General features: G+C 39.6%; 7 protein-coding genes and 1 long non-coding RNA gene across 11 annotated transcripts; 6 read left to right on the top strand and 2 right to left on the bottom strand.

The window, feature by feature from the left end:
- The first annotated feature begins 1068 nt into the window (after positions 1-1068).
- Positions 1069-7543, top strand: LOC146551052 (uncharacterized). The gene is made up of 7 exons (XM_085258941.1): positions 1069-1140; positions 2597-2956; positions 3252-3356; positions 3908-4006; positions 4666-4703; positions 4784-4931; positions 6368-7543. The coding sequence occupies exons 1-6, from the start codon at positions 1101-1103 to the stop codon at positions 4901-4903; spliced, it is 762 nt and encodes a 253-aa protein (XP_085115067.1). The 5' UTR covers positions 1069-1100; the 3' UTR covers positions 4904-4931; positions 6368-7543.
- Positions 7544-23165: 15622 nt separating this feature from the next.
- LOC146551051 (scavenger receptor cysteine-rich domain-containing protein DMBT1-like) lies at positions 23166-50924 on the top strand. Its single transcript, XM_085258936.1, has 20 exons — positions 23166-23207; positions 24466-24885; positions 25247-25666; positions 27488-27907; positions 28719-29138; positions 29966-30385; positions 32207-32626; positions 34448-34867; positions 35697-36116; positions 37835-38254; positions 38572-38892; positions 39839-40258; positions 41198-41617; positions 41934-42254; positions 43183-43602; positions 43912-44232; positions 45116-45535; positions 46360-46473; positions 46869-46912; positions 47057-50924. Exons 1-20 carry the CDS (start codon positions 23168-23170, stop codon positions 47096-47098), a joined length of 6663 nt encoding a protein of 2220 aa, XP_085115062.1. The 5' UTR covers positions 23166-23167; the 3' UTR covers positions 47099-50924.
- On the bottom strand, positions 49964-95535 carry LOC146551050 (uncharacterized). The gene is made up of 52 exons (XM_085261013.1): positions 95508-95535; positions 95211-95243; positions 94293-94370; positions 93214-93258; positions 92985-93123; positions 92772-92875; positions 91811-91855; positions 91585-91723; positions 91385-91488; positions 91134-91178; positions 90907-91045; positions 90695-90798; positions 88789-88833; positions 88562-88700; positions 88349-88452; positions 84134-84178; positions 83907-84045; positions 81382-81485; positions 79775-79819; positions 79548-79686; positions 79335-79438; positions 77727-77771; positions 77500-77638; positions 77287-77390; positions 75393-75437; positions 75166-75304; positions 74953-75056; positions 73353-73397; positions 73126-73264; positions 72913-73016; positions 71019-71063; positions 70792-70930; positions 70579-70682; positions 68979-69023; positions 68752-68890; positions 68539-68642; positions 66653-66697; positions 66426-66564; positions 63879-63982; positions 61986-62030; positions 61759-61897; positions 61546-61649; positions 59660-59704; positions 57107-57245; positions 56894-56997; positions 54704-54748; positions 54477-54615; positions 54265-54368; positions 52450-52494; positions 52223-52361; positions 52010-52113; positions 49964-50291 (listed from the first exon to the last, which is right to left on the bottom strand). Coding segments are annotated over exons 1-52 (4749 nt in total). The 3' UTR covers positions 49964-50289.
- A 10991-nt stretch (positions 95536-106526) lies between these two features.
- Positions 106527-111984, top strand: LOC146551049 (uncharacterized). 3 transcript variants are annotated; one of them, XM_085258938.1, is made up of 7 exons: positions 106527-106584; positions 107561-107914; positions 108109-108315; positions 108791-108883; positions 110128-110165; positions 110246-110401; positions 110814-111984. In XM_085258938.1, the coding sequence occupies exons 1-7, from the start codon at positions 106527-106529 to the stop codon at positions 110967-110969; spliced, it is 1062 nt and encodes a 353-aa protein (XP_085115064.1). In that variant the 3' UTR covers positions 110970-111984. The 3 variants fall into 3 exon arrangements, with proteins under 3 accessions (XP_085115064.1, XP_085115063.1, XP_085115065.1); XM_085258937.1 differs by having other exon boundaries at positions 108782-108883; XM_085258939.1 differs by having other exon boundaries at positions 106539-106584; positions 107558-107914; positions 108782-108883.
- A 5751-nt stretch (positions 111985-117735) lies between these two features.
- Positions 117736-132528, top strand: LOC146551047 (uncharacterized). The gene is made up of 7 exons (XM_085258940.1): positions 117736-117775; positions 129081-129407; positions 129620-129808; positions 130572-130673; positions 131680-131717; positions 131801-131944; positions 132340-132528. The coding sequence occupies exons 1-7, from the start codon at positions 117736-117738 to the stop codon at positions 132526-132528; spliced, it is 1029 nt and encodes a 342-aa protein (XP_085115066.1).
- Positions 120491-125167, bottom strand: LOC146551048 (uncharacterized). The gene is made up of 3 exons (XR_014890132.1): positions 125027-125167; positions 124713-124920; positions 120491-122905 (listed from the first exon to the last, which is right to left on the bottom strand). It is a non-coding gene; the product is annotated as an uncharacterized LOC146551048 (long non-coding RNA).
- Positions 132529-134112: 1584 nt separating the features above from the next.
- Positions 134113-139807, top strand: LOC146551046 (uncharacterized). Of its 2 annotated transcripts, XM_085258945.1 has the most exons (4): positions 134113-134246; positions 136048-136392; positions 136595-136768; positions 138146-138278. In XM_085258945.1, exons 1-4 carry the CDS (start codon positions 134204-134206, stop codon positions 138148-138150), a joined length of 567 nt encoding a protein of 188 aa, XP_085115071.1. In that variant the 5' UTR covers positions 134113-134203; the 3' UTR covers positions 138151-138278. The 2 variants fall into 2 exon arrangements, with proteins under 2 accessions (XP_085115071.1, XP_085115072.1); XM_085258946.1 differs by lacking the exon at positions 134113-134246 and having other exon boundaries at positions 136221-136392; positions 138146-139807.
- Positions 139808-142171: 2364 nt separating this feature from the next.
- Positions 142172-143608, top strand: LOC146551045 (uncharacterized). Its single transcript, XM_085260605.1, has 2 exons — positions 142172-142412; positions 142530-143608. The coding sequence occupies exons 1-2, from the start codon at positions 142172-142174 to the stop codon at positions 143606-143608; spliced, it is 1320 nt and encodes a 439-aa protein (XP_085116731.1).
- The last annotated feature ends 571 nt before the right edge of the window (positions 143609-144179 follow it).

The following is a 144179-nucleotide window of genomic DNA, read 5'->3' as shown; positions in this document are numbered from 1 at the left end:
GCACAGTTGAGACCAAAAGAGCTGAATAAATCACTTATTACATTTTCAGAGGCAAATATGGAAGCTGGTGAAACCATCACAGGTAAGATCCACCTGCACAACCTTGGGACAACCTAAGGCATGTTGCAACTACAAGTGCTTGACTTCAATGCCACTGTGGGTATTCACAATGTGTGACACTAATATATGTTTTTGTGCAGTGTGCAGGAACACGGGACATGGTCCAACACAAAGTGAAAGTACAAAAAGAAAAGCATGCTAAAAAAAAAACAAACAGGCAAGTATGGAAGACTGGTTTGCTCATGACAGGTAAGATCTCCTTGCAGAACAAAGGCACATGCAGTCATGAGTACTTACCTGCGAGTGTTAAGCACAGCGTACAATCTCATGTTCTTGCAAAAGAACACACAAGACAAGATTTTGACTGTAATTCAGCTGAATAGTGTTTGGGGAAGTTGTTAAGATGGTTCCTAGTTTAGAGACATTAGAAACTGCACATGCTCATCTTAAACTTCACCTGGACAACTTGGCAGACTCTGAAATCCTTCTAGTCTCTGTGTCTCAGTATTGTAGGTCATCTCTCATGTGACAGTTTAAACTGCCACCTCTCCTTCCTTGTTCATCTGTGTGTAACCTCGTTGACTTTCTCTGCCACCAAACCTACACATACTTTTTCTAATGTGCCAACATAGTTAACCTTTAGATTCAACTTAAGGTTTCTTCCGGTGTCAAATTTCTGAGCGGTAAAAACCCTGTGTGAGTAGTAAATTATCATGGTTTTGTTACAAAAGACAATATCACTGTTTGTGGTTAACCTCACAATTTTGCACAAATATCAGCTAAAATCAGGACTGAAACAAAACCAATGAGGGGCAATGAACAAACATTGCAACAGCTGAAGCATGCACTGAAATGCACTTTTACTTACACTAGTTCTGGTTTGTTTTACATTCAAAACAAAGGATTAAATTTTTGTCTGTAGTTAATGAAACCTTTTCATAAAATTGGACTAAATCATTCTTGCAAAACAGGAAGTCGAATGTTCCTTTTTTCTAAGTAAAGAAGGAAGAGAGGAAGCAGTTACTCATCACAGCCTCGATATGAAACTGTGTCACAGTTTGGTCTGTTTCATCTTCATTCGTGAGTAAATTTTCTTATTTAACTTGTTTTATCACTTTTATTATTATTTTATTTCTATGTGGTATTAACGAATTCATTTTGCAACTTGCTGAACAGTTTAAATGGTTTATTCTGTTTTGCTCATTATTGTCACCTCTCGCTTACAAGTTATTGGTTTCTGTGGTTAAACACGTGGTTAAGAGTTGGGAAAAGGTCACTTCCACACATAGCTCACCAACAACACAATTTAACTGCTTAAAAATATAAATGTATGGAGAAAATAAGTTCTTAGCACAAAAATATTTTTTTATAGATATATTTTTAGTTTCACAATAGATCTCTCGTTAGACATTGGCCTTCTAATCATAGTTTCATCTTTGTTGAATTACCCAAATGTTTTTCTTTTTTTAAAAGATCAATTTTTCGTTGCCTTTTCTGGTATAAAGAGTTAGAAGTGCAGACTGGTGTTGCGTCAGACTTACTGCTTTAGCAAATACGCAGGATATTAAAAAAAATAATCTTAGAGAGTCGTTTCCATTGTTTTTGTCAGCGCTCTGTGTGCGGGGAGGTGGAGATGTGGATCCAAGTGCAGGACTCTGAGATGGAAAGATAACTGAAAACCACAGCTTTATTGCTGGCACCAACAAAACAGAAACCAATCATGAAACCACGAACTAGAAAACACAGGCAGGATCTGACGGTAGGACACGACACCGAGCATGGGAAAACACAGGGCTTAAATACACAGGGTAGTAATGAGGGAATGGGCAACAGAAGGGAGACACAGCTGGGGGAGATCAGGGCTAACGCGACGGGGGAGCTAAGCTGCACACACTAACATAAGACAAAGACTTTCACAATAAGACAGGAAACAAGAATTACTAAACCAGATGCAGACATGACACTGAGAGACAGACTAGACACTGAACAGAAACTGCAACACACATGAGAACCCAAAACCTAAGAACTGATCCCTCACCAAGAATAACAGAAACAGGTCTATAATGATAATAATAAACAAAGCACCAGAACAGCAGAAAACAATCCATAATGCAAAAATAAACCAAAACATAATAAACTCAAAACACTAGGTCCAACGGTCCCAGTACCGTGACAGTTTTAAAAAGCACAACATGAACGTGTTAACGGCAATCTTCAGATGTTAAACAACAAATCCACAACCTCCATTTCACATTCAAAGAAAGCAAAAGAAGATTTAATCAGAAACACAAAAAGTCCAACTTTCAAGCTTTTTTAAAATAAGGTTCTGAGTTTTCATCAGCCGATGGTTTGTGTTGATGTCAGGAAGAATCATGGAGCTGTGTTTGCAAATTCAAAATCAATAAAAATGTAGTGAATTTAACTGAAACTGAAAATGTTCGATCTGCTTAAATAATTTTTGGTCTTCGATTTAATTTATAAAGGTGTTTTAAATTATTTTGGGCATGTCGTAATTACTGATTGTTTGCATTTTCAGAAGCACTTCAGGATGGAAACGCTGATCTTGCTACTGCTGAAATTCACATCCATGCAGAAAGGGAGGGAGGAAACATCACAGTTGGCTGTTCATTTTCTTTGTCTGGAAGCTTGAGGCTCTTCTGTAAGGAAAAATGTGAACAAGGAAAAATTCTCATTGAAACAACAGAGGACACAGCTCAACGAGGCAGATACAGCATTAAATATAAAGAAGGAAGCTTTCTAGGAACTAAGACAATTATGTATGCGAGCATCACAAAGCTGGAAGTGTCTGACTCGGGAGTGTACAGGTGCTCTTTGGGGAGAATGGGTGTAGATTTTTTTGATTCAAACTATGAATTTCAGATCTCTGTCAAAGAAGGTGAGTTTCTGCTGAATGTCATGAAAATGTTTGTTCATACCTGTCCAAATACTTACTGACACCTTATTCAAATAACCTTTGTATATTATATCAACTGTAAAAATGCAGTTTTATCAGTTCTGCTGTGAAGCCCAAACTATTACTTTCTTGTACGTGTTTCACTAAAAGAATATTAATGAACCTCCAGTTAACCTGTCAGTTAACTAGCTGCATTATTCATTATTGATAGCTTCAAGTGTTTCAATGCTAAATTTAATTCTGAAACCTTTTTCAACATAAACATTTGTCACATCAGCCTCCACACCAACAATGAAGATGACACCAGAGAGTTCAATCTCCACTGCTACATCATCCTCCACTGAAGCTTTCCAACACTTTCCCACCCAACCTGCAAGTTCAGGTACATTTATATTTGCATGTATGTAGATGGGTCTATTTAAATTATGCATGAGTTTATTAGAATGTGTCACATACCCACAAAGGAATAATTGTGTTAGAAGTAAGAATACATTAAATTGAAATAACATACAAGTAGAAAAAGTGCAGTACTTCTAATCTTCTAATCTTTCTATTTTTACAATTGTGAGTACAGCAGTTATAGCACACAAAAAGCCTCATTTGAACTGTAGGTATTAATGAATACTTTAATTAAAATGAGGAAGCACAGCAGTAGATAATCATGCCTAAAACCAAAAAAAACTTCTCTTTATAGTTTTCATCTTAAGGTGGACATGTAGGAGCAACTATGCTTTAAGTAATATTAAGTGAACACTTCTCTCTACCTAATGAGCTGTTGTATGTGTTGGTGCTGAATGGATAAGGAAAATACCTGCTTACTGTGAACATGCAAGCACATGAATTCACATAACACTGTGGCTAAATGAACTGGCCCACGGCCACATGCTGTATTTAAACTAAATAAACTAAGTCTGTTCTGTTCAACTCCTGTAGATCTGCTGCTATACACGGGTCTGTTTGTGATTGTCCTGATCGCCTTCTTATCAGCAGCTTTGCTGATTTTCTGCAAGAGGAGAGCCACTAAACCCATAAGTGAGCGTACAAAAAATGAATTTTAAAGCATTTTGTAATATTTTTAAAGGACTTTATTGATGCATTATCCTGTTTTGGAGACTATCCCCAACCTAGTTTTTGCAGTAAGATCTAGAAATATACTTTATGGAGACTATTTGCAAAAATAACTTTCAGTGGGACAGATTTGTATGTACCAAGTGTTTAGTGTAAGACTTTAAAGAACACTTTTTAAAAAATACTATTCATCTATGAAGCTATAATTTTCTTTTAAATTGTGTACACAGAAGTCAAACTTGTCTTCCATAGCACGCACACACACGCACGCACGCATGCACACACACACACACACGCACTCACGCACGCACGCACGCACGCACGCACGCACGCACGCACGCACGCACGCACGCACGCACACACACTCTCTCTTCCCTGTATGTAACCAAAGCACCAGATGTTCATTTATAACTAAGAACAGTGACTGGTTACAGCAGTAATTACTTGTAGTTACTATTTAGTTAATAGTTACTAGTCATTTAGATATTTATGTCACTGACCTGAACTTATTTTAGTTCTTCAGATTTAGTTCCTCATATTTTACAGAGTTTGCTTCCTCAGGTTCTACGTATTGCAAGGTTTCCTCATGCAAGATGTTTATTTTCTGAACTTTATGTTTTCAGGACCTCCAGTAGAAAATGTGTACTCCAGCATCATAGATGTAAGTTTTAGGAAGTATGAGACATGACTTTCATTATTGCTAAGTTTGTATCAGTCAGGTGGTTTCTTCTCCTCCTTCAGGACAACCAGCTGTATGAAGAGATCAGAGAGGAGACATTTCCACCTCCTGTGGAAATGTCTACAGTTTACACCACTGCCACACGCCCCCAGCCAGATGGAGTTGAAAGCTCAGATGACTAAAGCATCGCCACTTAGAACTTAAAACGGTGTAAGTGGCGTGATCTTTCAGTTCAGTTCTTTATAGTGAATCAGGTAAAAATAGGAATAGTCATTTTTCAGTTCTCAGACACAAAGATGAAAGTTGTGAAATAATTTTTCCCAATAAACTGTTGACGGTTAAAGATATGAACGTTTCTTCTTTAACTGTAAACAGGGTGCACCAAGGTGGCACCGGCCACCACCTCAAAATTTGCAGGCCTTCCTGCCAAAACTGTCCTGTGATGGTAATAAGTTAAATAAACTTGAGCACAGGAGAGACAAAAACACCCTACAATGAGTTGAAACATTAAATCGTTATTTAAAGCAAATTATTATAGATTTCAAAGTCTTATTTGATTTTCATATTTACCCATTTTCAGTGATATCGACTTTAATAGCAGGAAATTAAGTTGACAGCGATCGTTGCTCAAGAGTTGGCAGTTCGTCTTGTAATTGGAAGGTTGCCGGTTTGAGCCCCGGCTCAGACAGTCTCGGTCATTGTGTCCTTGGGCATGACACTTCACCTACCGCCTGCTGGTGATGGCCAGAGGGGCCGATGGCGTGATATGGCAGCCTCGCCTCTGTCAGTCTGCCTCAGGGCAGCTGTGGCTACAACTGTAGCTGCCTCCACCAGTGTATGAATGTGAGAGTGAATGAATAGTGGTATTGTAAAGCGCTTTGAGGGGTCCCGAAAAGCGCTATATAAATGCAATCCATTATTATTATATAATTCTTTTCTTTCACTCATTTTTGCCATATTTTTCAAGTAACCTGTATTTGACAACAGCATAATACAACTGGAAATTCTTTATTTGGTGGCCCCCATATGGCTGCCCCTATGAAAGAATTGTGGAGCTGCCTGTTGAGGAGAAAAGTGTATTGGAGAGGGAAAAGTCTTTTAAATTTGTATTTTACAATAAATTTGGATTCAAATTTATATTAAAAAAAACTATTTTTAATTTATGGGATTAAGGATTTCAAAGATTGTTCAGATTTTATGTCAATAATATGTTGGACGGTTCAGGACTAAGCATATATGTTGATACTAATATATATATAAAAAGAATCAAGCTATTCAAACCTTTCTATATAAACACAGTAGAGTCATACAAACTTAACCTTCCCTTTTCTGTTAGTTGCTATGCTTTTCTGATGGATCTCTGTCACCCAGGTAATTATGATACTCAGATTTGCTGGTAATGTACACACACTCTGGATCCAGTTTATTAGGTACAGTTAATCATAACTATTTTTTTTCATAAATGCTATCTTTTGATCAGAGCAGTAATTGGACTGTTTTTGCAATTGTTGATGAGCCAGTGGAATGAAATGAATCCAGTTGTGTAATGACTGATCCATGTCATCATCTTTTGCTTCACCTTATCATTACTGATCTGCGTTTCATGTATTCTGCCATTTCTTCTTAAATGTGTATTCTTTTCTTAGGTGCTCTCTAAGCGAAGTGCTCTGCCGTGTTCACAAATGAAGATTTGACGTACCACAGCATCAATCCAGGGACCGGAACGAAACCTACGCTACACTCACAGAGATATCAAATCTAAATTACATATTGTCTGTGTGTGCCAGCTCATGCATGCTTTAAAACAACTCTAATGACATGATGAATGAGATGGATAGGAAAGATATACTAAGGAATAAAGCTAAAAGGAAACATATGAGTTAAAATGGTTAAGTTGTTGTGATAACTACTCACAAATGAACCAGCTAATGTAAAGTATAGTAATATAATTATTATTTGAGACTATGATGTTCAAAAAAATCAAAGGAAAGGAAATGAACTTATAAACTTGTATTATAAACTTATAATTTATCTATGGACATATAGGAAGGACCAAATAAAAAATATGTAACTAAAACAAGTCAACAACAAAGGAAATAAAATTTGTTTTATTCTAAAAGTAACTAAAAACACATTTGTCTGCATCTTAGTGCTCTATGTAACATTCACACTCCACTGACTGCATCAGGAGCAACTTAAGGCTCAGTACCTTGCCCAAAGATACTTCAGCATGTAGTCAGCATGACTGAAGAAGCTGGGAATTGAACCACCAAACTCCCAATTATTAGATATTTGATTATTGCTCTACATCCTGAGCTGCAGGCACCCAGATGCTTCCCGGCAGAAGAAACTTAGTAAGAAACAAATGTCATCATGATTTATTTGTGTGCATGGCACCACAAGAGGGTGCTCACTAACTTTTCTTTGATATGCCAGGTGATTTCAAATGCAATGTTTCCAGTAGGTTAACAAACACCACACACAATTTCTTTCTGTGTGGTTTGGACCATAGACCATCTTTGTGCTAGCTAAAGGTCCAAAAAAAGTAATAACTTTACTCTTAAAGGCAAAATATATCAGAAAAAAGACACACAGGTGGGAAGATGAGAGATCGTCAAAGGTAACAAAAGCTCAGCAAGTGACATTTGATGCTCTGGAAATTTAATGTATTGTTCTGAATTAATTTAGATTCTTTTCAACTTGACCACACATGCTTTATATTAAGGTTTCTTTCAAACTGAGAAATGTCTTTGAAAACAAATTAAAAGATAATAATGTCATGATGTTCAGAGTTTATTATGCAATATGTGCTAGTTGGGCTGGTTTGCAGAGGCGGGCTATGTTGTACTGGTGAATGACAGACTGCGATATCCACAATCACTGCCATGTTAGGTCCTGATAGCAGAAAGAGACATTATAAAAGGAAGACATGGCACTGAAAGAATTCTGAATTGGAATTTGTGGTAGATTTTTGTAACCAAATAAATGGTTGTAGATACAATACAATTTATACAGCACGTTTAAAACCAGGGGGTACCCCAAAGTGCTTCACAGTAAGGAATGACGGTAAATGATTACACTGGACAGTAAGTCATTAAAACAATTTCAGTGAAAGCCTCAGTTACATACTGTATAGGGCCTGAAAATGTACTCTATCAATTGGTTGAGCAAAACTCTAAAAGGTTAAGAATTGTATTCATGTCTATAAATCTGTGAAGAAATCTTTGCTTCTCACTGACAATCTTTTAAGTAGACTACCTGTTAGGTTTAGACAAAAAAAACAAAACAACTTTCATTCTTAGCAAAACACCACAAAACCTCAAATTGTTTGTCACATGCAGATTTGAACAGTATTGTTATGACTATTGGTAGTAGTGTTATGACTCTGACTGTCATTCTTCGCAGCTTCAGTGAGTTCAAAACTGAAATCCACCGTGCGACCTTTGCCAGCTTTTACATTTTTCTCATCGGCCTCCACAACAAAAATGACCATGACAACACCACCAGCAACAACAGCAACGCCAGCAACAATATAAACAACACCAACATCACTACCACCAACAACAACAACACAGAATGAATGGCATGAATGGCACATCTGTTGAAGAAGGATTTTTATTTTTTAGAGAAGAATAAGGGGAAAGAAAGGTCTAGAACTACATATATGAATATGTCTTTTTAAGTAAAATCCATAATAGGTCAAAGTATAGTAAGTAATAGAAGTACTGAATTATCAGGGACCTATCAGAAAAACATACATTATATTCTAGGACTTTAACATGATTTAATCTAGTAAATATGTGATTTAAATGATTGTAACTTATGATTATCATTTTGTATTTAATTGTATTTTTTATAATGTTTGTTTTTTTTAAATTGATTTTTATTGACAATTGCAGCAGCTTTTCAGCTGCCTGCCTCTGCTACATGCCGTACACAGTTAAGTCATCAGATCAGGGTCAGCCTCCCCTGACACCAAACCCGGAACCCACTGCTCCACCTCTGTCCTGCAGCTGAGCTGCAAACCACAACCTGCCAAAGTAGCATTTTCTTCTCCAGTCATAATTCTTTCATTTCCTGAAATGTAGTTCTTTACTGGAACATACACACACCCGATCTCAACGGGAAAAAAAAAATGCTGAATATCTATACTGTTGTGAATTGGGTAATGTGTTAGGAATAAAATGTTGCCACACCTTTTCATGGAAATGAAACCAAGAAATCGGCTCGTACGCATAACTGTATGTCAGGGCATGCTTTTAATGAGACAATGAATGATGTCCTATAGCAGCGGTCCCCAACCCCCGGGCCTCGGACCGGTACCGGTCCGTGAGTCGTTTGGTACAGGGCCGCGAGAGTTGAGGCTCAGGTGTGAAATGTATAGTTTTCAGGGTTTTTATCGTTATTTTGTTATCGTTTTTATCGTTTACTCGGTTTTCCTGGGTCGTTTCACTTGTGTTATGAATAAATTTTCTTTTTTTCGGTACCGGTACTAGTTTTATTTTGTTGTATTTATCCGCGACACCTTAAAGGCCGGTCCATGAAAATATTTTCGGCATAAACCGGTCCATGGCGCAAAAAAGGTTGGAGACCGCTGTCCTATAGAATGTCCTCCCAGATGTGGACCAAAGCATCCTGATATCTAATGGCAGAAAGGGTGGTGTTATGTGCTTTCCTCCATGGATAGGCCTCCTCAGACCATCACTGACCCACCACCAAACAGGTCATTTCGAATGATGTTACAGGTACATGTCCATTCCTTCTTCAGATCCTTTTACATTTGTCACATGTGACCAGGGTGAACCTGCTCTCATAGTTAGAAAGCACAGGAGGTTACTAATGGACGTTCCAAGTACTGTAAATGCTAATCAGGTTCCACAGAACACAGGGCCCACGAGAGGACCTTGAACCCTCAGGCCACCCTTGTGAAGTCCATTTCTGATTGTTTAATTAGAGACATTCACACCAGTGGCTGTTGGAGTTAATTTTTTAAGGCTCTGACATTGCTCATCCTGTTCCTCCATCAGCAGGATGGGTTAAGGAACTTCTATGGCCCTGTCGAGCTCAGAGAATTGTATTAGTCAAACAGCTAACAGATCATCTGCAGAGGAATGGCTTATTTGAAGAGTTTCAGTCAGATTTCAAAGCTCATCACAGTACACAAACAGCTTTAGTGAAGGTCTTTCTGTGGCCTCTGACAGTGGACTCATCTCTGTGCATGTCCTGCTAGATCTTAAGTGCAGCTTTTCGAAACTGTTCACCATAATATTCTATTAGAACAATTGTCTATATACAGAACAGTATATAGAAAGACGAGACAATGAGGTTCCAGTTCCATTCAGTGCAAAAGACAAACAATAAATGGAACTTTTTTTTAAAAAATCTAATCTAATCTAATAACTTTGATCTCAGCCAAACCGATTTACTCCGGAACAAATAAAACACAGAAAAAAGCCAAACAATTACATTTTTAAGATATCCGAGTGATTTATATATCATGTTTAACCTGAGTAGCAAAAGACAGCGGGGGTCTGAAAACGATGAAGCCGGGAGTCCGCTGCTCTCGCTGGCTCGAGTGACCATTGAACACCCCGGCTAGCTATCGAGCGGGTGGGTAAATGACATCTCCAAAAACGTCGGAGCACTTTTGCAAATATGTGATGTCTTGATAAATCAAGCAGATATTTGAAGTTTACACAGCTACTTTCTCGCTTGAAAATATATTAAAAGTTTATTTTGTGACCCAGAAAGATTAATAAGAGTGATATTAAAACTTGGCAGCAGCCGCCGTTCTTGGAAACTGGAATTGGCTGGGCTGCGCTATAAATTCTGGGATATGGTGTGCCACGAAGGACACACCTGGCCCAGCCTTCAAATTCGGGGAAAGGAAGAATGCATTTGTTGGCCGCATTTTAAGGAGTCGACGAATTGGGACAGCCTTCGTCGCGTGGCTGTGACGTAATTGACCTTCAAATGCCCCCTCCGAAGGATGCAGCCTACGTTTTGGGACACAGCTTACACCTCTGTCAGTGCGCCCCAGGGTGGCTGTGGCTACAATGTAGCTTGCCATCACCAGTGTGTGAATGTGTGTGTGAATGGGTGGATGACTGGATATGTAAAGCGCTATATAAATACAGGCCATTTACAGGCCATTTCTTGGCTGCTACTTCAATGCACTGTCGGTCCTGCGTGCTGCACAACAACCTTCAATATTTAGTATTTACTGTCATTTACTGTTAGCTACATTAATGTGATGGTGCTGTGTTTATTATGTTGCTCTCCTTTTTTGCTTGTTCTCACTTTGTTGTTCTTTTTTTTTTTTCTCAACAGGTGATCCGGGGGATTTCTTTTTATGTGTCCTTTCTCACTGTCTCCCTTCCCCTCTGTTTTTCTGTTACTTCATCTTTCTTTCTCCTTTTCCTATCCCCCAGCCATGTCTGTCCCGTCTGTAACAACTGAATATAAAATAAAATAAATAATAACAACAAAGGTCAATCAAATGGAACAAAATGGCAAGGCCGTTTGCCACTTGGCAAAGTAAATCCGTAGAGTATCTTTGTTGGCTTTCAGACATCAATTCTGACGGCTAAAAAACCAAATGGGACAGGCAGAAAAAGAGATGGTAATGTTCTATTTGAACTGAAAAAACTGCAGTACTGCCAGTCAATATATTAAGAATTTTGTTTTAATAAACCTTAAATGTCCAGCTTTGACAACCAAAATGTACGTTATTAGACAAAATTTAAACAAAAAGCCTGACAATAAAAATTACAGTACAGTATGTTAGTGGAAACAAAGCTTAAAGCAGAGGGGAGCCGTGTAAACGTGTAATGAAGGGAGGACCTCATCATTAAGAGAAGTGAGAAGTTTCTGGCTTGCAAGTGAAGAAGCGCAAAAGCATTATACCATCAGAGCCTCGCTTTGAAAATCTGTCACACCTTGTGCTTCATCATCTTCTTCAGTGAATAAATAATTGTTTAATTCTGTCAATTTCTCAGTTCTCAGTGTTATTGGATTTTTTTTTACTATACTAATCATTACCCTTTGGTACTTGTTTAATGGATTTGATGTTTTGTGCTTGCGTTCAGTTTGAAATATTCCCTCAAGCATGCAGTTTGATAACAATACAATACAAAAAATACATTAATACATTGTTAATAAACATTAAGAATGCAAATTAACGCTGAAATTATAAACCTGTGAGCAATTAATTTAAGTTTGTAAATGCAGATTTTAGCACATCTAATGGAACAGAATAAAACGATATTTCACTTCAGTATTAAACACTGAAATGTGACCCATGGCACGTACCAACCCCACACCGCCGCAAACACCCAATGCCTGTTCTCTCAAATCTGCACTAATCTGTTGTATATTAGTAAAGAATGCTTTTTATGTACTTTTGTTTAGTCCACTTAGCCTTTAATGTCTTTCAGCTCTCTGCATTAATGTTTGGATTTGTCACGAGCTGAAAGCAGGGACTCAAGCGCAGAGCAGGTTGATGTCTCAGAACACGATTTATTTACACACCCGTGCAATAATATATACAGTGACGGGAAATTCAGGGTTCCAGGGGATTAGGGGAAGGCTCTCTCTCTCTCACGCTCGCTCACGTCCTCACACACGTTCGTACCACGGGGAGGTCACAGGTCCGGGAAGATAAGGTCAGTAGCGCAATCATCCCGCGATGAGAGGATCTGTGACCCAGCCTCAAATAGAAGACGGATAATCAGCTGATCGCCAACAGCTGTGAGAGCCAAGGGCGGGAGCCAGCTGTGAGCTCCGCCCAGGCAGAGAGATAGGGGGAGAAAGAGAGAAAAAACACAAGTGTAGCCTTGTGAGGCCGGCTGGGCAGGCACGGGGACCATGACAGTACCCCCCCCTCAACGGGAGCCTCCCGGCGACCCACCAGGCTTACCTGGATGCCTGCGATGGAAGTCCCGAAGCATATTCCTGTCCAGAATAGCCGCCCGAGGCACCCAGGAACGTTCCTCTAGCCCGTAGCCCTCCCAATCCACCAGGTACTGAAAACCCCTGCCGCGGCGCCGGGAGTCCATGATGCGGGAGATGTCATAGACCAGCTGACCACCCACAAGCCGGGGGGGCGGCGGGGGCCTGGCAGGAGGACACAGCGGGCTGGAGAGCACCGGCTTGACCTGGGACACATGGAAAACATTGTGAATCCGCATGGTACGAGGCAGCTTGAGGCGAACGGACACAGGGTTGACAATGGAGTCTATGGGAAAGGGGCCAATGAACTGAGGTGACAGCTTCTTAGACTCCGTCCGCAACGGCACAAAACGGGTAGACAGCCATACCTGTTGACCGATGGAGTATTCAGGGGCCGGCGTCCGGTGACGGTCAGCGAGGGCTTTGTTGCGCTCCTTAGTGCGGAGTAGAGCGGCCCGAGTAGCACGCCAGGCCCGGCGGCACCTGCGGAGGTGAGCCTGAACAGAGGGGACAGAGTGCGCACCTTCGACAGCTGGGAGCAGGGGTGGCTGGTAGCCCAGGGATGCCTCAAAGGGTGACCTGCCCGTGGCGGCGGAGGTGTGGCTGTTGTGGGCGTACTCGATCCATGGCAGCTGTTCACTCCAGGTCGATTGATTGTGGGAGGCAACACACCGGAGGGCAGCTTCCAACTCCTGGTTAGCCCGTTCGGACTGTCCGTTGCTCTGTGGGTGGAAACCAGAAGAGAGGCTGACCTTGGCCCCCAATGCGGTGCAAAACTCCTTCCATACTCGGGAAGTGAACTGTGGTCCCCTGTCCGAGACAATGTCCTCGGGGATCCCATGGAGCCTGAACACATGTGAGGCGAGGAGCCGAGCCGTCTCCAGAGCCGTAGGGAGTTTAGGAAGGGCGACAAAGTGTGCGGCCTTAGAGAAACGGTCGATGATAGTTAGTATGGCGGTGTAACCTGCAGAAGGAGGCAGTCCAGTGATGAAGTCCAGCGCGATGTGTGACCATGGTCGAGCCGGCGTAGGGAGAGGTAGAAGATGGCCCGACGGAGGTTGGTTTGACCGCTTGTTCTGGGCGCAGGCGGGGCAGGCGGTCACAAACTCCCTGGCGTCCCTCGCCATGGTGGGCCACCAGAAGTAGCGTCGAAGGAAGGACAGGGTACGGAAGACCCCGGGGTGGCATGAGAAACGGGCAGTGTGAGCCCACTGGAGTACCTGGGAGCGGACCGCCGAAGGGACGAAGAGGCGGCCCGTTGGGCCGGTCCCAGGATCCGGTTCAGTCTCTTGTGCCTCCTGAATGAGGGATTCAATCTCCCAGGAAACGGCTCCAACCACCCAGGCCGCCGGCAGAACTGGTTCGGGTACCGACTCCTCCTCCGTGGTGGAAAACTGCCGGGACAGGGCATCCGGTTTCACGTTGCGAGATCCGGGCCTGTAGGTGATGGTGAAATCAAAGCGAGCGAAGAACAATGCCCACCTGGCTTGCCGAGAACTGAGGCGTCTGGCCGAACGGATGTACTCCAGGTTCTTGTGATCCGTCCAAACAATGAATGGGTGAGCAGCCCCCTCCAGCCAATGTCTCCATTCCTCCAAGGCGAGTTTTATGGCCAAGAGTTCCCGATCCCCGACGTTGTAATTGCTTTCTGCGGGTGAGAGACGGCGAGAGAAGAAAGCACATGGGTGAAGCTTACCGTCCTCCTGTTGTGAGAGAACCGCCCCCACCCCGGAGTCAGAAGCGTCGACCTCCACCACGAACTGCCTTGTGAGGTCCGGCTGCCGGAGGATGGGCGCTGAGGAAAACCTCTCCTTGAGCTGGACGAAGGCTCGCTGAGCGGCAGGGTCCCACAGAAAAGGAACCTTCGGAGAGGTGAGTCTAGTGAGAGGGAGAGAGATCTTACTGAAATCGCGAATGAATCTCCTGTAGAAATTAGCGAATCCCAGAAAACGTTGCAGTTGGCGGCGATTAGGAGGGACTGGCCATTCAACCACCGCACGCACCTTCCCAGGGTCGGTACGTAGACTTCCGTTCTCAACTATATAGCCCAGGAAAGCCACCGCAGGCGCGTGGAACACACACTTCTCCCCCTTCACAAACAGCCGGTTCTCCAAGAGGCGTTGCAGGACCCGTCTCACATGCACCTGATGCTCCGCGAGTGACTTAGAAAAAATGAGGATATCATCCAAGTACACAAAGACACAGCGATTAACAAAGTCACGAAGCACCTCGTTCACCATGGTCTGAAAAACAGCGGGAGCGTTGGTGAGGCCGAAGGGCATAACAAGGTACTCAAAGTGCCCCTGGTGAGTATTGAAGGCCGTCTTCCACTCATCCCCCTCCCGGATGCGAACCAGGTGGTAGGCGTTGCGCAGGTCCAGCTTAGAAAAAACAGTCATGCCCTGGAGCAGCTCAAAAGCAGAGGAAAGCAGCGGCAAAGGATACTTGTTCTTGACAGTGATCAGGTTAAGGCCGCGAAAGTCGATACACGGGCGCAACGAACCGTCCTTCTTGTCCACGAAGAAGAACCCAGCCGCAACCGGGGAGGAGGAGGGACGGATCAAGCCCGTAGCGAGCGACTCAGAGATGTAACGCTCCATAGCGACCCGCTCCGGCTGGGAGAGGCTGTACAGGCGGCTAGACGGCAACGGAGCCCCCGGAAGGAGATCGATAGCGCAGTCATACGGGCGGTGGGGGGGAAGGGACCGCGCCCGATCCTTGCAGAACACGCCACGCAAGTCATGATAGACCCGCGGAACCGCCGAAAGAGCTGGGGGGTCGGACGGCGAACCAGAGGGCAGAAGCGGAACGGGCGCCGTGGCCGCCCGAAGGCAGGACATGTGACAATTAACACTCCAACCCAGGACGTCACCCTTCTCCCAGTCAATGTGCGGGTTATGGAGCACAAGCCAGGGGTGACCGAGAACCAGCGGAGTGAGTGGAGCCGTGAATGCAAAAAAATAAATCCTCTCCGTGTGATTGCCCGAGAGAGACAACGAAAGGAATTCCGAGACATGAGTGATATCGGGCAGGCGGTGACCAGAGAGCGTGTGCACGCGGAGAGGGCGTGACAAGGGCTCCAAAGCGATGTTCAGCTTGGCGGCGAGCGAGGTGTCAATAAAGTTCTGCTCAGCCCCAGAGTCAATGAGTACTGAAAGCGAGTGAAAAACAGATTGTACTAGAAGTTTGGCCGGTAAGAGAAGTCTGGGGAGAGGGTTTTTACTAGACAGATCGCCCACCAGCACCCTCTCAATCACTGGCGAGCGCGCCCTTTTGCCAGCGTCGGGCACGAGGAGACAGAGTGACCCTTACGGCCACAATAGACGCACTCACCGGCGGCCAGACGGCGCTGGCGCTCTGCAGGCATTAGCCGCGAGTGTCCAAGCTGCATGGGCTCCTCCTCATCACCGGCGTCAGAGTCGCGCGGCCCGCGGCCGGCTGGAGAGGCCCCGTGATAATCCAGTGATTCCTGTCCCGTCCGTGTGTGCGCGCTCCGGTGTGCACGTACTCTGTCATCCAGCCGAACGCACAGGGTCATAAGCGCGTCTAGGGAAGAAGGCACTTCACGAAGCATCAGTTCTTTCTTTATGTCTTCGTTAACATTAGAAAGCAAAGTACTTTTTAAAGCCTCCTCCCCCCACTCTGTCTGTTCAGCTAAGGTGAAGAAGTCAATAGAGAAATCAGCCAAACTCCGCTTGCCTTGTTTGAGCGCGAGCAGGCGCTGGCCGGCTGTGAGCGTGGTGGATTTTCTATCGAAGACGCCTTTGAACTTATCCAAAAAGTCAGAATACGTTATGTCAGGGTTGGCGTGAAGCACAGCTTGAGCCCAAATCAGAGCCCGATCCTGGAGTAGTTGAACTATATATGCAATCTTAGCACCATCGTTAGAAAAAGCTTGCGGTTGCTGACGAAACTGAAGGGCACATTGAGTGAGGAAGCCAGCACATTTATCAATTTCTCCGGAGAAAGCTTTCGGTGTGGGTAGAAATCTGTTAGCTTGGGAAAGTGAAGAAGCAGGAGGTGTGGCACTTACTGCTGAGGCCGAGGCTTCCTGGAGAGGAGCGGCGGCAGGTGGAATTGCCGGCAGGGGTGTTCGTTGGGCCACAGCCTGCGTGAGAGCAGCGAGCTCGCCACGGAGATGAACAAACATCTGTTCGTGTCGCTCCAGCATTGCGGCCAGGGTGGCGAGAGTGGGAGTGGAGGCCGCCGAGTCTGCTGAGTCCATTTCCTGGCGGGATGATTCTGTCACGAGCTGAAAGCAGGGACTCAAGCGCAGAGCAGGTTGATGTCTCAGAACACGATTTATTTACACACCCGTGCAATAATATATACAGTGACGGGAAATTCAGGGTTCCAGGGGATTAGGGGAAGGCTCTCTCTCTCTCACGCTCGCTCACGTCCTCACACACGTTCGTACCGCGGGGAGGTCACAGGTCCGGGAAGATAAGGTCAGTAGCGCAATCATCCCGCGATGAGAGGATCTGTGACCCAGCCTCAAATAGAAGACGGATAATCAGCTGATCGCCAACAGCTGTGAGAGCCAAGGGCGGGAGCCAGCTGTGAGCTCCGCCCAGGCAGAGAGATAGGGGGAGAAAGAGAGAAAAAACACAAGTGTAGCCTTGTGAGGCCGGCTGGGCAGGCACGGGGACCATGACAGGATTAGTGTCTGAACATTCATCAACTTGCTTCAAAAAAGAAAGACAGCACAGACAGACGAAGAAATCTGTGGCCTAGACTCGGCCCTGTTGTTGGAGAACATGAGAGAGGATATTGAGTGCTTTGTGAATTTTGTGAACCATCTTTTTGTGAGGTTAAACATCTGTAATCGTACTTATCCCATTGGTGGTGAGTTCACTTCGAACAACCAAGGACATTTTTGATAATAGTGTTGTATCCTGTAACTAAACAATGAGCTAACTAGTTCATCGTTAATGCTAATGCTCTGCTTCCATTTTGTGCATGCTGTGTCTCAAGTATTCACTTCTAAGAGCACAATATTAAAGCCAACATGTCAAGAATATCTGGAGAACTAAGCTATTACTGGTTAAGTTTTTTGTGGGTGTTTTTGCATCTTGTCTTTATTACACAAAAGTAAAGATGATCTGCTTTCTAGCAAATAGGAAAAAGCTATGTTTTTGCACTGATCATTTTCAACACCTTTTTGGCAAGGCTGGATGTCAAGACTTTTACCACATCAGCTTCATGCTACAACTCATACAGCTTTGGACATCATCAGCAATGGTGACAACTGGTTCCATTTGTTAGGACACCATTCCTCCGGAACTCTGTTTAGAAAATCCACCACTCATCTGGCACTCTGTTTAAAAAATGCTGAAGAGTGACAGTCTGGTCAACAAGTCCATTGCCCTCTCTCCTAGGCATTTCCATACCTCCACAAGCACACTATATTACTACAAAACGTGTTGTAGTTGGCCACACTTTTTGCACACATCTCAGGGGGCATTTTGTCCCACTCCTCTTTGCAGATCCTCTCCAAGTCATTAATGTTTTGGGGCTGATGTTTGGCGACTCAAACCTGCAGCTCCCTCCACAGATTTTCTATGGGATTAAGGTCTAGAGACTGACTAGGCTAGTCCAAGATCTTGTTCTTGATCCAATCCTTGGGCCACTCTTTGTTGCCTTGGCCGTGTGTTTTGGATCATTGTCAAATGATCTAAAACTGGATCAGTTTTATGAGACTGAGGAATTGGATGGACAAATTTTTTACTTAGTCAACTTCAACTATAACTAGTGAGGTCTGTAGTTCTTCTAAATCAGAAAATTTTCTATGAACTTTAGTGTTGTTTTTCTGGTGAAAAATGAACTGGTTAATGGAATTCAGACACGCAGTCAAGCCACATTTGTCAACACTGCATTACCACACTGACTTTAAAGAGGAAGACTAAGTGATGATTGGTGGAAACTGAACTGTATGGGAGAGTCTGGTGTTGTTCAAGACACGTTCAGTATGTACAACCTACTGGACTCTAATGTTCCTTTATCAAATTCAAATTCAAATTCAAATCAAATTCAAATTCAAATTTTATTTGTCACGTACACAGTCATACACAGTACGATATGTAGTGAAATGCTTGGACAACTGCTCGTGACCTAAAGAGAACAAAAAAGGAAAAGGCTATGAATAAGATAGGAAATAAATATGAAAAATTAAAAAGGGTAAATTTAACTAGGAAGGAATAAAATATAAATTAAGGTTAAAAATGAAATAACTGTACAACACAAATTAGAATGAAGGGTAAATTTAACTGGGAAAGAATAAGATAAAATATATAAATTAAAGTTGAAAATAAAATAACTGTACAACAAAATACACAATATAGAACTATATAAGAATGTATGAAGGAATCTAAATATAAATAAATATATACACAATAACAGCAGCTGTACAAGTATTAACCGGAAATGAAGAATATAGTGACCAGTGTTGTGCAAAACCAAAGTCCAGAAAGTCCAGTGTGTGTGTAAGAACCATATGTGTGGGTCAGTACTGTGTGGTGGTGTGATTGAGAGACCGTATCGCCTGCGGGAAGAAGCTCCTCCTCAGTCTCTCTGTGTTGGTCTTCAGGGAGCGGAATCGCTTTCCTGACCTCAACAGAGAGAACAGTCTGTTGTTGGGATGGCTGAGGTCCTTCACGATCTTCCTGGCCTTGGTCCAGCACCGCCTGCTGTAGATTGAGTGCAGGTCAGGGAGCTCGGAGCGGATGGTGCGCTCAGCTGACCGCACAACCCTCTGTAGAGCTCGTCTGTCCTGCATGGTGCTGTTCCCGAACCAGGTTAAGATGTTTCCCGCCAGGATGCTCTCTATGGTGCACGAGTAAAAGTTCCTGAGCACCTTGGAGGGCAGTTGGAAGTCTCTCAAGCGTCTGAGGTGGTAGAGACGCTGTCGGGCCTTTTTCACCACGGTGTTGATGTGACAGGACCATGACAGGTCCTGCGTGATGTGAACTCCGAGGTATTTGAAGCTGTCCACTCTCTCCACTGGGCACTTGTTGATGACGGGGGTCTGGTAGTTCCTCTCCTGCTTAGTGCTGAAGTCCACTATCAGCTCCTTTGTCTTACTGACGTTTAGAAGGAGGTTGTTCCTCTGGCACCAGTTCTCCAGATTCCTAATCTCCTTCAGGTAGGCCGTCTCGTTGTTATCAGAGATCAGGCCCACCACGACGGTGTCGTCAGCAAACTTGATGATGGTGGTGGAGCTGGTAGTGGCCACACAGTCATATGTGTACAAAGAGTACAGCAGGGGGCTCAGAACACACCCCTGGGGGGCTCCAGTGCTGAGAGTGGTGGAGGCTGAGACATGTCCGCCCATCCTTACTGCCTGTGGTCTGCCAGTTAGGAAGTTGGAGATCCACTGACACATAGATGAGCTGAGTCCCAGATGCTCCAGCTTGGTGGTGAGTGTGGAGGGAATTATGGTGTTAAATGCAGAGCTGTAGTCTATGAAGAGCATTTTAACATAATTCCCCCTTCTAGTGTCCAAGTGAGTGAGTGATGTGTGGAGGAGATGAGAGATGGCATCGTCTGTGGAACGATTTGGACGGTAAGCGAACTGTAGTGGGTCCAGTGTGTCTGGTAGTGAAGAAATGATGAAGTCTCTGACCAGGCGTTCAAAGCACTTCATCACTACTGAGGTGAGGGCTACAGGGCGATAGTCATTGAGAGAAGCAGGGTGGGGTTTCTTCGGGACAGGAACAATGATGGACTCTTTGAAGCATGTGGGGATCACCGACTGAGATAAAGAGATGTTGAATATCTCAGTGAACACAGGAGCTAGCTGGTATGCGCAGTCTCTTAGGATACGACCTGGGATGCCGTCTGGTCCTGCTGCTTTCCTGGTGTTCACTCTCTTGAAGGCTCTCCTTACTTCATGCTCGGAGATGACGAGCACGTTTCCGGTGCTGGCAGTATCTTCCTGTCTGCAGCCGTTAGCGCCGCTAACACTAGCATTGTTGGAGACCTTAGCTGCAGCCTCGAAGCGAGCATAGAAAGTGTTCAGCTCGTCTGCCAAAGTCACGGCCGCGTTCGTCATACCGGTTGTTGGTGCTTTATAGTCCGTTATTGTCCTTAGTCCCCGCCACAGGCTCCTAGAGTCACTCTGTTGGAGTTGTGACTCTAGTTTCCTCCCGTAGCGCTGCTTCGCCTCTTTCACCGCCCTCCGCACGTTATATGACGCGGCTTTGTACGGGTCCATGTCCCCCGTCATGAGTCCCGTGTTGTAGGCAGCGGTGCGGGATCTCAGAGCGTCGCGGATGGTTTTATCCACCCACGGCTTCTGGTTGGGAAACGTTGTGATAGTCGTTTAACTGAAGGAACCTTTAACTGAAAATATCATTCAGGTTGTCTGACTAAAACCTGTGAAAGATCTTTTAGTGCCTTATGTTGCCTCCACAGATGGTTCAGATGGATCTGAGCCTTCACCTGACACATGTGAAGTACCTGATTCTAGAAACTGATCCCCGTTTCTGAAAGTACATATATTTTAGCATGTAGAAATTATACCTGACCCAATACCTCAATGAATAATAATTCTGCTTTTAAAAAGAGGAATCCAACGTAAGAACAAACTCAGGCCTTCTCAAAAGTCTAAACTGTTTTTCTTTTTCATGCACCTGCAGCAGCCAAGTTGCAATACTTGCTTCTAGAATGACTTTGACTACTGCTGGGTCCCATGGGAAAATATGACACGATGATAAAAAAGCAATACATGCAGGAAGTAACAAAGTACAGTGGGGCAAAAAAAAGTATTTAGTCAGCAACCGATTGTGATAGTTCCCCCACCTAAAATGATGACAGAGGTCAGTAATTTGCACCAGAGGTACACTTCAACTGTGAGAGACAGAATGTGCAAAAAAAAAAACCATGAATCCACATGGTAGGATTTGTAAAGAATTTATTCGTAAATCAGGGTGGAAAATAAGTATTTGGTCAATAACAAAAATACAACTCAATACTTTGTAACATAACCTTTGTTGGCAATAACAGAGGTCAAACGTTTACTATAGGTCTTTACCAGGTTTGCACACACAGTAGCTGGTATTTTGGCCCATTCCTCCATGCAGATCTTCTCGAGAGCAGTGATGTTTTGGGGCTGTCGCCGAGCAACACGGACTTTCAACTGCCGCCACAGATTTTCTATGGGGTTGAGGTCTGGAGACTGACTAGGCCACTCCAGGACTTTCAAATGCTTCTAACGGAGCCACTCCTTTGTTGCCCGGGCGGTGTGTTTTGGATCATTGTCATGTTGGAAGACCCAGCCTCGTTTCATCTTCAAAGTTCTCACTGATGGAAGGAGGTTTTGGCTCAAAATCTCACGATACATGGCCCCATTCATTCTGTCCTTAACACGGATCAGTCGTCCTGTCCCCTTGGCAGAAAAACAGCCCCATAGCATGATGTTTCCACCCCCATGCTTCACAGTAGGTATGGTGTTCTTGGGATGCAACTCAGTATTCTTCTTCCTCCAAACACGACGAGTTGAGTTTATACCAAAAAGTTCTACTTTGGTTTCATCTGACCACATGACATTCTCCCAATCCTCTGCTGTATCATCCATGTGCTCTCTGGCAAACTTCAGACGGGCCTGGACATGCACTGGCTTCAGCAGCGGAACACGTCTGGCACTGCGGGATTTGATTCCCTGCCGTTGTAGTGTGTTACTGATGGTGACCTTTGTTACTTTGGTCCCAACTCTCTGCAGGTCATTCACCAGGTCCCCCCGTGTGGTTCTGGGATCTTTGCTCACCGTTCTCATGATCATTTTGACCCCACAGGATGAGATCTTGCGTGGAGCCACAGATCGTGGGAGATTATCAGTGGTCTTGTATGTCTTCCGTTTTCTGATGATTGCTCCCACAGTTGATTTTTTCACACCAAGCTGCTTGCCTATTGTAGATTCACTCTTCCCAGTCTGGTGCAGGTCTACAATACTTTTCCTGGTGTCCTTCGAAAGCTCTTTGGTCTTGGCCATGGCGGAGTTTGGAGTCTGACTGTTTGAGGCTGTGGACAGGTGTCTTTTATACAGATGATGAGTTCAAACAGGTGCCATTCATACAGGTAATGAGTGGGGGACAGAAAAGCGTCTTACAGAAGACGTTACAGGTCTGTGAGAGCCAGAGATTTTCCTTGTTTGAGGTGACCAAATACTTATTTTCCACCCTAATTTACGAATGAATTCTTTACAAATCCTACCATGTGAATTCATGGATTTTTTTTTCACATTCTGTCTCTCACAGTTGAAGTGTACCTCTGGTGCAAATTACTGACCTCTGTCATCATTTTAAGTGGGGGAACTTGCACAATCGGTTGCTGACTAAATACTTTTTTGCCCCACTGTAGTTATTCTTTGACTGTGCAGTTGGTAAAACCCTAAGGAGAGGGAGGAGTCAGGAGGAGGGGACATAAGAACGAGAAGTGAGAAGTTCCTGGTTTACAAGTAAAAAAGAAAAGAAGCAACATTAACCCATCAGTGGCTCAAGATGAAAGGCTATCACATTTTGATCTGCTTCATCCTCCTGAGTGAGTAAATTCTCATCTCTAATATTCAGTGTTACTTGTCTTTCTTTTCTTAGGAATTAATCCTTAAGCTTTGTTCATTTTTAACCACTAACTGCTTAAGTCTTTTTTCATTTTATTTGTTCAAATTTGAAAATAGGTCAACAGTGAACCACAGCATACACCACTTCCAATGAGCATGCAGTACATTAAAAGTACAAGACAACATAATATAAATTAATATAAACCTGTCAGAAATGAGTTTCACAACTGCTATGTGCTAGTTATGGTGTGTTCATTTCATCCCTGTTTTAGAAATTATTTTTCAGATCGCTGTTGTTTTTCCTCCAGTTTAAAAAGATAAACTCAGAATAATCTACACTGCTCAAAAAACTTTTAATTAGAGTATAGCATCAAGTTAATTAAACCTCTGGCTTATTAATCTGGTTAGTTAAGCAGCAGCGGGGTATATTAATCAGTTTAAGCTGCTTTGACTTCTTCTATCTGCTGGTGTTCCATACCATGCAGGGGTCTGTCCTTTCATGATGGTTCTTCTCCTTGTGCCTCTTCGTTCTTGTGTTTCTGCTGCCTCAGGTAGGAAGCAGAAACACAAGGTCTTTTTGAGCAATGTACCTGTTTATCTTAGCCGCTATGATGCCTGAACAGAGCTTCCATGTGGTTCTGAGGCAGGTTCTGGCAGATCCTTGGGATCAAGAATGTCTAGTCTTCAGTTAGCCATTCCAGACACTCATGAAGTGCAGTCAGATTCTTCAGCCAGTAGGTGTGAATCATGTTGGGGCCTAGTGATGTCTAGTTCTTTATGCTGCAGAACCTTTCTTGGATGTCTACCAATGTGATGGTTAATGGACTATGCCAATTAATAAAAGGAGCAATAGTGATTAAAATACATAAAATAAGTTAAAATTGCAAAACAGAACTTGACAACAGATAAAATCAACACTAAAGTGAATATTTAATAAGATCAAGATAATCTTTCATTCGTTTCATCTAAAGACTTTTTTTTAGTTTGTGTTTGGAGGGTTTCTCTGTGGCAGTACGACAAATGTCTTTAATTCACAATAGAACATAAAACTGTTAAAACTCAACTGTTAAAATTCAAATGTGTAATCTCAAATTTGTCTCTGAATTGATACATTTAAAATATGAGTACACGCTAACGGGTTAATTTTTAAATCTTGTTCTCAAACTGTTTTTGACAAAATTCCTTCAGCATCAGCGCACTATTATAATTGATTTGTATTTCTTCTTCAATTATAAACAGAATCTGGATCTCCTTATTCCACACCTGCTTCACTACCACAGACCTCTCCATCCACCCCGGTAGATGTCACTGGTTCAACAGCAGTGGATAACAACACAGGAGTAAAGGGGGCGGTTCGCCTGGTAAATGGCATTTATGGCTCCTGCTCTGGCAGGGTGGAGATCTTCCACAGAGGCCAGTGGGGGACAGTGTGTGATGATTCTTGGGGCCTGGAGGATGCTCAGGTGATATGTAGGCAGCTGGGCTGTGGTAGGGTCCTCTCAGCATCAACTAATGCACGATTTGGACAAGGCACAGGGCCCATCTGGATGGATGAGGTGTCATGCACAGGCAGGGAATCCAACCTATTCGAGTGTCGCCAGTCAAGGTTTGGATCTCACAACTGCGGCCACAATGAAGACGCTGGTGTCATCTGTGAAGGTAAATTTGAGACGGTGGATGGACTCAAGTTTGTACCTGTTTGACTGTTTGTCCCTGATAAAATTTTAACTGAGAGGTTTTCAGTGACCAACTATTACACATTTATATTCACTTTATACTAAAATATTTTACCTACAGTCTCTTTGACATTGAATGCTTCAATTTTGTTAAACATTTAAAGTTGAAGGAATGTGGAGTTTAAATTGGGTAATTTGCAATGTTAATCTGCAGTTCATAGGGGCTCATTCTAAAATTATCATTGTATTCTTGCATTTCTTTATTTTTTGTATGTAGTCCCTTTTATCACAGAAACTAAAGGGAATGCATAATTGATTTGTATTTCTTCTTCAATTATAAACAGAATCTGGATCTCCTTATTCCACACCTGCTTCACTACCACAGACCTCTCCATCCACCCCGGTAGATGTCACTGATTCAACAGTAGTGGATAACAACACAGGAGTAAAGGGGGCGGTTCGCCTGGTAAATGGCATTTATGGCTCCTGCTCTGGCAGGGTGGAGATCTTCCACAGAGGCCAGTGGGGGACAGTGTGTGATGATTCTTGGGGCCTGGAGGATGCTCAGGTGATATGTAGGCAGCTGGGCTGTGGTAGGGTCCTCTCAGCATCAACTAATGCACGATTTGGTGCAGGCACAGGGCCCATCTGGATGGATGATGTGTCATGCACAGGCTGGGAATCCAACCTGTTTGAGTGTTACCACTCAGGATTTGGATCTCACAACTGCGGCCACAGTGAAGACGCCGGTGTCATATGTGAAGGTAAATTCCAGAAGGTGGCATCACTGAGGTTACATTTTTTTAATCTGTGTCCGTGGTTCAAGGTTTATTATACAATAATAGAAATCTTGTATGTTTGATTGACATTAAAGTCTGCTAGCCACAGGTTTTGTTATATCAAATATTTTGTCATTAAACATCAAAATTTATCAATCGTTAGAGCGCCACCTAGATGTAAGGCCATGTTATATACTTTGCCACACTCCTCCTCAGAAGCTGACTACATCCATCTCAAATGTGGTCAGAAAAATGACGTTGATTTCCCCCGAATGCAAAAACTATCCGTGTGGTTATATAATGATGTCCTCTGGTGGCAGACAGTTCACCACGAAATACAAAGTTATTGTTAAGGGAGAAGGAAAACTTGACTATTCATAAAACTTGGTTGAATCATCCATGAGTTTTGATCGCCCTCATGAAATATTTCAGTGAAACAACCCAATCACTGCATTTTAGTTACAGTCATGAAATTTGGAGCCATCAGTTATTAATGAAAAACAAAAAAATGCTTCTTTGGGCAATAACCTAGGCCCAGCAGGCTGTCCACTATTATTAATTTAACTACTACATTTTACATTTTATTTGAGGGCGCCTTTCAAAAACCCAAGGTCACCTTACAAAAGAACAAAATTAATAAAAGGAGCAATAGTGATAAAATACATAAAATAAGTTAAAATTGCAAAACAGAACTTGACAACAGATAAAATCAACACTAAAGTGAATAAGCCAGCTTGAACAGATTTGTTTTGAGCTGTGACTTGAATACGAGAAGACAGTCTACATTTCTTATGGCTGGAAGAAGAGAGTTCCCGAGCCGAGGAGCAGAGCGACTGAAGGCTCTGTTCCCCATAGCGATAAGATGTGCAGATGGAACAGTAAGATGAACAGCAGATGAGGATCTGAGAGTGCGGGAAACAGTGGTGATATGAAGCAGGTCACACAAATAGGATGGAGCAGATTTATGGATACACTTGTATGTGAGAAGTAAGATTTTATCGTTTATCCTGGTTTCTATGGGCAACTAGTGAAGCTGCTGAAGAACTGGGGTAATATGAGCTCTTGACAGAGTACGAGTTATGACCCGAGCTGCAGAGTTTTGAAGAAGTTGGAGTTTATGAAGGGACCTTTTAGGGAGACCAAATAAGAGGGAATTGCAGTAATCAATACGTGACGTAATAAGACTATGGACGAGGATGGAGGCAGCATGGGGAGTAAGGAAGGGACGGAGTCGGTTAATATTACCTAAGTGGAAGCATGCAGACCGGGTTATGTAATTAATGTGAGACTGGAATGAAAGAGTATTATCAATTATGACACCCAAACTCTGAACCCAAGGGGAGGGAAGGGTGGGAGAATTTTCAATGTTAATGGAAAAAGTGTGGGATTTGGTTAAGATAGAGGCTGTGCCAACAAGTAAAACTTCTGTTTTATTTAAGTTTATATTATACTGATGTTTCCATTATTGCCTCTTTCATTAACAAATTCATGGTGAATATTTAATAAGATCAAGATAATCTTTCATTCGTTTCATCTAAAGACTTTTTGAGTTTGTGTTTGGAGGGTTTCTCTGTGGCAGTACGACAAATGTCTTTAATTCACAATAGAACATAAAACTGTTAAAACTCAACTGTTAAAATTCAAATGTGTAATCTCAAATTTGTCTCTGAATTGATACATTTAAAATATGAGTACACGCTAACGGGTTAATTTTTAAATCTTGTTCTCAAACTGTTTTTGACAAAATTCCTTCAGCATCAGCGCACTATTATAATTGATTTGTATTTCTTCTTCAATTATAAACAGAATCTGGATCTCCTTATTCCACACCTGCTTCAATACCACAGACCTCTCCATCCACCCCGGTAGATGTCACTGGTTCAACAGCAGTGGATAACAACACAGGAGTTGAGGGGGCGGTCCGCCTGGTAAATAGCATTTATGGCTCCTGCTCTGGCAGGGTGGAGATCTTCCACAGAGGCCAGTGGGGGACAGTGTGTGATGATTCTTGGGGCCTGGAGGATGCTCAGGTGGTATGTAGGCAGCTGGGCTGTGGTAGGGTCCTCTCAGCATCAACTAATGCACGATTTGGTGCAGGCACAGGGCCCATCTGGATGGATGAAGTGTCATGCACAGGCTGGGAATCCAACCTGTTTGAGTGTCGCCACCCAGGGTTTGGATCTCACGACTGCAGCCACAGTGAAGATGTCGGTGTCATATGTGAAGGTAAATTCCAGAAGGTGGACACACTGAGGTCCCACTGTTTCCTTTGTGTCCATGCTGCAAAGATTATTATACAATAACATAACAACAATGATAACATATCATGTTATATACTTTGCCACACTCCTCCTCACTCAAATGTGGTCAGAAAAAGACCTTGATTTTCCCTGAATGCAAAAATTATGGGTATTCATATAATGATGTCTTCCTGTGGCAGACAATTCACCACGAAATATGAAGCTATTTTTAAGGGAGAAGGAAAACTTGAATATTCATAATATTCATAACTGTTGGCCCTCATGAAATATTTCATTGAAACAACCCAATCACTGCAATTTACTTACAGTCATGAAATTTGGAGCATCAGTTATTAATGAAAAACAAAAAAATGCGTCTTTGGGCAATAACCTAGGCCCAGGAGGACGTCCACCATTATTAATTTAAGTTTATATTATACTGATGTTTCCATTATTGCCTCTTTCATTAACAAATTCATGGTGAATATTTAATAAGATCAAGATAATCTTTCATTCGTTTCATCTAAAGACTTTTTTTTAGTTTGTGTTTGGAGGGTTTCTCTGTGGCAGTACGACAAATGTCTTTAATTCACAATAGAACATAAAACTGTTAAAACTCAACTGTTAAAATTCAAATGTGTAATCTCAAATTTGTCTCTGAATTGATACATTTTAAATATGAGTACACGCTAACGGGTTAATTTTTAAATCTTGTTCTCAAACTGTTTTTGACAAAATTCCTTCAGCATCAGCGCACTATTATAATTGATTTGTATTTCTTCTTCAATTATAAACAGAATCTGGATCTCCTTATTCCACACCTGCTTCAATACCACAGACCTCTCCATCCACCCCGGTAGATGTCACTGGTTCAACAGCAGTGGATAACAACACAGGAGTTGAGGGGGCGGTCCGCCTGGTAAATAGCATTTATGGCTCCTGCTCTGGCAGGGTGGAGATCTTCCACAGAGGCCAGTGGGGGACAGTGTGTGATGATTCTTGGGGCCTGGAGGATGCTCAGGTGGTATGTAGGCAGCTGGGCTGTGGTAGGGTCCTCTCAGCATCAACTTTTGCACGATTTGGTGCAGGCACAGGGCCCATCTGGATGGATGATGTGTCATGCACAGGGAGGGAATCCAACCTGTTTGAGTGTTACCACTCAGGATTTGGATCTCACAACTGCGGCCACAGTGAAGATGTCGGTGTCATATGTGAAGGTAAATTCCAGAAGGTGGACACACTGAGGTCCCACTGTTTCCTTTGTGTCCATGCTGCAAAGATTATTATACAATAACATAACAACAATAATAACATATCATGTTATATACTTTAGCATACTCCTCCTCAGAAGCTGACTACATCCATCTCAAATGTGGTCAGAAAAAGACCTTGATTTTCCCTGAATGCAAAAATTATGGGTATTCATATAATGAGGTCCTCCTGTGGCAGACAATTCACCACGAAATATGAAGCTATTTTTATGGGAGAAGGAAAACTTGAATATTCATAATATTCATAACTGTTGGCCCTCATGAAATATTTCATTGAAACAACCCAATCACTGCAATTTACTTACAGTCATGAAATTTGGAGCATTAGTTATTATTGAAAAACAAAAAAATGCTTCTTTGGGCAATAACCTAGACCCAGGAGGACGTCCACCATTATTAATTTAAGTTTATATTATACTGATGTTTCCATTATTGCCTCTTCCATTAACAAATTCATGGTGAATATTTAATAAGATCAAGATAATCTTTCATTCGTTTCATCTAAAGACTTTTTGAGTTTGTGTTTGGAGGGTTTCTCTGTGGCAGTACGACAAATGTCTTTAATTCACAATAGAACATAAAACTGTTAAAACTCAACTGTTAAAATTCAAATGTGTAATCTCAAATTTGTCTCTGAATTGATACATTTTAAATATGAGTACACGCTAACGGGTTAATTTTTAAATCTTGTTCTCAAACTGTTTTTGACAAAATTCCTTCAGCATCAGCACACTATTATAATTGATTTGTATTTCTTCTTCAATTATAAACAGAATCTGGATCTCCTTATTCCACACCTGCTTCACTACCACAGACCTCTCCATCCACCCCGGTAGATGTCACTGGTTCAACAGTAGTGGATAACAACACAGGAGTAAAGGGGGCGGTTCGCCTGGTAAATGGCACTTATGGCTCCTGCTCTGGCAGGGTGGAGATCTTCCACAGAGGCCAGTGGGGGACAGTGTGTGATGATTCTTGGGGCCTGGAGGATGCTCAGGTGATATGTAGGCAGCTGGGCTGTGGTAGGGTCCTCTCAGCATCAACTAATGCACGATTTGGTGCAGGCACAGGGCCCATCTGGATGGATGATGTGTCATGCACAGGCTGGGAATCCAACCTGTTTGAGTGTTACCACTCAGGATTTGGATCTCACAACTGCGGCCACAGTGAAGACGCCGGTGTCATATGTGAAGGTAAATTCCAGAAGGTGGCATCACTGAGGTTACATTTTTTTAATCTGTGTCCGTGGTTCAAGGTTTATTATACAATAATAGAAATCTTGTATGTTTGATTGACATTAAAGTCTGCTAGCCACAGGTTTTGTTATATCAAATATTTTGTCATTAAACATCAAAATTTATCAATCGTTAGAGCGCCACCTAGATGTAAGGCCATGTTATATACTTTGCCACACTCCTCCTCAGAAGCTGACTACATCCATCTCAAATGTGGTCAGAAAAATGACGTTGATTTCCCCCGAATGCAAAAACTATCCGTGTGGTTATATAATGATGTCCTCTGGTGGCAGACAGTTCACCACGAAATACAAAGTTATTGTTAAGGGAGAAGGAAAACTTGACTATTCATAAAACTTGGTTGAATTGTCCATGAGTTTTGATGGCCCTCATGAAATATTTCAGTGAAACAACCCAATCACTGCATTTTAGTTACAGTCATGAAATTTGGAGCCATCAGTTATTAATGAAAAACAAAAAAATGCTTCTTTGGGCAATAACCTAGGCCCAGCAGGCTGTCCACTATTATTAATTTAACTACTACATTTTACATTTTATTTGAGGGCGCCTTTCAAAAACCCAAGGTCACCTTACAAAAGAACAAAATTAATAAAAGGAGCAATAGTGATAAAATACATAAAATAAGTTAAAATTGCAAAACAGAACTTGACAACAGATAAAATCAACACTAAAGTGAATAAGCCAGCTTGAACAGATTTGTTTTGAGCTGTGACTTGAATACGAGAAGACAGTCTACATTTCTTATGGCTGGAAGAAGAGAGTTCCCGAGCCGAGGAGCAGAGCGACTGAAGGCTCTGTTCCCCATAGCGATAAGATGTGCAGATGGAACAGTAAGATGAACAGCAGATGAGGATCTGAGAGGGCGGGAAACAGTGGTGATATGAAGCAGGTCACACAAATAGGATGGAGCAGATTTATGGATACACTTGTATGTGAGAAGTAAGATTTTATCGTTTATCCTGGTTTCTATGGGCAACTAGTGAAGCTGCTGAAGAACTGGGGTAATATGAGCTCTTGACGGAGTACGAGTTATGACCCGAGCTGCAGAGTTTTGAAGAAGTTGGAGTTTATGAAGGGACCTTTTAGGGAGACCAAATAAGAGGGAATTGCAGTAATCAATACGTGACGTAATAAGACTATGGACGAGGATGGAGGCAGCATGGGGAGTAAGGAAGGGACGGAGTCGGTTAATATTACCTAAGTGGAAGCATGCAGACTGGGTTATGTAATTAATGTGAGACTGGAATGAAAGAGTATTATCAATTATGACACCCAAACTCTGAACCCAAGGGGAGGGAAGGGTGGGAGAATTTTCAATGTTAATGGAAAAAGTGTGGGATTTGGTTAAGATAGAGGCTGTGCCAACAAGTAAAACTTCTGTTTTATTTAAGTTTATATTATACTGATGTTTCCATTATTGCCTCTTTCATTAACAAATTCATGGTGAATATTTAATAAGATCAAGATAATCTTTCATTCGTTTCGTCTAAAGACTTTTTGAGTTTGTGTTTGGAGGGTTTCTCTGTGGCAGTACGACAAATGTCTTTAATTCACAATAGAACATAAAACTGTTAAAACTCAACTGTTAAAATTCAAATGTGTAATCTCAAATTTGTCTCTGAATTGATACATTTTAAATATGAGTACACGCTAACGGGTTAATTTTTAAATCTTGTTCTCAAACTGTTTTTGACAAAATTCCTTCAGCATCAGCACACTATTATAATTGATTTGTATTTCTTCTTCAATTATAAACAGAATCTGGATCTCCTTATTCCACACCTGCTTCACTACCACAGACCTCTCCATCCACCCCGGTAGATGTCACTGATTCAACAGTAGTGGATAACAACACAGGAGTAAAGGGGGCGGTTCGCCTGGTAAATGGCACTTATGGCTCCTGCTCTGGCAGGGTGGAGATCTTCCACAGAGGCCAGTGGGGGACAGTGTGTGATGATTCTTGGGGCCTGGAGGATGCTCAGGTGATATGTAGGCAGCTGGGCTGTGGTAGGGTCCTCTCAGCATCAACTAATGCACGATTTGGTGCAGGCACAGGGCCCATCTGGATGGATGATGTGTCATGCACAGGCTGGGAATCCAACCTGTTTGAGTGTTACCACTCAGGATTTGGATCTCACAACTGCGGCCACAGTGAAGACGCCGGTGTCATATGTGAAGGTAAATTCCAGAAGGTGGCATCACTGAGGTTACATTTTTTTAATCTGTGTCCGTGGTTCAAGGTTTATTATACAATAATAGAAATCTTGTATGTTTGATTGACATTAAAGTCTGCTAGCCACAGGTTTTGTTATATCAAATATTTTGTCATTAAACATCAAAATTTATCAATCGTTAGAGCGCCACCTAGATGTAAGGCCATGTTATATACTTTGCCACACTCCTCCTCAGAAGCTGACTACATCCATCTCAAATGTGGTCAGAAAAATGACGTTGATTTCCCCCGAATGCAAAAACTATCCGTGTGGTTATATAATGATGTCCTCTGGTGGCAGACAGTTCACCACGAAATACAAAGTTATTGTTAAGGGAGAAGGAAAACTTGACTATTCATAAAACTTGGTTGAATTGTCCATGAGTTTTGATGGCCCTCATGAAATATTTCAGTGAAACAACCCAATCACTGCATTTTAGTTACAGTCATGAAATTTGGAGCCATCAGTTATTAATGAAAAACAAAAAAATGCTTCTTTGGGCAATAACCTAGGCCCAGCAGGCTGTCCACTATTATTAATTTAACTACTACATTTTACATTTTATTTGAGGGCGCCTTTCAAAAACCCAAGGTCACCTTACAAAAGAACAAAATTAATAAAAGGAGCAATAGTGATAAAATACATAAAATAAGTTAAAATTGCAAAACAGAACTTGACAACAGATAAAATCAACACTAAAGTGAATAAGCCAGCTTGAACAGATTTGTTTTGAGCTGTGACTTGAATACGAGAAGACAGTCTACATTTCTTATGGCTGGAAGAAGAGAGTTCCCGAGCCGAGGAGCAGAGCGACTGAAGGCTCTGTTCCCCATAGCGATAAGATGTGCAGATGGAACAGTAAGATGAACAGCAGATGAGGATCTGAGAGGGCGGGAAACAGTGGTGATATGAAGCAGGTCACACAAATAGGATGGAGCAGATTTATGGATACACTTGTATGTGAGAAGTAAGATTTTATCGTTTATCCTGGTTTCTATGGGCAACTAGTGAAGCTGCTGAAGAACTGGGGTAATATGAGCTCTTGACGGAGTACGAGTTATGACCCGAGCTGCAGAGTTTTGAAGAAGTTGGAGTTTATGAAGGGACCTTTTAGGGAGACCAAATAAGAGGGAATTGCAGTAATCAATACGTGACGTAATAAGACTATGGACGAGGATGGAGGCAGCATGGGGAGTAAGGAAGGGACGGAGTCGGTTAATATTACCTAAGTGGAAGCATGCAGACCGGGTTATGTAATTAATGTGAGACTGGAATGAAAGAGTATTATCAATTATGACACCCAAACTCTGAACCCAAGGGGAGGGAAGGGTGGGAGAATTTTCAATGTTAATGGAAAAAGTGTGGGATTTGGTTAAGATAGAGGCTGTGCCAACAAGTAAAACTTCTGTTTTATTTAAGTTTATATTATACTGATGTTTCCATTATTGCCTCTTTCATTAACAAATTCATGGTGAATATTTAATAAGATCAAGATAATCTTTCATTCGTTTCATCTAAAGACTTTTTGAGTTTGTGTTTGGAGGGTTTCTCTGTGGCAGTACGACAAATGTCTTTAATTCACAATAGAACATAAAACTGTTAAAACTCAACTGTTAAAATTCAAATGTGTAATCTCAAATTTGTCTCTGAATTGATACATTTTAAATATGAGTACACGCTAACGGGTTAATTTTTAAATCTTGTTCTCAAACTGTTTTTGACAAAATTCCTTCAGCATCAGCGCACTATTATAATTGATTTGTATTTCTTCTTCAATTATAAACAGAATCTGGATCTCCTTATTCCACACCTGCTTCAATACCACAGACCTCTCCATCCACCCCGGTAGATGTCACTGATTCAACAGCAGTGGATAACAACACAGGAGTTGAGGGGGCGGTCCGCCTGGTAAATAGCATTTATGGCTCCTGCTCTGGCAGGGTGGAGATCTTCCACAGAGGCCAGTGGGGGACAGTGTGTGATGATTCTTGGGGCCTGGAGGATGCTCAGGTGGTATGTAGGCAGCTGGGCTGTGGTAGGGTCCTCTCAGCATCAACTTTTGCACGATTTGGTGCAGGCACAGGGCCCATCTGGATGGATGATGTGTCATGCACAGGCTGGGAATCCAACCTGTTTGAGTGTTACCACTCAGGATTTGGATCTCACAACTGCGGCCACAGTGAAGACGCCGGTGTCATATGTGAAGGTAAATTCCAGAAGGTGGACACACTGAGGTCCCACTGTTTCCTTTGTGTCCATGCTGCAAAGATTATTATACAATAACATAACAACAATAATAACATATCATGTTATATACTTTAGCATACTCCTCCTCAGAAGCTGACTACATCCATCTCAAATGTGGTCAGAAAAAGACCTTGATTTTCCCTGAATGCAAAAATTATGGGTATTCATATAATGATGTCCTCCTGTGGCAGACAATTCACCACAAAATATGAAGCTATTTTTATGGGAGAAGGAAAACTTGAATATTCATAATATTCATAACTGTTGGCCCTCATGAAATATTTCATTGAAACAACCCAATCACTGCAATTTACTTACAGTCATGAAATTTGGAGCATTAGTTATTATTGAAAAACAAAAAAATGCTTCTTTGGGCAATAACCTAGACCCAGGAGGACGTCCACCATTATTAATTTAAGTTTATATTATACTGATGTTTCCATTATTGCCTCTTCCATTAACAAATTCATGGTGAATATTTAATAAGATCAAGATAATCTTTCATTCGTTTCATCTAAAGACTTTTTTTTAGTTTGTGTTTGGAGGGTTTCTCTGTGGCAGTACGACAAATGTCTTTAATTCACAATAGAACATAAAACTGTTAAAACTCAACTGTTAAAATTCAAATGTGTAATCTCAAATTTGTCTCTGAATTGATACATTTTAAATATGAGTACACGCTAACGGGTTAATTTTTAAATCTTGTTCTCAAACTGTTTTTGACAAAATTCCTTCAGCATCAGCGCACTATTATAATTGATTTGTATTTCTTCTTCAATTATAAACAGAATCTGGATCTCCTTATTCCACACCTGCTTCACTACCACAGACCTCTCCATCCACCCCGGTAGATGTCACTGATTCAACAGTAGTGGATAACAACACAGGAGTAAAGGGGGCGGTTCGCCTGGTAAATGGCATTTATGGCTCCTGCTCTGGCAGGGTGGAGATCTTCCACAGAGGCCAGTGGGGGACAGTGTGTGATGATTCTTGGGGCCTGGAGGATGCTCAGGTGGTATGTAGGCAGCTGGGCTGTGGTAGGGTCCTCTCAGCATCAACTTTTGCACGATTTGGTGCAGGCACAGGGCCCATCTGGATGGATGAAGTGTCATGCACAGGCTGGGAATCCAACCTGTTTGAGTGTCGCCACCCAGGGTTTGGATCTCACGACTGCAGCCACAGTGAAGATGTCGGTGTCATCTGTGAAGGTAAATTCCAGAAGGTGGACACACTGAGGTCCCACTGTTTCCTTTGTGTCCATGCTGCAAAGATTATTATACAATAACATAACAACAATGATAACATATCATGTTATATACTTTGCCACACTCCTCAGAAGCTGACTACATCCATCTCAAATGTGGTCAGAAAAATGACGTTGATTTCCCCCGAATGCAAAAACTATCCGTGTGGTTATATAATGATGTCCTCTGGTGGCAGACAGTTCACCACGAAATACAAAGTTATTGTTAAGGGAAAAGGAAAACTTGACTATTCATAAAACTTGGTTGAATTGTCCATGAGTTTTGATGGCCCTCATGAAATATTTCAGTGAAACAACCCAATCACTGCATTTTAGTTACAGTCATGAAATTTGGAGACATCCGTTATTAATGAAAAACAAAAAAATGCTTCTTTGGGCAATAACCTAGGCCCAGCAGGCTGTCCACTATTATTAATTTAACTACTACATTTTACATTTTATTTGAGGGCGCCTTTCAAAAACCCAAGGTCACCTTACAAAAGAACAAAATTAATAAAAGGAGCAATAGTGATAAAATACATAAAATAATTTAAAATTGCAAAACAGAACTTGACAACAGATAAAATCAACACTAAAGTGAATAAGCCAGTTTGAACAGATTTGTTTTGAGCTGTGACTTGAATACGGGAAGACAGTCTACATTTCTTATGGCTGGAGGAAGAGAGTTCCCGAACCGAGGAGCAGAGCGACTGAAGGCTCTGTTCCCCATAGCGATAAGATGTGCAGATGGAACAGTAAGATGAATAGCAGATGAGGATCTGAGAGTGCGGGAAACAGTGGTGATATGAAGCAGGTCACACAAATAGGATGGAGCAGATTTATGGATACACTTGTATGTGAGAAGTAAGATTTTATCGTTTATCCTGGTTTCTATGGGCAACCAGTGAAGCTGCTGAAGAACTGGGGTAATATGAGCTCTTGACGGAGTACGAGTTATGACCCGAGCTGCAGAGTTTTGAAGAAGTTGGAGTTTATGAAGGGACCTTTTAGGGAGACCAAATAAGAGGGAATTTCAGTAATCAATACGTGACGTAATAAGACTATGGACGAGGATGGAGGCAGCATGGGGAGTAAGGAAGGGACGGAGTCGGTTAATATTACCTAAGTGGAAGTATGCAGACCGGGTTATGTAATTAATGTGAGACTGGAATGAAAGACTATTATCAATTATGACACCCAAACTCTGAACCCAAGGGGAGGGAAGGGTGGGAGAATTTTCAGTGTTAATGGAAAAAGTGTGGGATTTGGTTAAGATAGAGGCTGTGCCAACAAGTAAAACTTCTGTTTTATTTAAGTTTATATTATACTGATGTTTCCATTATTGCCTCTTTCATTAACAAATTCATGGTGAATATTTAATAAGATCAAGATAATCTTTCATTCGTTTCATCTAAAGACTTTTTGAGTTTGTGTTTGGAGGGTTTCTCTGTGGCAGTACGACAAATGTCTTCAATTCACAATAGAACATAAAACTGTTAAAACTCAACTGTTAAAATTCAAATGTGTAATCTCAAATTTGTCTCTGAATTGATACATTTTAAATATGAGTACACGCTAACGGGTTAATTTTTAAATCTTGTTCTCAAACTGTTTTTGACAAAATTCCTTCAGCATCAGCGCACTATTATAATTGATTTGTATTTCTTCTTCAATTATAAACAGAATCTGGATCTCCTTATTCCACACCTGCTTCACTACCACAGACCTCTCCATCCACCCCGGTAGATGTCACTGATTCAACAGTAGTGGACAACAGCACAGGAGTTGAGGGGGAGGTCCGCCTGGTAAATAGCATTCATGGCTCCTGCTCTGGCAGGGTGGAGATCCTCCACAGAGGCCAGTGGGGGACAGTGTGTGATGATTCTTGGGGCCAGGAAGATGCTCAGGTGGTATGTAGGCAGCTGGGCTGTGGTAGGGTCCTCTCTGCACCAACTAATGCACAATTTGGACAAGGCACAGGGCCCATCTGGATGGATGAGGTTGGATGCACAGGCTGGGAATCCAACCTATTCGGGTGTCGCCACTCAGGGTTTGGATCTCACAACTGTGGCCACAATGAAGACGCCGGTGTCATCTGTGAAGGTAAATCTGAGAAGTAGGATTCACTTAGGTGTCCACCTGTTGGACCTTTGGTCCCCGATAAAATTTTAACTGAGAGGTTTTAAGCCACAAACAATTACTGTAAAAAAAAAAAGTGTTTTGTTGACACTAAATTTTGTTACCTACAGGCTCTTTGACATTAAATACTTCCATTCTGTTAAACATTTAAAAATGAAGGAAAGTGTTAGTTAAACTGGGTGAATTGCAATGTTGATCTGCAGTTTACAGTGAATCATCCCAAAATAATTATTGAGTCCTTGCATTTCTTTATTTTTTGTATGTAATCCCTTTTATCACAGAAACTCAAGGGAATGTTCGCTTGGTTAATGGCAATTATGGCTCCTGCTCTGGCAGGGTGGAGATCCTCCACAGAGGCCAGTGGGGGACAGTGTGTGATGATTCTTGGGGCCTGGAGGATGCTCAGGTGGTATGTAGGCAGCTGGGCTGTGGTAGGGTCCTCTCAGCACCAACTAATGCGCAATTTGGGCAAGGCACAGGGCCCATCTGGATGGATGATGTGTCATGCACAGGGAGGGAATCCAACCTGTTTGAGTGTCGACACTCAGGGTTAGGATCTCACGACTGCAGCCACAGTGAAGACGCCGGTGTCATCTGTCAAGGTAAATTTGAGAAGGTGGCATCACTGAGGTTACATTTTTTTACTCTGTGTCTATGCTGCCAGGTTTATTATACAATAATAGAAATATTATGTTTTGTTTACATTAAAGTCTGCTACCCACAGGTTTTGTTATATTAATTTTTTTTCTCATTAAACATCAATATTTGTCAATCGTTAGAGCGCCACCTAGCTGTAAGAGAACATATCATGTTATATACTTTAGCATACTCCTCCTCAGAAGCTGACTACATCCATCTCAAATGTGATCAGAAAAATGATCTTAAGCTTTTTTCTGAATGCAAAAATTATGGGTGTTTATATAATGATGTCCTCTAGTGGCAGACAATTCACCACAAAACATGAAGTTATTGTTAAGAGAGAAGGAAAACTTGAATATTCATAAAACTTGGTTGAAGCGTCCATGATTCTGTTGGTTCTCCTGAAATATTTCATTGAAACAACCCAATCACTGCATTTTAGTTATAGTCATGAAATTCAGAGGCCTCATTGATTATTGAAAAAGAAAAAAAATCTTTTTTGTACAATAACGTAGACCCAAGAGGATGTACGCCATTATTAATTTAAGTTGATATTATACTGGTGGTTCCATTACTGCCTCTTTCATTAACAAATTCCCGCTGAATATTTAAAAAGATTAAGATAATCTTTAAATCGTTTCATCTACAGACTTTTTATTTGAGTTATTGTTGTGGGGGTTTCTCTGTGAAAGTACAACAAACACAAATCCTTGTGTTTTACCATAGCACACAAAACTGTTGAAACTCAAATGTGTAATCTTAATGTTTTCTTCAAATTGATTCATTTTAAATTTTAATACACACTAACAAATTAATTTTAAAAAATATTGTCCTTAAACTGTTTTTAACAACATTCCTTCAGCACAGCTGCACTATTATTACTTATTTGTATTTTTTAATTGCAAACAGACCCTGGATTTCCTTATTCCACACCTGCGTCAAGAACACAGACCTCTCCAGCTTTTCGGGTTAATGTCACCGGTTCAACAGCAGTGGACAACAGCACAGGAGTTGAGGGGGAGGTCCGCCTGGTAAATAGCATTCATGGCTCCTGCTCTGGCAGGGTGGAGATCTTCCACAGAGGCCAGTGGGGGACAGTGTGTGATGATTCTTGGGGCCTGAGGGATGCTCAGGTGGTATGTAGGCAGCTGGGCTGTGGTAGGGTCCTCTCTGCACCAACTAATGCACAATTTGGACAAGGCACAGGGCCCATCTGGATGGATGAGGTTGGATGCACAGGCTGGGAATCCAACCTATTCGGGTGTCGCCACTCAGGGTTAGGATCTCACAACTGTGGCCACAATGAAGACGCCGGTGTCATCTGTCAAGGTAAATTTGAGAAGGTGGCATCACTGAGGTTACATTTTTTTACTCTGTGTCTATGCTGTAAAGTTTATTATACAATAATTGAAATACTATGTTTTGTTTACTTCAAACTGTGCTACCCACAGGTTTTGTTATATTAAATATTTTGTCATTAAACATCAATATTTGTCAATCGTTAGAGCGCCACCTAGATGTAAGAGAACATATCATGTTATATACTTTAGCATACTCCTCAGAAGCTGACTACATCCATCTCAAATGTGGTCAGAAAAATGATCTTAAGCTTTTTTCTGAATGCAAAAATTATGGGTGTTCATATAATGATGTCCTCTAGTGGCAGACAATTCACCACAAAACATGAAGTTATTGTTAAGAGAGAAGGAAAACTTGAATATTCATAAAACTTGGTTGAAGCGTCCATGATTCTGTTGGTTCTCCTGAAATATTTCATTGAAACAACCCAATCACTGCATTTTAGTTATAGTCATGAAATTCAGAGGCCTCGTTGATTATTGAAAAAGAAAAAAAAAATTTGTACAATAACGTAGACCCAAGAGGATGTACGCCATTATTAATTTAAGTTGATATTATACTGGTGGTTCCATCACTGCCTCTTTCATTAACAAATTCCCGCTGAATATTTAAAAAGATTAAGATAATCTTTAAATCGTTTTATCTACAGACTTTTTATTTGAGTTATTGTTGTGGGGGTTTCTCTGTGAAAGTACAACAAACACAAATCCTTGTGTTTTACCATAGCACACAAAACTGTTGAAACTCAAATGTGTAATCTTAATGTTTTCTTCAAATTGATTCATTTTAAATTTTAATACACACTAACAAATAAATTTTAAAAAATATTGTTCTTAAACTGTTTTTAACAACATTCCTTCAGCACAGCTGCACTATTATTACTTATTTGTATTTTTTAATTGCAAACAGACCCTGGATTTCCTTATTCCACACCTGCATCAAGAACACAGACCTCTCCAGCTTTTCGGGTTAATGTCACTGGTTCAACAGCAGTGGACAACAGCACAGGAGTTGAGGGGGAGGTCCGCCTGGTAAATAGCATTCATGGCTCCTGCTCTGGCAGGGTGGAGATCCTCCACAGAGGCCAGTGGGGGACAGTGTGTGATGATTCTTGGGGCCAGGAAGATGCTCAGGTGGTATGTAGGCAGCTGGGCTGTGGTAGGGTCCTCTCTGCATCAACTAATGCACGATTTGGTGCAGGCACAGGGCCCATCTGGATGGATGATGTGCATTGCACAGGCTGGGAATCCAACCTGTTTGAGTGTCGACACTCAGGGTTAGGATCTCACAACTGTGGCCACAATGAAGACGCCGGTGTCATCTGTGAAGGTAAATTTGAGAAGTAGGATTCACTTAGGTGTCCACCTGTTGGACCTTTGGTCCCCGATAAAATTTTAACTGAGAGGTTTTAAGCCACAAACAATTACTGTAAAAAAAATAGTGTTTTGTTGACACTAAATTTTGTTACCTACAGGCTCTTTGACATTAAATACTTCCATTCTGTTAAACATTTAAAAATGAAGGAAAGTGTTGGTTAAACTGGGTGAATTGCAATGTTGATCTGCAGTTTACAGTGAATCATCCCAAAATAATTATTGAGTCCTTGCATTTCTTTATTTTTTGTATGTATTTCTTTTTAACACAGAAATTCAGGTAAATGTTCGCTTGGTTAATGGAGGACATGGCTCCTGCTCTGGCAGGGTGGAGATCCTCCACAGAGGCCAGTGGGGGACAGTGTGTGATGATTCTTGGGGCCAGGAGGATGCTCAGGTTGTATGTAGGCAGCTGGGCTGTGGTAGGGTCCTCTCTGCACCAACTAAAGCACGATTTGGGCAAGGCACAGGGCCCATCTGGATGGATGAGGTTGGATGCACAGGCAGGGAATCCAACCTGTTTGAGTGTCGACACTCAGGGTTAGGATCTCATGACTGCAGCCACAGTGAAGACGCTGGTGTCATCTGTCAAGGTAAATTTGAGAAGGTGGCATCACTGAGGTTACATTTTTTTACTCTGTGTCTATGCTGTAAAGTTTATTATACAATAATAGAAATACTATGTTTTGTTTACTTCAAACTGTGCTACCCACAGGTTTTGTTATATTAAATATTTTGTCATTAAACATCAATATTTGTCAATCGTTAGAGCGCCACCTAGATGTAAGAGAACATATCATGTTATATACTTTAGCATACTCCTCCTCAGAAGCTGACTACATCCATCTCAAATGTGGTCAGAAAAATTACCTTGATTTCCTCTGAATGCAAAAAATAAGGGTTTTCATATAATCATGTCCTCTGGTGACAGACAATTCACCATGAAACATGAAGCTATTTTTAAGGGAGAAGGAAAACTTGAATATTCATAAAACTTGTTTGTAAACTTGCATGATTCTGTTGGTTTTCCTGAAATATTTCATTGAAACAACCCAATCACTGCATTTTAGTTAAAGTCATGAAATTTAGATGCATCATTTATTATTGAAAAACAAAAAAAAATACTTCTTTGGCAGGACGTCCACCTATTAATTTAAGTTGATATTATACTGATGTTTCCATTATTGTCTCTTCAATTAACAAATTCCTGCAGAACGTTTAAAAAGATCAAGATAATCTTTCATTCGTTTCATCTACAGACTTTATATTTGCTTTTTTGCTGGGAGGGTTTCTCTGTGAAAGTACAGCTAATGTCTTTACTTTGCAATACCACATGAAACTGTTAAAACCCAAAAGTGTAATGTCAAATTTGTCTCTGAATTGATACATTTTAAATATGAGTACACGCTAACAAATTAATTAAAAACCAATCTAGTTTTCAAACTGTTTTTAACGAAATTGGTTCAGCACAGCTGCACTGTTATTATTATTTATGTGTATTTCTTTTTTAATTGCAAACAGACCCTGGATTTCCTTATTCCACACCTGCGTCAAGAACACAGACCTCTCCAGCTTTTCGGGTTAATGTCACTGGTTCAACAGCAGTGGACAACAACACAGGAGTTGAGGGGGAGGTCCGCCTGGTAAATAGGATTTATGGCTCCTGCTCTGGCAGGGTGGAGATCTTCCACAGTGGCCAGTGGGGGACAGTGTGTGATGATTCTTGGGGCCAGGAGGATGCTCAGGTTGTATGTAGGCAGCTGGGCTGTGGTAGGGTCATCTCAGCACCAACTAAAGCACGATTTGGACAAGGCACAGGGCCCATCTGGATGGATGAGGTGTCATGCACAGGGAGGGAATCCAACCTACTCGAGTGTCGCCAGTCAAGGTTTGGATCTCACAACTGCGGCCACAATGAAGACGCTGGTGTCATCTGTGAAGGTAAATTTGAGAAGGCGGATGGACTCAAGTTTGTACGTGTTTGACTGTTTGTCCCTGATAAAATTTTAACTGAGAGATTTTCAGTGACCAACTATTACACATTTATATTCACTTTATACTAAAATATTTTACCTACAGGCTCTTTGACATTGAATGCTTCAATTTTGTTAAACATTTAAAGTTGAAGGAATGTGGAGTTTAAATTGGGTAATTTGCAATGTTAATCTGCAGTTCATAGGGGCTCATTCTAAAATTATCATTGTATTCTTGCATTTCTTTATTTTTTGTATGTAATCCCTTTTATCACAGAAACTCAAAGGAATGTTCGCTTGGTTAATGGCAATTACGGCTCCTGCTCTGGCAGGGTGGAGATCCTCCACAGTGGCCAGTGGGGGACAGTGTGTGATGATTCTTGGGGCCTGAGGGATGCTCAGGTGGTATGTAGGCAGCTGGGCTGTGGTAGGGTCCTCTCTGCACCAACTAATGCGCAATTTGGGCAAGGCACAGGGCCCATCTGGATGGATGAGGTTGGATGCACAGGCCGGGAATCCAACCTGTTTGAGTGTCGACACTCAGGGTTAGGATCTCACAACTGTGGCCACAATGAAGACGCCGGTGTCATCTGTCAAGGTAAATTTGAGAAGGTGGCATCACTGAGGTTACATTTTTTTACTCTGTGTCTATGCTGTAAAGTTTATTATACAATAATAGAAATATTATGTTTTATTTACTTCAAACTGTGCTACCCACAGGTTTTGTTATATTAAATATTTTGTCATTAAACATCAATATTTGTCAATCGTTAGAGCGCCACCTAGATGTAAGAGAACATATCATGTTATATACTTTAGCATACTCCTCCTCAGAAGCTGACTACATCCATCTCAAATGTGGTCAGAAAAATTACCTTGATTTCATTTGAATGCAAAAAATAAGGGTTTTCATATAATCATGTCCTCTTGTGGCAGACAATTCACCATGAAACATGAAGCTATTTTTAAGGGAGAAGGAATATTCATAAAACTCTGTTGAAACTTCCATGATTCTGTTGGTTCTCCTGAAATATTTCATTGAAACAACCCAATCACTGCATTTTAGTTAAAGTCATGAAATGTAGATGCATCATTTATTATTGAAAAACAAAAAAAATACTTCTTTGGCAGGACGTCCACCTATTAATTTAAGTTGATATTATACTGATGTTTCCATTATTGTCTCTTCAATTAAGAAAATCCTGCAGAACATTTAATGAAATCAAGATAATCTTTCATTCGTTTCATCTACAGACTTTTTATTTGAGACTTTTTATTTGAGCAGTACAGCAAATGTCTTTACTTTGAAACACCACATAAAACTGTTAAAACTCAAATGTGTAATGTCAAATTTGTCTCTGAATTGATACATTTTAAGTATGAATACACGCTAACAAATTAATTTTTAAAATGTTGTTCTCAAACTGTTTCACAGCTCTACAATTATTATTTACTTGTATTTCTTTTTTAATTGCAAACAGACCCTGGATTTCCTTATTCCACACCTGCTTCAAGAACACAGACCTCTCCAGCTTTTCCGGTTAATGTCACTGGTTCAACAGCAGTGGACAACAGCACAGGAGTTGAGGGGGAGGTCCGCCTGGTAAATAGGGGTTACGACTCCTGCTCTGGCAGGGTGGAGATCTTCCACAGTGGGCAGTGGGGGACAGTGTGTGATGATTCTTGGGGCCTGGAGGATGCTCAGGTGGTATGTAGGCAGCTGGGCTGTGGTAGGGTCCTCTCCATGCCAACTAATACACAATTTGGTGCTGGCACAGGGCCCATCTGGATGCATGATGTAGCATGCACGGGAAGAGAAGCCAACTTGCCTGAGTGCCACCACTCAGGGTATGGATCTCACGACTGCAGCCACAAAGAAGATGCTGGTGTCATCTGTGAAGGTAAATTTGAGCAGCTGGAGAGTTTATTTTACCAATATGGAAATATTATGTTTGATCTACATTAACCTCCTAAGACCTGAACTCTTCCACGGCATGCATTTTTAATTTCTCTTTGATATTTAGGCATATCGGGGCCCGATGAATGCAAAAATAAAGAATTAGCAGATTTTTATTATTTTTTTTACCTTATTTTTGTTTTTAAGAAAAGTAAGAGCCATATCTGAGGATATTCGTTTGAAATGTTGATAGAATACTAGCAGTATAATGTCCTTGTTCGTGGATATGTAAATGGCCCTTGCAGAGCAAAATTTAGTATTTTGGTCTAAATAACCCAAAAAGTGATGTTCGCATATGTGGACGCCAGGTCCTAGGAGGTTAAAGGTTTATCTACAAGTTTTATTGCATTAAATGTTTTTTCTTTCACAGCTCTTTTGTTCCTGCTTCTTTTACTGTTGTTATTTATATAAATTAATCTTGAGATGAAATTTACATCTCAGCTGCGATTTACTCCTTTCAGGTTATTTTCAGCTCACTTTTCATTGAATCGTATCAGCTCCCCATCCCCAACATCAGTTTTAACGAGACTACTGAATTTAAGGTTATGGCTCTCTTCTCACTAAGCGAGTTTAGTCTGCAGAGTAGATTTCTTAAAAACAGTAATTAATTAAAATGCTACATTTTAATATGTAGTTGCTCTTTATAAGAAAACATCTCATATTCAAAATCTTTCTGCCATTTTCAAAATTTATATTGATGTTTTTTCTATGTAATTTTAACCAATAACTTTTATAAGTGACGTTATTTAATTGTCCCATTTTTTTCAGTCTCTCATACAGGTTTCTCTCCGCTTTTGGTTATTGTATCGGTGGTAGTGGCAGTTCTTCTGTTACTTCTTGTTCTTTTGCTCATCTACAAAAAGACGGCAACGGGCTATCGTGGTGAGTTCTGATCCAGCCTTATATGCTTTTTTAAAGAATTATTAATCAAAAGGATTTTATGTGGCTCCACAGTGTAGTGGTTTACACCATTGTTCAGCAAGGGAAAGGTTACTACTTCAACTCCAGCCGGAGTCACAAATCATTCTTGGGATTGTGTCGGGAATGGCATCTAGTGTAAAAACTGACAAATTAAACATGTGCAGCTTCCTGTTGTTGTGGCCCCTTCTGAACAAGAGGTCAGACAAAAGTAGTATTTCTTTTTTTAATTAAGTATTCTCGTGGAATCGTTTGACTGCTAACCTGCCCCACTTCTTTTCCAACAGGATAAGATCCGACCTAACACCACAAAAATGAGCAAAGCTATAACATAACACGTCTTTGTCTCTTTTCTATAGGTTTCTCTAGGTATAGAAGAAACTCAACCCAAAGCCAAACTGAGGTGATTCATTTATATTTGTTTAATTTCACTGTCATTTGTAGGCTCTTTATGCTGCACTGTGAAGAAATTAACACATTTCACTGGTTCATAAAAAGTTCAGAATTCTGAATTTTGTTGTTTTTTGCTTGTTTGTTTTTTCCCCAGATTGCTCTTACTGAAAAATATTCTACAGTCCTCCACACGTAAAGTCTCGACCAACTAGAGCATTGATCCAGCCAGCAGGAACCAGGACCAAACCTACTGGACTCTACTGTCACACACACTAAATAGCAAATTATCATACATTCCTTCCGATGAATAGAAATGTGTTTGGGGGTTTCATGTCTTATCTAGAACCATGGTCAATTGTTCTGTAAGAACTAACCATGTCACTTCCCTTGCCCTTACTAGGCCAGACCAGTAACACTGACACTGGCCAGTCAGGCACATAAAACATACATAAAAGCAAGGATGAGTTGACTCAGAATCCATTTGTTAGGCTTGTCATTGTTATCCTCTCCACAGCATTAATAATGGCCATCAACAGTGGCCTGCGCAGAAACGAACATGGATGGATGGCTACAATAAGAGATACGAATAAACTTTATTATCCCACATGTGAAATTTAATTTGTACAAATAGTGCTGTGCATAGAAGTATTCACACAATAAAGCCAGCACCAAAATTCAATTAATAAATATGTTAATAATTCATTCATTCATCACTGATAGTTTCCCATAATTAAACTCCAGGAAACATTTAAGTACAGGATGATGTGGCTCCAGAGCTTTCAAAGTGCACTGAGTCCTTATGTGCAAAAGATGCTGGGATTGATGAGAGCTTTTAGCAGTTTGTTTTACAGTCCCTGAGGGTAAAAACTCAAGCTCTGAAAAAACTGGATAAGGGATGAATCATTAAAACTTTTAGGAGCCTGATAAACAACAATTTTGTAATATTTTGTTTGGTGAGACTAGTGCTCTTTGTTTCCTATCATTGTCATAGCACTTTTGACTTTACTGTAAGTAAGCCACACCAACTGCTATCCCATATCTAATCAAACTTTCAAGCATTGTATTATAAAAAAAATCCTTAGATCTCACTTCAAACATTTTGAGCCGTTGAAGAAAATTGAATCCGAGCTTATTTGTCAGTAAAAAAATAAATCTACATGTACTTCCCATATTCCCTTAGGGTGAAATGTTATTTCTTTAGTTTTATCAGTGTTCAAAATAAAACGATGATGATGACACCACTGCTGATGCACAGTCATTTGCGTGCAGAAGACTTAAAATAGTTTTATCATCAGAGAATTTGACAGCCAACTATTAGTGCAGTTATCACTATAGTGATTAGCATGCATGGTGAAAAGGAGAGGGGGAAGTCACAAAAATTGAATCATTTAACTTGTTGTCACCTGCTAGTCAAGAGGGATAAAAAACATTTGATAATTAAGGCACATTTAAGAGTTTTGGGCCTGCAGGTATGGACGAACAATCAAATGCAGAACTAAAATCAACAAATAGAATCTGATCATAGGCTTTTGGATCTTCTGAATGCTTCCTTTATTAAATGAATGATATTTATCATAGCATCCTTCACTGTTTACAAACTGATGCGGGTCTAGACTTGAAGATATCTTTGGTTTGATCATATTCAAAATAATTTTCTTAAAACACTTCCTCACTACACATGTTAGTGGCAACATCCCTGAAGTCCTTGTTCTCAATAGGATGTGTTACAGACATGTTACCTCTGGTGTAAGAATGATTTTAGATATTCACCATAACTTGCAAACTGTGTGACGTTTGGGAAAAAAGGGCACCGTGCATCGGTTAATTCACCGAGCAGCGTTTCAATAAAGAAGCAGACATCAGTCACAAACATTTCTGAGAACCAACTGAAATGGCTTCAAATTAATTTTCACACTATCAGAATCACCAAGTAAGTCTCTACTTTTTATTGATGCAATCTCTAACTTTTTTAGTGACGTGGTTTAATATTTGGGAAATTAATAGCCTCTTTTTTCAGGATTATATTGTTCTTACAACAATTTATATAGTCTATTGTTGGATCTGTAGCCTCATCTAACACCATACTATAGAATAAACTCCAGTATGTGCATATGAAACAACCCATCAAAGTCCCTGCACTGTCCTGAGTCCATACAACACTGCAACACAGTTGTATTTTAGCACAGATTTATACAGCATACCTGCTCCTCAACATATGAACATAAGAAAGGTCAGTGGTAGACTCTCTCTCTACCACCCTTCATTCTTATTGTGAGTATAATTCATTTGCCAAAAAGAGATAAAATACACAGCTTACTAATTATACTTTATTCTTGAAAATGCTTCATGCTAGTCATACAATAATATAATTAAAGAAAATTAACCTGTCGTGGTGAAAGTAATGATAACATAAAGCCTATACTAAAAAGAGAAAGGTTCTTCACCCTCCATACACATGAAGCTTTCTTCAGCACAGCCTTATAAGCAGGCTTTCTCTTTAAGTAGGCTTCATCTCTACCTCTCCTGTGTTTTACAGATGGCTGTAAGCACTCATTGTTGTACCTCTCTCCTGACCTCCTCCATACATACAACATTTTTTGTTGTTTTTTGTGTAAACTGTCTTTTCAAGCCTTTTCAAGTAGTTTCCCTTCCTTAGGAATGGCTTCTCCACAGCCACCCTTCCACCCTGCCTCCTCTTGTTTGTTGAAACATGTGATTTTGCATAGTTTTTTTTAAGACACTTGGCATATTTCAGCTAATAGGTCTTTAGGAATCACCTCGTTGGTACAAAATTACTATTTACGTCTGTCAGACTGTGCTATTAGGAGCATTTTTATGCTTGACTAATACATAGATGAGTGCTAAGTGGCTTAACTAACAAAAAAATACCGGAGTACTTTAAAAGCAGTCAGATATTGAAACTGTGGACTGAACTGTGGCATCAAGACAGACACAACACTATCCAAGCGATTCTGTAAGAAATTTGATGGGAATAAAAACAGGGAATCTAATGGAGCTGTATGTTATCCATGTGATATCCTTTGAGTCTGTTTTTCTTTATCATGCTGACAGTATTTTGATTGTGTATACCGTCTAGATGTACAAGTGTTTTTGAATGTGACTGGCACCTACGTGTGTGACTTTACTGCATTTTCTTATCTTCATCAATAAATCAAACAAAATATGAAAATAAAATGAAAAAGAAAAACAGGTGAGACTGTTTGATGCTCAGGATGTATGTTTATTTGTGTTTATTTCCAATAAAATCATATTTGTTAACACGTTCCAGCAGTGATGTCATCGAGGCTTGACATGCTGGTGGAAGTGACATCAACAGAGGGGATGTGACATTCAGATGTTACACGATGTGTTGATGATATAATCTTTTCCTAGAAAAGAAACAAAAGATTTAAAGTTGCTTTTGAATTTTTTTTTTTTTTTTATTAAGCTTCAGTTCTTTATATCTTCTTTTACATTTTGCTTCTTGTTTTGATTGACATGCAATGGATGAGTATTTTTTTTTTTTTTTTTACTTTGAAGCCTTAGCTTAAACCTTAACTCATTAATTTTACTTATGTTTAGTTCTTCTAGCCCCCTGAATGTTCCTTCTGTCTCATCCAAGTGTTTGGGCCTCATTGTCAGTTGTATTTTGTATATCTCCTGCTCTACTTTAAAGTAGAGATGGCACAATACCACTTTTTTAAGTCCGATACCAATATTATAAATTTGGATATCTGCCGATACCGATATGAATCCGATATCGTGTGTTTTAATCAATAAAACTGTTTTTTTAATATATTGCTGCATTTTGTATAAGTTCATACTCAAGTTTAAATAAACAACAACACTAAAGCTATTCTGTTATACCTGTATGTAAAAAATACACTGCACCCAAAATATTTCATAGTTCAGCAATACTGATCAATCTAATAAACTTAAACCTGCTCCATCCTCCCTATTCTGGTATTTTAAAGAGTACTTAGCAGAAATATTAAGCAACCTAACTAATAGGGTTGCAAACTCCCAGCAAAAAAAATAGGGAACCACCCCCCACCCTCCACCTCATGATACTTAATTGACGTAATCAACTTTAATTTGATGCAGTGTGGGGGAAAATGCACAGAAATAAATTATTTTTCAAGAATAATTAAATAGATTCAACATCTTTCTTCAACAGAATTGCAGACTGCACAGATGGTATCTTCCCAAAGGAAAAAGTACTATAGCTTACCTAGGGTATATTAGACTTAACAGTTACTATATACAGTAATGGACTTCTATACATTTTACATAAGATTAAAACTTTGGGTGTAAGATTCAGATAATTATTTATTAAAAGCTAGACATTTTAAATGAGAATAAGAAAGAAAAGTATGTCTTTGTGCCCCCTTTTCCCTGTTCATGCCCTATCGGCCCCCCTGGCTAAACTTTGCTAGATCCGCCCCTGCACAGTTACCAGCCGTCAGCTGCGTAGAAAAAGATCCTGGTGTAGAAAGTAATATTAAATAAATTCTAACAACAGCTTATCAAGGTTAAACGTGCTGCGGTTGTTCAGCTGCTGGTTTCCTCTTTCTGGTGCAAAGTGGGCCAAAAACAAACAAGAGAGACGGACTCGCGACAGAAAAGCCGATCAGCTGATCATTAAGCAGTTTCATGATTGAAGTAGCAGCAGAAGAGGAAGTCGCTCCATATATCGGTTGTTAAGCTTAACGTGGGAATGATTTAAAAACATTCAGAGATGAACTTACAAAACAAACTCGGGATCTCGCAAAAGTTTTGCGAGATCCCGAGTTTGTTTTGCGAGATCTTGCAAAACGTTTGCGAGATCCCGAAGCTATTAGTATAAGAAAGAATCTGTCCTATTGGTTATCATGATGTGAATGTCCATTATAAAGCCTCAGACACAGAGGTTTGACCCCACTCAGTGAAATCAACGAGGATGGTCCCTGAGACTGCTTTGGACGCTAGCAGAATTATTTTGGAGTTGTATGTGCATTACTGTTTAAGGCACTTACACTGGGTGTGTTGACCCTGGGTGATGTCCAAAACCTGCAGGACACCGGCCCTTGAGGTTTGGAGCTAGACACCCCTGGTTTAAGGTACTTACACTGACAAGTATAAACCACCTCCAGGTACTTGTAGGTGCCAGCACAGGGGTCTCCAAATACAGAGTTGCTCGCTGAGATAGTACAGCTGTTTTTCCCATTACACCTTTGATTGCAGATAGAAAGTAAGTCAGCAAAGGGTTTAACACACTGCACATTGTGTAGCCTGGTAAAAGAAAAAAACGTAAAACTAATCAAAGACAGTCAATCTGTACCTTTCAGCTACAACACTGGTGCTCGTCTGACTTGAGCAATGGACAACTTGGAGCTGAGAGGCCGGACGTCCATCAGAGCATGTGGTTTTGTCACGGCGTCCATAATTAGCTCCGTGGATGACTAAAACCTGTCCTTTTTCTGAGGAAGAGATCATAGCATTAAACAATAACCATGTTTACATTTCAATAAATGAAATTCAACAAAGTTACAAAAAAGAAAACCTCACCACACTGAAGGTTTGCCTGAGATCCTTCACATGTTGCACTCTGGACTGAGAGAAAAACACAAAACACATTAGAAAGATATTTTGGATTAAGTCCTAGCTGCGAATGCTCCACATTATATTGATGTTTGTTCATTTTTTAAAGAAAACGAGAATAAAAAGAGGATGTTCTGTAAAATGTCATGATTCAGTGGCTAAATGTCCATTATTAAGCCTCAGTCACAGAGGTTTGACTGGCGACAGAAAAGGCGATCAGCTGATCATTGATCAGTTTCACGTTTGAAGTAGCAGCAGGAGAGGGAGGGAGAGAGAAGAGGCACTCGCTCCTTATATCGGTTGTTAAGCTTAACGTGGGAATGCTTTACAAACATTCAGAGATGAACTTACACACTTGCTTTACTTCTCTCTGGGATCACTTCCTAGGAGATGAAATGCTGGTTTGGTAGCGAGGCTACAAATACACACAGCCGCTCTATCACGTGAGCACACTGCTCAGACGTGCTACGGTTATGAGCCGAGTTACGCCGTGTCGCAAGTTTTGTGAGGTGCTTTTCTGATATTTAATGGATCGGATTACATTTTTTATTTCTCTCCGATATCCAGTAATTTATGTCAGCATTGGACCGATACCGATACGTAATATCGGATACCGATACGTAATATCGGATACCGATACGTAATATCGGATCGGTCCATCTCTACTTTAAAGTAAACTTTTCTTTAATATCTTGAAGTTCAAGTTTTGCTGCCTTCCTCTCTGCTTTTTGTCCACACTCTTATAACCTTCCCTTACTCTGTTCTCCATTAATTTCTCCATTCAAGTCCATTTTCAGTATTTATTTTCATGTTTCAATGTCTCCTTGATTTAGTACTGGTTGCTCATTGCCTTTTTTAGTTCTGTCTTTATTTGGGTTTTGATATGCTACTGTTTGGTTGTCCTCAGCTGTGTTAATTACATGCACCCATGTCTTGTTGCTCAGGGGTGTCTAATTCCCACTTAACCCTCTGTTTGCAAATTAAAACAACTAATTAAAAAAAAAACCTTGTGCCGGTTTAGCTCAGTGGGTGAGCAGGCAACCGTATTCCGTATGGCTGGAGAGCAGTAGGCCCAGGTTTGCATCTCTTCTCCTTTCTCATCCTGCTTTCACGTCTATCAACACCGTCTCTATCCACTAAAGGAAAAAAAACCTCGACTTTTTTGTGAATCTTCAAATCAGCTATTGAAGTTCATCTTTTTTAAAATTGTTTCATGTCCTGTAATCTGTATTTGAGTCTTTGAATCCATGTTTAAAATCTATTTTTCTGTCCAATGCCATATTTTTATTGCCTTTTTTTTTTTTTGCATTTCCACATTTTTTGTTTCTTGTTTGTTCATCTTTAAACTTTTAAAGTTCAAATAAAGTTTCGTTTGATTTTGCAGCACTGCCTTGGTATACAAAGGGTAACTTAGCCCAAAGTTCAACTTCAGCTTGTCAACACAATACACTGATATTTTGAACAAGAAGTACTAGCTGCGAATTCTCCAAAATCTCTTTGTACAAAAGTAAAAAAGTATAAGAAAGAATCTGTCCTATTGGTTATCGTGATGTGAATGTCCATTATAAAGCCTCAGACACAGAGGTTTGACCCCACTCAGTGAAATCAACGAGGATGGTCCCTGAGACTGCTTTGGACGCTAGCAGAATTATTTTGGAGTTGTATGTGCATTACTGTTTAAGGCACTTACACTGGGTGTGTTGACCCTGGGTGATGTCCAAAACCTGCAGGACACCGGCCCTTGAGGTTTGGAGCTGGACAGCCCTGGTTTAAGGTACTTACACTGACAAGTATAATCCACCTCCAGGTACTTGTAGGTGCCAACACAGGGGTCTCCAAATACAGAGTTGCTCGCTGAGATAGTACAGCTGTTTTTCCCATTACAACTTTGAATGCAGATAGAAAGTGAGTCAGCAAAGGGTTTAACACACTGCACGTTGTGTAGCCTGGTAAAAGAAAAAACGTAAAACTAAACAAAGACAGTCAATCTGTACCTTTTAGCTACAACACTGGTGCTCGTCTGACTTGAGCACTGGACAACTTGGAGCTGAGAGGCCGGACGTCCAGCAGAGCATGTGGTTTTGTCACGGCGTCCATAATTAGCTCCGTGGATGACTAAAACCTGTCCTTTTTCTGAGGAAGAGATCATAGCATTAAACAATAACCATGTTTACATTTCAATAAATGAAATTCAACAAAGTTACAAAAAAGAAAACCTCACCACACTGAAGGTTTGCCTCAGATCCTTCACATGTTGCACTCGGGACTGAGAGAAAAACACATTAGAAAGTGTCATAATTCATGTGCAGACTGATTATTAGTTCATGATTTAATTCGTAACTTGAACTCTTTTGCAACCTTTTCCTTCTGTTTCATCTTTTCTGCATCCTCCAATCTGTCTTTGAATAATATATATGAAACGTAGTATGATTTTATTATTTTTGTTTTCCTCTGTTCATTTGAATTTTTACTGTCATTTTATGTTTTGCATCTCACATGTTCCCCAGTTTCCTTTTGGTTCATTTTTTACCTTTTTAAAATTAATTTCAGTTTTATTTAAATATTGCCAAATCAGCAGTCACGTCAAGGCATTTCATACCCTTAAAGACCCTACAGAAATAAAGAGAAAACTAGTTTATTTTGGAGAACCTCCTTAAAAACAAAGGTGTATTTAGGCCAACACAATAAACAGATGTTTCGGATTAAGTCCTAGCTGCGAATGCTCCACATTATATTGATGTTTGTTCGTTTTTTAAAGAAAACGAGAATAAAAAGAGGATGTTCTGTAAAATGTCATGATTCAGTGGCTAAATGTCCATTATTAAGCCTCAGTCACAGAGGTTTGACTGGCGACAGAAAAGGCGATCAGTTGATCATTGATCAGTTTCACGTTTGAAGTAGCAGCAGGAGAGGGAGGGAGAGAGAAGAGGCACTCGCTCCTTATATCGGTTGTTAAGCTTAACGCGGGAATGCTTTACAAACATTCAGAGATGAACTTACACACTTGCTTTACTTCTCTCTGGGATCACTTCCTCGGAGATGAAATGCTGGTTTGGTAGCGAGGCTCCAAATACACACAGCCGCTCTATCACGTGAGCACACTGCTCCGACGTGCTACGGTTATGAGCCGAGTTACGCCGTGTCGCAAGTTTTGTGAGGTGCTTTTCTGATATTTAATGGATCGGATTACATTTTTTATTTCTCTCCGATATCCAGTAATTTATGTCAGCATCGGACCAATACCGATACGTAATATCGGATACCGATACGCAATATCGGATCGGTCCATCTCTACTTTAAAGTAAACTTTTCTTTAATATCTTGAAGTTCAAGTTTTGCTGCCTTCCTCTCTGCTTTTTGTCCACACTCTTATAACCTTCCCTTACTCTGTTCTCCATTAATTTCTCCATTCAAGTCCATTTTCAGTATTTATTTTCATGTTTCAATGTCTCCTTGATTTAGTACTGGTTGCTCATTACCTTTTTTAATTCTGTCTTTATTTGGGTTTTGATATGCTACTGTTTGGTTGTCCTCAGCTGTGTTAATTACATGCACCCATGTCTTGTTGCTCAGGGGTGTCTAATTCCCACTTAACCCTCTGTTTGCAAATTAAAACAACTAATTAAAAAAAAAACCTTGTGCCGGTTTAGCTCAGTGGGTGAGCAGGCAACCGTATTCCGTATGGCTGGAGAGCAGTAGGCCCAGGTTTGCATCTCTTCTCCTTTCTCATCCTGCTTTCACGTCTATCAACACCGTCTCTATCCACTAAAGGAAAAAAAACCTCGACTTTTTTGTGAATCTTCAAATCAGCTATTGAAGTTCATCTTTTTTAAAATTGTTTCATGTCCTGTAATCTGTATTTGAGTCTTTGAATCCATGTTTAAAATCTATTTTTCTGTCCAATGCCATATTTTTATTGCCTTTTTTTTTTTTTGCATTTCCACATTTTTTGTTTCTTGTTTGTTCATCTTTAAACTTTTAAAGTTCAAATAAAGTTTCGTTTGATTTTGCAGCACTGCCTTGGTATACAAAGGGTAACTTAGCCCAAAGTTCAACTTCAGCTTGTCAACACAATACACTGATATTTTGAACAAGAAGTACTAGCTGCAAATTCTCCAAAATCTCTTTGTACAAAAGTAAAAAAGTATAAGAAAGAATCTGTCCTATTGGTTATCGTGATGTGAATGTCCATTATAAAGCCTCAGACACAGAGGTTTGACCCCACTCAGTGAAATCAACGAGGATGGTCCCTGAGACTGCTTTGGACGCTAGCAGAATTATTTTGGAGTTGTATGTGCATTACTGTTTAAGGCACTTACACTGGGTGTGTTGACCCTGGGTGATGTCCAAAACCTGCAGGACACCGGCCCTTGAGGTTTGGAGCTGGACAGCCCTGGTTTAAGGTACTTACACTGACAAGTATAATCCACCTCCAGGTACTTGTAGGTGCCAACACAGGGGTCTCCAAATACAGAGTTGCTCGCTGAGATAGTACAGCTGTTTTTCCCATTACAGCTTTGAATGCAGATAGAAAGTGAGTCAGCAAAGGGTTTAACACACTGCACATTGTGTAGCCTGGTAAAAGAAGAAAAAGTAAAACTAAACAAAGACAGTCAATCTGTACCTTTTAGCTACAACACTGGTGCTCGTCTGACTTGAGCACTGGACAACTTGGAGCTGAGAGGCCGGACGTCCAGCAGAGCATGTGGTTTTGTCACGGCGTCCATAATTAGCTCCGTGGATGACTAAAACCTGTCCTTTTTCTGAGGAAGAGATCATAGCATTAAACAATAACCATGTTTACATTTCAATAAATGAAATTCAACAAAGTTACAAAAAAGAAAACCTCACCACACTGAAGGTTTGCCTCAGATCCTTCACATGTTGCACTCGGGACTGAGAGAAAAACACATTAGAAAGTGTCATAATTCATGTGCAGACTGATTATTAGTTCATGATTTAATTCGTAACTTGAACTCTTTTGCAACCTTTTCCTTCTGTTTCATCTTTTCTGCATCCTCCAATCTGTCTTTGAATAATATATATGAAACGTAGTATGATTTTATTATTTTTGTTTTCCTCTGTCCATTTGAATTTTTACTGTCATTTTATGCTTTGCATCTCACATGTTCCCCTGTTTCCTTTTGGTTCATTTTTTACCTTTTTAAAATTAATTTCAGTTTTATTTAAATATTGCCAAATCAGCAGTCACGTCAAGGCATTTCATACCCTTAAAGACCCTACAGAAATAAAGAGAAAACTAGTTTATTTTGGAGAACCTCCTTAAAAACAAAGGTGTATTTAAGCCAACACAATAAACAGATGTTTCGGATTAAGTCCTAGCTGCGAATGCTCCACATTATATTGATGTTTGTTTGTTTTTTAAAGAAAACGAGAATAAAAAGAGGATGTTCTGTAAAATGTCATGATTCAGTGGCTAAATGTCCATTATTAAGCCTCAGTCACAGAGGTTTGACTAGCGACAGAAAAGGCGATCAGCTGATCATTGATCAGTTTCACGATTGAAGTAGCAACAGGAGAGGGAGGGAGAGAGAAGAGGCACTCGCTCCTTATATCGGTTGTTAAGCTTAACGCGGGAATGCTTTACAAACATTCAGAGATGAACTTACACACTTGCTTTACTTCTCTCTGGGATCACTTCCTCGGAGATGAAATGCTGGTTTGGTAGCGAGGCTCCAAATACACACAGCCGCTCTATCACGTGAGCACACTGCTCCGACGTGCTACGGTTATGAGCCGAGTTACGCCGTGTCGCAAGTTTTGTGAGGTGCTTTTCTGATATTTAATGGATCGGATTACATTTTTTATTTCTCTCCGATATCCAGTAATTTATGTCAGCATTGGACCGATACCGATACGTAATATCGGATACCGATACGTAATATCGGATCGGTCCATCTCTACTTTAAAGTAAACTTTTCTTTAATATCTTGAAGTTCAAGTTTTGCTGCCTTCCTCTCTGCTTTTTGTCCACACTCTTATAACCTTCCCTTACTCTGTTCTCCATTAATTTCTCCATTCAAGTCCATTTTCAGTATTTATTTTCATGTTTCAATGTCTCCTTGATTTAGTACTGGTTGCTCATTGCCTTTTTTAGTTATGTCTTTATTTGGGTTTTGATATGCTACTGTTTGGTTGTCCTCAGCTGTGTTAATTACATGCACCCATGTCTTGTTGCTCAGGGGTGTCTAATTCCACCTTAACCCATTTTTCTGTCCAATGCCATATTTTATTGCCATTTCTTTTGCATTTCCACATTTTTTTGTTTTTTCTTTGTTCTTCTTTAAACTTTTAAAGTTCAAATAAAGTTTAGTTTGATTTTGCAGCAAAATCTTGGTATACAAAGGGTAACTTAGCCCGAAGTTCAACTTCAGCTTCTCAACACAATACACTGACATTTTAAACAAGAAGTACTAGCTGCGAATTCTCCAAAATCTCTTTGTAAAAAAATTTAAGAAAGAATCTGTCCTATTGGTTATCGTGATGTGAATGTCCATTATAAAGCCTCAGACACAGAGGTTTGACCCCACTCAGTGAAATCAACAAGGATGGTCCCTGAGACTGATTTGGACGCTAGCAGAATTATTTTGGAGTTGTATGTGCATTACTGTTTAAGGCACTTACACTGGGTGTGTTGACCCTGGGTGATGTCCAAAACCTGCAGGACACCGGCCCTTGAGGTTTGGAGCTAGACACCCCTGGTTTAAGGTACTTACACTGACAAGTATAATCCACCTCCAGGTACTTGTAGGTGCCAACACAGGGGTCTCCAAATACAGAGTTGCTCGCTGAGATAGTACAGCTGTTTTTCCCATTACAGCTTTGAATGCAGATAGAAAGTGAGTCAGCAAAGGGTTTAACACACTGCACATTGTGTAGCCTGGTAAAAGAAGAAAAAGTAAAACTAAACAAAGACAGTCAATCTGTACCTTTTAGCTACAACACTGGTGCTCGTCTGACTTGAGCACTGGACATCTTGGAGCTGAGAGGCCGGACGTCCAGCAGAGCATGTGGTTTTGTCACGGCGTCCATAATTAGCTCCGTGGATGACTAAAACCTGTCCTTTTTCTGAGGAAGAGATCATAGCATTAAACAATAACCATGTTTACATTTCAATAAATGAAATTCAACAAAGTTACAAAAAAGAAAACCTCACCACACTGAAGGTTTGCCTCAGATCCTTCACATGTTGCACTCGGGACTGAGAGAAAAACACATTAGAAAGTGTAATAATTCATGTGCAGACTGATTATTAGTTCATGATTTAATTCGTAACTTGAACTCTTTTGCAACCTTTTCCTTCTGTTTCATCTTTTCTGCATCCTCCAATCTGTCTTTGAATAATATATATGAAACGTAGTATGATTTTATTATTTTTGTTTTCCTCTGTCCATTTTAATTTTTACTGTCATTTTATGTTTTGCATCTCACATGTTCCCCAGTTTCCTTTTGGTTCATTTTTTACCTTTTTAAAATTAATTTCAGTTTTATTTAAATATTGCCAAATCAGCAGTCACGTCAAGGCATTTCATACCCTTAAAGACCCTACAGAAATAAAGAGAAAACTAGTTTATTTTGGAGAACCTCCTTAAAAACAAAGGTGTATTTAAGCCAACACAATAAACAGATGTTTCGGATTAAGTCCTAGCTGCGAATGCTCCACATTATATTGATGTTTGTTTGTTTTTTAAAGAAAACGAGAATAAAAAGAGGATGTTCTGTAAAATGTCATGATTCAGTGGCTAAATGTCCATTATTAAGCCTCAGTCACAGAGGTTTGACTAGCGACAGAAAAGGCGATCAGTTGATCATTGATCAGTTTCACGTTTGAAGTAGCAACAGGAGAGGGAGGGAGAGAGAAGAGGCACTCGCTCCTTATATCGGTTGTTAAGCTTAACGTGGGAATGCTTTACAAACATTCAGAGATGAACTTACACACTTGCTTTACTTCTCTCTGGGATCACTTCCTCGGAGATGAAATGCTGGTTTGGTAGCGAGGCTCCAAATACACACAGCCGCTCTATCACGTGAGCACACTGCTCCGACGTGCTACGGTTATGAGCCGAGTTACGCCGTGTCGCAAGTTTTGTGAGGTGCTTTTCTGATATTTAATGGATCGGATTACATTTTTTATTTCTCTCCGATATCCAGTAATTTATGTCAGCATTGGACCGATACCGATACGTAATATCGGATACCGATACGTAATATCGGATCGGTCCATCTCTACTTTAAAGTAAACTTTTCTTTAATATCTTGAAGTTCAAGTTTTGCTGCCTTCCTCTCTGCTTTTTGTCCACACACTTATAACCTTCCCTTACTCTGTTCTCCATTAATTTCTCCATTCAAGTCCATTTTCAGTATTTATTTTCATGTTTCAATGTCTCCTTGATTTAGTACTGGTTGCTCATTGCCTTTTTTAGTTATGTCTTTATTTGGGTTTTGATATGCTACTGTTTGGTTGTCCTCAGCTGTGTTAATTACATGCACCCATGTCTTGTTGCTCAGGGGTGTCTATTTCCCACTTAACCCATTTTTCTGTCCAATGCCATATTTTATTGCCATTTCTTTTGCATTTCCACATTTTTTTGTTTTTTCTTTGTTCTTCTTTAAACTTTTAAAGTTCAAATAAAGTTTAGTTTGATTTTGCAGCAAAATCTTGGTATACAAAGGGTAACTTAGCCCGAAGTTCAACTTTAGCTTCTCAACACAATACACTGACATTTTGAACAAGAAGTACTAGCTGCGAATTCTCCAAAATCTCTTTGTAAAAAAGTATAAGAAAGAATCTGTCCTATTGGTTATCGTGATGTGAATGTCCATTATAAAGCCTCAGACACAGAGGTTTGACCCCACTCAGTGAAATCAACAAGGATGGTCCCTGAGACTGATTTGGACGCTAGCAGAATTATTTTGGAGTTGTATGTGCATTACTGTTTAAGGCACTTACACTGGGTGTGTTGACCCTGGGTGATGTCCAAAACCTGCAGGACACCGGCCCTTGAGGTTTGGAGCTAGACACCCCTGGTTTAAGGTACTTACACTGACAAGTATAATCCACCTCCAGGTACTTGTAGGTGCCAACACAGGGGTCTCCAAATACAGAGTTGCTCGCTGAGATAGTACAGCTGTTTTTCCCATTACAGCTTTGAATGCAGATAGAAAGTGAGTCAGCAAAGGGTTTAACACACTGCACATTGTGTAGCCTGGTAAAAGAAGAAAAAGTAAAACTAAACAAAGACAGTCAATCTGTACCTTTTAGCTACAACACTGGTGCTCGTCTGACTTGAGCACTGGACAACTTGGAGCTGAGAGGCCGGACGTCCAGCAGAGCATGTGGTTTTGTCACGGCGTCCATAATTAGCTCCGTGGATGACTAAAACCTGTCCTTTTTCTGAGGAAGAGATCATAGCATTAAACAATAACCATGTTTACATTTCAATAAATGAAATTCAACAAAGTTACAAAAAAGAAAACCTCACCACACTGAAGGTTTGCCTCAGATCCTTCACATGTTGCACTCGGGACTGAGAGAAAAACACAAAACACATTAGAAAGTGTAATAATTCATGTGCAGACTGATTATTAGTTCATGATTTAATTCGTAACTTGAACTCTTTTGCAACCTTTTCCTTCTGTTTCATCTTTTCTGCATCCTCCAATCTGTCTTTGAATAATATATATGAAACGTAGTATGATTTTATTATTTTTGTTTTCCTCTGTCCATTTGAATTTTTACTGTCATCTTATGTTTTGCATCTCACATGTTCCCCAGTTTCCTTTTGGTTCATTTTTTACCTTTTTAAAATTAATTTCAGTTTTATTTAAATATTGCCAAATCAGCAGTCACGTCAAGGCATTTCATACCCTTAAAGACCCTACAGAAATAAAGAGAAAACTAGTTTATTTTGGAGAACCTCCTTAAAAACAAAGGTGTATTTAAGCCAACACAATAAACAGATGTTTCGGATTAAGTCCTAGCTGCGAATGCTCCACATTATATTGATGTTTGTTTGTTTTTTAAAGAAAACGAGAATAAAAAGAGGATGTTCTGTAAAATGTCATGATTCAGTGGCTAAATGTCCATTATTAAGCCTCAGTCACAGAGGTTTGACTAGCGACAGAAAAGGCGATCAGTTGATCATTGATCAGTTTCACGTTTGAAGTAGCAGCAGGAGAGGGAGGGAGAGAGAAGAGGCGCTCGCTCCTTATATCGGTTGTTAAGCTTAACGTGGGAATGCTTTACAAACATTCAGAGATGAACTTACACACTTGCTTTACTTCTCTCTGGGATCACTTCCTCGGAGATGAAATGCTGGTTTGGTAGCGAGGCTCCAAATACACACAGCCGCTCTATCACGTGAGCACACTGCTCCGACGTGCTACGGTTATGAGCCGAGTTACGCCGTGTCGCAAGTTTTGTGAGGTGCTTTTCTGATATTTAATGGATCGGATTACATTTTTTATTTCTCTCCGATATCCAGTAATTTATGTCAGCATTGGACCGATACCGATACGTAATATCGGATACCGATACGTAATATCGGATCGGTCCATCTCTACTTTAAAGTAAACTTTTCTTTAATATCTTGAAGTTCAAGTTTTGCTGCCTTCCTCTCTGCTTTTTGTCCACACTCTTATAACCTTCCCTTACTCTGTTCTCCATTAATTTCTCCATTCAAGTCCATTTTCAGTATTTATTTTCATGTTTCAATGTCTCCTTGATTTAGTACTGGTTGCTCATTGCCTTTTTTAGTTATGTCTTTATTTGGGTTTTGATATGCTACTGTTTGGTTGTCCTCAGCTGTGTTAATTACATGCACCCATGTCTTGTTGCTCAGGGGTGTCTATTTCCCACTTAACCCATTTTTCTGTCCAATGCCATATTTTATTGCCATTTCTTTTGCATTTCCACATTTTTTTGTTTTTTATTTGTTCTTCTTTAAACTTTTAAAGTTCAAATAAAGTTTAGTTTGATTTTGCAGCAAAATCTTGGTATACAAAGGGTAACTTAGCCCGAAGTTCAACTTTAGCTTCTCAACACAATACACTGACATTTTGAACAAGATGTATTAGCTGCGAATTCTCCAAAATCTCTTTGTAAAAAAGTATAAGAAAGAATCTGTCCTATTGGTTATCGTGATGTGAATGTCCATTATAAAGCCTCAGACACAGAGGTTTGACCCCACTCAGTGAAATCAACAAGGATGGTCCCTGAGACTGATTTGGACGCTAGCAGAATTATTTTGGAGTTGTATGTGCATTACTGTTTAAGGCACTTACACTGGGTGTGTTGACCCTGGGTGATGTCCAAAACCTGCAGGACACCGGCCCTTGAGGTTTGGAGCTAGACACCCCTGGTTTAAGGTACTTACACTGACAAGTATAATCCACCTCCAGGTACTTGTAGGTGCCAACACAGGGGTCTCCAAATACAGAGTTGCTCGCTGAGATAGTACAGCTGTTTTTCCCATTACAGCTTTGAATGCAGATAGAAAGTGAGTCAGCAAAGGGTTTAACACACTGCACATTGTGTAGCCTGGTAAAAGAAGAAAAAGTAAAACTAAACAAAGACAGTCAATCTGTACCTTTTAGCTACAACACTGGTGCTCGTCTGACTTGAGCACTGGACAACTTGGAGCTGAGAGGCCGGACGTCCAGCAGAGCATGTGGTTTTGTCACGGCGTCCATAATTAGCTCCGTGGATGACTAAAACCTGTCCTTTTTCTGAGGAAGAGATCATAGCATTAAACAATAACCATGTTTACATTTCAATAAATGAAATTCAACAAAGTTACAAAAAAGAAAACCTCACCACACTGAAGGTTTGCCTCAGATCCTTCACATGTTGCACTCGGGACTGAGAGAAAAACACATTAGAAAGTGTCATAATTCATGTGCAGACTGATTATTAGTTCATGATTTAATTCGCAACTTGAACTCTTTTGCAACCTTTTCCTTCTGTTTCATCTTTTCTGCATCCTGCAATCTGTCTTTGAATAATATATATGAAACGTAGTATGATTTTATTATTTTTGTTTTCCTCTGTCCATTTTAATTTTTACTGTCATCTTATGTTTTGAATCTCACTTGTTCCCCTGTTTCCTTTTTGTTCATTTTTTACCTTTTTAAAATTAATTTCAGTTTTATTTAAATATTGCCAAATCAGCAGTCACTTTAAGGCATTTCATACCCTTAAAGACCCTACAAAAATAAAGAGAAAACTAGTTTATTTTGGAGAACCTCCTTAAAAACAAAGGTGTATTTAGGCCAACACAATAAACAGATGTTTCGGATTAAGTCCTAGCTGCGAATGCTCCACATTATATTGATGTTTGTTCGTTTTTTAAAGAAAACGAGAATAAAAAGAGGATGTTCTGTAAAATGTCATGATTCAGTGGCTAAATGTCCATTATTAAGCCTCAGTCACAGAGGTTTGACTAGCGACAGAAAAGGCGATCAGCTGATCATTGATCAGTTTCACGATTGAAGTAGCAACAGGAGAGGGAGGGAGAGAGAAGAGGCACTCGCTCCTTATATCGGTTGTTAAGCTTAACGTGGGAATGCTTTACAAACATTCAGAGATGAACTTACACACTTGCTTTACTTCTCTCTGGGATCACTTCCTCGGAGATGAAATGCTGGTTTGGTAGCGAGGCTCCAAATACACACAGCCGCTCTATCACGTGAGCACACTGCTCCGACGTGCTACGGTTATGAGCCGAGTTACGCCGTGTCGCAAGTTTTGTGAGGTGCTTTTTTGATATTTAATGGATCGGATTACATTTTTTATTTCTCTCCGATATCCAGTAATTTACGTCAGCATCGGACCGATACCGATACGTAATATCGGATACCGATACGTAATATCGGATCGGTCCATCTCTACTTTAAAGTAAACTTTTCTTTAATATCTTGAAGTTCAAGTTTTGCTGCCTTCCTCTCTGCTTTTTGTCCACACTCTTATAACCTTCCCTTACTCTGTTCTCCATTAATTTCTCCATTCAAGTCCATTTTCAGTATTTATTTTCATGTTTCAATGTCTCCTTGATTTAGTACTGGTTGCTCATTGCCTTTTTTAGTTATGTCTTTATTTGGGTTTTGATATGCTACTGTTTGGTTGTCCTCAGCTGTGTTAATTACATGCACCCATGTCTTGTTGCTCAGGGGTGTCTAATTACCACTTAACCCATTTTTCTGTCCAATGCCATATTTTATTGCCATTTCTTTTGCATTTCCACATTTTTTTGTTTTTTCTTTGTTCTTCTTTAAACTTTTACAGTTCAAATAAATTTTAGTTTGATTTTGCAGCAAAATCTTGGTATACAAAGGGTAACTTAGCCCGAAGTTCAACTTCAGCTTCTCAACACAATACACTGACATTTTGAACAAGAAGTACTAGCTGCGAATTCTCCAAAATCTCTTTGTAAAAAAGTAAAATAGTATAAGAAAGAATCTGTCCTATTGGTTATCGTGATGTGAATGTCCATTATAAAGCCTCAGACACAGAGATTTGACCCCACTCAGTGAAATCAACGAGGATGGTCCCTGAGACTGATTTGGACGCTAGCAGAATTATTTTGGAGTTGTATGTACATTACTGTTTAAGGCACTTACACTGGGTGTGTTGACCCTGGGTGATGTCCAAAACCTGCAGGACACCGGCCCTTGAGGTTTGGAGCTAGACACCCCTGGTTTAAGGTACTTACACTGACAAGTATAATCCACCTCCAGGTACTTGTAGGTGCCACCACAGGGGTCTCCAAATACAGAGTTGCTCGCTGAGATAGTACAGCTGTTTTTCCCATTACAGCTTTGAATGCAGATAGAAAGTGAGTCAGCAAAGGGTTTAACACACTGCACATTGTGTAGCCTGGTAAAAGAAGAAAAAGTAAAACTAAACAAAGACAGTCAATCTGTACCTTTTAGCTACAACACTGGTGCTCGTCTGACTTGAGCACTGGACAACTTGGAGCTGAGAGGCCGGACGTCCAGCAGAGCATGTGGTTTTGTCACGGCGTCCATAATTAGCTCCGTGGATGACTAAAACCTGTCCTTTTTCTGAGGAAGAGATCATAGCATTAAACAATAACCATGTTTACATTTCAATAAATGAAATTCAACAAAGTTACAAAAAAGAAAACCTCACCACACTGAAGGTTTGCCTCAGATCCTTCACATGTTGCACTCGGGACTGAGAGAAAAACACATTAGAAAGTGTCATAATTCATGTGCAGACTGATTATTAGTTCATGATTTAATTCGCAACTTGAACTCTTTTGCAACCTTTTCCTTCTGTTTCATCTTTTCTGCATCCTGCAATCTGTCTTTGAATAATATATATGAAACGTATTATGATTTTATTATTTTTGTTTTCCTCTGTCCATTTTAATTTTTACTGTCATCTTATGTTTTGCATCTCACATGTTCCCCTGTTTCCTTTTTGTTCATTTTTTACCTTTTTAAAATTAATTTCAGTTTTATTTAAATATTGCCAAATCAGCAGTCACTTCAAGGCATTTCATACCCTTAAAGACCCTACAAAAATAAAGAGAAAACTAGTTTATTTTGGAGAACCTCCTTAAAAACAAAGGTGTATTTAGGCCAACACAATAAACAGATGTTTCGGATTAAGTCCTAGCTGCGAATGCTCCACATTATATTGATGTTTGTTCGTTTTTTAAAGAAAACGAGAATAAAAAGAGGATGTTCTGTAAAATGTCATGATTCAGTGGCTAAATGTCCATTATTAAGCCTCAGTCACAGAGGTTTGACTAGCGACAGAAAAGGCGATCAGCTGATCATTGATCAGTTTCACGATTGAAGTAGCAACAGGAGAGGGAGGGAGAGAGAAGAGGCACTCGCTCCTTATATCGGTTGTTAAGCTTAACGTGGGAATGCTTTACAAACATTCAGAGATGAACTTACACACTTGCTTTACTTCTCTCTGGGATCACTTCCTCGGAGATGAAATGCTGGTTTGGTAGCGAGGCTCCAAATACACACAGCCGCTCTATCACGTGAGCACACTGCTCCGACGTGCTACGGTTATGAGCCGAGTTACGCCGTGTCGCAAGTTTTGTGAGGTGCTTTTTTGATATTTAATGGATCGGATTACATTTTTTATTTCTCTCCGATATCCAGTAATTTACGTCAGCATCGGACCGATACCGATACGTAATATCGGATACCGATACGTAATATCGGATCGGTCCATCTCTACTTTAAAGTAAACTTTTCTTTAATATCTTGAAGTTCAAGTTTTGCTGCCTTCCTCTCTGCTTTTTGTCCACACTCTTATAACCTTCCCTTACTCTGTTCTCCATTAATTTCTCCATTCAAGTCCATTTTCAGTATTTATTTTCATGTTTCAATGTCTCCTTGATTTAGTACTGGTTGCTCATTGCCTTTTTTAGTTATGTCTTTATTTGGGTTTTGATATGCTACTGTTTGGTTGTCCTCAGCTGTGTTAATTACATGCACCCATGTCTTGTTGCTCAGGGGTGTCTATTTCCCACTTAACCCATTTTTCTGTCCAATGCCATATTTTATTGCCATTTCTTTTGCATTTCCACATTTTTTTGTTTTTTCTTTGTTCTTCTTTAAACTTTTAAAGTTCAAATAAAGTTTAGTTTGATTTTGCAGCAAAATCTTGGTATACAAAGGGTAACTTAGCCCGAAGTTCAACTTTAGCTTCTCAACACAATACACTGACATTTTGAACAAGAAGTACTAGCTGCGAATTCTCCAAAATCTCTTTGTAAAATAGTATAAGAAAGAATCTGTCCTATTGGTTATCGTGATGTGAATGTCCATTATAAAGCCTCAGACACAGAGGTTTGACCCCACTCAGTGAAATCAACGAGGATGGTCCCTGAGACTGATTTGGACGCTAGCAGAATTATTTTGGAGTTGTATGTGCATTACTGTTTAAGGCACTTACACTGGGTGTGTTGACCCTGGGTGATGTCCAAAACCTGCAGGACACCGGCCCTTGAGGTTTGGAGCTAGACACCCCTGGTTTAAGGTACTTACACTGACAAGTATAATCCACCTCCAGGTACTTGTAGGTGCCAACACAGGGGTCTCCAAATACAGAGTTGCTCGCTGAGATAGTACAGCTGTTTTTCCCATTACAGCTTTGAATGCAGATAGAAAGTGAGTCAGCAAAGGGTTTAACACACTGCACATTGTGTAGCCTGGTAAAAGAAGAAAAAGTAAAACTAAACAAAGACAGTCAATCTGTACCTTTTAGCTACAACACTGGTGCTCGTCTGACTTGAGCACTGGACAACTTGGAGCTGAGAGGCCGGACGTCCAGCAGAGCATGTGGTTTTGTCACGGCGTCCATAATTAGCTCCGTGGATGACTAAAACCTGTCCTTTTTCTGAGGAAGAGATCATAGCATTAAACAATAACCATGTTTACATTTCAATAAATGAAATTCAACAAAGTTACAAAAAAGAAAACCTCACCACACTGAAGGTTTGCCTCAGATCCTTCACATGTTGCACTCGGGACTGAGAGAAAAACACATTAGAAAGTGTCATAATTCATGTGCAGACTGATTATTAGTTCATGATTTAATTCGCAACTTGAACTCTTTTGCAACCTTTTCCTTCTGTTTCATCTTTTCTGCATCCTGCAATCTGTCTTTGAATAATATATATGAAACGTAGTATGATTTTATTATTTTTGTTTTCCTCTGTCCATTTTAATTTTTACTGTCATCTTATGTTTTGCATCTCACATGTTCCCCTGTTTCCTTTTTGTTCATTTTTTACCTTTTTAAAATTAATTTCAGTTTTATTTAAATATTGCCAAATCAGCAGTCACTTCAAGGCATTTCATACCCTTAAAGACCCTACAAAAATAAAGAGAAAACTAGTTTATTTTGGAGAACCTCCTTAAAAACAAAGGTGTATTTAGGCCAACACAATAAACAGATGTTTCGGATTAAGTCCTAGCTGCGAATGCTCCACATTATATTGATGTTTGTTCGTTTTTTAAAGAAAACGAGAATAAAAAGAGGATGTTCTGTAAAATGTCATGATTCAGTGGCTAAATGTCCATTATTAAGCCTCAGTCACAGAGGTTTGACTAGCGACAGAAAAGGCGATCAGCTGATCATTGATCAGTTTCACGATTGAAGTAGCAACAGGAGAGGGAGGGAGAGAGAAGAGGCACTCGCTCCTTATATCGGTTGTTAAGCTTAACGTGGGAATGCTTTACAAACATTCAGAGATGATTGGTCCATCTCTACTTTAAAGTAAACTTTTCTTTAATATCTTGAAGTTCAAGTTTTGCTGCCTTCCTCTCTGCTTTTTGTCCACACACTTATAACCTTCCCTTACTCTGTTCTCCATTAATTTCTCCATTCAAGTCCATTTTCAGTATTTATTTTCATGTTTCAATGTCTCCTTGATTTAGTACTGGTTGCTCATTGCCTTTTTTAGTTATGTCTTTATTTGGGTTTTGATATGCTACTGTTTGGTTGTCCTCAGCTGTGTTAATTACATGCACCCATGTCTTGTTGCTCAGGGGTGTCTAATTCCCACTTAACCCATTTTTCTGTCCAATGCCATATTTTATTGCCATTTCTTTTGCATTTCCACATTTTTTTGTTTTTTATTTGTTCTTCTTTAAACTTTTAAAGTTCAAATAAAGTTTAGTTTGATTTTGCAGCAAAATCTTGGTATACAAAGGGTAACTTAGCCCGAAGTTCAACTTTAGCTTCTCAACACAATACACTGACATTTTGAACAAGATGTATTAGCTGCGAATTCTCCAAAATCTCTTTGTAAAAAAGTATAAGAAAGAATCTGTCCTATTGGTTATCGTGATGTGAATGTCCATTATAAAGCCTCAGACACAGAGGTTTGACCCCACTCAGTGAAATCAACAAGGATGGTCCCTGAGACTGATTTGGACGCTAGCAGAATTATTTTGGAGTTGTATGTGCATTACTGTTTAAGGCACTTACACTGGGTGTGTTGACCCTGGGTGATGTCCAAAACCTGCAGGACACCGGCCCTTGAGGTTTGGAGCTAGACACCCCTGGTTTAAGGTACTTACACTGACAAGTATAATCCACCTCCAGGTACTTGTAGGTGCCAACACAGGGGTCTCCAAATACAGAGTTGCTCGCTGAGATAGTACAGCTGTTTTTCCCATTACAGCTTTGAATGCAGATAGAAAGTGAGTCAGCAAAGGGTTTAACACACTGCACATTGTGTAGCCTGGTAAAAGAAGAAAAAGTAAAACTAAACAAAGACAGTCAATCTGTACCTTTTAGCTACAACACTGGTGCTCGTCTGACTTGAGCACTGGACAACTTGGAGCTGAGAGGCCGGACGTCCAGCAGAGCATGTGGTTTTGTCACGGCGTCCATAATTAGCTCCGTGGATGACTAAAACCTGTCCTTTTTCTGAGGAAGAGATCATAGCATTAAACAATAACCATGTTTACATTTCAATAAATGAAATTCAACAAAGTTACAAAAAAGAAAACCTCACCACACTGAAGGTTTGCCTCAGATCCTTCACATGTTGCACTCGGGACTGAGAGAAAAACACATTAGAAAATGTCATAATTCATGTGCAGACTGATTATTAGTTCATGATTTAATTCGCAACTTGAACTCTTTTGCAACCTTTTCCTTCTGTTTCATCTTTTCTGCATCCTGCAATCTGTCTTTGAATAATATATATGAAACGTAGTATGATTTTATTATTTTTGTTTTCCTCTGTCCATTTTAATTTTTACTGTCATCTTATGTTTTGCATCTCACATGTTCCCCTGTTTCCTTTTTGTTCATTTTTTACCTTTTTAAAATTAATTTCAGTTTTATTTAAATATTGCCAAATCAGCAGTCACTTCAAGGCATTTCATACCCTTAAAGACCCTACAAAAATAAAGAGAAAACTAGTTTATTTTGGAGAACCTCCTTAAAAACAAAGGTGTATTTAGGCCAACACAATAAACAGATGTTTCGGATTAAGTCCTAGCTGCGAATGCTCCACATTATATTGATGTTTGTTCGTTTTTTAAAGAAAACGAGAATAAAAAGAGGATGTTCTGTAAAATGTCATGATTCAGTGGCTAAATGTCCATTATTAAGCCTCAGTCACAGAGGTTTGACTAGCGACAGAAAAGGCGATCAGCTGATCATTGATCAGTTTCACGATTGAAGTAGCAACAGGAGAGGGAGGGAGAGAGAAGAGGCACTCGCTCCTTATATCGGTTGTTAAGCTTAACGTGGGAATGCTTTACAAACATTCAGAGATGAACTTACACACTTGCTTTACTTCTCTCTGGGATCACTTCCTCGGAGATGAAATGCTGGTTTGGTAGCGAGGCTCCAAATACACACAGCCGCTCTATCACGTGAGCACACTGCTCCGACGTGCTACGGTTATGAGCCGAGTTACGCCGTGTCGCAAGTTTTGTGAGGTGCTTTTCTGATATTTAATGGATCGGATTACATTTTTTATTTCTCTCCGATATCCAGTAATTTACGTCAGCATCGGACCGATACCGATACGTAATATCGGATACCGATACGTAATATCGGATCGGTCCATCTCTACTTTAAAGTAAACTTTTCTTTAATATCTTGAAGTTCAAGTTTTGCTGCCTTCCTCTCTGCTTTTTGTCCACACTCTTATAACCTTCCCTTACTCTGTTCTCCATTAATTTCTCCATTCAAGTCCATTTTCAGTATTTATTTTCATGTTTCAATGTCTCCTTGATTTAGTACTGGTTGCTCATTGCCTTTTTTAGTTATGTCTTTATTTGGGTTTTGATATGCTACTGTTTGGTTGTCCTCAGCTGTGTTAATTACATGCACCCATATCTTGTTGCTCAGGGGTGTCTAATTCCCACTTAACCCATTTTTCTGTCCAATGCCATATTTTATTGCCATTTCTTTTGCATTTCCACATTTTTTTGTTTTTTCTTTGTTCTTCTTTAAACTTTTAAAGTTCAAATAAAGTTTAGTTTGATTTTGCAGCAAAATCTTGGTATACAAAGGGTAACTTAGCCCGAAGTTCAACTTCAGCTTGTCAACACAATACACTGATATTTTGAACAAGAAGTACTAGCTGCGAATTCTCCAAAATCTCTTTGTAAAAAAGTAAAAAAGTATAAGAAAGAATCTGTCCTATTGGTTATCGTGATGTGAATGTCCATTATAAAGCCTCAGACACAGAGGTTTGACCCCACTCAGTGAAATCAACGAGGATGGTCCCTGAGACTGATTTGGACGCTAGCAGAATTATTTTGGAGTTGTATGTGCATTACTGTTTAAGGCACTTACACTGGGTGTGTTGACCCTGGGTGATGTCCAAAACCTGCAGGACACCGGCCCTTGAGGTTTGGAGCTAGACACCCCTGGTTTAAGGTACTTACACTGACAAGTATAATCCACCTCCAGGTACTTGTAGGTGCCAAAACAGGGGTCTCCAAATACAGAGTTGCTCGCTGAGATAGTACAGCTGTTTTTCCCATTACAGCTTTGAATGCAGATAGAAAGTGAGTCAGCAAAGGGTTTAACACACTGCACATTGTGTAGCCTGGTAAAAGAAGAAAAAGTAAAACTAAACAAAGACAGTCAATCTGTACCTTTTAGCTACAACACTGGTGCTCGTCTGACTTGAGCACTGGACAACTTGGAGCTGAGAGGCCGGACGTCCAGCAGAGCATGTGGTTTTGTCACGGCGTCCATAATTAGCTCCGTGGATGACTAAAACCTGTCCTTTTTCTGAGGAAGAGATCATAGCATTAAACAATAACCATGTTTACATTTCAATAAATGAAATTCAACAAAGTTACAAAAAAGAAAACCTCACCACACTGAAGGTTTGCCTCAGATCCTTCACATGTTGCACTCGGGACTGAGAGAAAAACACATTAGAAAGTGTCATAATTCATGTGCAGACTGATTATTAGTTCATGATTTAATTCGCAACTTGAACTCTTTTGCAACCTTTTCCTTCTGTTTCATCTTTTCTGCATCCTGCAATCTGTCTTTGAATAATATATATGAAACGTAGTATGATTTTATTATTTTTGTTTTCCTCTGTCCATTTTAATTTTTACTGTCATCTTATGTTTTGCATCTCACATGTTCCCCTGTTTCCTTTTTGTTCATTTTTTACCTTTTTAAAATTAATTTCAGTTTTATTTAAATATTGCCAAATCAGCAGTCACTTCAAGGCATTTCATACCCTTAAAGACCCTACAAAAATAAAGAGAAAACTAGTTTATTTTGGAGAACCTCCTTAAAAACAAAGGTGTATTTAGGCCAACACAATAAACAGATGTTTCGGATTAAGTCCTAGCTGCGAATGCTCCACATTATATTGATGTTTGTTCGTTTTTTAAAGAAAACGAGAATAAAAAGAGGATGTTCTGTAAAATGTCATGATTCAGTGGCTAAATGTCCATTATTAAGCCTCAGTCACAGAGGTTTGACTAGCGACAGAAAAGGCGATCAGCTGATCATTGATCAGTTTCACGATTGAAGTAGCAACAGGAGAGGGAGGGAGAGAGAAGAGGCACTCGCTCCTTATATCGGTTGTTAAGCTTAACGTGGGAATGCTTTACAAACATTCAGAGATGATTGGTCCATCTCTACTTTAAAGTAAACTTTTCTTTAATATCTTGAAGTTCAAGTTTTGCTGCCTTCCTCTCTGCTTTTTGTCCACACTCTTATAACCTTCCCTTACTCTGTTCTCCATTAATTTCTCCATTCAAGTCCATTTTCAGTATTTATTTTCATGTTTCAATGTCTCCTTGATTTAGTACTGGTTGCTCATTGCCTTTTTTAGTTATGTCTTTATTTGGGTTTTGATATGCTACTGTTTGGTTGTCCTCAGCTGTGTTAATTACATGCACCCATGTCTTGTTGCTCAGGGGTGTCTATTTCCCACTTAACCCATTTTTCTGTCCAATGCCATATTTTATTGCCATTTCTTTTGCATTTCCACATTTTTTTGTTTTTTCTTTGTTCTTCTTTAAACTTTTAAAGTTCAAATAAAGTTTAGTTTGATTTTGCAGCAAAATCTTGGTATACAAAGGGTAACTTAGCCCGAAGTTCAACTTTAGCTTCTCAACACAATACACTGACATTTTGAACAAGAAGTACTAGCTGCGAATTCTCCAAAATCTCTTTGTAAAAAAGTATAAGAAAGAATCTGTCCTATTGGTTATCGTGATGTGAATGTCCATTATAAAGCCTCAGACACAGAGGTTTGACCCCACTCAGTGAAATCAACAAGGATGGTCCCTGAGACTGATTTGGACGCTAGCAGAATTATTTTGGAGTTGTATGTGCATTACTGTTTAAGGCACTTACACTGGGTGTGTTGACCCTGGGTGATGTCCAAAACCTGCAGGACACCGGCCCTTGAGGTTTGGAGCTAGACACCCCTGGTTTAAGGTACTTACACTGACAAGTATAATCCACCTCCAGGTACTTGTAGGTGCCAACACAGGGGTCTCCAAATACAGAGTTGCTCGCTGAGATAGTACAGCTGTTTTTCCCATTACAGCTTTGAATGCAGATAGAAAGTGAGTCAGCAAAGGGTTTAACACACTGCACATTGTGTAGCCTGGTAAAAGAAGAAAAAGTAAAACTAAACAAAGACAGTCAATCTGTACCTTTTAGCTACAACACTGGTGCTCGTCTGACTTGAGCACTGGACAACTTGGAGCTGAGAGGCCGGACGTCCAGCAGAGCATGTGGTTTTGTCACGGCGTCCATAATTAGCTCCGTGGATGACTAAAACCTGTCCTTTTTCTGAGGAAGAGATCATAGCATTAAACAATAACCATGTTTACATTTCAATAAATGAAATTCAACAAAGTTACAAAAAAGAAAACCTCACCACACTGAAGGTTTGCCTCAGATCCTTCACATGTTGCACTCGGGACTGAGAGAAAAACACATTAGAAAGTGTCATAATTCATGTGCAGACTGATTATTAGTTCATGATTTAATTCGCAACTTGAACTCTTTTGCAACCTTTTCCTTCTGTTTCATCTTTTCTGCATCCTGCAATCTGTCTTTGAATAATATATATGAAACGTATTATGATTTTATTATTTTTGTTTTCCTCTGTCCATTTTAATTTTTACTGTCATCTTATGTTTTGCATCTCACATGTTCCCCTGTTTCCTTTTTGTTCATTTTTTACCTTTTTAAAATTAATTTCAGTTTTATTTAAATATTGCCAAATCAGCAGTCACTTCAAGGCATTTCATACCCTTAAAGACCCTACAGAAATAAAGAGAAAACTAGTTTATTTTGGAGAACCTCCTTAAAAACAAAGGTGTATTTAGGCCAACACAATAAACAGATGTTTCGGATTAAGTCCTAGCTGCGAATGCTCCACATTATATTGATGTTTGTTCGTTTTTTAAAGAAAACGAGAATAAAAAGAGGATGTTCTGTAAAATGTCATGATTCAGTGGCTAAATGTCCATTATTAAGCCTCAGTCACAGAGGTTTGACTAGCGACAGAAAAGGCGATCAGCTGATCATTGATCAGTTTCACGATTGAAGTAGCAACAGGAGAGGGAGGGAGAGAGAAGAGGCACTCGCTCCTTATATCGGTTGTTAAGCTTAACGTGGGAATGCTTTACAAACATTCAGAGATGAACTTACACACTTGCTTTACTTCTCTCTGGGATCACTTCCTCGGAGATGAAATGCTGGTTTGGTAGCGAGGCTCCAAATACACACAGCCGCTCTATCACGTGAGCACACTGCTCCGACGTGCTACGGTTATGAGCCGAGTTACGCCGTGTCGCAAGTTTTGTGAGGTGCTTTTTTGATATTTAATGGATCGGATTACATTTTTTATTTCTCTCCGATATCCAGTAATTTACGTCAGCATCGGACCGATACCGATACGTAATATCGGATACCGATACGTAATATCGGATCGGTCCATCTCTACTTTAAAGTAAACTTTTCTTTAATATCTTGAAGTTCAAGTTTTGCTGCCTTCCTCTCTGCTTTTTGTCCACACTCTTATAACCTTCCCTTACTCTGTTCTCCATTAATTTCTCCATTCAAGTCCATTTTCAGTATTTATTTTCATGTTTCAATGTCTCCTTGATTTAGTACTGGTTGCTCATTGCCTTTTTTAGTTATGTCTTTATTTGGGTTTTGATATGCTACTGTTTGGTTGTCCTCAGCTGTGTTAATTACATGCACCCATGTCTTGTTGCTCAGGGGTGTCTAATTCCCACTTAACCCATTTTTCTGTCCAATGCCATATTTTATTGCCATTTCTTTTGCATTTCCACATTTTTTTGTTTTTTCTTTGTTCTTCTTTAAACTTTTAAAGTTCAAATAAAGTTTAGTTTGATTTTGCAGCAAAATCTTGGTATACAAAGGGTAACTTAGCCCGAAGTTCAACTTCAGCTTCTCAACACAATACACTGACATTTTGAACAAGAAGTACTAGCTGCGAATTCTCCAAAATCTCTTTGTAAAAAAGTAAAAAAGTATAAGAAAGAATCTGTCCTATTGGTTATCATGATGTGAATGTCCATTATAAAGCCTCAGACACAGAGGTTTGACCCCACTCAGTGAAATCAACGAGGATGGTCCCTGAGACTGATTTGGACGCTAGCAGAATTATTTTGGAGTTGTATGTGCATTACTGTTTAAGGCACTTACACTGGGTGTGTTGACCCTGGGTGATGTCCAAAACCTGCAGGACACCGGCCCTTGAGGTTTGGAGCTAGACACCCCTGGTTTAAGGTACTTACACTGACAAGTATAATCCACCTCCAGGTACTTGTAGGTGCCAACACAGGGGTCTCCAAATACAGAGTTGCTCGCTGAGATAGTACAGCTGTTTTTCCCATTACAGCTTTGAATGCAGATAGAAAGTGAGTCAGCAAAGGGTTTAACACACTGCACATTGTGTAGCCTGGTAAAAGAAGAAAAAGTAAAACTAAACAAAGACAGTCAATCTGTACCTTTTAGCTACAACACTGGTGCTCGTCTGACTTGAGCACTGGACAACTTGGAGCTGAGAGGCCGGACGTCCAGCAGAGCATGTGGTTTTGTCACGGCGTCCATAATTAGCTCCGTGGATGACTAAAACCTGTCCTTTTTCTGAGGAAGAGATCATAGCATTAAACAATAACCATGTTTACATTTCAATAAATGAAATTCAACAAAGTTACAAAAAAGAAAACCTCACCACACTGAAGGTTTGCCTCAGATCCTTCACATGTTGCACTCGGGACTGAGAGAAAAACACATTAGAAAGTGTCATAATTCATGTGCAGACTGATTATTAGTTCATGATTTAATTCGCAACTTGAACTCTTTTGCAACCTTTTCCTTCTGTTTCATCTTTTCTGCATCCTGCAATCTGTCTTTGAATAATATATATGAAACGTAGTATGATTTTATTATTTTTGTTTTCCTCTGTCCATTTTAATTTTTACTGTCATCTTATGTTTTGCATCTCACATGTTCCCCTGTTTCCTTTTTGTTCATTTTTTACCTTTTTAAAATAAATTTCAGTTTTATTTAAATATTGCCAAATCAGCAGTCACTTCAAGGCATTTCATACCCTTAAAGACCCTACAAAAATAAAGAGAAAACTAGTTTATTTTGGAGAACCTCCTTAAAAACAAAGGTGTATTTAGGCCAACACAATAAACAGATGTTTCGGATTAAGTCCTAGCTGCGAATGCTCCACATTATATTGATGTTTGTTCGTTTTTTAAAGAAAACGAGAATAAAAAGAGGATGTTCTGTAAAATGTCATGATTCAGTGGCTAAATGTCCATTATTAAGCCTCAGTCACAGAGGTTTGACTAGCGACAGAAAAGGCGATCAGCTGATCATTGATCAGTTTCACGATTGAAGTAGCAACAGGAGAGGGAGGGAGAGAGAAGAGGCACTCGCTCCTTATATCGGTTGTTAAGCTTAACGTGGGAATGCTTTACAAACATTCAGAGATGATTGGTCCATCTCTACTTTAAAGTAAACTTTTCTTTAATATCTTGAAGTTCAAGTTTTGCTGCCTTCCTCTCTGCTTTTTGTCCACACTCTTATAACCTTCCCTTACTCTGTTCTCCATTAATTTCTCCATTCAAGTCCATTTTCAGTATTTATTTTCATGTTTCAATGTCTCCTTGATTTAGTACTGGTTGCTCATTGCCTTTTTTAGTTATGTCTTTATTTGGGTTTTGATATGCTACTGTTTGGTTGTCCTCAGCTGTGTTAATTACATGCACCCATGTCTTGTTGCTCAGGGGTGTCTAATTCCCACTTAACCCATTTTTCTGTCCAATGCCATATTTTATTGCCATTTCTTTTGCATTTCCACATTTTTTTGTTTTTTCTTTGTTCTTCTTTAAACTTTTAAAGTTCAAATAAAGTTTAGTTTGATTTTGCAGCAAAATCTTGGTATACAAAGGGTAACTTAGCCCGAAGTTCAACTTCAGCTTCTCAACACAATACACTGACATTTTGAACAAGAAGTACTAGCTGCGAATTCTCCAAAATCTCTTTGTAAAAAAGTAAAATAGTATAAGAAAGAATCTGTCCTATTGGTTATCGTGATGTGAATGTCCATTATAAAGCCTCAGACACAGAGGTTTGACCCCACTCAGTGAAATCAACAAGGATGGTCCCTGAGACTGATTTGGACGCTAGCAGAATTATTTTGGAGTTGTATGTGCATTACTGTTTAAGGCACTTACACTGGGTGTGTTGACCCTGGGTGATGTCCAAAACCTGCAGGACACCGGCCCTTGAGGTTTGGAGCTAGACACCCCTGGTTTAAGGTACTTACACTGACAAGTATAATCCACCTCCAGGTACTTGTAGGTGCCAAAACAGGGGTCTCCAAATACAGAGTTGCTCGCTGAGATAGTACAGCTGTTTTTCCCATTACAGCTTTGAATGCAGATAGAAAGTGAGTCAGCAAAGGGTTTAACACACTGCACATTGTGTAGCCTGGTAAAAGAAGAAAAAGTAAAACTAAACAAAGACAGTCAATCTGTACCTTTTAGCTACAACACTGGTGCTCGTCTGACTTGAGCACTGGACAACTTGGAGCTGAGAGGCCGGACGTCCAGCAGAGCATGTGGTTTTGTCACGGCGTCCATAATTAGCTCCGTGGATGACTAAAACCTGTCCTTTTTCTGAGGAAGAGATCATAGCATTAAACAATAACCATGTTTACATTTCAATAAATGAAATTCAACAAAGTTACAAAAAAGAAAACCTCACCACACTGAAGGTTTGCCTCAGATCCTTCACATGTTGCACTCGGGACTGAGAGAAAAACACAAAACACATTAGAAAGTGTCATAATTCATGTGCAGACTGATTATTAGTTCATGATTTAATTCGCAACTTGAACTCTTTTGCAACCTTTTCCTTCTGTTTCATCTTTTCTGCATCCTGCAATCTGTCTTTGAATAATATATATGAAACGTATTATGATTTTATTATTTTTGTTTTCCTCTGTCCATTTTAATTTTTACTGTCATCTTATGTTTTGCATCTCACATGTTCCCCTGTTTCCTTTTTGTTCATTTTTTACCTTTTTAAAATTAATTTCAGTTTTATTTAAATATTGCCAAATCAGCAGTCACTTCAAGGCATTTCATACCCTTAAAGACCCTACAAAAATAAAGAGAAAACTAGTTTATTTTGGAGAACCTCCTTAAAAACAAAGGTGTATTTAAGCCAACACAATAAACAGATGTTTCGGATTAAGTCCTAGCTGCGAATGCTCCACATTATATTGATGTTTGTTCGTTTTTTAAAGAAAACGAGAATAAAAAGAGGATGTTCTGTAAAATGTCATGATTCAGTGGCTAAATGTCCATTATTAAGCCTCAGTCACAGAGGTTTGACTAGCGACAGAAAAGGCGATCAGCTGATCATTGATCAGTTTCACGATTGAAGTAGCAACAGGAGAGGGAGGGAGAGAGAAGAGGCACTCGCTCCTTATATCGGTTGTTAAGCTTAACGTGGGAATGCTTTACAAACATTCAGAGATGATTGGTCCATCTCTACTTTAAAGTAAACTTTTCTTTAATATCTTGAAGTTCAAGTTTTGCTGCCTTCCTCTCTGCTTTTTGTCCACACACTTATAACCTTCCCTTACTCTGTTCTCCATTAATTTCTCCATTCAAGTCCATTTTCAGTATTTATTTTCATGTTTCAATGTCTCCTTGATTTAGTACTGGTTGCTCATTGCCTTTTTTAGTTATGTCTTTATTTGGGTTTTGATATGCTACTGTTTGGTTGTCCTCAGCTGTGTTAATTACATGCACCCATGTCTTGTTGCTCAGGGGTGTCTAATTCCCACTTAACCCATTTTTCTGTCCAATGCCATATTTTATTGCCATTTCTTTTGCATTTCCACATTTTTTTGTTTTTTCTTTGTTCTTCTTTAAACTTTTAAAGTTCAAATAAAGTTTAGTTTGATTTTGCAGCAAAATCTTGGTATACAAAGGGTAACTTAGCCCGAAGTTCAACTTTAGCTTCTCAACACAATACACTGACATTTTGAACAAGATGTATTAGCTGCGAATTCTCCAAAATCTCTTTGTAAAAAAGTATAAGAAAGAATCTGTCCTATTGGTTATCGTGATGTGAATGTCCATTATAAAGCCTCAGACACAGAGGTTTGACCCCACTCAGTGAAATCAACAAGGATGGTCCCTGAGACTGATTTGGACGCTAGCAGAATTATTTTGGAGTTGTATGTGCATTACTGTTTAAGGCACTTACACTGGGTGTGTTGACCCTGGGTGATGTCCAAAACCTGCAGGACACCGGCCCTTGAGGTTTGGAGCTAGACACCCCTGGTTTAAGGTACTTACACTGACAAGTATAATCCACCTCCAGGTACTTGTAGGTGCCAACACAGGGGTCTCCGAATACAGAGTTGCTCGCTGAGATAGTACAGCTGTTTTCCCCATTACAACTTTGAATGCAGATAGAAAGTGAGTCAGCAAAGGGTTTAACACACTGCACATTGTGTAGCCTGGTAAAAGAAGAAAAAGTAAAACTAAACAAAGACAGTCAATCTGTACCTTTTAGCTACAACACTGGTGCTCGTCTGACTTGAGCACTGGACAACTTGGAGCTGAGAGGCCGGACGTCCAGCAGAGCATGTGGTTTTGTCACGGCGTCCATAATTAGCTCCGTGGATGACTAAAACCTGTCCTTTTTCTGAGGAAGAGATCATAGCATTAAACAATAACCATGTTTACATTTCAATAAATGAAATTCAACAAAGTTACAAAAAAGAAAACCTCACCACACTGAAGGTTTGCCTCAGATCCTTCACATGTTGCATTCGGGACTGAGAGAAAAACACAAAACACATTAGAAAGTGTCATAATTCATGTGCAGACTGATTATTAGTTCATGATTTAATTCGCAACTTGAACTCTTTTGCAACCTTTTCCTTCTGTTTCATCTTTTCTGCATCCTGCAATCTGTCTTTGAATAATATATATGAAACGTATTATGATTTTATTATTTTTGTTTTCCTCTGTCCATTTTAATTTTTACTGTCATCTTATGTTTTGCATCTCACATGTTCCCCTGTTTCCTTTTTGTTCATTTTTTACCTTTTTAAAATTAATTTCAGTTTTATTTAAATATTGCCAAATCAGCAGTCACTTCAAGGCATTTCATACCCTTAAAGACCCTACAAAAATAAAGAGAAAACTAGTTTATTTTGGAGAACCTCCTTAAAAACAAAGGTGTATTTAGGCCAACACAATAAACAGATGTTTCGGATTAAGTCCTAGCTGCAAATGCTCCACATTATATTGATGTTTGTTCGTTTTTTAAAGAAAACGAGAATAAAAAGAGGATGTTCTGTAAAATGTCATGATTCAGTGGCTAAATGTCCATTATTAAGCCTCAGTCACAGAGGTTTGACTAGCGACAGAAAAGGCGATCAGTTGATCATTGATCAGTTTCACGATTGAAGTAGCAACAGGAGAGGGAGGGAGAGAGAAGAGGCACTCGCTCCTTATATCGGTTGTTAAGCTTAACGTGGGAATGCTTTACAAACATTCAGAGATGAACTTACACACTTGCTTTACTTCTCTCTGGGATCACTTCCTCGGAGATGAAATGCTGGTTTGGTAGCGAGGCTCCAAATACACACAGCCGCTCTATCACGTGAGCACACTGCTCCGACGTGCTACGGTTATGAGCCGAGTTACGCCGTGTCGCAAGTTTTGTGAGGTGCTTTTTTGATATTTAATGGATCGGATTACATTTTTTATTTCTCTTCGATATCCAGTAATTTACGTCAGCATCGGACCGATACCGATACGTAATATCGGATCGGTCCATCTCTACTTTAAAGTAAACTTTTCTTTAATATCTTGAAGTTCAAGTTTTGCTGCCTTCCTCTCTGCTTTTTGTCCACACTCTTATAACCTTCCCTTACTCTGTTCTCCATTAATTTCTCCATTCAAGTCCATTTTCAGTATTTATTTTCATGTTTCAATGTCTCCTTGATTTAGTACTGGTTGCTCATTGCCTTTTTTAGTTATGTCTTTATTTGGGTTTTGATATGCTACTGTTTGGTTGTCCTCAGCTGTGTTAATTACATGCACCCATGTCTTGTTGCTCAGGGGTGTCTATTTCCCACTTAACCCATTTTTCTGTCCAATGCCATATTTTATTGCCATTTCTTTTGCATTTCCACATTTTTTTGTTTTTTCTTTGTTCTTCTTTAAACTTTTAAAGTTCAAATAAAGTTTAGTTTGATTTTGCAGCAAAATCTTGGTATACAAAGGGTAACTTAGCCCGAAGTTCAACTTTAGCTTCTCAACACAATACACTGACATTTTGAACAAGATGTATTAGCTGCGAATTCTCCAAAATCTCTTTGTAAAAAAGTATAAGAAAGAATCTGTCCTATTGGTTATCGTGATGTGAATGTCCATTATAAAGCCTCAGACACAGAGGTTTGACCCCACTCAGTGAAATCAACAAGGATGGTCCCTGAGACTGATTTGGACGCTAGCAGAATTATTTTGGAGTTGTATGTGCATTACTGTTTAAGGCACTTACACTGGGTGTGTTGACCCTGGGTGATGTCCAAAACCTGCAGGACACCGGCCCTTGAGGTTTGGAGCTAGACACCCCTGGTTTAAGGTACTTACACTGACAAGTATAATCCACCTCCAGGTACTTGTAGGTGCCAAAACAGGGGTCTCCAAATACAGAGTTGCTCGCTGAGATAGTACAGCTGTTTTTCCCATTACAGCTTTGAATGCAGATAGAAAGTGAGTCAGCAAAGGGTTTAACACACTGCACATTGTGTAGCCTGGTAAAAGAAAAAAAGTAAAACTAAACAAAGACAGTCAATCTGTACCTTTTAGCTACAACACTGGTGCTCGTCTGACTTGAGCACTGGACAACTTGGAGCTGAGAGGCCGGACGTCCAGCAGAGCATGTGGTTTTGTCACGGCGTCCATAATTAGCTCCGTGGATGACTAAAACCTGTCCTTTTTCTGAGGAAGAGATCATAGCATTAAACAATAACCATGTTTACATTTCAATAAATGAAATTCAACAAAGTTACAAAAAAGAAAACCTCACCACACTGAAGGTTTGCCTCAGATCCTTCACATGTTGCACTCGGGACTGAGAGAAAAACACATTAGAAAGTGTCATAATTCATGTGCAGACTGATTATTAGTTCATGATTTAATTCGCAACTTGAACTCTTTTGCAACCTTTTCCTTCTGTTTCATCTTTTCTGCATCCTGCAATCTGTCTTTGAATAATATATATGAAACGTAGTATGATTTTATTATTTTTGTTTTCCTCTGTCCATTTTAATTTTTACTGTCATCTTATGTTTTGCATCTCACATGTTCCCCTGTTTCCTTTTTGTTCATTTTTTACCTTTTTAAAATTAATTTCAGTTTTATTTAAATATTGCCAAATCAGCAGTCACTTCAAGGCATTTCATACCCTTAAAGACCCTACAAAAATAAAGAGAAAACTAGTTTATTTTGGAGAACCTCCTTAAAAACAAAGGTGTATTTAGGCCAACACAATAAACAGATGTTTCGGATTAAGTCCTAGCTGCGAATGCTCCACATTATATTGATGTTTGTTCGTTTTTTAAAGAAAACGAGAATAAAAAGAGGATGTTCTGTAAAATGTCATGATTCAGTGGCTAAATGTCCATTATTAAGCCTCAGTCACAGAGGTTTGACTAGCGACAGAAAAGGCGATCAGCTGATCATTGATCAGTTTCACGATTGAAGTAGCAACAGGAGAGGGAGGGAGAGAGAAGAGGCACTCGCTCCTTATATCGGTTGTTAAGCTTAACGTGGGAATGCTTTACAAACATTCAGAGATGAACTTACACACTTGCTTTACTTCTCTCTGGGATCACTTCCTCGGAGATGAAATGCTGGTTTGGTAGCGAGGCTCCAAATACACACAGCCGCTCTATCACGTGAGCACACTGCTCCGACGTGCTACGGTTATGAGCCAAGTTACGCCGTGTCGCAAGTTTTGTGAGGTGCTTTTTTGATATTTAATGGATCGGATTACATTTTTTATTTCTCTCCGATATCCAGTAATTTACGTCAGCATCGGACCGATACCGATACGTAATATCGGATACCGATACGTAATATCGGATCGGTCCATCTCTACTTTAAAGTAAACTTTTCTTTAATATCTTGAAGTTCAAGTTTTGCTGCCTTCCTCTCTGCTTTTTGTCCACACTCTTATAACCTTCCCTTACTCTGTTCTCCATTAATTTCTCCATTCAAGTCCATTTTCAGTATTTATTTTCATGTTTCAATGTCTCCTTGATTTAGTACTGGTTGCTCATTGCCTTTTTTAGTTATGTCTTTATTTGGGTTTTGATATGCTACTGTTTGGTTGTCCTCAGCTGTGTTAATTACATGCACCCATGTCTTGTTGCTCAGGGGTGTCTAATTCCCACTTAACCCATTTTTCTGTCCAATGCCATATTTTATTGCCATTTCTTTTGCATTTCCACATTTTTTTGTTTTTTCTTTGTTCTTCTTTAAACTTTTAAAGTTCAAATAAAGTTTAGTTTGATTTTGCAGCAAAATCTTGGTATACAAAGGGTAACTTAGCCCGAAGTTCAACTTCAGCTTCTCAACACAATACACTGACATTTTGAACAAGAAGTACTAGCTGCGAATTCTCCAAAATCTCTTTGTAAAAAAGTAAAATAGTATAAGAAAGAATCTGTCCTATTGGTTATCGTGATGTGAATGTCCATTATAAAGCCTCAGACACAGAGGTTTGACCCCACTCAGTGAAATCAACAAGGATGGTCCCTGAGACTGATTTGGACGCTAGCAGAATTATTTTGGAGTTGTATGTGCATTACTGTTTAAGGCACTTACACTGGGTGTGTTGACCCTGGGTGATGTCCAAAACCTGCAGGACACCGGCCCTTGAGGTTTGGAGCTAGACACCCCTGGTTTAAGGTACTTACACTGACAAGTATAATCCACCTCCAGGTACTTGTAGGTGCCAACACAGGGGTCTCCGAATACAGAGTTGCTCGCTGAGATAGTACAGCTGTTTTCCCCATTACAACTTTGAATGCAGATAGAAAGTGAGTCAGCAAAGGGTTTAACACACTGCACATTGTGTAGCCTGGTAAAAGAAGAAAAAGTAAAACTAAACAAAGACAGTCAATCTGTACCTTTTAGCTACAACACTGGTGCTCGTCTGACTTGAGCACTGGACAACTTGGAGCTGAGAGGCCGGACGTCCAGCAGAGCATGTGGTTTTGTCACGGCGTCCATAATTAGCTCCGTGGATGACTAAAACCTGTCCTTTTTCTGAGGAAGAGATCATAGCATTAAACAATAACCATGTTTACATTTCAATAAATGAAATTCAACAAAGTTACAAAAAAGAAAACCTCACCACACTGAAGGTTTGCCTCAGATCCTTCACATGTTGCATTCGGGACTGAGAGAAAAACACAAAACACATTAGAAAGTGTCATAATTCATGTGCAGACTGATTATTAGTTCATGATTTAATTCGCAACTTGAACTCTTTTGCAACCTTTTCCTTCTGTTTCATCTTTTCTGCATCCTGCAATCTGTCTTTGAATAATATATATGAAACGTATTATGATTTTATTATTTTTGTTTTCCTCTGTCCATTTTAATTTTTACTGTCATCTTATGTTTTGCATCTCACATGTTCCCCTGTTTCCTTTTTGTTCATTTTTTACCTTTTTAAAATTAATTTCAGTTTTATTTAAATATTGCCAAATCAGCAGTCACTTCAAGGCATTTCATACCCTTAAAGACCCTACAAAAATAAAGAGAAAACTAGTTTATTTTGGAGAACCTCCTTAAAAACAAAGGTGTATTTAGGCCAACACAATAAACAGATGTTTCGGATTAAGTCCTAGCTGCGAATGCTCCACATTATATTGATGTTTGTTCGTTTTTTAAAGAAAACGAGAATAAAAAGAGGATGTTCTGTAAAATGTCATGATTCAGTGGCTAAATGTCCATTATTAAGCCTCAGTCACAGAGGTTTGACTAGCGACAGAAAAGGCGATCAGTTGATCATTGATCAGTTTCACGATTGAAGTAGCAACAGGAGAGGGAGGGAGAGAGAAGAGGCACTCGCTCCTTATATCGGTTGTTAAGCTTAACGTGGGAATGCTTTACAAACATTCAGAGATGAACTTACACACTTGCTTTACTTCTCTCTGGGATCACTTCCTCGGAGATGAAATGCTGGTTTGGTAGCGAGGCTCCAAATACACACAGCCGCTCTATCACGTGAGCACACTGCTCCGACGTGCTACGGTTATGAGCCGAGTTACGCCGTGTCGCAAGTTTTGTGAGGTGCTTTTTTGATATTTAATGGATCGGATTACATTTTTTATTTCTCTTCGATATCCAGTAATTTACGTCAGCATCGGACCGATACCGATACGTAATATCGGATCGGTCCATCTCTACTTTAAAGTAAACTTTTCTTTAATATCTTGAAGTTCAAGTTTTGCTGCCTTCCTCTCTGCTTTTTGTCCACACTCTTATAACCTTCCCTTACTCTGTTCTCCATTAATTTCTCCATTCAAGTCCATTTTCAGTATTTATTTTCATGTTTCAATGTCTCCTTGATTTAGTACTGGTTGCTCATTGCCTTTTTTAGTTATGTCTTTATTTGGGTTTTGATATGCTACTGTTTGGTTGTCCTCAGCTGTGTTAATTACATGCACCCATGTCTTGTTGCTCAGGGGTGTCTAATTCCCACTTAACCCATTTTTCTGTCCAATGCCATATTTTATTGCCATTTCTTTTGCATTTCCACATTTTTTTGTTTTTTCTTTGTTCTTCTTTAAACTTTTAAAGTTCAAATAAAGTTTAGTTTGATTTTGCAGCAAAATCTTGGTATACAAAGGGTAACTTAGCCCGAAGTTCAACTTCAGCTTCTCAACACAATACACTGACATTTTGAACAAGAAGTACTAGCTGCGAATTCTCCAAAATCTCTTTGTAAAAAAGTAAAATAGTATAAGAAAGAATCTGTCCTATTGGTTATCGTGATGTGAATGTCCATTATAAAGCCTCAGACACAGAGGTTTGACCCCACTCAGTGAAATCAACAAGGATGGTCCCTGAGACTGATTTGGACGCTAGCAGAATTATTTTGGAGTTGTATGTGCATTACTGTTTAAGGCACTTACACTGGGTGTGTTGACCCTGGGTGATGTCCAAAACCTGCAGGACACCGGCCCTTGAGGTTTGGAGCTAGACACCCCTGGTTTAAGGTACTTACACTGACAAGTATAATCCACCTCCAGGTACTTGTAGGTGCCAACACAGGGGTCTCCAAATACAGAGTTGCTCGCTGAGATAGTACAGCTGTTTTTCCCATTACAGCTTTGAATGCAGATAGAAAGTGAGTCAGCAAAGGGTTTAACACACTGCACATTGTGTAGCCTGGTAAAAGAAGAAAAAGTAAAACTAAACAAAGACAGTCAATCTGTACCTTTTAGCTACAACACTGGTGCTCGTCTGACTTGAGCACTGGACAACTTGGAGCTGAGAGGCCGGACGTCCAGCAGAGCATGTGGTTTTGTCACGGCGTCCATAATTAGCTCCGTGGATGACTAAAACCTGTCCTTTTTCTGAGGAAGAGATCATAGCATTAAACAATAACCATGTTTACATTTCAATAAATGAAATTCAACAAAGTTACAAAAAAGAAAACCTCACCACACTGAAGGTTTGCCTCAGATCCTTCACATGTTGCACTCGGGACTGAGAGAAAAACACATTAGAAAGTGTCATAATTCATGTGCAGACTGATTATTAGTTCATGATTTAATTCGCAACTTGAACTCTTTTGCAACCTTTTCCTTCTGTTTCATCTTTTCTGCATCCTGCAATCTGTCTTTGAATAATATATATGAAACGTAGTATGATTTTATTATTTTTGTTTTCCTCTGTCCATTTTAATTTTTACTGTCATCTTATGTTTTGCATCTCACATGTTCCCCTGTTTCCTTTTTGTTCATTTTTTACCTTTTTAAAATTAATTTCAGTTTTATTTAAATATTGCCAAATCAGCAGTCACTTCAAGGCATTTCATACCCTTAAAGACCCTACAAAAATAAAGAGAAAACTAGTTTATTTTGGAGAACCTCCTTAAAAACAAAGGTGTATTTAGGCCAACACAATAAACAGATGTTTCGGATTAAGTCCTAGCTGCGAATGCTCCACATTATATTGATGTTTGTTCGTTTTTTAAAGAAAACGAGAATAAAAAGAGGATGTTCTGTAAAATGTCATGATTCAGTGGCTAAATGTCCATTATTAAGCCTCAGTCACAGAGGTTTGACTAGCGACAGAAAAGGCGATCAGCTGATCATTGATCAGTTTCACGATTGAAGTAGCAACAGGAGAGGGAGGGAGAGAGAAGAGGCACTCGCTCCTTATATCGGTTGTTAAGCTTAACGTGGGAATGCTTTACAAACATTCAGAGATGATTGGTCCATCTCTACTTTAAAGTAAACTTTTCTTTAATATCTTGAAGTTCAAGTTTTGCTGCCTTCCTCTCTGCTTTTTGTCCACACACTTATAACCTTCCCTTACTCTGTTCTCCATTAATTTCTCCATTCAAGTCCATTTTCAGTATTTATTTTCATGTTTCAATGTCTCCTTGATTTAGTACTGGTTGCTCATTGCCTTTTTTAGTTATGTCTTTATTTGGGTTTTGATATGCTACTGTTTGGTTGTCCTCAGCTGTGTTAATTACATGCACCCATGTCTTGTTGCTCAGGGGTGTCTAATTCCCACTTAACCCTCTGTTTGCAAATTAAAACAACTAATTAAAAAAAAAACCTTGTGCCGGTTTAGCTCAGTGGGTGAGCAGGCAACCGTATTCCGTATGGCTGGAGAGCAGTAGGCCCAGGTTTGCATCTCTTCTCCTTTCTCATCCTGCTTTCACGTCTATCAACACCGTCTCTATCCACTAAAGGAAAAAAAAAAACCCGACTTTTTTGTGAATCTTCAAATCAGCTATTGAAGTTCATCTTTTTTTAAATTGTTTCATGTCCTGTAATCTGTATTTGAGTCTTTGAATCCATGTTTAAAATCTATTTTTCTGTCCAATGCCATATTTTTATTGCCTTTTTTTTTTTTTGCATTTCCACATTTTTTGTTTCTTGTTTGTTCATCTTTAAACTTTTAAAGTTCAAATAAAGTTTCGTTTGATTTTGCAGCACTGCCTTGGTATACAAAGGGTAACTTAGCCCAAAGTTCAACTTCAGCTTGTCAACACAATACACTGATATTTAGAACAAAATATATTAGCTGCAAATTCTCCAAACTCTCTTTGTACAAAAGTAAAATAGTATAAGAAAGAATCTGTCCTATTGGTTATCGTGATGTGAATGTCCATTATAAAGCCTCAGACACAGAGGTTTGACCCCACTCAGTGAAATCAACGAGGATGGTCCCTGAGACTGCTTTGGACACTAGCAGAATTATTTTGGAGTTGTATGTGCATTACCGTTTAAGGCACTTACACTGGGTGTGTTGACCCTGGGTGATGTCCAAAACCTGCAGGACACCGGCCCTTGAGGTTTGGAGCTAGACACCCCTGGTTTAAGGTACTTACACTGACAAGTATAAACCACCTCCAGGTACTTGTAGGTGCCAAAACAGGGGTCTCCAAATACAGAGTTGCTCGCTGAGATAGTACAGCTGTTTTTCCCATTACAACTTTGAATGCAGATAGAAAGTGAGTCAGCAAAGGGTTTAACACACTGCACATTGTGTAGCCTGGTAAAAGAAAAAACGTAAAACTAAACAAAGACAGTCAATCTGTACCTTTCAGCTACAACACTGGTGCTCGTCTGACTTGAGCACTGGACAACTTGGAGCTGAGAGGCCGGACGTCCAGCAGAGCATGTGGTTTTGTCATGGCGTCCATAATCAGCTCCGTGGATAACTAAAACCTGTCCTTTTTCTGAGGAAGAGATCATAGCATTAAACAATAACCATGTTTACATTTCAATAAATGAAATTCAACAAAGTTACAAAAAAGAAAACCTCACCACACTGAAGGTTTGCCTGAGATCCTTCACATGTTACACTCTGGACTGAGAGAAAAACACAAAACACATTAGAAAGTGTAATAATTCATGTGCAGACTGATTATTAGTTCATGATTTAATTCGTAAGTTGAACTCTTTTGCATCCTTTTCCTCCTGTTTCATCGTTTCTGCATCCTGCAATCTGTCTTTGAATAAAATAAAAACGTAGTATGATTTTTTATACTTGTTTTCCTCTGTAATAAGGTACTTACACTGACAAGTATAATCCACCTCCAGGTACTTGGAGGTGCCAAAACAAGGGTTTCCAAACACAGAGTTGCTCGCTGAGATATTACAGCTGTTTTTCCCATTACAGCTTTGAATGGAGATAAAAAGTGAGTCAGTAGAAGTTTGACATACTGCATATCTGGGAGAAAATTAAAAGTTGAAAAAAGACAGTAACCATCTGTACCTTGCAGCTATTACTTCAATGCTCTCTGGACTTGAGCACTGGACATCTCTGAGCCTACAGTGAGGTTGTAAGTTAGAGCACGTGGTTTGGTCATGGCGTCCATAATCAGCTCTGTGAATGACTAAAATCTGCCCTTTCCCTGAGGACGAGATCACAGCGTTAAACTATAAACAAGTTTGCATTTCAATGAAATGTTTTCAATAAGTTACAAAAAAGAAAACCTCACCACACTGAAGGTTTGCCTCAGATTCTTCACATGTTACAGTCTGGACTGAGAGAAAAGCGTAAATCACATTCATTAAATCACAAACTTTAAAAATTAATGTGGAGAAAAATAGCTAAAATAGACAGAGACATTTCTCTTTCTAATCATTCTTCCATACATGGTAATTAAACTCATTCTCCGAATACTCCCCGGGGGATTTACACTTTCTTGACTCTTCTTCTGTCACTTGTTACTAGGCAAGCTCAAATGCAGTTAGAAGCTAAATGAATTCCTGGCCTTCGGCCTGGCCTATGTTTAAATCATATATGTCTGTAAGCGTGAATGCTGTTTTAACCTTCCATTGGTCCAAGTCACTTACATAATAGATCGGCTGGGACATCGCGACCACCGAAGCTTAAGACCTTAAATAAACCGAACATCAACTCTTTTAATGAGCGCAACATAAAATGTGTGTATACAATGATTATAGCTGCACCTGTAATAAAAAGGTTAATATGATGCCAGTAGCTTTAATAAACATTTTAATGCAATATTAATGATGAAAGCTACATTGTAGCAGTAAAATAATTTCTTTATTCTCACACTAAATATTATTTCATGATCACAGATTTAATTTGTAAGTTTTGCAACGTTTTCCTTCTTGGTTTGGATTTGATTTTGTGTTTTCCACCTCACATTTTTAAATTTTTGATTGTTCACCTTCTAGCTTTTAAAAGTGGAATAAAGTTGAGTTTGATTCTGGAGCACAATCTTGAAATCCAAAAATTAAATCGAAATGTGTATTTATGCACTAAGTGAAATCAAAAAGAATGGTCCTTTGGTCGCTAGCATGTGTACGTTACTGTTTAAGGTACAGAGGTTTGACTCCGCTGGATGAAATTAAAGTTGATGGTTCTTGTGAATATATTGTTTGCTAGCATTTTTTTGGAGTTGTATGTGCACTACTGTTTGAGGTACTTACACTGACAAGTATAATCCACCTCCAGGTACTTGTAGGTGCCCACACAGGGGTCTCCAAACACAGAGTTGCTCGCTGAGATAGTACAGCTGTTTTTCCCATTACAGCTTTGAATGCAGATAGAAAGTGAGTCAGCAAAGGGTTTAACACACTGCACATTGTGTAGCCTGGTAAAAGAAGAAAAAGTAAAACTAAACAAAGACAGTCAATCTGTACCTTTCAGCTACAACACTGGTGCTCGTCTGACTTGAGCACTGGACAACTTGGAGCTGAGAGGCCGGACGTCCAGCAGAGCATGTGGTTTTGTCACGGCGTCCATAATTAGCTCCGTGGATGACTAAAACCTGCCCTTCACCTGAGGGAGACATTAAACTATAACCATGTTTGCATTTCAAACAAATTAATTCAAAAATAAAAAGACAAACCAACAAAAAATAACCCTCACCACACTGCAGGTTTGCCTGAAATCCTTCGCATGTTACACTCTGGACTAAAAGAAGAGACATAAATTGTTTAATTTTCAGCAATTTTTTGAATTTCTCTGACAAAAAAGAAGTGACATAACACTTACAAATGTGATTTTAAGAGTTCAGTGCTAACAGTGGAGCTCAATGGCACAGACTAACATCTGTCTTTGATATCGAATCAGTATTTATTAGTAGATTAAATTTATTATTTTTTGTTATTTGGACAGAGGTGATGAACAAAACAAAACAAAACAAAACAAAACAAAACAAAACAAAAAAAGAAAGTTTAACCTTAAAAGTTGAAGCCAGTGCTAAAATCCTAAAACCTGCAGTTCCCTGAACATCCACTGGAGTCTCCCGCAGTGAGTCACTGCCATAATAAAAGGTTCACCTTTACATGGCAGCAGAAGTAAAACTGTTTTGGTCTCTATTACTGTTTATTTAAATAACAATTTTTTAAAACAATTATATGTGTGAGGTTAATTTTTTTTTAACAGACCAGTTTAAACGCTTAATGAAAGCATAAATTTTCCATTATTATGGGCGTTGGCTTTTTGGCTGATTGGTTCAATGGGACAGGTGACCCCTAGTAGGAGGAGTTTAAGTAACTCTGGGTCTTGTTTCCAAGTGAGGGAAAAGGGGAGAAGTAGTTGACACAGGGATTAATGCAGTGTCTACAGTTGTGTGAACTCTGCTGGTATGGGCTCAAATTTTGGTCAGTAATATTTTGTACTTGTAAATCAAATGTGTATTTGTGAACTGGGTTTTGTAACCTTGTGAACCAAAATATGTGAAAATTTTTATGTTTGTGTATCTATAGATGAGAATTTGTGTGTGTGTAAAAAGATTTGTGTTTGTAAAACTCTGCACTCAACTTCCCTGGCTGTGTGTGTGTTTGAACTTACGAGCACAAATTTGGACCCAACGTCTGAGCATCTCTGCTTAGACTCAAGCAACATGGACTTCTTTTGCTGGCTTAAGGCACTTCCATATTAGCTCCACTTTTCTAACCCAGGAGGTCTGTACATCTTTCATATACAGAGTATGCTTTTCTTACCGTGGCTCAAGCGGCAGATCTGGCTGTCACAGGGGGGCTTCCTTTGTGGGGACACGGTGGTCTCAGCTCTGGTATAGCCTGAAATTTAAAATAATGAGTCTTTGCTGTATTTATAAGTGCTGTATTGCTAATTTTATAGTCACAATTTAATAGTTTAGTTGTTCCTGCCTTTTTTAAGCAAATAAATATCCAAATAAACAATCCACCTATTTACTTACACAATAGTAAATAAATGTTATATATAGTAACTGAAAACCCAAAGTGCTTTACAGTAGAAAAGCGCTTTTGGTTTCTAGTATGTTTTTGCAACACTGCAATACATCTGCCGTTTTCAGTTCATCCTTTCGTGTCTGCGAGTCCTGCATTTGGGTCCTACATCCTGCCTGCCACACAGCGTATGACATGAGCATAATAACCATCTTGTGTTAACTGTCATTTACTGTCAGTTATTTGTATGGCACATTTCACAGAATACAAGTTGACACCCAATCACATCATTTGGTTGTAATTAAAAAACATTAAAGACGTGAATCTGATGACAGATTCACGTCTTAAATCAGGACAGGATCCATCAGCTGCAAATCGTTATCAGTATTAGTACTTGGTATCAGAATCCAGAATCCAGCGACAAAGGAGGTAAGGCCTGCTGTTGATTCAGGAAACACGCCCACGTTTATTGGTGATAGTCACAGTTAACACAGGCAGCTTCCTGCGCAATTTCACGTAACAGCTTGATGCTTGTGTTTACACTCAGGGTTTCTTACATGGTTTAGAATTAACAGACAGGATGTAAATAAAAGGTCCCATGTAATCAGAGTGAAAGCACAAGTTCAGCAAATCTATTAGATCGGATCAAGGTGGCAATATAAAGTTAAAAACTGGCACATTAGGATAAAAGTGACTGAAACGTGTATTTACCTGAACTCATGAGTAAACATGTTACTCCCAGAACTGAAAATCAGAAAAGAAAAAAATATTATTTTTGAGTTTGAATGATTTAAAATCCAACCTAAAAGTTGTTACAAGTAACTTGTAAATAATTAATAACCCATTAATTAGATTTGAAAAGTTTGAAGTCTTTTATAAAGGAAGATTAGAAAGCACCTCATCTCAAGTATCTCTTAAAGATAAAAAGCTTAAGAAGAGTGACACTTAATCTTTCCCTCTGACTTTATGAAAAACTCTATATTTAAATAATCAGTCTGTTGTACTCACAGAACATCCTGCTGCGTCCAGAGAGCATGATGTTAGTGATGAGCTGAGCAGATAAAACAGGGAACCTGTGTATTTCTACTGCTTGGCTAAGAAATATTATGTGCATGCAAGACAAACACACAATGCAAAAATGAAAATATTTGCTTTATCAGACGTCACAAATATTTTTTAATAATTGAAAGATTACATGTAACCATACTAAAATATGAACCATAAAAAACAAAAACTATAAAAACATGAAGGAAAAGGAATAATCTAAGGCGCTTGGAAAGAAAAGCGACTGGATTTGTTTGAGTCGAGAAAAAACTCAAGAAACTCAAACAAGTCGAGTCGTTTTTCTTTCCAAGCTCCTTAGATTTCTGTGGCTTAGATGACTGAAAACTTACACTGGCAAAAATGTATAGGTTGCTGTTAGTACTCTCATTGTGGTATTTTGGATGAAGTTGAAAGCACTTCAGGTAGGTTTTCCAAAAACAATTTCATGCTTTTAACAGATGTATCAACTTGTTTTTCAACATCACTCCAAGACACAAAGTTTTTATTTTAGCAGTAATGTGTATACGAAAGAAGTCAGCTCTACATATTTCTCATTGGAAGCCGAAGTTGGGGCATCCATAGTCACTTTCATGTTTTTAACCCATGCCTGTAGTTGAACTAATCTTATAATCTACAATAATTGTTTTATCAGACCATTAATATGATTTTTTTTTACTGTTTTCTACAGATATTACCAAAGGGAAGCGACATATAAATAATGTAGCTGCTGTTTCTGATGAACACTAAATCCTGACACAAACTTTACAAATAAACCTCATTTGCTAATAATCACATAGCTAATTTACAACAGTAACAGTTTTGAGAATTTTTAAGTAAAATTAGATTAAATAGTTTTAAATGTAAATATTATTAAGGAATATGATTCAATGTTCAGTTTTATGACACACAAAATGCAGTTTCAACTATATTTTTAAATTCACGCACTATAATTATTGCATTTATACACAACATCTTCTACTATTATGCACAAATTATAGTAGAAAATTATTTCTTCTGTTTATGCTGTGATACGAACAAAGAAGTTAAGCGTTACCTTGTTAGAACGATCCAGCAAAGCTGCACAGCCAGTATCTAGGACACGCAGCGTTTATGAGTACCTTTTTAGGAGTGTTCACATCATCTGCCAACTGCAAGTTAGGAATTTGTTATTATAACAAAAAGAAACTAAATATTGAATTACACATTGACATACCCGGATGCAACTAAGTAAATATTAGTTAAGAAAACAAGGGTGTTAACTAGTACATAGTTTAACTGTAGCATGCATTAATGTAATAACGTGGTTAGCCTACTCAACGTAAATTACACACGAACAACATTAAGCTACTCACGCAGAGAAGAACAGCTGCTGCTGCATCATCATCCGTCATCATTTGTGCTACACTGGCAGGGCTAGGGGCCAGGACTCTCCTCTTCGGGTTCTTGGGGGATGTTGCTAACTCTGGGTCCGATAAAAGGCACCACACCTGTAGTAGGTTTGGTGCATTTCTCAGCTTTAAATTATACCCGCTATGTGTCACCAGGTGTTTTATCAGATTCGAGGTGTTACCTCCTTTGCACTGTACTACATTAAAGCACTTGTTGCAGGCCGCTGAGTTTGCATCTGTGAAGTACATGCAGTACATGCAGCTGTGAAGTACAGCCAGACTTTTGACCGCTTGGCCTTGGGCATTTTTAATCTGTAGCTCTGCTCTAAAAGAACTTACGCACCTGGGCCCGCCTAATATCCTTGGAAACGTAAAATGATTAGCTAGAATCCAAAGTGTATGACATCTCAGGAAAAAAAAAGAACCGAAATAAAGCACCGAAATGTGCGCTGCTTTTCGGTCTGGTTACTACCGTTTATGTCAGAACCGGTGCCATTATGGCACCGGATACCGGTACTCATCCATAGCTGTGAGTACTCAGACTGTGTTTATTGAACGCAATATGGATAAGATCTTGGAGAAGAAGAACGGGAATTGACACCTGGTGACCAGTGACGGACATTAGACAAAACTGTAAAACTGGATGCATTTTGTTCGCACTAACCAAAACAACTACCATGATCACTAATGCGGCTATCCCACTGGCGTCAGCTAAAGGCCTGCCAAGGTCGAAGCTGACTGGAAGATCAAAAATTCTCCTATGAAAACAGGACTGTTGTCAGAACTCTTTGTCCCTCCTTCAAGGCATCCTGGGTCCACTGAAGACTGTGAACCTTTGCTTAACTGGGCGTGGTGACACTTTCTCTCAGCTGAACACGGGATAAACACACACACGCACGCACACATGTCACCTGGGTAGGCTGGAAGACTGTTTACTTAGCCTGGCAGGGCGAAGGACACTCTCTACACACCCACATACACATACACTGATACACACTCATCCCCCCTCCCTTTCCAAACGCCTTCGATGCTTTCCATTTTTACATTGTCAGTTACAAACCTGTTAGCATCCAATTTAGAACCGCATACATTACGATAGCACAGGGAGCCCATTTTGAATATCAATGTAGCAGACGTATACAAAGCAAATAGTTCAATTGCAGAGAAAATGACACAAACCCTAATCAACAACTCATAGTTTGTCATGTTAAAAGAGACAATGCGGAGGTGGAGGTGACAGACATAAATAAGAGACTTGAGTGGCTAATGACTACATTAGAGAGGCAGTACAAGTTTAGCTAATGGATCAAGTAAAAGGGGAGAGGTTGAGAGAGTCTGGACATGCAGAGAAGAGCGATGAGGGTTAGACTGGGGGTAGGATATTGTGGCAAGAGGAAAGACACAGAGGCCCTGGGAGGTTTATGGATGTAGTGAGAAAGGACATGCAGGAGTCACAATGAAAGATACAGAAAACAGACAGATTTATACACAACATCTTCTACTATTATGCACAAATTATAGTAGAAAATTATTTCTTCTGTTTATGCTGTGATACGAACAAAGAAGTTAAGCGTTACCTTGTTAGAACGATCCAGCAAAGCTGCACAGCCAGTATCTAGGACATGTAGCGTTTATGAGTACCTTTTTGGGAGTGTTCACATCATCTGCCAACTGCAAGTTAGGAATTTGTTATTATAATAAAAAGAAACTAAATATTGAATTACACATTGACATACCCGAATGCAACTAAGTAAATATTAGTTAAGAAAACAAGGGTGTTAACTAGTAAATAGTTTAACTGTAGCATGCGTTAATGTAATAATGTGGTTAGCCTACTCAACGTAAATTACACACGAACAACATTAAGCTACTCACGCAGAGAAGAAAAGCTGCTGCTGCCATCATCATCCGTCATCGATTGTGCTACACTGGCAGGGCTAGGGGCCAGGACTCTCCTCTTCGGGTTCTTGGGGGATGTTGCTAACTCTGGGTCCAATAAAAGGCACCACACCTGTAGTAGGTTTGGTGCATTTCTCAGCTTTAAATTATACCCGCTATGTGTCACCAGGTGTTTTATCAGATTCGAGGTGTTACCTCCTTTGCACTGTACTACATTAAAGCACTTGTTGCAGGCCGCTGAGTTTGCATCTGTGAAGTACATGCAGTACATGCAGCTGTGAAGTACAGCCAGACTTTTGACCGCTTGACCTTCGGCATTTTTAATCTGTAGCTCTGCTCTAATAGAACATACGCACCTGGGCCCGCCTACTATCCTTGGAAAGGTAAAATGATTAGCTAGAGTCTGAAGTGTATGACATCTCAGGAAAAAAAAAGAACCGAAATAAAGCACCGAAATGTGCGCTGCTTTTCGGTCTGGTTACTACCGTTTATGTCAGAACCGGTGCCATTATGGCACCGGATACCGGTACTCATCCCTAGCTGTGAGTACTCAGACTGTGTTTATTGAATGCAATATGGATAAGATCTTGGAGAAGAAGAACGGGAATTGACACCTGGTGACCAGTGATGGACATTAGACAAAACTGTAAAACTGGATGCATTTTGTTCGCACTAACCAAAACAACTACCATGATCACTAATGCGGCTATCCCACTGGCGTCAGCTAAAGGCCTGCCAAGGTCGAAGCTGCCTTCAACACCATCCTTCCAGACCATCTCCGAGACAAGCTTTCCCAGATGAATGTGCCTGATCCCATCTGCCGGTGGATCACTGACTTCCTGACGGACAGGAAGCAGCATGTGAGGCTGGGAAAGAATGTCTCGGACTCCCAGACCATCAGCACCGGCTCCCCTCAGGGCTGTGTTCTTTCTCCTCTGCTCTTCTCCCTGTACACCAACTGCTGCACCTCCACCCACCAGTCTGTCAAGCTAATCAAGTTTGCAGATGACACCACCGTTATTGGACTCATCTCGGACGGGGACGAGTCTGCCTACAGGAGGGAGGTTGAACGTCTGGTGTCCTGGTGCAGCCACAACAACCTGGTGCTGAATGCCCAGAAGACAGTGGAGATTATTGTGGACTTCAGGAAGCACACAGCCCCACTCCCCCCCATCATCCTGACTGACACCCCCATCACCTCTGTGGACTCATTCCGCTTCCTGGGTACCACCATCACCCAGGACCTGAAGTGGGAGCCCACCATCACCTCCGTCATCAAGAAAGCCCAGCAGAGGATGTACTTCCTGAGGCAGCTGAAGAAATTCAACCTGCCAACACGGACGATGATGCAGTTCTACACTGCAATCATCGAGTCCATCCTCACCTCCTCCATCACCGTGTGGTACGCTGGAGCCACTATCAGGGACAAACAGAGACTGCAGCGTGTTGTGCGCTCTGCTGAGAAGGTGATTGGCTGCAGACTCCCATCTTTGCAGGACCTGTACACCTCCAGGACATTGCGGCGTGCAGCTCGGATCTCAGCTGACCCTTCTCACCCTGGACACAGTCTGTTTGACCTGCTCCCCTCAGGCAGGAGGCTCCGGTCCATTCGCACCAGAACCTCTCGCCATAAGAACAGTTTCTTCCCCTCTGCTGTTGGACACATGAACAATAACCATATGACTGTACCCGCCACTAACACATGACCCTACGCTGTGTCACTGCATCATTCTATGTTTGGCACTGATCACCACCTGCACTCATGTATATATCTTTCAACGTAGCACTCTTAATTCTTATTCTCATGTATATATCTCATGTATATCTCATGCACATATCTTTCCACGTAGCACTTTTAATTCTTATCCCTACTTTTATTTTTTTCCATGTCTATTTAAGTGCTATTTATGACAGCATGTTTGCACTGAAGCACCGCAGCAATTTCCTAATGTTGTAAACCTGCTCAACATTTGGCAATAAACCCCATTCTGATTCTGATTCTGATTCTGACTGGAAGAACAAAAATTCTCCTATGAAAACAGGACTGTTGTCAGAACTCTTTGTCCCTCCTTCAAGGCATCCTGGGTCCACTGAAGACTGTGGACCTTTGCTTAACTGGGCGTGGTGACACTTTCTCTCAGCTGAACACAGGATAAACACACACACGCACGCACACATGTCATCTGGGTAGGCTGGAAGACTGTTTACTTAGCCTGGCAGGGCGAAGGACACTCTACACACCCACATACACATACACTGATACACACTCATCCCCCCTCCCTTTCCAAATGCCTTCGATGCTTGTCCCCTCCCGGGGCAGATGGCGGATCAACTGGACCAGCGCAGACATGCTGCAGGACCGGATGTGCTGTCTACACCGGCTCTCTCTCACCCTTTTACCCACCCCTGTTGCTTGTCTTGTGTTTCTGTGGTGTATTGACAGTCATGTGCTTTTTGTGCTGGGATGTTTTTTCTGTTATCAAACTGTTCTCCCATTAGAAGCCCAGGCTGAGAGGAGTTTTGTTTTTCCTCCTCTCACCTCATGTTGTATATTTTCGTTGTTTTTTTTCCTATCAGCCTACCTCTCTGACATGTCTCCCTAATGTGATGTTTGTGTTTGGTCAGAGGGTTCCTTTGTAATGTGCGCATCCGCCATTTAGCATTCTGCCTGCTGTAACCCATAATTTCCTTCGGGATTAATAAAGTATTTCTGATTCTGATTCTGATTATAGCTTTACTGTTCCATTAGGTTCCATTTTCACATTTTCAGTTACAAACCTGTTAGCATCCAATTTAGAACCGCATACATTACGATAGCACAGGGAGCCCATTTTGAATATCAATGTAGCAGACGTATACAAAACAAATAGTTCAATTCCACAGAAAATGACACAAACCCTAATCAACAACTCATAGTTTGTCATGTTAAAAGAGACAATGCTGAGGTGTCAGACATAAATAAGCGACTTGAGTGGCTAATGACTACATTAGAGAGGCAGTACAGATTTAGCTAATGGATCAAGTAAAAGGGGAGAGGTTGAGAGAGTCTGGACATGCAGAGAAGAGCGATGAGGGTTAGACTGGGGGTAGGATATTGTGGCAAGAGGAAAGACACAGAGGCCCTGGGAGGTTTATGGATGTAGTGAGAAAGGACATGCAGGAGTCACAATGAAAGATACAGAAAACAGACAGATGGAAAAGACGATCAGTTGATGATCCCTGGAGGACAAAACCACCAGCTTCTTGTGGGTTACTTGTTCCAGGGGTTTCTCACACTCCTCACATGTTTATTGATTTGTTGCAGGTAGTTTTCAAATAGGAAACAGGAAATGCTATTTAAGGAACAGTCCAAGTGGCTGGCATCCTCATGGAGATGAATTACTCCATGTACACTGTATATGGGAAAGGTCTTGCCAGGTCACCACAGCACATAACAAAAAGTTTGACGATAAGCATTTCAAATCCACTCATCTGACTCTAGCATTATCGACATGGATACAGTCAAGGACAAGAAATGTTTGCATCTTTTAGGGGACAACAGTTTTCAATACCACAGGACCTGTGTATAGCAAAAAACGACATAGTTCAGTGGCTTTCCACCTATTTTGTGTAAAACCCTCATTTGTTGAGCAAATTCATTTGGCATGTTCCCTCTTCCTGCAATGACTTAATGAGAAATTAAATTTTTTTTGCCTCATAGATAAACAACAACGACTTTTGGGCCACAAGTTAAGTAAATAAACAGGTGTCTAACTATTCCCAAGCAAACAATAGATTAGATTAGATGAAACTTTATTAATCCCTTGGGTGGGTTCCTCTGGGAAATTCAGTTTCCAGTAGCACAGCACCGACAGAAGTTGCATGTTACAGATACAATAAGGGGAATGAGAGTAAGGATATACTGTAAGCATAAATATACCATATATACACACATATAAATACAGAACATAATATGGATAAATAGGATTGAACATTTGAGTGAGTATATTTCACAGTGATTATTGTACAGTCGAATTTAAGAAAAAAATATTGAGTGTAAATAAGCACTACAGCTCAGTTGTTCCCGCCCTCCCTTGACCCTGTTTCCCCTCCCTGTCCCCTCCAGTGAGGAGTTAAACAGTCTGATGGCGTGTGGGACAAAGGAACTTTTAAGTCTGTTGGTTTTTGACTTTGGGAGAAGCGACCTGTCGCTTAATAGGCTCCTCTGATTGTTTGTGACTATGTGCAGAGGATGCCCAGCATTGTCCATAATGTCCAGCAGTTTCTTTAATGTCCTTTTCTCTGCCACTGTCACCAAAGTGTCTAGCTTCATGCCGACCACAGAGCCTGTGGTTATTATGTGCATATAATCTAAGACAAATGAGCTAACACAAAGAATTCCAGGGGCTGACACCAGTGTCTTGGTTACTGTACTCCACTATGAAAAACCCTCATCTGTTTGAGAAGTGCATTCCTGTTCCCTGAAAACTATTCTTCCATCAACATGATCACCTCTGATTGATTATCTTTCACAACTCTTATATGGAGTATGTGTCATGGTTGGCTGTGTGGCAGGCGAGCAAGCAGGAGTGGTGGACCCAAAATGCAGAACTCAGACACAGAAGTGAAACTTAAAGCACAGCTTTATTGCTGGGAAAAACCTCGTACTAACTAAACTCACCAAAAGCCAAACAAAAGTCTGAACAGAGGAACCGAGGACTGAAACACTGGAAAAGAAATACTAAACTGGAGCAGGAGACGAAACACTAGAAACAGAACACACAGCTAGTTGAGGGTACGACACGACAGGGAACACAGGAAAACACAGGGCTTATATACACAGGGGAGTAATCAGGGAATGGAAAACAGGAGGGCGACACAGCTGGGAGGGTTTGGGCTAACGAGACATGGGGAGCAAAGCTAGACACACTGAGGTGAGGCACAACCTTTCACAATAACACAATAACACAGGAAACAAGAAACAGACACAGACTTGACACTGAACTGAACTTACACTCAACAAGAGACATAACTTAAGAACTAATCCCTCACAAAGAATAACTGAAACATAGAATACTAATAAACAAGGCATGACAAAAGGATCATAATACAAACCATAATACAAAGGAATAAAAGACCTGAAAATGCTGGGTCAAAATGACCCAGGACTGTGACAGTATGACCTTTAAAACATTTCAGATGGCGCGTCACAAATCAGAGTATTAATATTGACAGTGTAAGTCTGGCCTTTATAAACCATGCCATTGTCTTTGCGATTCTTTGAGATGTTTGTATTTGGTCTTTTAAATACTCTCCAAGAGGACTTTGCTTACTTTGCCCGTTAAACAGGTGCACAGTCATCATCATTTTCAATGCCCTCTTGTTCACCATCACTGTCAGAAATGCGTAGGAGTTAATCCAGTTCTCTCTGGCATTTCCACCTCTGTCAAACTCTCAAAGTCATCTGTAAACACAGGCGTTAATCCAGATTAGTTTTGTTTTACTGTTTATTTGAACTATGGACTACAGTTGTATGACATACAAAACAGCCAACCTATAGGCACACAGCACCTCATGAGCTGGCTGATAAGCTTTTCAATTACAAAACAAGACTGACAGTTCATAATCTGTTGTAGAGCTGCCAAGGAAAGAAGGACGAGTTCAAAATTCACATTACAATGTCAAAGATACTTTATAGCACCTGAGCGATAGAAAAAAAAAATGGGCTAAAGACCTTAAAGTTTTCATCCTCCACTGACAACCTTTTTTCTGAAGAGATATTATGTGTCTACAAACTAATCTAACCTAGAGCAGGGGTGTCAAATGTATAATTTTATATCTCAGTTATTAATGGCTAGTCAGTACATGGACCTGTTAAAGAAAAAACTGGAAAATATAGAATAACAACCCCCCCCCCCCCCCCCCCCCCCAAAACCCTCATGTATTGAATAAATCACTAGGATAAAACAGTTAAGTCTAATTGTTGAATGTGTCATTGTGTTTCTTAAATTTGTACAGTCTTGGTTCAAGCAGTAGGATCAAAGCCATTCCTTTGATCCTGACCACCTCTCCAGCCAGATACATTAATTCGTGTTGTAAGCTTCCTGCTTTTATGATCCTTTTGGTGAGCAGGTCACACACACATACACACACACACACACACACACACACACACACACGTGTCTTTGTAACCAAGAGGGGTCTTACGAGGGGAGGTGCTTGTGTTGTGTGTGTACTGTAACAGTTTGTCAATAAATAGCTGCGAGAGAAGCTGCTCTTTGAAGGATTTGAGCTTCAAGAGCTGGTTCTTGACCAAAACTTCCCTCATTAGTGAGTGAAAAACCGGTTGAAGATGTTCTGTTATGTCTTGCGTTCTTCATGATGAATAACTCTCTAAACTAGCGGGGCTTGTGGAAACACAGACCCAACATACAGCATTCTGTATAAGCATACAAAAATGTTGTAGAAGATACAGTAAATACATTTTTTCTATTTCAAAATAAGTGGGCTAAGGATATTTCTTACTTGCCTTTTGTCTTTCAATGAGACGGTGCAGGTATGCTGTGGGAAAGCTGTGTTGTTAAAATTAAAACAACTGTGACAAATGTAACAAATTGGCAGAGGAAAAGGACATTAATAGGGGTCACTCAGAGGCTGTATTAAAGTAAAAAATCTAAATCTTTCGTTAAAAACAGACAGTGGGTACAAACAGAAGGACAATGTAACGATCTTTTGCATTTAATGCGTTAGTGAACTGTATGCCCAGATCTTGCTTTTTTGCACCATCTGGTGGTGAACCATGGACGGTACAGTTGTTTGCAGTTTGGGTCTCCACCCGACTCCTCTTTTGCTAGTCCACATGGTATCAGAATCAGAATCAGAATCAGAATCAGAAAGGGTTTATTGCCAAATGTTGAGCAGGTTTACAACATTAGGAAATTGCTGCGGTGCTTCAGTGCAAACATACTGTCATAAAAATATAAAATAAGAGTAAGAATAAGAATTAAAAGTGCTAAGTAGATATATACATGATATATACATGAGTGCAGGTGGTGATCAGTGCCAAACATGGAATGATGCAGTGAACACAGCGTAGGGTCATGTGTTAGTGGTGGGAACAGTCATACGGTTATTGTTCATGTGTCCAACAGCAGAGGGGAAGAAACTGTTCTTATGGCGAGAGGTTCTGGTGCGAATGGACCGGAGCCTCCTGCCTGAGGGGAGCAGGTCAAACAGACTGTGTCCGGGGTGAGAAGGGTCAGCTGAGATCCGGGCTGCACGCCCCAGTGTCCTGGAGGTGTACAGGTCCTGCAGAGCTGGGAGTCTGCAGCCAATCACCTTCTCAGCAGAGCGCACAACACACTGCAGTCTCTGTTTGTTGTGATGTTGAGAGTTTAACTGACAATTTTCAAATAGGAAAGGCAAGTAAAAATGCACATAGAACTACTTGGTTTGAAGTCTACTGTCATATGAATTGTTCTTTAAACATCAACACTCAACCTACCAGAGCCAGTTACTTGGAGTTCACACAGTTGTAATTCCATTGGGTCTATGACTCTGTAAATAAGCAGCTGTTCACTAACAACTTTACCAAAAGTGTATGTGTATGTGCATGTGTGTGTGAGATTTGTTTGAAGAAGGGACCACATCATAAAAGAGAAGTGAAAACTTCCTCGTTTGAAAGTGAAAACAGAAGAGAAGCCATCTGAATATCAGTATGCCTCAGAACCTCAGTATGAAAGTCTTCCGTGCTTTGGTCTGTTTCATCTTTCTTGGTGGGTCAATTTATTTATATTTCTTTAATTTTGTTATTCTCAGTATTATTTGTCTTTGTTTCCTTTTTATTTCTAGTTGATCAGTAAGTTTAAGCTTCTTGTTGAGCAGTTGTAGCGATAAGCTGTTTCAGCATTTTTTCATTTTCATCTGCCTCTTACATGTTATTGGTTTCTGTGGTTAAACGCAGAGTTGGAAAGAGTCAGTCAAACATGCAGTTCACTGGAAGTACAACTAAACCTGTGAAGAACTAAAAACTGCTTTAGCAAAGACAAGAAACCCTTGAAATGATAGGTAAAGCAGTTAAATGTTACCATCATTTTTGAAAGGTACTCAGAGTTGGTTCCTTGTTTGCTGTACCATTAGCATCTTTTGTGAAGCAAAACATTAGAGAACAAGTGTTGACAACCTAAAAGCTTTGGATGTTAAGTAACAAAAAAAGACAATTTTAACCTGTAAACATCCAAAAAGCAGATTAAGATGTCGTCATAAATAAATGAAACTCAAAGTCATTTGTCTATATTTGTTGCAAGTTTGTAAATTTGCATATTCGTAGTGCTTCCTCCCTTAAATGAAATATCTACTTTGCAAGTTGCCCTGTTGTCATCTGTTCTCGTAAAGTGTAACCAAACTTTTGAGCGTTTGAGCCGCTTAGGCGCCATGTTTCCTGCCAGGTAAATGAGGCTCTCAACAAGAACCGGTTCCCACTGTTTCGATTAATTAGAATTGTTTATCATTAAATTTGTGACTCTGAGTCTTCCTCAGCAAAAGGTTTGTGTAGATGCCAACAAAAACCAGGAAGTCCATGGTTTGCAAATTCAAATAACTAAAACATAAGTTAAACATACTGAAAACGCTGACTTAACTTGAAAAGTTGTGTTAAAGTGAAGATTTGTCTTCTTTCATTTTAATATATCTTCTTAGGCTGCAAAATTTTACGAGAAGAAAGTAACTAGTGATTTATTGTATTTTCAGCAGGACTGCAGGATGCAGGATACTCTGGTTTTGTTAATGCAGAAACTCCCATCTATACAGAAATGGAGGGTGGAAGCATCACAGTTAAATGCACATTTTCTTTAACTGGAAGAAGGAGACTCTTCTGTACGGGAAAATGTGAAGAAGGAAATATTCTCATTGACACAACTGATGACTCAGCGCAGAATGGCAGATACAGCATTAAATATAAAGAAGGATTTTATCCATTACATAAGACAGTTCTGAATGTGAGCATCACACAGCTGAGAAGATCTGACTCTGGAATGTACAGATGCTCTTTGGACAGAATTTTGCCATTTGATTCAAATGAAGAATTTGAGATTGTTGTCACAGACGGTGAGTTGACTAAATGTCATGTTTGTGAAGACATGAAGAATTATTTTCTTTCAAGTGACTCATAATATTTAGACAAAATTGGTTTTATAAATTCTTCTGTAAAACACAGAACAACCCCAAACTGTTTCTCGCATGAACACATACAAACTTCTTTGAGTAGTATTGTTGTGATTGTGGATGTTTCATCTTCACAGCTTCAGTGACCTCAAAACCAAAGTCTACTGTGCAACCTTCGCCAGTTTCAACATTTCTCTCATCAGCCCCCATGACAACAGCAACGGTGACAACATCACCAAAGACCCCAACATCACAGAGTTTAAATTCCATTTCAGGAGGCACCACACCTTCACCAGCCTCCTCTTCAACCTCCAAACAGACACAGACACCTCTTCCAAATTTAGGTACATTATATATATATATATATATATATATATATATATATATATATATATATATATATATATATATATATATATATATATATATACATATATATATGTGTGTGTGGACTAGGATGTCCTCCGGGCCTGTTAAATTTCAAGTGTGTTTATAACTGAGCCACCTGCATGTCCTTTAAACGAGTAGATGGTTGGAATAGTATACACGCATCTGTTCTTTTAAGTAAAAAGTTCAATAAGTGTAAATAAAACATGTAAAATCAGGCAAATATTACACTAAACTGCTCTGAGCAGCTGTAAAAGTTTCAGTCATGCTTGATAAGCAGTTTGTCTGGTGAATGTTTCAATATTTGTGGTAAGTATGCCAGTCCATATGACACTGGGTGTATGCAGTTTTTTCTGAAAAGTGAGTAAAGCCTTTAGGCCATATATTTACACTGTTTGACTAAAACAAATATCTTGTGGTAAGTTACTGCAGGTACGCTGCCTGTGGTGGCTCTTATTCTGATCACTGTCTTACCAGTGGCTTTGCTGATTTTCTGCAAGAAGAGGAGGGCCAGTAAACCTAAAGGTGAGCCTAAAGTAAACATGAACATAAGACAGTGTCTTCATCACTTCAGAAAACACGGTATTGATGTCTATCGCCAACCTTAAACAAGCTGCCTTGCAAAAATGTATTAATATATGTAGCTGGTAATTCTTAAAAGTGCTTCTGCATCATGAACCCTGATTCCTCCCCCAGCTCCCTAATCGAAGCTTGAGGCTTATGAGGGCGACTTATGGCAACTTTCTCACGTTAAAAAAAGGGTCGCAAGTTGCATAACAGTATCATCGCTCTGCCATATTTACCATAAAGTTTCTGTTTAACACCTTATATTCTTAGACTCCTAATGATGATACTGTTATACACTATGTTGTTGAACAAACATTTAGAGATCTAAGATTGAGTCAAAGTAAAAATATATATATAGCTTTGAATGACCAAAGAAACCACAAAGTTTTATCATCACTTCATTATTACAGTAAAAGGGGATCGAAAAACTGGATATTTGATGAGTGTTTAAAGTTAAAGTCATAAACACAACATCTGAGGTGCAGCCAGATGTGGCAGCTTCATGGCTTGTGATTTTGCTGTGGCAGTGAATGCAACTCTAACACCCATCTATGCCTCTCTATTTTTAACCACACGACCAGATGTTCATTTAGGATTCAGAACCGTGACTAGTCACAGCAAGTTATTGAACTCCTGACAGTTGTGAAGTCAGTAATCTTTGCAGTTTCTTATTAGAATAATGAGTGAAAATTTTTAATCAGGATAATAATCTTTGAACTCCTTTGGTGTTAATGAATTGATGACAACAATGAGGCAACCCCCCCAAACAGGAATCGTTTTACAACTGGAGACCACTGACAATTTTACCTTCCCCATCTTTTGTCTTCTGTATTTTTGACTAATGTCACTACTGGTAGAATGAGGTGATACCTGGACCTTACACAGGTTGCATAGATAGTCCAACTCAGCAACATCAGCAGGGCTGGTATTTGCTACTTTGTGCAAAATGACCTCCAAAAGGTGTACTAGTGTGAAGGTCTCTGACTAAATAATCAGAAAAAGACTTCATGAGGGTGGCCTGAGTTGCCAATGTACTTTAGTGGGCCCTCTGTTCATTACCTGGCACCGTGGAGCCTGACTGACATTTGCCAAATGAGATTAATTGACATCTGATGTGTTTTTAAAGTGTTCCCTTAGGTTTTTTTAAACAGCGTTGGAGCAGCATATTAAAGACAGATGTTTACTGTTTGCATGTTCTTCAGGGCCTCCTGTGGAAACAGAGCCCCCTGACATTACAACGGTGAGTTTTAGGAATTACAAGACACCTGAACTTGATTTTAGCTTCATTTGATTTCAATTAACTTTTTTTTTGTCCTCCAGGCCAGTCAGTTGTATGAAGAGATCAGAGAGGAGGACAGATTGAGCAATTTACCTCCTGAAGGAGTATTTTCAATTTACACCACTGCCAAATGCCCCCAAGGAAACAGAGTTGAAAGCACAGATGACTACAGCCTTGTCATCTGTCCTCAGAACAAAGTAAGTACTTGATTTTTCAGGTTTCATGCCAGAGTATTTTTGGATTTTATCAGGTAGTGGGAACTGTGGAATCATCCATATAAAGATCATGGTCCTCTTACAGTCAAGGATTCAGGATGATTTCATAAGAAGCACTTTGTGTTGCTGCAATTTGTTTTTGCATCATTATAGTATCTATTTCTGTGATTTCTACCTATTTTCTTTTTCTTTTCTTCTTTTCCTTTTTCTTTTTTTTTCCCTTTTTTTTTTTTTACTAACAAGGCACAGCTGGGTGTAACCCCCTTTTTTTAAATGATGTAAACTGTGAAAAAAAGAAATGTGAATTTGTACTATATAAATTTGAATCTTTGTGCATCTGTACAATTTAATTTGTTTAGAAAATAGTTTCTAAAGACTGATTTGTATCTTCCAGAGTGAAGAGAACTTGAGTAAGCTTGCTGCCACCAACAGCGCCCCCTGTGGCCATGCAGATGTTTTGTACTCCACGCCTCATGTACATTTCAGCACAGCCAACCACACCAAAGATGCCTCACCTCCTCTGTATTCTACTGTTGGAAACCATCAGTAGTAATGTTATTACAGGCTTATTGCTATGATAGTTGTAGTTTGTTCAGACCAACTGGTAACACAAACTTTCTTCCATTAATCATGCCATTGTGATTTTTATTAGTCAGGGAAACAAGCAACTGCTGAAATAATGGATTTCATAGTGGATCAACAGGCATAACTGATTTGTAGCAACCTGATCATAGTCCATTGGATAGTCCACCTTTGTATTTAGCTGAGGAGTTTATAGAAAGTTAGCCTGTAGTTGATAACTACTTAAAAGTAGTTGGTACTAACTTCACACAACTTTGCACATGAAGAAAAGTTCTGTTTTAGTGCAAAGGAAAAAAAATACACGAACAATAATCAATGATCAAAGGTAATAAAGTAGTTCACACAATGATGATTGACTGATGATTCAATGACTAATGATTATCAAATAATAAGAAAAACAGTAAAATTATAAATAACATTTCCAGTGAAGTTTATATTAAAGCCCGTTTTTTACATAATCTTTGAGAATTTCTGTATTTTGTTCACCTTTTTTTTTTCTTGGGCTATTACTTAAAATTGAGATGAATTGAATTGAATTTGCATACAAGCATACAAAGCAAAACAGCCGATTTCAGTTCGCAAAATGTAAATATGCAGATTGGGGCACAATTTAAGCTGTATGTTTATGATGGAACTGCAGTCCTTACAGGCAATAAATAAATAATAGGCGGGATTAGTTGATCTCTAGTGACAGTTTCAGCAGATGCTGAATGGAGTGCTGAAAACAGAACATTAGAAATAAATTGATACTTAATCTTTTACTTTTTCTTCACACATTTGTGGTGTTACATTCTCTAACATGCATCTTATATGATTTGCTCTGGGTAAACTGCACAGAATGTACTGAAGAATGCCAAAGACCACCCAAAAAATTGGACATAACTTTCAACTATGGCTGCAACGACTCATCAATTAAATAACTTCATTTAAAAAAATTCTTGACAAAATGTATTTTCTTCAATGCATTGTGTGATGCGCGGCTCTGTGGTGCACCGATGTGTTAAACTATGTAAATGCAAGTGTTTCACCCACATTTGCTATGAAACACAGACCTGCAATACAAATGTATTTAGGAGCAGCGTATGAATAAACAGTCTGACAACATTAAGCAGACGCAGCCTCAGTTTTAAACATAAAAACCATTGGCAGCAGAAATGATGACGCTGGCACATTTTATTGTGAAGCTGGATTCTGTTTACACACCAGGAAGAGCAAAGAGGCTGAGCTGTTACCAAGATGGTGAGCTCAGTGTAGAGTGAAAGAAAATGTGTTCGTTATCATATCGAGACTAGCTCTCTAGAGAGAGATCAAATTGGTGATTGTTTGATCTCCACTTGGTTGCATGCATGTACTTTGTGTGGCACACTGTGTGGTTTAGGAGGCAGGGTGTGTCTGTTTACCTTTGTGGTTGGGAGCCTGTCTCTGTTATAAAAAAGAATTATTAGATTGTTAAAAGCTTATAAGCTACAGTGAGACTAGTTGCTGGCACCTTGTCTCACGGTCTTGAGGGTTGCACAGTAGCACTGTTGCACGCCTAGGGTCCTACAGCCAGTCGTATCCCCTGGCGTATTGCCCACGGTTTTGCGGGTTTACATAGCCAGCAGGACCTGGCTGTGGCTAGCGCGTTAGCTCAGCAAGCAAAAGCTTCTCTGGCCTGCTAGAGGCCTGCTAGAGGAACCCAGCTTGTTCTCGCAAGTTTCAGTCTCAGGCTTCCCAGTTCATAACATGTAACATCAAGCATTTCATTCACACCATAAGATAAACAATAAGAGCAGTGGTGTGGCGATGCTTCGTGTCTTACCCGTTGAGACATGGGAAACCCAGTGAGTGTGTTTGTGTGTTGTCTTCTGGTTTCTATGTTATGGCTGTCTTTGCCCTGTGTGAGTACGGCAGCCCGAATGTCTCATAAACGTATGACATCCCTCTCTATGCCTCTAGGAGACGGGCATGAAAGATGGTTGACATAGATGGGGTGCCCAGCAACTTACAATTCACATACCTGTGCCCTGGCTACCCCTTGGTACCTGGACCTTGTCCTCAGTGCCATCTTTCAAACAGCTTGAGGACACTGACCTGAAATGTCTGTCCCTGAAATTGCCTTCTTGCTGGGTATAATATCTACCAAAAAGATTAGTGAACTCCATGCTCCGTAGGTCCACAGGCGTTGCTGCAGGTGGTTGCCGGACAGGAAAGGGGTGATCCTCCAGCCCAACCATGCGTTCATGCCAAAGGCTACGAATAACTCCCACTGAGGGCTTGAAGCAGGGATCAGTGCCAGGCTGCCCTGTGCACTGTTCGTGTTCGTGTATGTCAGGCATATCCAGCCAATTAGGAGGACACACTAGCTCTTTGTGAGCTCCCACTTTAGGATCCCGGGCAGACATCTGTCTAAGTAAAATAAGAAATATTGTATTAATTGCATTAATATTCGAAAATGTAAAAAAGCCAAAATCAATGTACATGGTCCAATTAGCCATACAGGTTGGACACTGAATTATTATTATTAATAGTAATTAATAATAATAATTCAGTGCTGCTGAAAACATCTGTTTTGTAACATTTAATGTAACATGTTACCAACCCAATTCAGTCATTACATTAGAGTTACAATCATGGCATTATTTGTCTTATACTTTCTGTTAAATTATTGTTTTTTTCCCCCAGTTGTATCCATAAAGGTTGAGTCGAAAGAAAACAAATCAAACAGGCTTTTTGTTATCCTGTGAACTCCTCCTCAGCTGATTTCTGTTCCTGAGGGAGAGGAAGATAGTGGAGCAGTCTACAGCGGAGATATGGTCATTGTAACTATATATCAACTATATATTTTTAGTAAACTACCTGTCACAAACCTCACGGTAACTCACAGTTTTGTGTCACTTTTTGATGCAGCAATAGGGCTGTGCTCTTCATGCAAACTGATCCCAGGTGATTACGATATGATGGCAATCTGTCTGTGTTTATAAATTAGATTGTGATTAACTGCAAACCTGCACCACCAGGATCGGTTGCCTCATCCCAGGTGATTTGTGGACTTGCATTGCAACCATAGTGGTCGCCCAGAGGTTGAGTACGCTGCATGCTCAAAGCTACAACACAGAGCAAACACCATCCCCAATGACACAGCGGCCAGGGATGCAGAAGAACAGCACATCAAGAAGGCCCTAAGTAAATGTGGTTATCCCACCTGGACTTTTGTCAAAGCTGGAAAGACACCTAAAGAAAGCTCCAGCCGATCCAGGAGAGAAGGACAACCGCTGCCCAAGCGAAAACCTGCAGTGATCCCATATGTGTCAGGAGTATCGGAACAGTTGAGACATTTTTTCTAAACACCGGGTCTCTGTGGCTTTTAAACCCCAAAACACACTGCGCCAAAAATTGGTCCACCCCAAGGATAGAGTCCCCCGACCAGTGTTGGGTGCAATGTGTTACTAAGTAACGCATTACTGTAATTAAATTACTTTTCCACTGAAAAATTAGAGTAACTAATTACTGTTCATTTTTAGGTATTTTAATTACAGTTACTTACAATGTACTTGCGTTACATTGTAAAATATTTAAACTTGCTGAATATCATTATTTAATTTCAACAATTTATCTTCTAAACGTAGAAGTAAACTCTGCCGCTTTAACATCGTTGCAGTGCAGGTGCACGTCATTTTGCGCCAGTTTGCTGCATAGTCGTATTCTAAAGCGGAAGATGTCGGACTCGGCTGAAGCGAGTGGCTGTTTTTTGAAATGGACATATACCCGTCTCTTCACTTTTCTGAAACAAGCAGACAAGAATATTACAGTAATATGTAAGCTATGTCTGTTAGATATTTTAGTATTATGGGAGCATGTACTGGGTACCTTTTTTGATGATATTAGACAATGTTAGGGAAAATATTATAAAACACTTCTTCAGTAAAGACTCAGAGAAGAGAAACACAGAACTTGCTAGCAAGGGCAGTCTCTCAGACTCGCGCTGAGCACTGCCCCTGGTCTTTATTTTGTGCTCCATTGAGCGTGTGTATGTGTGGGTGTGTTCAGAGTGTGACCCCATGGGCGACTTCCCTTGGCCTGCTGGTCTGGAAAATCCAACAGTTCATCTATATGTAAAGAAGGCACTTAAACTGGAACAGGCATAGCTGCGTTGATCCTGCCGTGGAACAATAGGACAAGGTGCATTCCTGGAGTGCACACCAAGCTTGCATCCTGCTAAAGATCACACACAATTGATTATATGCCTCTAGGTATACATGGTTAAACATTTCCTAATGCAAATAACTACATGCAGTATTCTACCATGTGCAAACTTATATCACTAAAGGATTCTAACTGTCTAGTGTTTAACGGACCTGTCAAAGGTATGTTGAGATTATAGAAGGCCCCTTTCAGAGCTAGGGGGAACTTCCTTATATGGTTGTAACTTGAAACTTGTTGACACACGAACCCTTCCGCCTACAAAAACCCTGCACAAAAGAATAAATCTTTGAGTTGATTTTGGGAATGCAACCTGAACAGTCTCTGTATCATTTTGTTCTCCTAACTGCTCCCGACGTCGTAACTAAATAAGATTGAAACCTGCAGTCAGCTGAGACTGAAGAAGTCACTTGGATGAGTGACGAAACATTTCTCCCACAAAACGCTACGTCCAGATGAACAGATTCAACTTTTGGAGAGACAAAGGGAAGCAAAAGTAGACACACTGACATAGCACACAACACTGTCAAAGTAAAACAGGAAATACGACACATACGCACAGACACTCAGAGCTTCACACAACAACATAACAGACTCGGTAACAGAGGGAACAAGGGTGACTAGATGTGAAACGTGGGATCAGGAAAAGCTAAAGACAAGATAAACAAACCCAGGAATAACAATAATCAAAGAATTTCTTTTCTTTCTTTTTTCTTTTTTTCTTTTGCCTGTCTCGTAACATGAAATAAGCAGAAAAAGTATCCCTTTTGTTCATGTACATGGACAAAATTTTCCTTTTTCCTTTTTATAAGTCAGCATGTTTTTTTCCTTTTTTTGTGTCTGTAACTTGTCGGGGGGGGGGGGGGGGTGTTAGGATTGTTGTAAAGGCAGTTTTCAGTTATCTTCACCTTTGGTTCCTCTGTACAACTGATGATAGAGCATTTAGTGTTTTTATCTCTTTGTTGTTACTGTTTAAGTTCAGTCTATTGTGCATTTGTCAACTCAACGCAATCTGAATAAAACCTGAACAGTAAAAGTTAATTTAGTAGAGTAAAAACTAAACATTGTACAATACAAAGATAATGAATAGCTGTTTAAACACCAGCAAACTGGCTAAAAGACATTTCCCAGTGTTTCTATAACTTATTTTGTCAGAGAAAAGGGAAACAAGATTTCGATCGAAACTTCTCACACCACAAATGCATGGTTCACTTCCTTTTTATACATAATTAGCATATATTAAACACTTTAAACACACAACTTCTGTTTCCGTCCAGGCTCACTTACTGTTACTGGGTGTATTTACTGTATGTCATCATACAGTAAATACATGTTAAAGCTTCTGCTTTTTTCTTTTATGCATGCTATTAATTTTTGCAAAACCAATAAATTTTCTGTTGCTTTGCACAGCTGGCTGCATTCACCAATCCACACAGCAGGTGAATCCACTTGGCTAAGAGGTGAGTGGTTAAGAGGTGGCCATTTGGGGGCCAGCCTTAGTAGTATGCGGTCTATTTCCTTCAAACAAATCATTTTATGCAAGTTGGGTTTGGCTGCTGAAATCCCATCATTACTGATTATCTGTTGCAGATTTTTCTTTCTCTCCGTTATATTTTATTCTGTCTCTTGTCTGTGTCTATTAACGCTTCACTTTTTCAATGTGTGTACCAGATTACAGTGTGTACTGGAGGAATTCACTGTATTGATGATTTCCTCTCACAGTCTGTACCCTGTTTGATGCTAAAGAAAAAGAAATAATGATTGACTTTTCATCTATTTGTGACTTAACCCTTGTATGGTGTTCGGGTCTGTGAGACCCGTGTTCAGTTTTTTTCAAAAGAAAAATTAAACAATTAATTATTTTTTCACGTGTAAATGTGTTGTGTCTTTCCACTCACTCCACTTGATTATAACTGATTTATTTATAACATTTTATATAAAAGAAAAACGAGAAGCACATTAATTCATAAATGTGATCTAACAAAGGTAAAGGGAAAAAATTAACCATGTTTGCTGTTCATATGTCTTGTAATTGGGATGAAGTAAACATCTGTTGAGTAATTTAACATAAAATTGTTTGATAGTGTTAATTTGGAAAGCCAAAACTCTAGCGGGTCCACCAGACCCATGAACACTGGCTGAGTAACAAAAATACGAACACCACACAAGGGTTAAAAAATATCAAGCAAATCGTCTTTCAACTCTGTGATAGTTTGTGATTATTTAATGTGTATTTCTTTATGGAATTTAACTCCTTGACACTTCTGAAAATGGACCCATACTGTTGGTTCTGTCTCCTGCATCGGAGTATGTAATGAGACTGGGATTTTGTGCAATTCTTGCAAGGTCATAAATTACATATTGTTAAAATTACACAAAATCTGTTCCAAACCCTAAACAGTCCCTGACTACTAGGACCTCCAAGCCTGTGGTCAGCTCTTGCATTGGGGGAGTGCAGAACAGAGAGTGACGCATTTGAAGGCAGAACTACATTGCTGAGAGAAGATAGTTTCTGGTTTGCAAGTGAAGACGGTAAAGAGGGAGCATTAAATATGAAAGTCGGTCACACTTTGAGCTGCTTCATCTTCGTCAGTGAGTAAATCTTCCTATTTCTCAGATTTTCTCTGTGTTAGTTGTTTTCTTTTTTTATTTGGAGTTCATTGGTAAATTTTGCTCATTGTTGAACAGTTTCCATCTATCTCCTGTGGTTAAGCATGTTGTTCAGATTCAAAAATACACTTACACTGCAGTTTCCTGAAAACACGTTAACTCCTTAATATAAACCTGTGTGGAATTTACACAAGCATCATTTAGCACAACCACGGTTTGCAGCTTATTTTTGTTAGTTTCCTCCCACTTTGCTCCCTAGAAATAACCTTTATAATATATGAAGATGTTTTTCTTCCATACTATTTCAAAAAGTGCAGTTTAACTTGTACAACCACTTAAACTGCACCGTTTCTTCATAACAAACCAGAGAAAAGAGTCTTAAAAGAGACCTCGGCTCAGATATTTATAAGCAGTTAAATGATACCATAATTTTCAAAACTACCCAGAAAGTTGGTTCCTCCTCCTTTTTCTTCCGTTTAGAAAATGTTTACAAAGCAACAATCTTTTTTTGCATGCATATTTATCAACACCAAGGGGAATAACATCGCTCAAGTGTTAAACTTAGAACTTGAAGTGCTAGCCAACAGTTTAAAAAATGTCATTTGACAAAGAAACGCACTAAAAGGAAATTAAGATGTCATCCCAGACCAATAAATGAAATCCATTTTCTCTCTTGCCGGATCTTAATTAAATCTTCCTCAGCAGATGGTTTGTGTACATGTCAGGAAGAATCAGCAAGTTCATCTCTTTTGAATTTAACGAACATAAAACATAGTGCTGTATTTTACAGGAATATAGTGAGTGTATAATATTTATCATTTTCACAGGCCTGCATGGAACCATTGGCCTCGCCAACGCAGAAAGTTCCATCCATACAGGTAAGTGAAAACATCACAAGCGAATGCAGATTTGTTATCCCTTGAAGGAGAATGCTCGTGTGTGTCTCTTAAGACTCATTGGATTACCAAATGACAAAGTGTGATTTGTCACTCCGGAGATCACGTTAATGCTCTAGAGTCCTCTGACGCTGTGCATTGTGCTTGGTGATCATGGAAAACCCATTCCATGAAGCTCTGTACACACTGTTCTTGAGCTAATCTGAAGGCCACATGAAGTTTGGCGGTCTGTAGCCAATGACTGAACAGAAAGTTGGCAAGCTCCGGGCACTATGCACCTCAGCATCTGCTGATCCCACTCTGTGATTTTACCTGGCCTTTCACTTTGTGCCTGAGTTGCTGTCGCTCCTGATAGCTTCCCGTTTGTTATACTAACACTAACAGCTGACTGTGGAAAATTTAGTAGTAAAGAAATTTCATGATTGGATTTGTGGCACAGGTGGCATCCTTTCACGATACCATGCTGGAATTCACTGAGCTCCTGAGAGTGACCCTTACTTTCACAAATGTTTATAGCAGCAGTCTGTTTGCCTGGGTGCTTAATTTTATATGTCTGTGGCAATGGAACACCTGAATTCAATGATTTGGATGGGTGAGTGAATACTTTTGGGAATATAGTGTATATTAATGCCTAATGAGGGAAAAGAATAAGCAGGTGGGAACACAAGTGGAATTATCAGGGAACAGGGGACTAAGGAAGAAAAAGTAAATATGGAGCACAAGAGATAGAAGACTACCAAACTAAACAAATACATTGAAAAAAACCCATAACACAGAGACAGGGATCCAATAAAAAGAAAACACTAAGGAGACTAGTGTCAAACAAATACAAGAACAGAACCCAGAAGATATTTTACATAGAAGATACGATAAATAATAAAACTTAAAAGGAATTAAATCTAAAGATAACTAATGAAAAAAACAAACTAAGAAGCATAGGAGGATATTTAATATAAATGAGTGCTGTCAGCGTTAATCTCGTTAAAATGACGTTAACGCTATAACTGCATTAAGGCAGCAAATCTTCGTTAGGGAGTTAACGGGAATCGCCCTGTGAGAGGGCTGCACGCCATCAATGCGTTGGCGCGATTAGCTCGTTAACATGTTTATGCCGTGCAGCCCCCCGTGCGTATGCTAGAAAAGTGCTTGAAGCACAGAATAAAGTGCTGTATGAATATGGGTGAATTTGGCTTGCAGTAAAAAGCCTTTGTCTTTTTTGTCTTTCAGGGATGGACTGCAGTAATTCCCAGTGTGTTGACCCCTGTCATAACTACACTGTACTGAATGATGACTGGCGTTCAACGAATAACACAGATATTCAGGTCCTACACTGTGATAAAAACATTGACTGGCAAGGTTGGTATCGCCTGTTTCTGGGGGAATCTGGTGCTCATATTCCAGAGAGGTGTCTAGACCCCAACAGGTGTGGAACTCATGCTCCACTGTGGATAACACAACCTCATCCCACACAGTCGGGTGAAATTCTAACTCGCACTGTGTGCAGTTCTTGGGAAGGCAACTGCTGCAAATTTGAGTCACACATCATCCATGTCAAACACTGCTATGGAAACTACTATGTTTACAAACTTGTGAAGCCAGCCACATGCCAGCTTGCATACTGTGCAGGTATTGTTCTGCTTTAAATAAGATTGCACTGTAAAAAAAATTTTCTACCTTGTCCTTAAATTCTGCTGTTTATAACAAAAATGATTTCAACACTAACGCAGTAATATCTTTTTATTTATTGTGAACAGAGGTGAACATAACAGATCCTGCAGTTCCTTTCACCACACCTGCTCCAACACCAAAGGTCTCGTCACCCTATCAGGTCCATATCAATGTTACAACAGCAGTGGATAACAGCACAGCAGTTGAGGGGGAGGTCCGCCTGGTTAATGGAGGTAATGACTCCTGCTCTGGCAGAGTGGAGATCTTCCATGGTGGACAGTGGGGGGCAGTGTGTGATGATGCCTGGAGCCTAGGGGAAGCGCAGGTGGTGTGTAGACAATTGGGCTGTGGCAGGCTCCTCTCCATACCAACAAATGCAGAATTTGAACAGGGCAAAAGACACATCTGGTTGGACAATGTCACATGTTCAGGCAGCGAAACACAGCTCTCTGAGTGCCATCACTCAGGGTTTGGATCCCACAACTGCAGCCACCATGAGGATGCTGGTGTCTTCTGTGAAGGTAAATTTGTGCAGCTGGAGGTCTGTTTAGTCGAGAGGTTTGCAATCACTAACAATTATAGAAATATTATATTTTTGAATTTTACGGTATTATAACCACATGATTTTAACATAAAATATTTTGTCTTTTCATCCTGAATTATTAGAAATAAAGTCTATATTTTTAATCTTTTGACTCTTTTGAGATGACGTCCCCAGCAGCTAATAATCACTCTAAAGACGCTCTCTATAATGACTTCAGCCATTTGAGAGGTGCATGAGTCTCTTTTCAGGACAAATTCATTCATATGCATGTGCTTAATCCTAGTAAGACGGAACAAAACAGAATTTGAAAAAGACCATTACTAATCACAAATTTGGTTGTATATTAAGGGGCAGGGATAGCTCAGTAGGTAAAGTGGTCGCCCCATGATCGGAAGGTCGGCGGTTCGAATCCACTTAACGGCTACCCTGAGGTACCCCTGAGCAAGGTACCGTCCCTACACACTGCTCCCCGGGCGCCTGCTTAGTGGGCTGCCCACTGCTTCACTGAGTGAATGGGTCAAATGCAGAGAAAAACAAGTAATTTCCCCATGGGGATCAATAAAGTATCTATTATAGTTTCTCTCTTGGTCTTCTCTCAATGAGCTTCATGATGTCGTCACCTGAAATGGGTTTCACTTCACAGGTGTTCCTTGGTGGAATTACTTCCCTTCTTAATGTGTTTGAACCCATCAGTTGTGTTGCGCAGAAGTCAAGTTGGTACAGAGCTGAAGCCCTATTTGACAACTGTTAGAATTCATATTATGGCAAGAACCAATCAGCCAAGTAAAGAGAAACGACAGTCCATCAGTACTGAAGGTTAGTCAGCCTGGAAAATTGCTAAAACTTTAAAAGTGTCCACAAGTGCAGTCTCAAAAACCATCAAGCACTATGACAAAACTGACTCACGTGAGGACCGCCCCAGGAAAGGATGATAGTCATCTGAGTCACCAGCCTCAGAAATCACAAGTTAACAGCATCTCAGTTTAGAGCCCAGATAAATGCCACACAGAGTTCCAGCAGGACAATGACCCCAAACACACTTCCAAACTGTGTAAGGACTATTTAAAGGAGGAGAGTGATGGAGTGCTGCGCCAGATGGCCCGGTCTCCAGTCACCTGACCTAAACCCAATCAAGATGGTTTGGGATGAGATGGACCGCAGAGTGAAGGCAAAAGGACCAACAAGTGCTCAGCATCTCTGGGAACTCCTTCAAGACTCAATGAAGCTCATGGAGAGAATGTCAAAAGTGTGCAAAGCAGTAATCAATGCACAGGGTGGCTATTTTGAAGAATCTAAAATATTAAACATGTCTTGAGTTATTTGACACTTTTTATTTACTACATAATTCCCTATGTGTTCATTCATAGTTTTAATGCCTTCAGTGAGAATCTACAATGTAAATGGTTACGTGAAAAAACACTAAATAAGGTGTGTCCAAACTGTTGACTGGTAGTGTGGCTACTCCTGTTTAATGGTTTACTATCACGTTTCTCTCATTAGCTAACAAAACTGAAATTGTGTTTGCTCAGCAAGTATCATCTATTAGATGTTTCCAACAGGTAAGCTAAGATAAACATTACTGTACAAACATTAACATAAACATTACTGTTGTGGGCAAAAGACCTGCAACTGACAAATAAAGGCTATCTCATCTCATCTCATCTCATCTCAAATATTAACATACAATTTACTGTAGAAACATTAAGAAAACCATTACTGCACAGACATTAACATAAACAAGGTATCAATGCAACGCACTCTAAAACTGATCTATTCAGAGTAGATGTCACAGGTGCTGCCGTGCACTGTAGTAGTGCCGTCGTGGAAGGAAAGCTCCACTTTGTACAGTCTGCATTTAACTTTGTTTTCTATGAAACACTTTAACATTTATTTTTTTAAATGTCTTTTTCCAATTTCTTCTGCCCTCCTGGTCGTGCTACGTTCTTCTTCATTAGTATTGAGTACAGTGTTGGCAGACGAGAGGTGATACTGCCCCGTAGCTTCCTGTAATGTATTACAGTTACAAAAACACATTTAGGTGGTTTTAAAATATGACGCATCAACAATAAAATTTAACATCAATGAATTTTTATAGTCAACATCATTGATTATGTCAACGAATCGTTGGAGCCCTGCCTGTTATGAGTGTAGCCTATTGGCCAAGTATTCATACTGATGTAGATGAGACCTTGCTTTCTTTTCTCATAATACAGTATGTATTGAAAAATCAAGACTATGCAACTTAAAGTACACCCAGAAAATCAATATAAACTGAGAATACTGCTAACAGGACCATTGCATAAACTCCTAACACCTTATAGCAATATGCAAATAGTGTTTACTATAAATACACAAAGAGTATTTAAATTTAAGAGGGTCAGTTTCCTGATATTACAATGAAAATAAGAAATATACCACATTAAAGTCCTTTTTTGTTGCTTAACTGAAATTTCAATGAATTACTATCTTATTATAAGCCGGCAAACCAATATAACAGAAGATGAATGATGCAGCCTGAATATGTAGCTGGGGATCGACTTAGCTGTCACTTCGTGGATTTGGCAGTAGGCAATTTATGGATTTGAGTAATAGTTTTTACCACGACTACTGAAATGTATGTAATTGTTCATTGGGAAGAAGACATTTCACATTTAAAGTATTAATGCTTTTATTATTATGCATGTCATATAAACAAAGACTGGTTCACAGTTTAGATTATTTCTTTCTTTCTTTTTTTCCTCTCTCATCCAGGCTCTCACCCAGATTTCCCCCTGCTTTTGGTTGTTATAATTGTGGTCATGGTAGTACTAATGCTGTTCTCTGTTCTGATGTTGATCTACAAAAGGAGGACTAAGACCTCTGTTGGTGAGTAAACTTCTACCACTATCTGCACCTTTAACAGTTATTCAAATTATTTATCTTCAGACCTTTTATCCAACAGGATAGACACCAACTTCACTCACACTTAATTTAATCTAATGATGTAAAATATCAATATCTTTTTTCTAGATTTGGACAGAAGGAGAAACTCAGACCACAACCAGACTGAGGTGACTCGTCTGTATTTGCTTTACTATTACTCTGTAACAAAACAAAGCACAGTGTGAATTTGTAGGTCAGAAAAAGTCAGGCTTTTGCTTTTTATTTAGTAAATACAGATGTTCTCTCACCTAATGGAACAAATGGTTTTCCACAATTAACATTCAAATTCACTTTCCTAATTGGTGATTTATACCAAGAATGTATCAGATGTCTTTGTGTAGTTTGAACATTAACAATCTGTCAGAGGCATATGAATGAATGATAAGAGGCAGGTCAAGTTTGGAGGAACACCCCTCAGCATCTACATGACAAAGGATAACAAAAAAGAATTTTATCTCTCGAGGACAGAGGGTAAGCTCACTACATGAATCATCCATTACTCACAATCCCCTGTAATTACATTATGTCAAGAATGGATGGTTATGTCTCTAAATGCATGGAGTGATCTCTGTGGGAAAAGATGGCATCACATCAGAATTATCTAGCCACAGTGCAAATTATTTGATCCCCTGTTAAATTTGTAGGTTTGTTCACTTCCAAAGAAATGAACAGTCTCTAAAGTCATTTTATGGCAGTTTCAGTTTATTGAAGATCAACCAAAAATCTAGAAAAAAAAACCCCTACAAATTACATAAAATCACATAAATTAAAAACACTTATCAGGATGAATTTTGCCCCACTCCCAGTTGATCCCAATAGCCTTCAGTTTATTAACAAACTCCTGTGAAGTTTTGGGCTGATACACTATCTTTCTAGTTATTATCCTTACCCCATGAGGATGGTTGCACTGAGAATGATTGATGGTCATTTTATATTGCTTCCATTTCCAACGGTGCACCAATTGCACCAACAGTGGTGAACTTCTCACCAAGCTTCTTGCTGATGGTCTTGTAGCCATTCCAGCTGTGTTCAGGTCTGCCGTGTTATTCCTGACATCCTTTGACAGCTCTTTGGTCTCACCCATGGTGGTGGAGAGACTGGAATGAACAAAAGCATTAAAAATCCACAAAAGCTATTATTTAACACAGCCAGATGAACTTCTAATTGCATTCATATTTATGTCCATGACACACAAGCACATACCTCTGCGTGAATCCCCTGTTACTCTGAAGATTACCCACAGTCCTTTGCAATTCCTAGCCAATGTAGGGTGACATTTGAGACAGTAGGTGGTAGCATTGGCCCATTAACGTTAATCTTTTTTGTGCAACCGCAGACACACGATTCATTAGTATCTCTTAAAAGGGGCCTTACAGCTGTTATAATTTTTTTATAGTTTTTAGTGCTTTTCTACTCTACCGGAGCACTCAAACCATCAGCTTTGGCAAGGGATATGTGTCATGCAGACTGGAGCAGCCAGGGATTGAACCACCAATCCTCCAATTGTTAGACCTGCTCTGTCTCCTGAACTACAGCCACCTGTGTTATTTTCTATTTTTCTTTTCTTTTTTTTCATTTGAATATTAATTAAATTTTTTTTTTTGCTTTCTTTTTTCCCCAGATTGCCCTCTATGAAAATTTTTGTCCAGTCTCCAGATGTGACGATTCAATCTACCAGAGCCTCGATCCCACCAGCAGCGACCAAGACCAAACCTACTGCAGTCTCACGCACTCAAAGTAGACAGTTTCAGAAAAGCATTCAGATCATTTCATATGACACAGAAAATGCTTATTTTTATGTGCGTGCACAAAAAGTCTGAACCACTAATGTTAAGCTTAAGTGTACATGGGAAGGAGAACTGGGAATTCGAATACATGAGGAGTCTTGGGAACAGGCTATAGCGAGGGTACGATCTTCCACCTCCTGTGCTCGTCTTGGACTTATTCAATTTAAGGTCATACACAGGGTGCATTTCTCTAAGTCTAGACTTTCTGAATTGTATCCAGAAGTGGAAAATAAATGTGATAAATGCCACGGTTCTCCTTGTCACCTTAGCCACATGTTTTTTTTGTGTCCTGAGCTACAAGGTTTTGGACAGGGTATTTTGCTATTATGTCAACTGTTCTTGGGGTAACTCTTCATCCTTGTCCTCTGATTGCTGTATTTGGGATTCCTGTTCGCTCACTTACACTTGATTCCACACAAAAGGATATTATAGCCTTCACATCCCTATTAGCGAGACGTCTAATATTGTTGCATTGGAAGTCTGTTAAGTATCCTACTGTTTCCCGGTGGCTTAAAGATGTCATGTTTTTTTTAAAACTTGAAAAAATTAAATATACGTTGAAAGGTTGCACAGCCAAATTTTTTCACAAGTGTTAACCCTTTATCTCTTATTTTGCTAGTCTAGAGGTATTGCCTGTTTACATCTACTTTTGTTACTGTTATATTCCTCTATGTTTGATGGTTGTGTTGATCTGTGTGGGACTGGGGATGGGGGGGTTGTGTTTTTTTTTTTCATATATATATATGTATGTTTGTTTACTTAGGAAAATGAAGAAAGGTTGATTGTATTTCGGTAACTGCAAGTACTGTTGTTTTCTTTTTTTCAATAAAAATATTTTCAAAAAAAAAAAGTCTGAAGCAGAAATCTTGGCTTTTACAGAGGAAGTTGATAATGTGATACCCGTTATCTCCAAATGAGGTTTTAGTTTTCATCGAGCCAGGTAATTCAAAGAAAGCCTGTCTGTGTTCATAGTGTACCCCTCTGGTCAGACAAAGCTAAACAAACACTTAACCTACTGGTATATTTGAAGGATTTTTCTCATTATCAGTTTAAAAGATGTTGGCTAAGTTTTTTAAAGTCAGTGTTCCCCTTTGGACCTTTTAATATGCTCGATGTAGGGAGTTTTTCATGTTCACCTGTAGCTTTGGCAATTCTTGATAACTGAGCCTCAGACAATGAGATTCACTGAGCAATTTACACAGCAGCAGTAAATCAAAGTTTATATATTTAGTGAAAAAAACAAAATATGTTGTTTAAGGTTAAAATCAATTATTTTTGCAACCGCAAATATGATAGTAAAGGTATCATTTTTAGAGAAAAAAAGCGTTTGACTTTTTAAAGAACGTCAATAACATTCAGTAACTTCAAGCAAAATACCTCCTGGTGATGCAAAATGAGTGGGTCATGAGTTAAACTTCAACTAAAGCAACCACCAATGAGAGTAGAAATTAAAATATTGATGATTGACCTATGACAGTATAGATTAGGCAACCAGAAGCTGTAATTTCCACTAGGGGCTGAATGTTAGTGGCAAAGTGATGCACAATGTGAGTCACTTCCTGTGTGAATGCCCTTTTACTTGTTTTGTAATCACTGCCTACAACAAACTCAAAGTTTGAAGCCACCATGCTTCTGCTGCTGATGCTCTCATGGTAGGAGTCTTCTGTGGTCACTGTTTAAGTACCTTGATAACAAAGCAGTCAAGGTTTTATTGCCACATCCTTTCTGAGTACTTTTTCCTGATGATGTGCGTCAGTTTACCAACTTGTAATGTGACTTCCAGGAGAATAAAGCACCATTCAACAAAGCAAAAGTCATCTCAAACTGGTGTCATTAACACTTTGTTAAGCTTCAATCACCAGAACACTTTAAAGATACAGTGAAACAGAAATTTCCAGCTGACAAAATCTGAAGAACCTCGATTGCAGGATTCATTATTTTCTCTGTGAGAAACATCTTTATTACTCAGAAAAAAGAAAGGATTAAATTTTTCATGCATTTGTGAATCTTATATACATCATGCCGTGCAAGTGCTCCAACCACTGTGTGTCAGTTTGCAATCACATCTGTTTTACTGCTTTATGGCAAAAGTTTTGTATGAGAAAAAAACAATTATATATCTTGTACGCCAATTCAACAGCCTGTCTGCATCAAACTCATTAGCCACATGCAGCGAGAAGCCAGTGCGTACACAAGAGTGTCTGCTTTAAACTTTGGCATAAACATAATTTCATAAACACAGCAACACAGATGAGATGCTTTTTAGGCAGAAAATGAAATTCAATTCAATTCAATTCAATTTTATTTATATAGCGCCAAATCACAACATAAGTCGCCTCAAGGCGCTTCATAGATACAGAGAAAAACCCAACAATCATATGACCCCCTATGAGCAAGCACTTTGGCAACAGTGGGAAGGAAAAACTCCCTTTTAACAGGAAGAAACCTCCGGCAGAACCAGGCTCAGGGAGGGGCGGGGCCATCTGCTGCGACCGGTTGGGGTGAGAGAAGGAAGACAGGATAAAAGACATGCTGTGGAAGAGAGACAGAGGTTAATAACAGATATGATTCAATGCAGAGAGGTCTGTTAATACATAGTGAGCGAGAAAGGTGACTGGAAAGGAAAAACTCAATGCATCATGGGAATCCCCCAGCAGCCTACGTCTATTGCAGCATAACTAAGGGAGGATTCAGGGTCACCTGGTCTAGCCCTACTAGACCAGGGTCCCCACCATTTGACCTTAGAACTGAAGAAGATTCTCGGATGAGAGGTGAAACGTCTTCAAGCAACTTAAAGAAGTCCAGACGGTTTTCTTTCCAAACTCCTTAGAATAAAAAAAAAATCACGTAAACAATATTCTTTAAGCTGCATTTTGCTCCTTAGTTCTTGTTAGGTTCATCCTAATCTCATATGCAGAAATGGCTATTTGTTGTATTTTTTGTGAACGTTGCCCATACTAAAACTTGCAGGTGTCTTTTCATGTATAGACAGTCTCACTGTTTTGCCAAATACAAATGTATCCAAGCAATCTAGCAGGAAATGTATATTTAGACACAACTAAATTCTATGAGCATTTTCGAAACCCCACATGCACCTGGTTCCTCTTTTTTGAACTAATGAGGCATCAGTCAGGTTTTTTTAGGCTCACAAGAAAAACCACAGCATGCATGTTCAAAAAATGAAAATTTTAATGTTAAGCAACAATCCCAAAACATTTTCCACGATAGAAACAATTATTATTCAATACACTGTAAAAAATATGGAGATGAATACATCATTAGAAGCAAATGACACTCAAGTAACTCTCAGTCAGCAGATGTTTGTGTAGATGTCAGAATCAGGAAGTTTTTTTTTTAAATTTTTTAAATATTTAAATAACAATATGAAGAATTTAACTGTACAATTAAAGCACATAATGATCTGTCTTTATAGGATGATGGTAACTATTGAATGCTAATCTTTTCAGCAGCACAGCAGGATGGTCTTGTCAATGCAGAAACACCCAGACACAGAAAAATGGAAGGAGAAGACGTCACACTTGAATGCAGGTTCCTTATCAGTGGAAGCAGGAGGCTCTTCTGTAAGGAAGAATGTGAAAAGGGAAACATTCTGATTAATACAACTGCTGACACATTTCAGAGCGACAGATACAGCATTCAATATTTCAAAAAAAAATTTAGTTATGATATTATGTATGTGAGCATCACACAGCTGAAACAGTCTGACTCAGGAAGGTACAAGTGTACTTTGGACAGCACTTTGAACCCAGATTATTTTGAGATAATTGTCACTGAAGGTAAGTCTCTACAAAAATTATATTCATATTTCTGAAGATGTGAACATATTCACATCTCATTGGCAACAACATTTCTTTCAATTGATCTCCATTCAGTCATTTTTTGAATATAAGCTTAGCGTTGCCATAAAACACCTGTTAACCTACATTACTCGCATGCAGACATACAAACTGCAGGATTGTTTTTGTACTGATTGTTTCTTTGTTCACAGCTGTAAAAATTTCAACACCAGGCTCTACTCCAAAGGCTTTTTCATCATCAACCTTTCTCCTATCAACCTCAACAACAGCAACAACAGCAGCAACAACAACACAAAGTTTTAACTTCAGTTTAGAAAGCGCTACATCTACATCCTCCTCCACTGAAATCCTGAACCCTTCTGAGACACCTGCAGGTCCAGGTATGGGTTCGTCTGTGTATTTATCAAAAACCTCAACCACATTCAAGAGCAGTAGAAACATCGCTCGGTCATATTACTAAAGTGTAAACTTAACGTGTAAACTTTAATTCATTAACTAATGATGCATTGTCAGCTATTTGATTTTGAAATTTTAAGCACAATGTACAAAATGAGTAAAGTTTTCAAACAAATGCAGTGCATAAACAGTGCAAGAGTTAAATGAAGAACTCAGGAACTGCACATGAACAGCTGAGTGAGACCACGTTTGACTTCCTTAAAGCACCATGACATGAGATCTAGATGACAGATGTTATAGACTTCCACTTCTGTGTCGTTACCTGTTACTGTGTGGTCATATCTCAGTGTTCTATATGTGATCCTATGACTATTATGCCATCAAAAAAGTAGACAAAAATGCAGTGGGGAAAAGACTGCACAGAACTGGCCAATCACATTAGCTGTGGGCTACGTCGACCTGACATTACGTTACATTTCTCATGATGTGCATGCAAGCTTAACGTAAAAAGTTAGACTTGATAGTCACACACAGGACAGCCTCATTTGAGTAGTTGGCACTGCATGTGATGGAGGATTCAAGTGCAACAGTCGAAACTGAAACTTCATCTGAAAATAAATTAGGAGGACCAAAAGTAATTTCATACAAATGAAATGTAACTCAGAGTATCTGTGTTTTGGTTGCATAATTCATCGCCAAATATTACGAGTGTGACAGTAAAAAGAAATGTGTTCTCTTGAGGTGCAGATAAGCCGCTTTATGTGATTCTGATTCTGGTCATTATGATCACCCTCTTATCAGCCGCTTTGCTGATTTTCTACAAGAAGATGAAGGCCATTAAACCTAAAGGTGAGTCTGTAGCACAGTGAGAAACCTCTGTTTTTTACCACTTCAGAGCAACTCTGCAGATTAACCTCAGGGTTAACCTTAATTAAGTTCTTATGCTGCACTGCAAAAATTCAAAAACTTACCAAGTATATTTGTCTAATTTCAAGTCAAAAATATCTCATCGCAGTTAAAATAAGACACAATCAGCTACACAGTAACATTTCAGTGAGATATATGAACTCGTTTTTAGACAGTGCATCTTGGATCTGGAGAATTTTCACTTGTTCCAATTGCAGATTTTTTTTCACTTATTTCTTACAATTTTATTTTATTTTTTATTGTATTAAGTGAAAAAAATCTGCCAATGGAACAAGTGAAAATTCAGGCGTAGTCAGTTTACAAATTTGATTCAGGTCACAAAGTACAATGTTGGTGTCGAGTTTTAGGATGGTTAAATGCTTATAGAAAAATAAAATTGTTGTTAAACTGATTTCTGATCTGGAAAAAACTGCTGTGACAACATTTGATTGTTTGACTGAAAGGTGTTCAGCACAGAGTCACATTGACCAGTTTTCATACATTGCTAAACCATCGACTTAGGAAAATTCAAATTCATTAAAAGAAAAATGATGTAGTGACAGAGGTTTTAACTTCAGTAGACCTATCCATGTCTGTGACTCTCAGATGCTTCTACACTAGAAGCTAGAAGTACTAGACTGATACTCACTGGGTTGACTTATTAAGATGTTAGGATATATGAAAGCTGACAGATGTCCCGGTAAAGCTGAACATTTCAGAAGCACAACATCTGCACAGCTGGAAAAAAAGATGCAAGATGTAACAGATTACAATAGGCATGAATTAAGTCAAGTGTGACTTGGCTGTGGCACTGAATACATCTTTAAGATTAAGTTGAAAGATATTCAGTTTTCATTCTTTATATTGTTCCCAAGTTTAGTTCCTTTTTTGTAGTTGGTTGTAGTTCCTGGAAGGTGTTTAAGTTTGTGTTCTCACCTGCATTTTTCAGGACCTCCTGTAGAAACAGAATACGCCAATATCACACAGGTTAGTTTTAGAAATTATGAGACACGCAGTCTTCATTACCTTCTGATTTTTATCAGTTGGCCAGTATGCTCTCTTTTTTCCAGAATAACCGATTGTGTGAAGAGATAAGAGACGGTGGTTCACCTCCTGCGGAAGTGTCTTCAGCTGATGCCTTTCCCAAAACCTGCCAGCGAGCTGGAGTTGAAAACCTCGAACTTTACAGCCTCATCACCTATTCTCAAAGTAAAGTAAGTAGAACTGCGGTCTGACTGGTCAGAAACCAGAACAGACCTGTTTGAGTAGTGTCATTAGTAATCATCGATAGGATATTTTCTTTCTGCCAGCTAATAGTAAAAAATAAAAAATGTCCAAATTCAGTGAACACGCTCTGGTTCAGGGTTATTAGGCGTGGCTAGTTTTTTTTTAAGTCCAGGACAAATCCTTTGTTCCTAAACGTTATAATTTTCAGCTTCTGTGAGGTGATAATTTAATGCAGTAGCTGAGGTTGAAGGTTGTAGTGATTTGTTTAGTTTCAGTAAAACAAGTTTAGTAAAGCAAAAAAGTTTTTTTTCACTCCTGTTTTATCTGCTGGATGGGTTTATTTTTTAAGTACATTTAAAGTTTAACCTCACTTATTTTTCAGGCTGAAAATGACACAGATGAAGTTGATTACACTGAAGTGGATTTTTCCCACATTTCTGTAACTAACAGCACCCTCTGTGGAAAATCAGGTGATGTTGTCTACTCCACACCTCAGATACATGCTAGCCCCAGGAACCATGTTAAAGATGCTTCACCTCCTCTGTACTCTATAAAACCAAAACTGAAATAAAATACAAACTGAAAAAAGCGCAACACCTGAAGAGTCTTGCACTGTCACTGCAAAGAGAATAGAGGTTGCAGAGGGGCGTAACAAAGTGTTTGAGAAGGGTTTTTTCACAAATGATTCAAAGTTTAACTTGGAAGCCACGGTGAATGCAGTGTGAAACAAAAGACTTCACATGATGTGATGATGGAACAGAATATTTATGTTTTATTTACACTTTGTATGCAGTAAATTTTATCCGACTGGATGTTTAGTTTTTTGGAACGAAGCTTGTTCTCAGTAAAAGCTGTTTGTTTATGTTGTTTTGTACTAACAGTAGTTTTATTTGAAAAACGACCTATACTGTCTTCTTTCAGTTTGGTTCTGTATTCTTATTTCACTGTTCTTATTTCATAGGAAACATATTGTACAGTGGGCTGAATTCAAAAGCCAGTTTATCTGATTGATTATGTTCACTATGTAAAAAATTATGTAAATCTAAAATATGCAGTCATTGTCATCAAAATATTTTTGTTATAAACCTGCGGTGAGTTATAAATATTTTTAATAACAGAGTATCGATGTTGACCTTTGTGTCCCTTTGTGGCTACTTCTTTTAACCTTGCACAGTACACAGTACTTTAATGAATGTTACACTATGTTCCTGAACTTTTGCCTCCTACTAAAGGCCTCTAGTGCAAAAGAGGATTTCCTGTACTACAAAGTTTCACTTCTTAAAGTTTACCAGGGTATATCACCATGGTAACTGGTATTAAACCTAACCTGCCCTGGAGCAGGTATTCTTCTAGAGCTGATCAGATATGAAATAATTCCCTAACGACCAGTCAGTTCAACAGATGTTGGTTTCACCGTTGCTGAAAGATGAGTGTAAGTTTACCAGTACACATTTTAAAATATCCTCTTTCCCTAATGACTATGCTTATTTTAATCCCCCCACTGGTTACAAACAATTTTATGCATTTATTTACTTTTTGTTTTTGTGAACTTCAGGAATGTATTGAGAGGTGTCCTTCTTTAAAACAGGAAGCTGATGACTCAGCTAAAGGTTGAGTCACCTGTCATCTCATGTTCTTCTGCATTTCATTTTGAATTCTGTTTTATTTTAATCCTTGCTCTCAGACAGTTGAAGACCACCGACACCGCAACTGAAAAAAAATAAAACTATTTTAAATATGAATATATCTAAATACTCAATTGTATTCCAATTTTCTAGTCTTTACTTAATCTTTATTTTTGCTGGCTTTCTTTCTATTTCAATTCATTATTTTTGTCCTTTGCGTCTATAAATTCTTTCTTACGTATTCTTTATTAAATATTCGTTGTAAATGACTATCTTTAGTGAGCAAAAAGGTTGAATTCATAATCTTTGTGACTTTCTCTTTTGATTATTTTTGTTTATTCATATCCATCCATCATTATTTCTACAGCAGTGTGTCACGTTCTTGTGTTGAGCTTGCTAGCCATCTGGCTTGCGGCTTTGTTTAGACTCCAAGGATGTAAATCCAGCCTAATGCAGCTTTAAAAGTGATGAGACACAAAAGCTAAACCAACACAGAATCCTTCACTCTGCAGTTCAAGAAGTTAAAGCAAAGGGGAGAAGTGTAGAGCTGTATGATGTGTGTGGGGGAGGGAGTCCATCATTAAGAGAAGTGAGAAGTTCCTGGTTTATAAGACAAGCAATATGAAGACAGTATGTGGCACTGCGGTCTGTTTCATCTTTCTCAGTGAGTAAATTTTTGTATTATTACTCCTTCTTGCATATCATTGCTTTATGTGGTTAAATATGTTTATTGGAACATGACGTTTGTTAAAAATATGAGGTAACTTCCCCAAATATAAACAATGCAGGAACCTTTTTTAAGCATGGCTCCATTTTTTATTACCTAAGGTTATCTTTTTTTTTTTTTTCCAAAGATTCTCCAGATTTTTTTGCATTGCACTTCAATATTTAATAAAATTTCCACGTATATACTTGTTTTTAAGGAGTAGTGTTATAGTTGAGATTTTTTATGGGGAACCGACAGTTTACAGTATCACTGTTTTGCAACACACTGGGAAAACTAAAAAAGCTGGGCTTAACATTTGGACTGTTGGAGCTGTTTTGCACCTTTGATGAACAATTGTAAAGTTTAACAGTGTTTCTTTGTCAGAGTGTTTGTGGTTAAACATGTTCAGAGGTGTAAGTGCCTCTGAAAGTACAACTTAACTTCCCCATTTTTATTTAAACACGACTTCAGTTTATTTTGTTTTTCAATAATTTCAGTTTTTTTAAGAAATTATCCTGATTTTCTTGTATTGTTGTTGAATATACAGCCAAATATCTGCATACACTTGTTTTTTATTTATTTTATTTTAAGGATGTATTTATAGTTGACAAGTACACACTGTTGTTTCAACCTCACCGCTTTGCAACACAAAGGAAGGAAAAAGGGAAACTGGTCTTAACGTTTGTTTGTTATTCTAGTCTGTGCGTGTGTGTGTGTGTGCGTGTGCGTGTGTTAGTGTGTGTGGGTGTGGACACAAAGAAAGTGCAGCCACTGTTGGGCCTTCTTCACTTGAACGCTGGTGTTGTGGGTCCAGGTGAGATCAGTGGAAATGTGGGTTTCCAGAAAGGGGGAGACAGATTTCCCCCTGTTCAACATTTATAATCAAAGGGTTGGGGATCTGTCTGTGCCTCCTGAAGTCCATTATGAGTTCTTTTGATTTAAGGATGTTCAGCTTCAGGTTATTTTCTGAGCCTCAGCAGGAATCATTCTCTACCTCCACCCTGTATGCTGTCTAATCTCCATTAGAGAGGAGCCTATTCACGGTGGTGTCATCGGCATACTTGAAGATGATGTTCATTGGTTGGATTGATGCACAAATATGTGTGTACATGGAGTAAATTAGGGGGTTGAGAATACAGCCCTGCGGAGACTTGATGCTGAGTGACAGTTGGGCGAAGAGTTGGAGGCAGTCTGACTGACTGAGGTCTGTTTGTGAGGAAATCTTTGATTGAGGAGCATTTGGCAAGGGAACACGAAGGTGGATCAGTTTGGTGGTAAATTATGTTTAACCATTCTTTGTTCGAAGATGATGCAACAGCAATGTTATTTTTTTCATACTTGTTAAATATGAAACATAAAAGGAACAACACTGCGTGAGTGTTGATATCCCGAAGTCTCTGAATGTTCAGCAACACATCTTCATTTTACGTGCGGAGGTCAGAAAAGCGGACGAAGATGGATTCTGAAGCAAGTAAAACTCAAGATGATATTCTAGCTTTTACACAAAACTTCAACTCTGAGTCTTCTTCAGCTGATGATTTGTGGAGATATTAGGAAAAAACATGACATTTGCTGTTTGTAAAATTACTTTACTTTGCAAGTAAAGTAAGAATTTAGTGAATTCAACTAAACATTTATGACCGTTCACATGAAGTGAATAAAAGTGAATAAATTCAATTAAATTAAATGTACAAAAATGTATTATTCATAACATATTACAGGGTACATATTAACTATTGACTGTTCATCATTTCTACAGCACTGCACGATGGAAACGCTGGTCAAGTCAATACAGGAATTCCCACCTATAGAAGAATGGAAGGAGAAAACATCAGAGTTGAATGCAAATTTTCTTACTCTGGAACCAAGAAGTTCTTCTGTAAGGGAAAATGTGAAAAAAGAAATATCCTAATTGAAACAACAGAGAACGCAGCTAAAAATGACAGATACAGCATTCAGTATGTAGAAAAAGGTGTTCTGTCATCTGATATTCTGTATGTGAGCATCGGTCAGCTGAAAAAGTCGGACACAGGACCATACATGTGTTTGAGTAAAACCTGGCTTGGTGATCTGAGCCATGAGTTTTACATTCTTGTCACAGAAGGTGAGTTCCAGCAAAAATATTTTTTTATGTCATTGCTTTACATAAACTTAAGATTTAGTTTTTATAAGTTCCACTGATGACCACAAACTAAACCTTACATGCAAACACTGAATCTGCTTTAAGCATAATTTTTAAGATTTAATCTCATTGTTTCATTGTTCATGTTGTTTGTATACTTCAACTTTAACATTTCTGTCATCAGGCTCAACAACAAAAACAGAAACAGCAACAACAACAACATCAACAACAAAAACAACAAAAACAACAAAAGCAATACCAACAACAGAGACTTCAGTCTTCAGTTCAGAAAGTGCTGGAGTTTCATCAGTGTCCCCCGAAACCTCAAAACAGCCCCAGAGATCGCCTGCAAGTTCAGGTACATTATACATTTTATGTTTAATATGTAATATACTGATGTAGATATGATCTCGGTTATTCAGACCCTTTTCCATTAGTACCTGCACAGACTTGTTACGGTTCGGGTACCAGGCATTAAAACAGTACCTGCTCGGCCGGGTTTCCAAGAGATCCGAACTTGGCATCACTCGATGAGTTATGATAGCACCTTGTTCACAAAAATCAAAACCACCATTTTTGAAACCCGACATTGAGGGAAATGGCTACAAGAAATGATGCCGTGGTCCCCCGACTCTGGCGAAAAGCCACAGACCAAGCAGCAGGTGTGTCGACATCAGTGTTGCTTCATGTTGCATAATTACATCATGGCCTGCTCACGCAAAAAGCCAAGGGACGTAACATTGTGCATTGGCCTCAATATACAGAAACAGAGATATTTTTGAATAGTACAAAATGCACACAAATGAAGGGTTTGTATTTTTCTGAAATATCACTGATGACATTTGTTTCCTATGGATATAATTATCATTATAGTTAAAACAGTAATAATAATAATAATAATGGATTGGATTTATATAGCGCTTTTCAAGGCACCCAAAGCGCTTTACAATTCCACTATTCATTCACTCTCACATTCTCTCACATTATCACAAGCTACGGTTGTAGCCACAGCTGTCCTGGGGCAGACTGACAGAAGCGAGGCTGCCATATCGCGCCATCGGCCCCTCTGGCCATCACCAGGAGGCGGTAGGGTAAAGTGTCTTGCCCAGGGACACAACAACCAGGACAGAGAGCCCGGGGATCGAACCGGCGACCTTCCGGTTACAGATGCGCTTCCCAACCCCCTGTACAGTACAGAGTACAGTACTCTGTACTGTACATATACAGTCAATTTCTAGTTTTCAGCACTCAGGTACATGTGTGATTTTGGATGAGGATAACAACGTGAGATCTTTTCAGGGTATAGAAAACATGAGATATAATATAAATAAATAAGTAGAAATGCAGAGCTGACGAATGGGTCTCATCATTAAGAGAAGTGAAAGGTTCCTGGTTTACAAGTGAAGAAGGAAGACAACAGCATTAAACCATCAGAACCTTAACATGAGAGCCTGTCACTTTTTGTTCTGCTTTATCGCTGTAAGTTCAGTTTATTAGGTACAAACACTTTCGTTTTATTCACGAGACATTTGTTTACTTTTTGTTTAGATATAACTTAAAGAGCAATTCAGAAAACATGGCTGAGGGTTATGTTTTTAAAGATTTCACACTCAAAATGTGGGTACAACTTATGTGTACAAGAAAGAATGATGTCTCAGGCTGTAGCTCCATAAACCTTTATTTAATTACAAACACGTTTTTAAGGGTCTGAAGGTTGATCTCACTTTTCTTTCAGGCTGAAGACGACATGAATAAAGTTAATTATGCTGAAGTGGATTTTTCCAACATTCCTGCCACCAACAACACATCCTGTAGTAAAACGGATGAAGTCGTCTATTCCACACCTCTGGTACATACCAGCCCTTCCAACCTCACCACAGATGCTTCACCTCCTCTGTACTCTGCAGTTAAGAAACAGTATTAATGCTGTTGATGGCACTTTACCTCTCACAAAGATCAACAAGTGATTATAATTCAGACAAAACTGAATGTTCTTTTCTGTTTATTGCAAATATTAATGTGCTTTCAATCAGTTAATCTCAGGTTAAAAATGTTTCTTTATGGTAGTTGATAGTTTAGTTTAACTTAACAGAAAACTAATCCTGTTATTCCCATTAATATTTCCATAGAAACTCTGTAGGACAGATTTAATGAGACAGTTGCATAAAGCTCTGCAAACTGACCTGTGAGTAGTACATTGCATTTAGCTGTTGGATTTCCAGATAGTAATCCTATAACCAAGCCTGTGTCTGTAATCATGCAGCATTATTAGAGATCCCTAATTGTATTTTTTACTGTGGCTAACAGTCTGGATAGAGGTTTACCTCAAGACCATTCTGTCTCAACTCATGCTCCATAACTTTGGCTAACGGTGTGCATGGTTAATCATTTTAAAAGCATTTATTTTAATCAAATAGTAGTTTGTTTGTTTTTTACCAGACCTGAAAAAACTGATACTAAAAAGAAACAAATTAAGGAAGCTGCAAAACAAAACAAAAGCAAAGAAATTGTTATTATATTATGTTATTATTCCAGTTTACTCTCACCAAAGCCATCCTGGTCCTAAACAACTTTTACCTGTGTATAAAATCACAGCAGAAATAAACTGTGACCTGCTACAAGCAGGTGGTTGACAAGCTGTCATGGTGGCTACATCCATCTTTCATATACATTCTCTAACCTCCAAGGACCTGACATCCACATATGTGGAAAATACATTTTGGGTTGTCGACACCAAAATACCCAATTTTGCTCTACAAGGGCCAGAGATCCACTTACGAGGACATTATACTGCCGCTGTTCTATCGAAATTTAAAACAAATGTCCTCTTATGTGGATCTCATTATTCTCAGAAACAAAAATCAGGTACAAAAAAAATAATCAGGTAATTCTTTGATTTTCCATTCATCAGGTCCCAATCAGTCTAAATAAGGCTCACATATCATTCACTCATACTAAGAGTAACTAAATACGTATTACTATATAATCTTAATAATATTACATTATTATTTTTCTGAGATATTGCATTTGCACATACGTTTTCTTATTTAAAATTGGTTTTATATTTATGTTTTAATATGTGGGGATAGGTTAATTGGATAATCCAAATTGCCACTAGGTGTGAATGTGCGAGGGAAAGTGAGTGCGAATGGTTGTCTGCCCCTGTGTGACTGGCGACCTGTCCAGGGTGTACCCCTCCTCTCGCCCTATGACAGCAGGGATAGGCTCCAGCGCCCCCCGCGACCCTGACAAGGATAAGCGGAAGCGAATTGATGGATGGATGGATGGATGGATTTATGTTTTATTGAACAATGTTAATGTATTTTTTACAGTGTTGCTGTAAAATAATATTTCACTGGAAGGATTATACTATTTAAATAAATAAAATGTAAGAATATTTTGATGTGTTTCAAGGAAATGAACGATCAAAAGAAGTACATAACATGTGTTTTCTCAATAAAAATACTCCAAGTCTGGATACACATTTCTTCAGTGTCTGCACTGAAAGGCAATTTATTCTCCAATGTAGCTGTTGGAACTACAGGACCTGTTATCATACTGTAGAACTACAATACAACGCAAGTGTGTGTGTGTGTGTGTGTGTGTGTGTGTGTGTGTGTGTGCGTGTGTGTGTGTGCGTGTGTGTGCGTGTGTGTGTGTGTGTGTGTGTTTATCACATTTGTATGGCATGCAAGCAATGTTCCCTCTAAGCTGCGCACGTGCGCAATTGCGCACTGCTGGCACGGTCTCTGCGCACATAAATTCTGCGTTGTGCACAAAAAAAATCTAACCTGAATTTAAATTAAAATTAAAACTTTAACAATTCTGTTTTGCAGTGTTAGTCAGTGAGTGACTGGCTGCTCCCATATGGGATTAGAACGATGCCACCTTATCCCATAGTCCAGCCAATGATGCCTATATATGCAGCCAATCAAGGTCGTTGACAGGCTATGACAGCGTCCTTAAGCGCCGACACCGGTGTTTTAGCGAGCAAAGCGGTGTGGCTGATGTGGAGTGAAGCCACGTTAATGACAACGTGTACAACCATTGGAGATGTGAGCAGGACAGACGGAAAAATTGACGGAAAAAGTGTGGACTTTATACCAGTTTTTAAATTCTGTTGATCGGCCACGTAAAACCAGAGTTATGATAAAAAAAAATGCAATGTTTGGTTTTCTTCCTGAATACTGTCGTTGTTTATATTTACTGCAGGAAGAAACGGTAAAAACGGCATTTAAAAAAAAAAAAAAAGGCTTGAAAGCACTCTCCACCTGTGAGCAAAAACAAACCCCACCCCCCTGTCCCTTTCCTATTCGTCCAAAAAAGTACCATGTCGACCAATCGAAAAATGATATGGCAACATGGCATCTAGTTGTTAAGAAACGGGGGGAAGTTTTAGGAGTGACGGCGGTGCTTTGAGATGTGAGAGATTTGAGACGTTTAGCGCAAATCTTGTGTAGTTAGTGTGTAGTGTAGTCAATAGTTTTATTGTGTGTGTCCGAACAATGAGGCGACTGCTGAATGTTACAGGAGTGACAGGAGTGACACATCTCCTGTTGTCAGGCCTGCAGGTATCAGGCTGTTGTTCTTCTTTATCTCATAGTGGACAGAAATTATTTTTGGAGTGGCACAAATAATTTGTGTGGCATCAGATTTGATGCAGAACAGCTGATTGTTCTGTAAATAGTTTGAAATGTTTATTTAAAAATGCCTTGGCTGCATTTAAAAAAAAATAGCTGCAAAAAAACTTTGTTGTTTGCCAAACTCAGTAACTTTTTTGAAGAAATAACTATATAATTAACTGCCCAGCATTGGTCATTATATACTGTATTTTGCAGACAGAGTTACAGGACTCTCTCCCAGACCACAGACTCATACTCATAATACAAGTCAGAGCTTTATTAAAAAAAAAAAGAAAGAAAAGAAAGTTGTGTTTTCGAAATTGGAGTTTCAATTTCAATTTCAATTTCAATTTTATTTCTATAGCACATTTAAGAGTCACAGGTACAACAAAGTGCTTCACAGACGAGCCATATTTGCAGATTTACAACAAAAGAGAACAGTCAACAACAAACAAATACAGTTATAGGATGGTAATATTATTACAAGCACGAACCGGGAGGAAATTATACTAAGTAGTTTGAAAGGCGAGCTTAAACAAATGGGTTTTTAACCGTGACTTGAAAGATTGAATAGTTTCCGACGCACGGACATCAACTGGCAAGCTGTTCCAAAGTTTTGGTGCAGCAAAAGCAAAGGCACGATCCCCTTTCGTCTTTAGTCGAGACATTGGTTGCATTAGGAGCCCCTGATTAGAGGATCTGAGTGCCCTTGTGGGGATATATAAATTAAGAAGGTCAATCAGATAACTAGGTGCCAGGTTATTTAAAATTTTAAGTTCTACATACTACACAGGTCATGAACAAGATTTTTTTAAATTTTCATTGTAAGTGGGCTAAAGCAGTTAATTAAAAGTAGCCTAACATAAATGTAAAAACTGACAATGAAAACTGTCGGTTTAACCCTGCCTGCGCTGGCCTGACCTGCAAAGTTTAAGGTGTGCACTGCACAATTTACCCCACAAGGTTGTGCTGTTGAGTCAGATAAGTTCTCATGCAGAAGTGGCATAGAATAGAGATTGAAAATGTGACGTCATTCAAGGGGAAAACCGCAAAGGATTGTGGTAACTCGTGGCAAGAGCTACTAGCGCACACAGGCTTTCAATTGAAATCAGTTACACAGCGATAAAAAGAAACCAAAAATGGCAAGAAGCTGTTGTATTATTAACTGCACAAGCCGGGCGAGCAACAGCCGCGTGAAGCCGACGGGTAAAGCGATTGGTTTTTATCGGATTCCGGCGTGGAGCAGAAATATTCCAAGCCATGTCTCCGAAGTCAAGAAGAGGCGACGGATGGCCTGGATTGCCGCTATCCGAAGACCTAATATAACGTTCGAAAACACTCCACCTCACATGTTAGTCTGCTCCAAGCATTTCCACAAAGGTAAGTGTTTTGTAGTAGTTAATACGTCTTATTTGGCGCTGAACAGAAATCATCGCGCTATGCTCCTTTGATCATAAAATGATCTTGTCTTTGTCTGTATGCATGTGTGTTTTTCAGCACCTGTCACTACGGAAACTACAGCTGAGATCCAACCACAGCAGATAACTCCACAGCACGAGGATGAAGATCTGCAGGACTGTAAAATGTGTTCTCTAAGGTTACAAGAAATAGCACACCTGCAGGAAGAAAACCTAATATTACAAAAAGAACTGTCCAAAAGGAAATTAGACATGGAATTCTTGAAAGATAACAACTCTAAAGTTAAATTCTACACAGGGCTGCCTTCTTTTGCTTTATTAATGGGGGTGCTACAACAAATCAGCCCGAGCTTGCCAGACACTGACAGGAAAATTTCCCAGTTTCAGATGCTCTTGTTGACTCTCATGCGTTTAAGACTCAACCTTCCAATTGCACATATTGCACACCTCTTTGATATTAGCCGGACAACCACATCCACTGTATTTAACATTACTGTAAATGTGCTATACGCTCACCTCAGTCCACTGGTGCACTGGCCGGGAAGACATTGCATACAGGCCAGTATGCCACACCAGTATGTTGAGATGTTTGGTGACCGGGTGACAGTTATTGACTGTTTTGAACTGTTCATAGAGAGAGCACAAAATTTATGCGCCATGGCGGAGACGTATTCCACATACAAAAGTAGACACACAATGAAATATCTCATTGGCATCACACCACAAGGGACCATCTCTTTCATTTCTAAAGGATGGGGAGGGCGTACCAGCGATAAACGAATAGCTGAAACATCTGGCTTTCTACAGAAGCTGTCACCTGGGGACACAGTGCTCGCTGACCGGGGTTTTGATATCAAGGAAAGTGTTGCCTTAATGGGTGCCACTTTAAAAATCCCAGCATTTACACGGGGTCGTAGTCAGCTACAAGCAAAAGATGTGGAGGACACACGAAAACTGGCACATGTCAGGATCCATGTTGAACGCGTTATAGGCTGTCTACGGTCCAAGTACACTATCCTAAATGACACCATCCGTTTAGGTTTTGTGGTGCCATGTGAAGGTGAGAACATGACTTTGCTGGATAAGATAATCGCTGTGTCATGTGCGCTCACAAATATGTGCCCAAGTGTTGTTGTGAAGCATGCAAGTGATGAATAACTGTTTTCCAATTTGTTGTATCAATTGTTTGTTGTGGTTGTTATTGTTTTGTTGTGCAGCTGTTTTTTTATACAAATCAGCAAATAATGCACAACGGTATACTATTTTGCCTTTGTCCTGTAAGCTTCTGTCACGGTCTCGCTGGCAGACCGTGGGGATGTGGGGAAAGGAGGACCCAAAATGCAGGACTCTACAGTGCAACAGTGTTTATTTACAGTGGTGACAATCCAAACAACAATAAATCCCCCGTGCGATCCCAACTCCCGTTCCGTGTCTTCTCCTTTAGCCCGTGCTCCGTGCTCTGTCTCCGTTCCCTGTGTACTCTCTGTGTGCTGCCTCCTGGTCGCCACACGGGAAGTCACTCAACGATCCAGCGTCGAGGAGCTCTCAGCCACACTGTTTTGAAGCTCCTCTGATGAGGCTTGATCGGCGCCAGTTGTGTGGATTCCTGGGTGGGACCGGTCAGCTGGCAGGGCCACACCCACCAGGCCTAAAAGTGCCTGCCACGACCGCACCCTCACACACACACACACACACACACACATGCACATAAACACCTGACAGTACACCA

The sequence above is a fragment of the Mchenga conophoros genome, linkage group LG20 (assembly GCF_057382185.1).
Source record: "Mchenga conophoros isolate Kocher_MC1m ecotype Shallow Benthic linkage group LG20, M_conophoros_male_GT1.1, whole genome shotgun sequence".
NCBI lineage: Eukaryota > Metazoa > Chordata > Actinopteri > Cichliformes > Cichlidae > Mchenga > Mchenga conophoros.
Note: the sequence above shows the minus strand (reverse complement) of the source record. Positions and strands in the feature narration are given on the sequence as shown.

Bases quoted from the DNA above. Each gene is read 5' to 3' on its own strand.
- LOC146551052 (XM_085258941.1), top strand. From the start codon at position 1,101: ATGAAACTGTGTCACAGTTTGGTCTGTTTCATCTTCATTC. The intron at 2,957-3,251 runs GTGAGTTTCTGC...TTGTCACATCAG, and splicing joins TCAGATCTCTGTCAAAGAAG to CCTCCACACCAACAATGAAG. The intron at 3,357-3,907 runs GTACATTTATAT...CAACTCCTGTAG, and splicing joins CACCCAACCTGCAAGTTCAG to ATCTGCTGCTATACACGGGT.
- LOC146551051 (XM_085258936.1), top strand. From the start codon at position 23,168: ATGAAAGGCTATCACATTTTGATCTGCTTCATCCTCCTGA. The intron at 30,386-32,206 runs GTAAATTCCAGA...AATTATAAACAG, and splicing joins CGCCGGTGTCATATGTGAAG to AATCTGGATCTCCTTATTCC. The intron at 41,618-41,933 runs GTAAATTTGAGA...TTTTTAACACAG, and splicing joins CGCCGGTGTCATCTGTGAAG to AAATTCAGGTAAATGTTCGC.
- LOC146551050 (XM_085261013.1), bottom strand. From the start codon at position 95,535: ATGCTCTCTGGACGCAGCAGGATGTTCT. The intron at 91,856-92,771 runs GTAAGTACCTCA...CTTTTCTCTCAG, and splicing joins GGTGGATTATACTTGTCAGT to TCCAGACTGTAACATGTGAA. The intron at 91,724-91,810 runs GTGAGGTTTTCT...TCTCGTCCTCAG, and splicing joins TGAGGCAAACCTTCAGTGTG to GGAAAGGGCAGATTTTAGTC.
- LOC146551049 (XM_085258937.1), top strand. From the start codon at position 106,527: ATGCCTCAGAACCTCAGTATGAAAGTCTTCCGTGCTTTGGTCTGTTTC. The intron at 108,884-110,127 runs GTGAGCCTAAAG...CATGTTCTTCAG, and splicing joins GAGGGCCAGTAAACCTAAAG to GGCCTCCTGTGGAAACAGAG. The intron at 110,166-110,245 runs GTGAGTTTTAGG...TTTGTCCTCCAG, and splicing joins AGCCCCCTGACATTACAACG to GCCAGTCAGTTGTATGAAGA.
- LOC146551047 (XM_085258940.1), top strand. From the start codon at position 117,736: ATGAAAGTCGGTCACACTTTGAGCTGCTTCATCTTCGTCA. The intron at 129,809-130,571 runs GTATGGGTTCGT...CTTGAGGTGCAG, and splicing joins TGAGACACCTGCAGGTCCAG to ATAAGCCGCTTTATGTGATT. The intron at 130,674-131,679 runs GTGAGTCTGTAG...TGCATTTTTCAG, and splicing joins GAAGGCCATTAAACCTAAAG to GACCTCCTGTAGAAACAGAA.
- LOC146551046 (XM_085258945.1), top strand. From the start codon at position 134,204: ATGAAGACAGTATGTGGCACTGCGGTCTGTTTCATCTTTCTCA. The intron at 134,247-136,047 runs GTGAGTAAATTT...TCATTTCTACAG, and splicing joins GGTCTGTTTCATCTTTCTCA to CACTGCACGATGGAAACGCT. The intron at 136,393-136,594 runs GTGAGTTCCAGC...TTCTGTCATCAG, and splicing joins TTACATTCTTGTCACAGAAG to GCTCAACAACAAAAACAGAA.
- LOC146551045 (XM_085260605.1), top strand. From the start codon at position 142,172: ATGGCAAGAAGCTGTTGTATTATTAACTGCACAAGCCGGGCGAGCAAC. The intron at 142,413-142,529 runs GTAAGTGTTTTG...TGTGTTTTTCAG, and splicing joins CTCCAAGCATTTCCACAAAG to CACCTGTCACTACGGAAACT.